At 41.5% G+C, this 106,557-nt stretch overlaps 4 protein-coding genes across 7 annotated transcripts; 2 read left to right on the top strand and 2 right to left on the bottom strand.

Annotated features, from left to right (window-relative positions):
- The first annotated feature begins 22,645 nt into the window (after positions 1-22,645).
- Positions 22,646-43,787, top strand: LOC138611331 (glutamate decarboxylase 1-like). Of its 2 annotated transcripts, XM_069684378.1 has the most exons (17): positions 22,646-22,921; positions 23,817-23,936; positions 25,863-25,919; positions 27,421-27,558; positions 28,907-29,149; positions 31,086-31,176; positions 35,616-35,728; positions 37,024-37,139; positions 37,451-37,530; positions 38,042-38,096; positions 38,197-38,313; positions 38,407-38,471; positions 38,596-38,674; positions 38,848-38,997; positions 39,114-39,221; positions 39,966-40,055; positions 41,782-43,787. In XM_069684378.1, exons 2-17 carry the CDS (start codon positions 23,861-23,863, stop codon positions 41,953-41,955), a joined length of 1,752 nt encoding a protein of 583 aa, XP_069540479.1. In that variant the 5' UTR covers positions 22,646-22,921; positions 23,817-23,860; the 3' UTR covers positions 41,956-43,787. The 2 variants fall into 2 exon arrangements, with proteins under 2 accessions (XP_069540479.1, XP_069540480.1); XM_069684379.1 differs by lacking the exon at positions 25,863-25,919.
- A 3,920-nt stretch (positions 43,788-47,707) lies between these two features.
- On the top strand, positions 47,708-55,706 carry LOC138612111 (Golgi reassembly-stacking protein 2-like). Its single transcript, XM_069685426.1, has 10 exons — positions 47,708-47,865; positions 49,286-49,366; positions 50,212-50,415; positions 50,497-50,583; positions 50,701-50,831; positions 52,338-52,470; positions 52,921-53,044; positions 53,140-53,247; positions 54,051-54,173; positions 54,373-55,706. Exons 1-10 carry the CDS (start codon positions 47,803-47,805, stop codon positions 54,639-54,641), a joined length of 1,323 nt encoding a protein of 440 aa, XP_069541527.1. The 5' UTR covers positions 47,708-47,802; the 3' UTR covers positions 54,642-55,706.
- A 1,193-nt stretch (positions 55,707-56,899) lies between these two features.
- Positions 56,900-77,012, bottom strand: LOC138611431 (serine/threonine-protein kinase tousled-like 1-B). 3 transcript variants are annotated; one of them, XM_069684532.1, is made up of 22 exons: positions 76,621-77,012; positions 74,204-74,325; positions 71,497-71,565; positions 71,243-71,281; positions 71,041-71,116; positions 70,915-70,958; positions 70,741-70,830; positions 70,537-70,617; positions 68,789-68,881; positions 68,589-68,699; positions 67,682-67,818; positions 67,384-67,575; positions 65,979-66,045; positions 65,711-65,808; positions 63,938-64,019; positions 63,757-63,848; positions 63,558-63,647; positions 61,877-62,046; positions 61,573-61,708; positions 61,184-61,295; positions 60,909-61,016; positions 56,900-59,350 (listed from the first exon to the last, which is right to left on the bottom strand). In XM_069684532.1, exons 1-22 carry the CDS (start codon positions 76,745-76,747, stop codon positions 59,201-59,203), a joined length of 2,286 nt encoding a protein of 761 aa, XP_069540633.1. In that variant the 5' UTR covers positions 76,748-77,012; the 3' UTR covers positions 56,900-59,200. The 3 variants fall into 3 exon arrangements, with proteins under 3 accessions (XP_069540633.1, XP_069540634.1, XP_069540635.1); XM_069684533.1 differs by having other exon boundaries at positions 70,741-70,824; XM_069684534.1 differs by lacking the exon at positions 71,243-71,281.
- Positions 77,013-79,281: 2,269 nt separating this feature from the next.
- LOC138611577 (unconventional myosin-VIIa-like) lies at positions 79,282-105,381 on the bottom strand. The gene is given in 49 exon segments (XM_069684756.1): positions 79,282-79,465; positions 79,627-79,746; positions 80,979-81,062; positions 81,159-81,275; positions 81,371-81,556; positions 81,653-81,751; positions 81,799-81,924; positions 82,094-82,207; positions 83,200-83,305; positions 84,482-84,637; positions 84,720-84,873; positions 85,469-85,623; positions 85,791-85,900; positions 86,247-86,428; positions 86,533-86,699; positions 86,781-86,907; positions 87,037-87,154; positions 87,234-87,401; positions 89,105-89,332; positions 89,473-89,646; positions 89,764-89,883; positions 90,889-91,015; positions 91,272-91,396; positions 91,497-91,562; positions 93,279-93,434; positions 93,531-93,788; positions 93,875-94,084; positions 94,187-94,327; positions 95,498-95,599; positions 95,738-95,822; positions 95,952-96,046; positions 96,263-96,355; positions 96,497-96,655; positions 98,311-98,451; positions 99,763-99,929; positions 100,021-100,156; positions 100,256-100,466; positions 100,551-100,693; positions 101,814-101,933; positions 102,016-102,092; positions 102,342-102,495; positions 102,589-102,702; positions 102,855-102,997; positions 103,294-103,421; positions 103,498-103,613; positions 103,708-103,776; positions 104,803-104,955; positions 105,074-105,175; positions 105,370-105,381. Coding segments are annotated over 49 exon segments (6,507 nt in total). The 3' UTR covers positions 79,282-79,372.
- Positions 105,382-106,557: the final 1,176 nt, after the last annotated feature.

The following is a 106,557-nucleotide window of genomic DNA, read 5'->3' as shown; positions in this document are numbered from 1 at the left end:
TGTGTGAGTATTTGTGTGTGTGTGCGAGCAGCCAAAATTGAGAAAAACTCTCCCTGCTGTAGTTGCCATAGTAACCAGAGATTCACCGCATCTGGCAAATTATAGGGTTGTATTGAAGGGCGAGTGGGTGTGTGTGTGTGTGTGTGTGTGTGTGTGTGTGTGTGTACGTGAGAGTGGGAAGTGTGTGTGTGTGTGTGTGTGTGTGTGTGTGTGTGTGCAGATTGTAGGAGAGCGTGAACTTCCCTTGCATACAAAAACTGACGTTCAGCTGAAAATGAAGAGCAGGAATGGATTATCAATTATTATTTTCACAGACAATCAATGTCAGGTGAGACACACACACACACACACACACACACACGCACACACACACTAGACAAAGACACACACAGCCTGGATTATTAATATCAGTTATTGGACTGTAAAACTGTTGATGTACAGATGTTTTCCTCCTAGGGGGCGGAACGGACAGAGAGGTGTTGTCTTCAGTGACCTTGCAGTGACCTCTGACCTCAATCAATGTTGAAGGTGTACAGGTATGAGGCACCAGGCAGCAGAGGGGTTCAGTTCAAAAACGATTGGTCCCTCACAGTCATCTAAGCAGCATGCAGCCCTGGAACACTCACTCATTATTACAATGCACCAGGGTACACCTACCACTACACACACACACACACACACACACACACACACATTTTTATAATATTTGGCATCTTGACACGGAAATTGACAGGAAGTGATGTCAGAACAGAATCTGGCATTTTTGGCCGCAACAACCACAGAAAATGTCCATGAAATCCTCTACTGTCTGACATTTATCATATTCATCATCTCTACTTTATCTGCCTACTTTTATGTAGCTCTGAAATGCTTCAAACAAGATCTCATATGTGCACTTAGTGAAACATTTGATCAGCTGCTCATATAACAGGTTGGTGTTGTTTCCTGCAGAGCATTTCTGCTTGTTGCATCTCCGCCAGTGGTGACTCTCCTGTGATACCAGCTGCAGGGTCTTCAGTTGGGAGCCATCCTTCACTGATGTTGCGCCCCATTAATCCCAGGATGGTGGGGTAGCGGTCAGGGATGTCTCCCTGCCGCTCCCTGCAGCTCCCTGCAGCTGGATTTAGATGGTCAGGTAGTTCGCTAAGTAGCTTCTTGGTTTCCCCAGTTCTTGTCTCTTCTCTGAAACAAGAGCCAGAAACTTCCCTCTTCTGCTTCTTCAGAGATCTTTTATGACCTTTGGTTATGTGAAGCCAATGAATCCCAAGAAGAGTTTGGTTGAGAGGCTCACAAAGTCGCTGAAGCCGCCTTCTACTGGGTATGTTGTTGCTCTCCAGACTCTTTCTTGGCATTCGCCGACTAGATCATCGTACCGCAGCATTCTTCCTTTGTATGCTTCTTGGGTGCCCTCCTCCCATGGAACTGTCAGCTCGACTATCATGACATGCTTCTTGGATGCCAACCACAGGACGATGTCAGGTCTCAGTTTGGTGGTGGTGATGTCAGTGGGAAACCTTAGTTGCTTGTCGAGGTCTGCTCTCATTTTCTGGGGCCAGGACTGATGTTTTGTCTGCGACTGTTCCGCCCCACTTGTCCTGCTGGTAAAAACTGGACACGCTGCTTCTGGGACATTGGGGTTTTCTGTTTGCCAAAACTCTCATGTTCTCTGTGTGCCCACCCAACTTTCTCAGCACCTGGTCATGCTGCTACCTGTAGCCCTGGGTCTTGCAGCCAGACAGGATATGGTGGAGATTTACTTGGGTCCTTTTGCACAGCCCACAGTTCTCCTCTGAGCCAAACCATCAAGCCAGATTGTCTGGGCTGGGGAGGGTGTCATATGTGGCTCTTATTAGAAAGCTTAGGCTTGCCAGAGGGATCTTCCACAGGTCACTCCATCCCATTGACCTTGGGAGAATGCCCTCCCACCTTGTCCACTTACTGATAGACTTTACCAAGAGCTTGTCTTCCTCAATTCTTATCACTTCTGTGACCATCAACCTCTTTCGTTCTTTCTTGGATGCTTTTTACCAAAACTTTTGTGGCTTTCCCCGGCCCAGACCACTTCTTCCTTGTTGGGTTCTTCCAATGAGTTCTTGGTGCTTTAGCCTACAGTTGGCGTTGTCCACACCGTCTTCTGCCTTCCATGTGCTCCCTGTCCAGATCTTGGCAGCAGCGTTCCTGACCAGTTGGTCACTTGATTGTCTAAGGGCACATTCATGCCTCATATTCATATTCAAGTGCGCTTGTTTGGTCCGATTTAAAGCCAAAATTGTTGCAATGTTGCATTTTGCTTCGAGTTTGGTTTGTGTTCAGAATACCTCTGTGTTTTTGTGCGTTTCCACAAGCATTTCTGAAATTGTTCAGTTAGCCCATATTTCTATTCCCTCGTTGCTCCCCCACATTTGTCCTCTAGTCATCCTGCTGCCTCTCTGCAAATGTCAGCACCCGTTAACAACCCACAATGCACAGTGTTTTATTGGGTTGCCTCTTGTATTTGGTCCTACTTTAAGTCCGTTTATGTTCACACCTGAATCGAACTGGACTGTGGTTCGTTTGGAAACGGATTGAGTCCCGTTTTTTCTAGTGGACCATGGTCCAGTTGTTTGGTTCACACCAACCTGAACGAACCGCACCGAGGGGACAAATGCTCCAGGGTTCGGTTCAATAGGGTTAAACAAAGCTGGTGTGAACCCACCCGCCTGGTCGTCTCCAGCCTTACCCAAGTGAGATGTTCTTCAGTGTTGATGAATACAGCTTTGAGTGCAAAAACTTCCCCTTTAAAATTGTTTAGTCACCTCCAAAGCACCTTTTTTGTTCACTTGTGTGTCCTGAATGAACTGTATTCAAAAATAAACTTGAGGCAGTTTCCTAAATTAGAAACATCCCAGATTTACACTTCTTAAATCGATGATGATTTTCACGTTATACCTAAAAGCCTGAGACAGCACTGTGTGCATGAACTGGCACTTTTATAGGACGTTAACAGGAGTTGAGCCCTGCCTCGTGGCTGCAGGCGTTCCTCTATAAATCACAGGGGTAAACGGCCTGTGTTTAAGCTTTAACACTCCCCTATTAGAGAGGCATGTTTGGCTGTCAGCATGCTGTTTATTGGGAACATTAAGCTATTTATAAAAACACATCGGTATTACAGTGAGAGCAGGATTCACATCCAACATGATGGAAACCCCATGTGAACCAGAGTTTGACATCTTTATTTTTACTGTATTTTCAATTAACCGGGCGAGAGGAGGAGGAATTGGGAGCTGTCTGTTTTACAAAGGAGGAGGAAGGATGGAGGAGAGAAGCAAATGCAAAAGAGATGTACAGGAGATAGAGGATGGATGGAGAAGAGGAGGAAAACAGAGGAAGAAGGAGGTGAATGATGGATGGATGTGTGTTTGTGTATGTGTGAACAGAGAGAGAGAGGTGTGTGAGGGCGCCATTAAAGCCTTGTACTATAAATCTCTGACAGTGCGTGTGTGTGTGGAGATAACGGAGGGATGTCTCTCTCCATTCTGCCTCTGTCAGGATGATGTATGCGTCCCTTTCTTCCTCCCTGTGAAATATTAGAGGGGGACCGTGTGTGTGATCTCAGCCCGCATGTGGCCGACATGTTTGGTAATTCCTCACCTCTTATCTGCGCTCACATGAGGTATTGGAGGTGGGAGACTTGTGGCCGCCTGGGAAAGGAGGCAGGATGACCCAGAAACACAGTCACACACAAACAGACGACCAAAAAACACACAGGGATAAAAGACAGTCAAAGACGAGGGAGAAACAGGCGACAGATGACAGTGACAGCTTTCTTGATCGAGGGCTCGGAGCCTGACAGGAGTGATTGATCACATAATGGCGAGCACATTTCAGCGCTCCGCTCTTCATTTAGCTGACAGCGTTTTCTTTATGGCACCTTGTGTTATGGTATCATAATCATGCCAGTGCTGCCGGAGCGCCCGAGGAATAAATCTTCATAATCTCCCCCTCACCTCAGCTCAGCAGACGACGAGCCGGAGGAGACGCAGCCGAGCTGTTGCCGCCGCTCAGGCCTCTCCATCTTCTGTGTGCTGTTGCAAATGGCTGCCTCAGATGTCACTCAAATTACCTCATCGTTGAACTGCGTCATGAAGAGATAGACTGGAAGACAATATTCAGACAGCAGCCATTTTCCTCTGATGTCACGCTAAGGGTTTCATGGCTCCTCGGTTGATCAACAAAGTAAAACACAACGAACAACAAAAATCTGGAGGGAAATCTGTCCATATTTCAGGTTATAACAACACTGAACCCATGAGCTAAGGTCAAACAGTAGCTAACATTAGCATTCAGCTACTTACTAGCTAATATCACCGTTAGCTAGGAAGTGGCAGAATGCTTATATCACCGTTAGCTAGGAAGTGGCAGAATGCTAATATCACCGTTAGCTAGGAAGTGGCAGAATGCTAATATCACCGTTAGCTAGGAAGTGGCAGAATGCTAATATCTTCGTTAGCTAGGAAGTGGCAGAATGCTAATATCACTGTTAGCTAGGAAGTGGCAGAATGCTAATATTACCGTTAGCTAGGAAGTGGCAGAAAGCTTATATTACTGGTAGTGTTACATGTAACAATAGAAAAGGCCTAAATTCCTAGCTAACATCACATAAGAACATTAGCATTTATGTCCTAGCTAAATTAAGAGGTTGAATTCTTACGTTAGCTATCGTCTACAGTAAACAATATCTTCAAATATGATAATTTAACTTTTTTCCTCCAGAATTTCACTGTTTATTGTCTTTTCTGTCAGTTGCTCATTAATCAAGAGGCGATGAAAAGATAACAATTTTCCCTCAATTAATTAAACTTACAACCTAGAACACGGCAGTACAACAAGCTTCCCACTTTGAGCATGACGTCAGAGGAAAATGGCCGCCGAATGAATATGATATAATAGAGTAGAAGAGAAAGAATGGAAAATGTGTTTCCTGCCAGTGGTACAGTAAATGATGAGTGATAGTGTCTGAAAACAAATGTTAACATGTTAAAGCACTTATTTTGAATCCTAAGTATTTCTCTTTAAAGCTGCGCCAATCAATTAAAATATTTTAAAAAAAACCAAAATAATAAATAAATATGTGTGATGTCAAAGGTTAAACACAATCTCATTGTTTCGTTTTCTTCTTTATAACTGCAGCACGAAGCCTTTTTTTCAAGTCTAAAAGCTCTGATGAACCGCCTGTGCTCTGCCTGTCCAGGATTACATTGTCCATCAACAAAGTTAATGTTGAAAAGTTAAAGAGACCACCATATATGGTGAACTGTGTTGAGCAGCTGTGGATTTTTCCCTCACTCTCAGGAGTAGTTGAAGACGTAAAATGAGTAAATGTTGGACTTGCATTTATCAGGTGACCATAAGACTGGGAATATGTTGTTCTATAACCTACCTGCTACATATTTAAATAGCTAGCTAGATAACAGTTTGCTAACATGATTATGCTAACTTTATAAAAACCTAATATGTCAATGTTGTTTCGTTGTGTTCCACTGCCCCTTAATGGCCAAAAACCAAAATCAATTCTCGCAGCTTAACAGTAAATATTTTTTACTAAATATCTTATAATCAAAAGTAAACACCATAATCTCTACATTAATTTCTTTTATACCCTTTTTTTTGCAGTGTACTGTTATTATCTTCAAGGTATGTACATTCAAATTCTAAATCTGTTTGCAGTGTTTTCATGTCACCATTTAGTATCGGCTTTACAAAAATACCAGTTTTACTATTCAGAAATTGGGCCAATGAATATAAAACCAAATGAAAAACAGTTACAAGCTAGCGAGCCATGTCATGCTGTGGCATTAGGGCTATAAAAGTAAGGAGGTCCATTCTCTCTGAGAAAATCCCTCAAAGGTATGAGCTTGCCTTGTGGATTGTGAGGGTCAATCACGCCCTCATTAGTGAGGTGAATCTTTGTTGTGGTTTTGTAATATGTGTTTATCAGCTAATATTAGGATCCACTTTAGTTGATTATTACATGTTCTTTATTTAGTTTGTTATCATTCAGAAGTCGTTATCCTGTTTTGATAACTTATCATTGTTCTCCCTAAGGTCAACTTCCTGGTTGAGGATGCTCTCATGAACACGCGCACCTAAACGCCCCATGCTCTACCAGGTGTTGGCAATCTGGACTGTACCAAGTGTGACTTTTGTGATGGGGGAGGATGCAAGCGTTTATTTTGGTGTATTTCTTTAAAACCAGCTGCAGTAACATGAACACCAGCTCGATCACTATGATGTAGAGTTATTGGACATTTTAGAGCCTAAATGGAAAGACTGATGTTTGCTTTAATAGTCTGTTTAAGTTCACCCTTGCTTGTAGCAATGTGGTTTAACCTGAACCAGGAGGTATTTAAAGCTGTTTGATTTACGTGGTTTGTCTTTCAGCTGGAGACCCCTTTTTTCTGTGAGTTTGGTTTGTGTTGTGTTTGTCTGATTTTTATGATGTATGTAAGTGCTAAGCCACAGGTAAGCAGCGCTCTGAACCAAGCTCTTTACTTCAATCTGTCTTAAAGCAGTTTAACTTCCCTGTACAGAGCATCACGGCCAGGTCTCTCTCTTGTTGCACGATTTATTTTTTGCACAATCCTCTTTACAGATTAATTCATCATTCATTCTTTAATTTGTGGTAATCCGGTCCCCTCAAAGTGAGTCGCTGTAGTTTCTCTCATGGATATATCCTCCTCTATGGACGGACGGCAAGCAGAAACGACAGAGGCAGGAAGTGAAGTGAGAAAAAGGCCGGGTGGTTAAAGATGGATGAAATGAAATGGAGAGGTGCAGAACCCTGAAATGTGTGATGAGTGAGGAGCGACAGAGACGGAGTGAGGACAGAAAATGAAGAAACGCGGAGCTGATGAGTGAGGAAATGATGAATGGGCTGAAGCGGAGACAGATGGGCCGGCTCCTTCAGAGAGCTGTGTGGCAGGGAAATGTGAGTGAAAGAGTGCTTACCGAGTCAAAGATGATGATTATGATGACACACAGGCGCACACACTCACATTCACACACACACACGACAAAGTGCCCAGAGGCTGGACTCATCCTCTTAAACACATTTCATTAAAAGTAAAGCATGTGCAATGATATGAAGATTAGCAGTGAAACCCTTTGGCTTTTTTAACAAGGACGTAAACGAGTGATTTAACAGAGCTGATGCAATATAATGATGTGTCGCTAACATAGACTATGTAAATAATGGACGTATCCATCATGACATCACCCATCCGTTTCTCTAACGAATATATGAAGCGTTGATTTCAGGATTCGTCCGCCACCATGTTGGTGGAGCCAGAAGTGACCAAGTATGAATGAGAGGGTGATGCTGCAGAGGAACAGAGGGTTATCAAAGCTAAACAGTCTGTCTGTGACCGATTCATTCGCTGGTGAATGAGCTAGTTTAACTTTGTGTTTCCCACAGAGGTGATTCTGTTTGTGATGGTGACTCACTGCAGTTCTTTATTTATCAGACTAAAGAAGTAGCGGTGTAGTAGGTTAAACGACTTGTACCAGTTAACTTAAAATATCCGGTCTTCTCATCACTAAGCTCCGCTGTAATCTCTCCGGGGAAAAGCCAACAACTCCTATTTACTGGCCGACAATTAAATAAATGTTTGATAGACACTGAACAGACTAACAAGCCAGTCAGTAAGTTGTGTGTTCTTTCTTTAAAACCAATCCTCAGTAATGTAACTCCTTAATGTTCATATTTAAAGAAGATATGACGCTAAATGCTATTCGGCCATGTATGTGTGCACAAATACTTTGTTACCCTGCAGTGCCCCAATCAAAACAGAGTCCTACACATTGTTAAAACCTACTGTACACCCTCACCGGGTTGGTTGTCCCTGCAGTTATCAGTGTTGTCCCAAAAGTGGTTTCTTTTTCAAATTGTAACTTTTGCTCATCCACACGACTCAACTGCTCCCTCATTAGCTTCTCCGTATATTCACGTGTCCATTTCACACAGCTCTTTGCAACATTGACTTTGTGCTCGTGCCTCATGATCTAGTTTTTGACCTCTCTCTGTGATATTCAGATTCTGCCTCTGCCTGACCCCTTTTTTACTTTGTTTGCCTGCCTGGACGATTGTGCCAAATAGATTCTGATTTTTATTTCTGCTTCCTGACACGCCCTCTCTCGTTTTGTTTTTAAAATTGAAGATTGAAGTAGTAGAAAAAAAAAAGGTTTCACTGGTTTTGCACATTTGAACATGCTGTGTTGAATGTGTTGAACTGCATTTGGCTTTTTCTTTTTCTGTTTTTTCTGTGTTCTGCTTGTGGACCAAGGGAACAATAAACCATCCTTTGTTTCTATGATGCTGATGATCCTAATAGATAAATGACCTTGAACTCACGTTATCGACACAGTTTTATATATGAAATGGTGACAGCAGCATGGAGGACCTGTTTTGTAATTGAGGTCCGTGTTTCTCTGTGTTCATCAGTGACGCTTACATCACTCTTTAATTAGCCCCACTTGGCCCTCATACAGGAAAAGCTGAATTTTGTCCAACAAATAATCAATAAATGAAACACCTCACTGGACCTGTTACGTACTCTGACTGTGACGTCAGCAGCTGCTGTTTGTAACCCTGCTCTCTGTCTGTCTGTATGTCCCTCTCTCTCTCTCTCTCTCTCTCTCTCTCTGCCCCCTCTCTTTTTTGTTTCTCTCTTCCTGTCCCACTCTTTCTGTCTCGCTCTCCTTTTCTGTCTCTCTCTTTTTTCTGTCTCTCTTCCTGTCCCACTCTTTTTCTGTCTCACTCTCCTTTTCTGTCTGACTCTCCTTTTCTGTCTCACTCTCTTTTTCTGTCTCTCTCTTTTTCTTTCGCACTCTCTTTTACTGTCTCTCTCTCTGTCTCACTCTCCTTTTCTGTCTCACACTCTCTTTCTGTCTCACTCTCTTTTTCAGTCTCTCTCTTTTTCTTTCTCTTTTGTCCCATTTTTTTTCTTTCTTTTTCTGTCTCTGTTTCTGTCTCGTTCTGTCTCACTCTCTGTTTCTGTCTCTCGTTCTGTCTCACTCACTGTTCTGTCTCACTCTCTTTTTCCGTCTTTCTTTTTCTCTCTCTTATCTCTCTCCCTTCCTGTTTGTCTATGTCTCTGTCTCTGTCTCTCTCTCTCTCTCTCTCTCTCTCCCTCTCTCTCTCTCTCTCTCTGTGTCTATTTTTCGCACGCACGCACGCACGCACACGCACACACACACACACACACACACACACACACAGAGGACACATAATGGGGTAATTATCCTCTCCAGCTCCGGTCTGCTCCTCTGATTGTGATTTGCATGTATTATTAGCCTTCAGGCTGCGAGCGGCTCACACACCTCACTGACAGACCTGCAACATGCTTCATAAACGCGTGTGCCCGAGGACACGGAGACATACAACAACAAAGTTATGTACGTGTGTGATGAAGCCATTATGTCAGCACGGTGTTGCTTGGTTTTGTTAATGCTGATGTGTTAATGGTGCTGCGGAGGGAACAGTGTGTTCAGAGTCAAACACGCCTCACACATCACCACGTCCTGAAGCTCTGTGATGTCTCCTCGTCCTGTGTCCCGCCTGTGTTCTCTTCTGCTGTCAAGGCGTCCTCAGGGCTCATCATATGGAAATTTGTGAGAAGCAGAGTCTCTCAAGGCACACAGTACACACACACACACACACACACACACACACACACACACACACACACACGTGAGCTCTTACATGCACACACGGAGAGCGAGCAGAGGATCAGTGAGGTGTGAAATGATTCTGTTATCATGTCGTCTGTGTGGAATATATTTTCCCATCCAACCTCTCTGGCAGGTGTGCCTGATGGGCTGCCGGTGCTGGTGCAGTGTGTGTGTGTGTGTGTGTGTGTGTGTGTGTGTGTCTGTCTGTCAATGAGGCTCTCTCCGTCTGTCCATTGTTGGGCAGGTGGAGTTTTGAGGCGGTGACTCTATAAATGCAATGCGTGTCGGAGCAGTTTTTGCAGCTCAGGTTCGACATTTGACATCAAGATGCTTGTTTGCTACATTGTTTTAAAATCTCATCTGGCATTTAATTTACTTATTACATACATTTTTTGATACATAAAAATGTAGAATCTGTAGGCGCGGGGAGCATCAGAAGTGTTCTGGTTTCCATTTGTATCTGCGTTTGAAGTTCAAGTATTGACCAATGCATGCAGGTAAAACAGAGCAAAAGGGGCAGTACTGTCATCCTGGCTCCCATCGACGTGATGATGTTGATTTAACTTTTATTATTCTCAAACAGAAATCGCCATGAAAGTCCCGCTAACAATCTGCTGTTAGATGTAGCCTCTCAGATCCAACTCCATTTTCGGTTCTTAAAGTAATAATTTTGAAGATTTTCATGTAAATAAATGTCTGTTAAGTCTCTATATATCACCGAATGAGGTAACACAATGGTGATTGAGCCTATGGCCCACTGATGAAAGACTTTCATTTGCAGTATTACAGACTGGGTGTCTGTGGCGACTTTTGTGGAATAAATCACGAGCGGCGCCCAGTTAGTGACGCGTTTTCCATCACCCAGCAGTGGTTGGTCTGCCAGAGAGGGTAGGCGGAGCTAAGCGGCTGCTTTTCCGGTCTCTGCAAGTGTTGCGAGAAAACAGTAATCTTCTATGGCTGAACAAACAAAGAAAACATCGATGACTACAGATACAACTTCAAAAATAAGTGAAAATCCAAAGAAAAAGAAACAAATTGGACGCTCAGATGAAGGCAAACAGTCTAAAAAGGAAAGCGACCGTCAGCGAGGAAAATCAACCTCAACACACATGTGACACTGTCTGGATATCTGGGAAGTGTGCTCCCGCAATTACTGTTTATCGCCATTGGTGCCGCCAAAGACAACGAAACTGAGATCTTTAAGAATATACATACTGTTGATGGAGAAAAAAATCAATACAGCATAGAATTGCTATATTTTGAATGCCAATATTGCATTATTGTATATTTGAAATACTATTACGGTAATATTGCAAACTTTTGGGTACTAAATGATACAAACGATTTCTTTTTCAGTCCAATACATAGCGCTGTTTCTTTTTGGTGAGGTCAGCAGAGGTCACAAAATTGGATTGGTAGGAAGTCACAGATCGTTACAAACTTAACTGAACAGAAAACTCAACCTTATTAGATAAAGCAGATGTTAAAAAGTTTTCCTTTGGGGACGTTATTTGCAGCTGAAAAAGGTAATAAAGTGCAATGCATCCCAATAAATGTTATGGAAATACGCGGCATATTTTATCGTATCGTTGGGCCTCTGGTTAATCTCACACCTGATACAATCATTTGTTTGGGTGACTGCATTTTGTTTAGTGTACATTCAATAAGGACAATAGGATCTTAAATGTGTGTGTAAAAATTGTTGTTTGATATATACAAACATGAAAAACCACAGAGTCTAGATAAATGTAACAAGATGTTTATTAGCTTTTCTTAGTGTACAACTGCACAAGGCGAAGGCAAGGCAAACTTTACCTTAGACTGATCACCTCCTTCACACTTTTTATATTAATAAAACACACACAGTCTACAGAGAAGCATGCACATGTACACACTCACTAAAACACACACATGCACTCGGTTCAGTCTTATGTCGCTCTGCTTGAGAAGGATCCCCGGGGAAAGCTCAGTCCGAGCAACTTCACTGCACCGCCTAATTGATGTGTGTTTGTGTGTTCATGTGAGGAAAAAGTAGGAGGTGAGGAGACAGCACACACATTTAACAGGAAAAACTAACCTGAGCTTCCTCTAAACAGTTCTTCAAACTCTGTCAGCACATAAACAAGCCTGTCAGTCATGAGCTCATTTAGTCTCTGAGGGAAGTCTGACTCTTCAGCCTGTCGGACAGTCAGTTTAAATCTCCGAGTTTAGAAGACAGCCGTGAAACAATAAGTGCTGAGGAGACCTGAACCTATCAAACACACACACACACACACACGAAACGTCCATCCTCACATGCTCATACACACGAACATCAAGATTCAAGACTGAAGGCAGCTCTTTCGATGCATGCGCAGCTAATGTAGCAGTAACAGCTACTTATTGGATGAAATATGGCCGACATGGAGGGTGGACAGAAGCAGTTAGGCTTTGTGAAAGAAGGGGCCTTGGAGAGAAGCTGCTAAAATACCGTATTTCTGAGCTTCAATACTGCTAAGATATTTTGTGCAATAAAATGCAACTTTCACTAATTAAGCAACCAAAATAACTTTTCACTACTGCTTGAAAATGATGAGAAAATGAAGAGTAGAATCATAGATAGTAGCATATGAAGATGTTTCATCAAATACCACATTTCATGTATGACTAAATACATAAAGGCCATATAATGTGCTAATTAAGAATTTAACAACCCATTTAATGAACAGAAACACATTATTACCTTTTTTAAAATGAAAATGTACAGAACTACTGTACATCACAACTCTAATGAGCTGAGAATAGTGTCCATACTCCAAAAGTCACAGGACGACATTAATCTGTCCTTGCGCTGCATGTATTATAATAGTTGCATAATTCCCGGCAGCACCTGAAGGCAACATTGACTCAGCGTTATGCCGTTGCTATGGTTACGACCGTTTACTTCGTCCTTAGCTTATTAGCAAAGTATAACACGAGAAAACTTCATTTCACATCAGAGGAAAGTTTTACAATTAATGAAATTCATTTCTAAAGTCGCAGGTGCTTCATCTTCCTCCATGAGCAGGTGAGCAACGGTTAGCTTACTAATATTAGAAGGCACATTCTCCTTAGTTTACAACAATGCTAACAGCTCATTTTGTAGGGTGACGTTTGCTAGCTACCTGCTAATTCAAGCTACTCAAGTACCTACTGTGGTATTTTTACCACCTAATAGTAATTTAGAGTAATTCATTTCTGAACTATCAATGTTGTTTCAGCAGGTTTTATTTAATAAACAAATGCAGAAAAAGCTGACCTGAGCTTTTAAAAAATACAGTTTTAGCCTTAAATTGTTTGCTAAAGAATATCTGTCAAACTAACACTGTACTAGTGACATGAACACTATAAACCGTATTCTCCCAATGATATGTTAATTCATTTAGATTTTATTAAAAAAGAAAACCTCACAGGATTTCACTGCTTATTTCATATCCAGGTTAGAGTGTTTGGGAAAGTCCTCCACTGTTTCACATAAACAGGTAAATAAAATAAACTTGGTTTTATGTTTTTAATGGATTTCATTTCACATCATTGTTGCCACTTTTGCAGTCGTTTATTATGATACAAATTGTCCATGCGAATGCAGATTTTCTGAATATGTCCCAATACTCATTGTATGAATATAACCATTATTTTGTTCTCTCTACCTGGACATAGTTGGCAGAGGAAGTCACCTCTGCTCATACTGAGATGCACAAACCCAATGGTAAGAAATCATTCTTATCACACACCAGTGTTGAAAACATCACATCCAGACTTATTTCTTTTATAAGACTAAAGCGAGACTGGTTAGACCTGGTTCACCCATGTTACACACTAGCCTTTCTTACAAAGATAATATTTTGATTGTATTCTAGGCAAAGTGGGGAAAAAGGCAGTCACTGATAAACCTCGGTAGGAAAAGTCAAATTAATTATATAATTATATAAACTTTTGCCTAAACGAATCACGCTCATCTGTTGTTTATTTTTTTAATTTACTTTTTGCATCTAGCAGGAGTCCTCCTGCCTGTGCACCACCTCTTTCTGTACAGGTGGGTACTTTAAGATCAACTTTACGAAGACTGGATTGACCGACAGTTTTTATTTGTAAATGTAATTAAATTTTTTGTTATTGTTTCTTACCAGAAGAATCAAAAGTCTGGGTATCCAAGTGGAGGTAGGCTTAAAACAGACGGTACGTGTTGTTGGAGGGAAACCTTATCTCATTAACGTGGTTTCACATAGTGTTATACACTTAGCAGTCTGTTTCCGTCCCACCATTGAGTTAACCGTCCCACATTGAAAGAAGACTCAAAATACCAGAATGCTTTGCAACCCTCAAACATGTTAGGAAGTGCAACATTATTGTGCCTTCAAGAATGAAAAGTCACCTTATTTTTGTCATTGCAGATCTTGATCACTCTGAAAATTGATATATGTGTTTGAGGTTGCTTGTTAGATCTATCTAGGTAATTTGGGGAAATTTATTAGGTCTTAAGCAAAGTCCCTAACTGTGATAGAATAAGATGATATTGGGTTGGTACACCACAAAATACAAATATTGTAAATTGATAACATGTATCAGTATATCTCATGTGATTTAAACCTGTAATGTAAGTTGAATTAAATATTATGTCAACAGATTTATTCTAGATTTACTGCTACTACCTATTGTGCTAAAAAAGGAAATTAAATCCATGCCAGGGTTTCTTTGCTGAGGTAATTTCTGTGGTTTTCCTGCAGGCTGCTTGCCAGATAAATCCATCAATGTAACACCAAGGTCTGTTCTCAGAATAGCAGAGTGTAGTAAGTGATCACATGAAATATTACCTGAATATAGTTTGAAATCTGTGAAAAATATGATTTCAGGGTGGTAGAACAAACACAGCAAACTGATGATGACGAGCTGAAGATTAAAAAAACCTTGAGGACAGCACAGTCCGCAGACTCATCACCAACAGGTAGATTGTTGCTGAACTAACTAACAAAAACAGTTTGATCACAGGACACTGAAATACACTGCCTGGCCAGAAAAAAAGTCACACACTCTATTTTTTAGTTGAACCGCCTTCAGCTTTGATTACGGCACGCATTCGCCATGGTTTTGTTTTGATAAGCTTATGCAATGTCACAACATTTCTTTCTTTCCAGCGTTGCATTAATTTTTCGCCAAGATTTTGTATTGATGATGGGAGCAACCCAAGATCGTTCCACTGCCCCCACAGGCTTGTACAGTAGTTCACTAGGCATGATGGGTGCGTCACTTCATCTGCCTCTCTTCTTACCCTGATGTACCCATCACTCTGGAACAGGGTCATCTGGACTCATCAGACCACATGACCTTTTTCCAATGCTCCAGAGTCCAATCTTTATGCTCCCTAGCAAATTGAAGCCTTTTTTCCTAATGTGGTAGGGTGACCCGCACCGGGGTCTGGCAAAGGCCAGTGGTAGCTGTGCTGAGGAACCTGAATCAAAGGTCGGATGTCTGGACGGTAGCCGTAAGAAAACCAAGAGCTGTAAGTTATCGTTAACACAATCTTTTATTCGTGCATGAGAGAGAAGTTACAATCACTCAAGGAGCATCAGAAGTTCTCCGATTAGTAACACAAAATGCAGGGATATATATACTTTTATCACACGTGATGTTTGTGGGTGTTTCCAGGAAAACATCTTAGCAATATGGCACAATTCTCTGAATCATAGATGTCACATATGGTGACATTTAAAAGCTATATGGGGATCTTGCTGTTTTCACACCTTTAGCAAACAGTGCGTGCAGTTATTCCATGCACTCTTTTTCTAATATGGCTCTTGACCTCTGCTTGACAGCAGCAGACAGGATGTCCATTCACGCTAGAATAATGTCAGAGGGCTAACACCTCTTACCTAAACCTGTCAGACATGGCACCTTCAGACTAAGCCTTACACAAACTTGCTGAGCTTTGCACAAGCAACTTAAGCCTTATGCACATACTTTACTGATGACCTGGTTTCAATCACCAGCCTTACGCATTCTATGGAAAATTACTTGATTAAGTGATTACATAATAGATATTATGCAAGCTTAAAGCAGGCATAAAATACAGCAAAATAGTTTCAGGTACCACACCAATTAGCCTCATCGATGAGAGGTTTTCTTAAGGCTACACAGCTGTTAAGTCTCTTCGCATTGTGAGTGTTGAAATGCTTATACTTTCATTATTAAACATAGCCGTGAGTTCCACTGTTCATGTTTTATGACTTGATTTCACTAAATGTTTTAGTGATCGCTGATCACGATCATTCAAGATTTCTTTTCCGACCACGTTTCTTCCTCGAAGATGATGGTTCACCACTATCCTTCCAGGTTTTGATAATGCGTTAGACAGTTCTTAACCCAGGTTTAGTCGTTTCAGCAATCTCTCTTAGTTGTTTTCTTTGCTTGATGCAGGACAACAATTTCACCCTTCTGAAACAGAGTCACATCTTTTCCACGACCACAGGATATGTCTCCCGCCATGGTTATTAAAGAAATGAGAAGCTACTCATTGCATCAGTTTGGGATAATAACTTGTTGCAAGCTGAAACATATTAATCACTCCACTCTTACCTATTTGCTTAGTGAAATCCAGGTGGTGACCTTTTTTTTTTGGCCAGGCAGTGTATAATATCAATGATTCAGCGAGGTTAACTCAAATGAAAATCTAAAATATAGAGATAGGTCTATAGATTGTAAATTGTAACTTCTTTCTAAAAATTCCAAGGGAGTTTTGCGTCCTAAGATGAGATTGTTCCACAGTTTATGGCCTTATGACAGAAAGTTGCCACACCAGATTTCTTGTGAGACACTTTGAGAACTTCTTAAAGACCCCCTCCAGTGAAAATCAAGGGTTCAACCTTTTCAACATCTCCATGTGGTGTTCTTCATGTGCTACAAGACATATCAGGGACAACATAAGCAGTCATCTCCATGGCTGGGCCTGTCTGCTTTTAAACTGCAGTGTACCAAGGACAGGTTGAACAGCAGATTCTGGAATTTTTAATGAGGGAGAAGGAGGAGATATCTTGGGGGGATTTTTACAAGGTAATTAAACATATTTTGCAGAATAAACAAATATCAGAACAATCAAAACAAAAAACATATCAGACACAATTTATTATTTCAAGCAGAGCATTTCATAGTCTTAAAACTGTCAGGGTTAAGGTTTAAACAAAAAAGGTGACGACCCAGATGCAGACTGAAATAATGGATTTAATTAAATAAAAGGCAAAAATGCACAAACAAAATCTAACTCCAACAAAAGACAAAAAGGAAAATCAAAAGACACAGAAATAAACTCACAAACAAAACCAGGAACAGATAATCCAAGAGACACAAGGGGTCAGGGGAAGCACAAAGAACATCCAGGGACATGGACTAGCTCCAGAGAAGGACGACACAGGATGGACGACAATGAACAGGCATGAGACAGGGGAGCACAAAGACTAAATAAACTTAGGAGGTGAGGCTAATCAGACACAGGTAAGACAATGAAGGGGCAGGTGAAAACAATCAGGGCAGGGCACATAATCAAAACACAGAAAACACACAAAGGCAGGAAGTATAACAAGACAAAACATACATAGGGCAAGAACTACAAAATAAAACAGGAAACACTAAAAACCAAACTCAGGACTGTGATAGTAGAACTCATGCAGAAAATCTCTAGACAGTGAAACACAAATTAATTACTTAACTAAACAAGACTAAATCAAGACAAGAACACAGAATAAACTAAATACAAAACTAAACAATAAGAACTCATGACAAAAACATGACTGGAGCTGGTCTTTAAAGAAAGGCAGTGGAAGACCAGAGAGTTTGCGTTGGGGACATAAAATAAAAAAAGAGCATTTAAGAATGTGGTAGTCTCACCAGGCATATTTCGATAGTTGTGTATCATCATCATAACAACATTTGACATTGTGATGACTAAAGATTTTACCAAAAAGGAGCATATAGAAAGAAAAAAGGGATAGGACCTACAACACTATCTTGAGGAACGCCACATTCAAAGTCTATTGTTCCTAAACTAACAGAAACAATTCTATTGAACAAATATGAGAGTAAGCAGCCAAGCACTGTGGCAGAGATCAACTTTATTGTCTGTACTCTTTTTGTTAGATTCGAGCACTGCATTTGATAAAGTTAATCATCATTATAATGGTTTCTAGGAGGAGTGACAGCAGCTGAGCCTCAAACCAGTCATGAGGCGCAGAAGAAGGAGGAACAGACTAAAGAGGAGAATGATGAGGATGAAGACATTAAGGTTCCAGTGGAGCTGAAAATGAAGGTAAAGTGACCGATCACCGTCACTGATTCCTCACTTCATGCTCTGTTGAGGAAAAAAGCCTTAACTTGAAATGTTTTGTCCAGATGTATAAGTACTAAATTCATACTTATTCTTGTCATAATTCCAACCTTTGACAGTTTGGATATTCTGCATTTAAATGAAAGTAATTGATGTTTAAGTGAAAATGTGTGTTTCAGTTCCTGAGAGCAATGATGGACAGAGACTTTGAGCTGTCCTGTAAACTGTGTCAGATGAGTGAGTATCCTGCATCCATCATGTGTGTGTGTGTGTGTGTGTGTCTGTCTGTCAATAGCCAACGGTGCCTCTTCTCTCCTCGTTCCAGTTCTCATCTATGAACCAGAAAACCCCGAGGCCTCCCAGTTTCTCCCACTGATCCGGAAGAAGCTGGAGGGTCAGAGTCTCTGCTTTTTTATACAAACACAAACGCTACATTTTAAAAACACACCATGAATCTGTGTCATCACTTTTCCCATCAGAGCAAGAGGCAGAGCAGAGCAGCGAGGACGATGAAGATGACGATGAGGACGATGATGATGATGATGGTGAAGATGATGAGTCATCTCAGAGCTCCAGCTGCTCCTCTTCATCTTGCTCTTCTTCTTCACCATCAGATGATGAAGAAGAAGAAAAGCAGGTGAACAGACACAAGCCGTGTCCTCCCTCTCACATTTACACATAAATCTGTTGTACAAACGACCTGTGTGCTTCTTTAAACAGAGTTCTCTTTTTGCCTGAACATCTTTTCTAATACTTTAGGAAAATATTTTAATATAATCCCTGAACTAGCATTCTTTGTGCGTCTGTATATGTAACAATGTTGAGTTTTTCCATATTTCATGTGCAAATAAAATATTAATGTTAATGTTGACAAAGCTTGTGACTTAGTTTCCTGGAATAATTAACTTCAAAACTTAGTAATACACTTAAATATGAAGCTAAATTCTGCTGATATAAATCAAAGCATCTGTGGAAGGGAGTTAGTTTATCAGTTAATGCTCTAATTGAATCATATTAATTAAAACTATGAGTGTTTGATATAATGAGAAACAATAGTTTAAAGGGTACAAGATTACATTCTGTACATTTTGATCACAAAAACATTGTAAGTTGTATAAAGTCACATTCAGCCCACTTCAACCTTATTAGTTACAGACAAACAACAATAAACATTCTCTAAACTAGTTGTTCTCAGTGATTTTGGCATGTGAGGCCTTACAATGAAATCATCTTTTTGGCCATTAGGCTATGTGTCCAACACCTATTTTCTGTACAAGCCAATGTGGTTAAGCATTTTCAGCATCCACAGCGCAAAAACGCCCTCAGCGTCAGCTGTTTTTCGCTGCGCTCACAGCTCTCTTAGTTGAAAACAGTTCAACTTTTGGAACACAGCCGCGCTCATCAATGTCGCTTCTCCCTCATTGACAACATCAAGAAGGGGCGGGACTACCGATATCAATTTTGTCAACAACAACAGCGGAGGAGAAGCTAATCCTTTCATTTTTTCCGGGGTACAATTTTGAGGTGTAGAGCTGCTGCTGATGCCAGGACACGATTCCTTTACATTGTTTCTACGTTTTTTTTATATAACGTCCTTGAATAAAAGTAAATATTAAGGATACAGAGCGATTTAAAACAAACCTTAATGGTCACTACCAAGGGAAGTGAAAGTTCCGCTGAGAAGCACTCTGAAATTGAGGTTGTGGGTGCTGCCAGCACAAAAAATGCTGTTAGTGGACACAGGCCCTTAATCACGGGGTATAGCCTTCATGTAGATTTGAGTTGTAAACTATTCATCCAAAGAGATGTTTGCCATTCTCAGACTGTATCATTTTAGAGCTGGGGTTGGAAACTTGAGAAAAACCAGCAAAGGTAAAAGTGTCCAATTTAAACAAAAACAAAAAAGTTGTGAAAGCTCCTCCCCCCAAATACATCAACGTGCACTCCGTTATGGTGCGGCACAGTCCATGAGAGAACTTTAGGTAGGAGTGCGGCACATCTTTGTCATCACTAATTGAATGAAAAATACTTTCTCTGTCATTCTCAGGCGACTAGCTTGTTAGCTTTGGAGCTGTAAATGAAGTTTCAGGAGACTCAGATGTGCCATGCAGGCGTATTTGTTTAAGCTAATGGACAAGGAGAAATAAGATGAACAGAACGAGCTCACACTGTGTAATGACACCAAACTCTGAACATTTCCACCTTTTTAGAAGGAGTATTTAATCCGGTAACGGGCATAGAGATGCTCTACATGTGGACACAGTTGTTGTTAGGAGACAGACAGATGTGACCTTCTTCGCTAAGGGACATACTGCATCATATCCAAATTCCTTCACATTCATTTAGGTTGGTTTTCTACTTCTAAGCACTGCTGTGCATGAAGGCTCACTGGCATGGTTTAAGAAGAGTCTGCAACTTGATGGAGGCATCACATATTTCTCTGCGCCTGTGTACCTGCTATAACAAGCCGAAATGTCTGCTGTGAGACGTTTATTACAGGAAGAGAATAGACAGCATTAAACCCACAGTTAGCTACAATTACTGTACAGTTTAAGGAGATACTGAGGGAAAAACTACTTTTGTCAAATAGAATTAACTTCACTTGAGCTGAAACAATTAGTCGACTAATTGATTAGTCAGTCAACAGAAAATCAGTCTGTGACTATTGATTCAGTAATTGATTGGTTGCTTCGCTGAGCAGAGATAACCTGTTTAAAGCGTGACTATTTTATTAATCTCGCTCCCGTTGGAATTCTGACCATTACCATCCGCTTCTGCAATGTGTGTTTTCCACTCCCGCAAAAGTTCTGACTATTCCTGCCCGCCTTTTCATTGATTTTGTCTTCTCCTGTCCCGCAGGGAATAAAGGTGTTTTATTCTTTAGTATTAATAAAGAGAGGCGCCATGTACATAGCTGTCGATAATGACGAAATTATGTTTTCCTCCTTTGCATTTAAACATAAAAGTTTGATATAATTTTGCTAAATGATTGTCGTAGGCTATATGGTATGTGTATCCATGGCAACGAGTTCAGTAGTTCACAGTCATGTAGGCAAAGAGGACTTGTGAACAATCTGTTCACCTGGTGTTTATTCTTAATAAACAAGGTTATTTCAAGACAGTGTGATCATTTCCAGACATAAAGGAACTCATTTCTGCAATTTTCAACCCGCGGAAATCCCCCCGTCTATTTATTGACCGCCCGCTCCCGCCCAGCTGCAAAGTTTAAACCGCCCGCTCCCACAGGATTTGCACCGCCGGTTCACAAGTTGGCAGATTGACCTGGTAGCAATTTGTCAATCACAAGCTAGCAAAACCCTAAAGCATACTCTTCTTTATCTTCTACTTTACTCTAAATGGAACCATAATTTATAAAATGGTCATCATGATCTCCTGAAAAAAACTTGAAACTGGTGATTGAGACCATAAACTCATTAGGAAAATGTTTACTGAGGTCATAAATCAACTGAGAAGTTGGGTTTTTCTTTCTGCAACCAGTGGAGTCGCCCCCTGCTGGCCATTAGAGAAAATGCAGGTTTAAGGCAGTTCTGCTTTAGCTTCAAATCAAGAGGCTACATCTACTTCTTATAAATGATCCGTGGTTTGAATTGCTTCTGTTAATACAAATGCAGTCTATTTAGATTATTTCAGACATTTATAAAACCATTTCATTACAGGAACTAGTGGTTGAAGGACACATTTGTGATGTAACTTAACACTAATCATAAAGATAATTTATGTGGACAAAAGAAGGCCTTACTCGTATTTACAGTGTCATTGAAGGGCTTCATCTGGAAGAGGAGGCATTTTGAGCTTATAAACATGCGTGTTTGTTCTGTGATATTCTGCTCTATGTGCACCTTGTATCATCACTTTCAAGGTTACAGTTACACAGCGTCTCATACACAGCTTATCCATCCTGGTGCGGTGCCATCAGCCATCACATTTTGACTTATTATCACATGGCAGAGCTCATCTCTATATGTCGTCTCTACGCATGAGAAGAGAGCTCCATCTGATAAAGGCTGTATAATTTGCAGTGACTGAATGAACATAATGGCTGCTATTTCAGTGGACCCGGACACGGACAGGCAGGAGGACAGCGAGGACACTAAGTCAACGCCCGGCAGGCTGGACTCTCTCTGATGTCCCAGTGTTATTGTGCATGTCAAGGTTATAAAAAGGGTGCAGGTCAAAAATTATGATGCGTGCAGTGTTGTCATCTCGGGGAAGGGGAATTTAACAGTCAGTACCTGCACGGGTGGATGGATTATTTATATTCTGTGTTAAATAACCTCATGGATGTAACAATGAGCGCCTTATAAAGCATCCACAGGTTTATACTCTGAATATTTCTGTTACTAAACCACATCAATCAGCTGCTTTTCATCCCAAGGTCAATTTCTATGTTACCAAATCTGAACACATTTCACATTCAAGTCTCCATCCTCCATCCTGTGACACCCACCCACACCTGGAGACACCGACACACACACACACACACACACTCAGCAGGGTGGGGGTACGTCACTGGTGTTTTTCCTTTTGGCTGTTTAGGCTCCTTAAAGTGGATTGGGGCTGTCAGTAGCACTCAGGGAAGCTTCATTAGTCGTCACAGGGAGGCAAGGCTGTGACTCATGCCTGCGTGAACACAGACCAATGGGCAGCCGGAGCTTCACGTATAAATAACGAATAAAAAAATATATATATTCTTGAGGGAGAAGAAAGGGTCACTCGCGCGCGGCTGGATGGGATTTTATTAGCGCGCTCTGTTGGTATTCCTCCGTCGCTTCGTCTGGACTGCTGGACTGCTGCTTGTCGCGCCTTTGGGTGCCAACTGGAACATCAGGTTATAGTTTGGACTCGACAACCTGTGAGCCGGTAAGATGGCTTCGTATTTCTTAACAGAGAGGCAGGTGATTGTTGCACGCGCGTCTTAGTCATAGATTATAACGTCAGGATTGTTTTGGAAAAATGTATTTAATAATAATTCGCGGTGTTTTCTGAAAGAAAGCATCCCTAAATGAGTGACAGAAGGGGCCATTAGTTGCTCAGTCTGCCTCTCATATCAGGATGACATTGACTGATGATGAGGAGGATATTCTTGTTCAGAGCCAAACTTAATTGAAATGTCGATTGCTGAGTCAATAGATGAATGACAAATGGGGATTATAGTTTCATCATATCAACATTTATTTCAAGAATCTGTTTTTTCTGTCATTTTTCGTTTGTTTTTCTGTGATGTCATCAGGCTCAATCTATATATGTATATATATACATATTTAAATCCTTTTATTTTTAAACATTCAAAGTAAAAGTCTTTGTGAGATATAATTGATTTTAACCGTCTGACTCACTGATATTTCCTCCATCGTGCCATCATCTATTTCCAAGACCATTTCCCTGATGGAACACATTTTCTGCACATTAATGTCACATACAGAGTATTTTATTGCCAACTGACTCTGAGAAATATTTAAGGCTATCTCCAAAATAAATGTACCCAAACAGGCTCCATGTTATCACCAAAGCTATTTATCGTGATGTGCGTATTGCTCGTGCGTCGTGCGCAATTCTCTCCAAATTGCGCGTCTTGATTCATAGCCCACCCAGCTCCCCTCCAGGGATAAATCACTCCTGGTGAAGCACAGTGGAGGTGATAACATCATTTTTTCTGGCCCACACTTTGAACTGGCTGCAGATCTTCACCTATAAGTATAACTATTATGAGACAGTCTGACCCGGCCTCTCTAACTCTGCACCGTTTTGTTTGCAGTTGAATTATTTCCCAGCTGGAGATCAGACAACAGAAGAGGAGTGATGGCCACGTCTGAACCGAGAGCCACCGGCGGGGACCAGGACCCCAACTCTGCCAATTTAAGACCTCCGACAGCAAGTAAGTCCTCACACTCCTCCTCTACCTGTGAATACCATCGAGCTCCGGTATCGATCCCCCCCGGGGGCAAATCCTCGTTAAGGCTGTCCCTCTCCGGCGCGCGCAGACTGTGAACGGGACTGCCTTGCTCAGAGACACTTGTGCAGCTCGATCTATGGGCAGCACGAGAGCTTAAAACTCGTCTCACCCCCACACACCTCTCTGTCTTCCACTGTCTGCCCCTCTGTCTCTCTCCCCTCCTTCTCTGTCTGATAAAAGCCGGTCTCGCCCGGGCCATTTGCTGTGTGGGCTCCGTCGTTAATCATTCCGGTTAAAAACAGAGCCATCACAGCTGCCTGTCGCTGCCTGCGAGTCAGCGGAGCGCGCCGAGCAGCGGACCTGGCCCAGATATAATGCGCCAGGAGAGCATCTTATTATGTATTATTATTTATAATGATGCAAGAGCTTTTAATGATACTATTGTTTTAATAAATGCATTTTGCGATCGAAAATAAATTCCTGATTTTAATTTTCCTTATTTTCTCACAATGACGCATTCAGTGTTTGGCTTTTGATCGCATTTTATGCAGTGATTTCGACAAATTTCGACACCAAAATCTGCGCATTTTCATTTCTGATTATTTTTTTCCCTTGTCATAATTGATCTTATCTCGCGCCCAGGATGCCTTTAGGCCCCGTCAAATGTAGGATGCGTACTGCTCTTGGAGAAATACACTGCTGCATTTTTCCCCCCAACGTGGTTAAACCTATTTACATTAACCTGCGGGTTAATTAATCATTTTAAGTCTTTGTCACAGTCACAAAATGGACCCCAAAACGGAGCCCATTATTGCGCACTTGAGCAGCCATCTGCAGCGCAACGCGGGAAATAATTACAGGTTTTTACATCAGCCAAGTGACAAAGGAAAAACATCTCCAGTTTACAATTCACTTTCTATATTTTCTGTCGTCACCGAATAGAATATTTTCGATCTTTTATTTGTGGACCCTGGGCGTCAATAAAAAAAAAAACTCTACTAAACCTGAGACTTATTTCCGCTGTGACTTTGTACCGGGAGCAGCCCATTAAAAAGAAGTTGTTGTTGTGTCTGACTTGCTGGTGTACTGCTGCTGGATGTTGCCATTATCTCTCTGCCACGCTCCATCTCACGCCTCGCGGCTTGTATACTGTGTGTGTGTGTGTGTGTGTGTGTGTGTGTGCGCGCGCGCGCATGCCCGTGTGTTTTTTTTTTTTGCCTTGGCCTCAGCCCCTCGAGCTCTTCTCTGGTTTCTCTCACAGTGAAATTGCTTCAGTAAATTTAAATACTTGTTTTTGTTCTGAAAGTTTTCCATCAGGTGTAGCTACATCCGCCGCCTCGCTCTGGCTCTGCTTCTGCTCCATGTCTGTGTGCATGTTGTGTGTATGTATGAGACGCTCTGTACTATACGTTCCTGCATCCAGTCGGCTGTAGACTTCCTGGCCTCAGACATTAGCAGCTCGCTGCAGTCACATACTGTGTTTCACTCAATTAATTCCTGCCCTCCTCCGTGAGCTCATTTCACGGGCGTTAACTCCACTCCGCCCCTTGGCTGGGTGTGTGCGCGCGGCGTAGATGTGCCGCGCGGCCCTCTGTCGGCGCCTATTGATTGAACTTAAATCGGAAATGTTATCAGACTCATCCCCTATTGACTAGTGGGTGCTGTGGTAAATAAAAAAGGGGGATAAGTTCCCGGCACACAAAGAAATATTGAGACAAAATGTAACCAAAAAAACAAATGATTCTGGAAAAGAAAAATAACCAGAGGGTTCACACACCTGGCCAAGAGCCGTCCGCTTCACGCTTCCACTGTGCTCTCTGTGCTCCACCAGCTGTATCTCCATCACCGCCCATCCTCGCTGCTCCGCGGCCTGCACGAACACAAACTCAAACGTTCATTCTGTTTTAGCAAACGAATACGCGTGGATGCACGGATGCACACGGAAACTGGGGATGAAGATTTGTGGTAAGTTTGTTTGCGCACAAAAAAACGTTTTTCTATACATTTTTGATACATAAAAAAATATTTGGGGAAGGACATATTGAAGGTATGGGAACATGCCTCCATAATACTGTATTTTGCCTGTTTTCCTGTAGCATTTGTGTCATTTTTTTTAATAAAAAACTCCGCCTGGGCCTGAAATAGGCCATAATAAAGGCTGTTAGAGCGGGACAAACACAGCGACTGTCACTCTGTGTTTCCATCTTCTAAAGGTCAGTGGACATTAGCCTGTAGGTCTGATGATGAGAGCCCCTTCTCACCGCCCCCGACCGCCCCTCAACCTCCCCTGTCTCTTCTGTTTCAGCAGCAGAAGAGAAAAACCCTCCAGACAGGCCTGGAAATATTTGTTATAAAGCAGAGTCCCTTAAAATAACCTGTAAATAAAATACTACTTTTATTCTAAATGTAAAAATAATGCTTTTTTGTGTTTGAAAGCTTTCTGTTAAATCACACAAGCAGCTTATCTGAGTACAGAATGGCGGATGTGACGCTGCAGGGAAGGCGGGTTTAATCCTCCATCACTTGAAGGAATGTGGCTCTTTAGTGGCACAATAATTAAAATGCATGACGTAATGTGTTTTCTTGCAGTGTTGCATAGGAGAAATAATGTTATGTATAAATTATCTATTCGAGCAGGACATTATTGGCCTGATCGTTAAGACAGAAATCAATTCAAACCCAAAGATCGAACATTTTTGCTATTTCTGAGAATGAGACATTGACATTGATTGAGATTAGATTGGTTTTAATGACATTTTAATGGACTGGAATGGGAATATTTCTATACGGAGGCCATGGCAGTTAGAGGGTCTCGCATATTGATTTTGAATGTGTAATTAAGGATTTAATGAGCGAGTTTCCACAGAAAAAATCTGAGAGACAGTGTTTCATATGCTTCCAGATAACAATGGTGTGTGTCTTCCACGTGTTTCGCGCACAATTAGGCCCACACATTATCCAAGCTGATCTACAGAAGTCTATGAGCAGAAAGCTGATCAATCATGGAGTTGAAAACACACAGGCCCTGCAGGCTCAGACCGCTGTGGGCCTCTGTGCTTCGATCATTAACCCTCTTTACTCGGTGTGGATTTATCGGCTGTGTGGGTCATCGTCCCCGCGGGCTGTCCTGCCCACTCAGCCGGTCAGTCTCTGGACCACATGGGTGCTTCCTGAGCCGGGTGTGGTTGTTACATCACAGGGTGGGGCGTGTACCCTCTTTAAAAATTGCTTATATAGGTTTGGCCTCCATCATAAAAGCATTTCTGATTTAAGGAGCTGACTTAACGTCACAGATCTTTTTCAAAAACTGCCCTATTTTGAGGAAAAACGCAGAATATTTGGAATTTAATTTCATCGTCTTTTATTTTATTTTCTTCTGTGTTGGCTTCATAATTTCGTCTTTTCCTCGCTTGTGTGATGGAGGTGTTTGGTGATAACTCGTGCCCCTCGCCGTGTAACACCCTAGGGTTCCTGCAGAAGAACAACAGCCTGGATGAGAAGGGGAGGCTCGCGGGCCAGAAGAACCTGCTCTCGTGCGACAACAGTGACAGAGACGCGCGCTTCCGCCTCACCGAGACCGACTTCTCCAACCTGTTCGCCAGAGGTGAGAGCTATACACCTGCCACACTCCTGCCAGATATACTCTATTTACGTTAAAATGTAATTTGGCACTATTTTTGGGGCTCTTTCCTTTAAATTAAATCAACAGTTTGAGCTCTTGTCGAGATATAGCTGTTAAAGGCCTCCTAGAGATTAAACATATCTTCAGATTTCTCACTTGTTACCTTGGTTACTTTTTTACTCGGTAATGAGAACTACAATATTGTTAGCCTTCTCACTCACAATGTCAACGTTCTAACGGACGACCACCGAAGTTGGAGACCAATCAGGATAGAACCAATGGCTTTGATTTAAACAGTAAAATTAAGCCGTTTGAATTTTTAGTCACAAATTTCATATTTCTAATGTAATGTTTGAAAGATATCGCCCCTTAGATTAAAGGTAAGGCATCTGACGCAGTAAAAATCGATGCATTCCAGCTTATAAACCGAAATTTATGACCGTTGGAGCCGTTAACTAGGATTTTATGCTAGGCTACTGTTAGCATACATCATATTAATGTTACGCTGTCACCATCGCAAATATGGTTTCTCTAAGCGTTTACTAGGCTATATACTTGAAATACTTAATGAAATATAACTCAGTATAAAGCAGCAACACAGGGGCAACTTCTGCGGAGGGTCACTTTTAACACCTTTAAATTCTCAACTGTAGGAAAACTTAACACCGACCACAACTGGGACACATCACTTAACTAAGGTAAATGATATCACTCCGCCAATCTCAACCGTTTGTAACACTGCAGTAAAGAGTAGCCTACACTGTATATAGTTACCTTTTCTAAACTAATACACAGAATACATTGAAAATATAAATGTTTTGCAGTTTATTAAATTTCGCATATTATCTCAACAAACCTGAGAACAATTAGACAATCTACAAATATTATGTTCACTAAAATAAATCTCAACTTACACAGGCCTACTTCCCTTCATATCTATATCATTAGGTTATTCTACCAGTATAATTAATAAGGCTAAAAATACAGATCAAATTTGGCCTTTTGTAGAACCAAAGATTGCTTTGGGTGAGTGGGCAGGCAGTTGGGTGATGATGTTGTGTTTGTGTGATGGGTGGGTGGGGGGGTTCACTGTCTATATTATTGTTAATGTAATTATGTATATAAAAACTTCAATAAAATTGTATGGGGAAAATAAAATTTGTGGTTTAATATAGTAATAGCGTGGCCATTAAATTGTAGGTTGTGAAAGTCTACATGGGTAAATGTTTGTGATTAACATGCTCAGCTTGAAAATGAGAGCCTCCAGCAGCCCTTTGGCTCAACATTAAAGTTAATCATAAAGGCTAATTTCCCCTTACCCACCTCTCAGACCTGCTGCCAGCCAAAAATGGAGAGGAGCCCACCATACAGTTCCTGTTGGAGATAGTCGACATCCTCACCAACTACGTGAAGAAGACTTTCGACCGCTCCACCAAGGTGCTGGACTTCCACCACCCTCACCAGCTGCTGGAGGGCATGGAGGGCTTCAACCTGGAGCTGTCCGACCAGCCCGAGTCCCTGGAGCAGATCCTGGTGGACTGCAGGGACACGCTCAAGTACGGCGTCCGGACAGGTATGCAGAGACACCTTCAAGGTTGAGCTGAGGGAATATGATTTAATAAGCTGTGGCCTTTTGAATTATTCATAAGGTGGGATGTTATTTTAAATGGCAAAAGGACACTGGAATGTGAGGGTTTACAAGACAATTAACCTTAAAGCCTTTCAGTCTAATATGCTTTCAAAAGTACAAACCCAGATATAGCTGTATACATTATTTTACAGAGAATTACAATAACTCGACTTTGGAAATGACTTAACAGTTATTCTGTGATATTTAAATCTTCAAAAATGTTCCTATAATAAATATGTGTCTTATTTTATCACTGCCATACACATAATTATATAAAGCAAACCATAATATTAGTCCAACAAAATGATAATACAGTAAATCTATGATATTTACACCCCTCCAATAATATTTATATAATACCAATTTGTCAATTTTTAACACTGTTATGTAAATGTATACTGACAGGAGGTGAATTCAACCCAAACCAATGGAGACAAAGCTGTTTCCAGATAGTGTACAGCCTATTACAATGACTGCCTTATTTATTGTCCCCCTGGTAATTCAGTTGACATCCCCCTTTTCTCTCCCCTCCACTTATTAAAGCAAGTGTTGCCTGAGGGGATCCTAACACGGCTGTTTCAAGCTGTTAAAAACGACAGCGCTCAAACTGTCCCCTGGGTTTTATAAATCACGCAGAAGGTCTACTGTGTCTACAACTCAACACCACTTTTCATTCAGAGACTTGGTGGTGGGTTTTTTTTGTACTTTTAAAGAGGTGGGAATTTATGAGGTTTAACTGTAGGAGCTGTCCATGGTGCTGAAACATGAAGCTGGTCTTTTATTCCTCTCAGTTCATTTAATATGCCCAAAAAACATTAGGTTTCATTGAAAAGTAACTTCATATGACTCGATTTAATATATTTGTTACTCACATATATGACTTAACATCACACTTATATATTATGTGAGCTGTACAGCACCACCTCCACACCATGCTTATACCCATGACTGCGTTTAGGCTCCAGGCCTGTTGACGGTGGCTGTGTGTGCAAGCACCTTACAGTCTAACTGGCTGTCATATAACCTTGTTACCAGTGTAATTATGGTACACTGAACACTGCTATTTCAGATCCCTCTGGTTTTATTGCTGACCAGGGGAATACAAAATGCAGTCTAGATGACAGTGAATTGCAAAGTTAAAAACTGTTATTTTTGTTTATTTTCTTTAATTCTTTTGCAGGTTTTTTTTATAAGATTTAGATGTTCAGCTTTAGCCTGCAGAACATTCAAGTCTTTATATCCCTTTATTAACCTTTTCACCAGCTCCGGACAATGCAGACTCATTTTAGTGATTGATTGATTAATGATTATTATGCCATACACTACAGCATGTAAAACCTAATGCTAGTTTACAATGCCCTTTTTGCAAAGGGCCTTTAAAATCAGATGTACGTTGCTTTGACCGTATAGCGTCTGCTAAATGAAATTGTAACATTGTAAATATGTAAAAATCAACAACAAATGCACAAGGGACAGTACAAAACAAACTCAACAATAACACAGACAGAACAATACCAGATACAAACTACCATACAATAAAACATCACAAAGCAGGAAGAGTAAATGACTGAGCCCTCTTCTTTTTGAATTTGAGTTCACAATGATCCAAGTCAGGATCCATTTATTCAGATCAACATATTGATCCCCTGAACAAAAGAAAAAAAAAATGTTTGTCCGAGTAATGATTTACAAAAGGGCACCTTACAAACCTTTATGGATGACTTTCAGATGATCAAATATAATAACAAATTTAACTTATGAAAGGCTGTCTCTCTTGTTGCTTTGTATTCATATAAATCATCATTCCCTACTTGAGGCAATGAAGCCATACTTAAAGAAATGAAATTAAGATAGTTTGTGCACATTTGTTTGTGTTTAGGTCACCCACGATTCTTCAACCAGTTGTCTACAGGTCTGGACATCATCGGACTTGCTGGAGAGTGGCTCACCTCCACTGCTAACACCAACATGTAAGTCAAACAGCAACAACGCTGCCCTCAATTTTTGCATCCATGTTCGCGGTGTAATTATTATGTATACAAGGGAAACACCTCTTTATGTCTTTACAGGTCAGCTGAGATTTCCTGTTTGTAGGCCACTGGAAATAGCCTCCAGTCATTTTCATATAAACTCATAGTGCTCATGGTGTTCCTCTCAATCGCAGCGGCTCGGAGGGCAGTTATATAAAGTGTTTATTTTGTCCTGTAGAGATGCTGTATTGACGGGCGGCAGGCTGCCACTGTGCTGTTCTGTATATGGAAGCAGCCCGGCCTCGGGGGTGGTTAGATTGCATATTGATCTCAGGTCACAGTAACATGGTGGCCCAGTCTGATAGAGGGCATGAACCACATCGACAACACGGATACACACACACACACACACACACACACACTTGCCGGTAAATAAGCTGTAACTCTGTGTTATGATTACTAGTATAAAGTGAAGAACATCGTATCATTGCCACTGTGCAATAGAAGAATACTGAATACAGACACACAAAGTTACAGTTACTCATGTACTCAAGCACAATATAAACCATTATAGTTCTGTCAATTCTTTCCCTGAGGAGGAGGAGAAAAATAGATCTATCATTTGAGTTGATTTCCTTACTGGAGTAAACATGAATTGCCATATTTACAATATTAAGAGTACCTTTAGGACTGACCAGAGGAGAAAATGTTCATCACTTTCATGAAAGACTGCAACTAATTATTACTTTACTTTTTTTGCCAGTAATTGACTTATAATTTCCTCTTGTGTCAGAGCAACTGTAATGTTCAAATTTCCCCCCGGGGATTAATAAAGTATTTCTGATTCTGACTGAAAAGATTAAAAAAATAAAAGTGAAAACAGCCCACCGCATTTTCCCATATCCCAGAGTGACATCCTCAAATGTCATGTTTTGTTTGTTTAAAACCTAGAAATATAAGGACTGTCTTTAAAAGCTAACCAAAGGGGGAAATGTGCAGCACTCTCATGTAGGGCTGTGCATTACCTTTTTGTCTTTATTGTTTTGGGCATCAGTTATATTCATAAGTAACTTGTTAATCACATGATCTTTACAATTTTAAAAAAATGTGAAAGCTGCGTATCACATTTTCCAAAAAGGCAGAGCAGGCCATTTTTAAATGTCTTGTTTTTTCTGACTAACAGTCCAAAAATGTCAAAAAACATTTTTTTTAGTTATTTCAATATCCGCCAAACATAAGCATCAAATCCTCAGAATTGAAAGGCTTGAACAGAGGAATGTTTGGCATTTTGCTTGAACTGATGAAATCAGTTTTTTCAGATCTGCTCTCATGTATGATAGAGATACAGATCAGGACATAACAAATATGACAACAAGGCATGGGAAATGAGCTGCAACATTTAAAACAGAGTTAGATAATCAAAATATCAGGATCAGTAACTTAAAGTTCTAGGTACAATATATGTGCAAGAGTTTGTCTTACAAAGACAGTGAGGACTTGCACACCGCAGGTTGACCACACAAGATAAGCAGTTGGCAGAGGACAATATAAACATCTAATATACACTAAATTGAGCATTCAGTAGGCTTTCCCTGAGTTCTGTGGCTGCTTTTTTCTCCTAGCCGGGCCGCCAAAGAAAAGATCAATGCGAGGATAATAAAGCCCGAGCTAAAGAAAAATTGAGACACTTAATTTATCCCATTTCTCAAAACATTAGCTTAGCAAACCAGCCCCTCCCCTGAGGAGAAAACTTTCCCATCTCATCTCCCGGTTGGAAGAATGCCCGAAGAGACAGGGCCATTGAATTCACACACTTTCATAATGACACACTCTCTCTCTCACACACACCAGCTCTGGCTGTCCTAGATACAGCAGCCAGGGTTTCCAGTCCATTGACTGCAGGCTCATTGTGAGCTGGTCTTAGCAGATAGGCCAGCTGGGCCCCACACTGACACACAATGTCCTCCGGCTGCACAGAAAACCCTGTCACAGAGAGGAAACTGGCTGCTGCAGCTCCCTGTGGAGCCCTCGTTCCGGCTCTATTGTCCCAGAGGATCCAGACTGACTCAGTGCTCCTTTGAGGGGCTGAGAGGAGAGTGTGTTCAGGGGTCAGAGGGTTAGTCACATACAGACACACACACACGCACACAATCAAACACTGACTCACACACATCGAGTGCCCTTGATGATGATAATAAGGGCATTTAGGGGCCGTCCCTGGAGACGGGCAGGTGACTGAGGGGTAATTTTCACCCTGAAAAGACCAATGATTGGCTCTGATTGTGATAATGATCACCATTATTGTCATTACAGCGTGAAATGACTCACAGGAGAAGGAGAATTTTAAAAAGCTCCACTTGTTTTGTCCCTTTTCTGCCGTGGCTGAGATATATATTTAGTGGAAATGAAAGTGAAACATCACAGATATTGCGTTCCTTATATTAACCATAATTCTAGTATCTCAAAGAAGGCCGTATTTCTGAAATAAGGCCAGTAAGAGGCTGCAAAATGATACATTCAGTCTCCTTTGTGGCTTTATCCTGTGTTGTTGCTGCTCCCACTCTAAGCCCAGCGGTCACAGTCTGATCGGGTGTACCGACGAGAAGCTAATGTTGCGTTCAAATCCATCCTGTGGCTGAGCTCTCACCACGAACAATTACACAAGAAAAATGTCTTGTGCTTCCTAATCTCTGCATCCTTCTGTTTTTACCTCCATATCTATCTACGGCTACACTGAACCAAACATTAGACCCTGGAAAAACCCTAAATTAGAAAATACGATATCCTAAAATGTAATCCAATAAGCATATTTTTTCTGATCTATTCATATATTTAGTGCATCTTTGATGTGCATCTATGATTATTGTTTGTGGGGAGGTTTACAGATCTTTTATCTCTCAGAAGAGGCTGTAGCCGGTGATCCGGTGAGGCAATTTTATTTGCAAGCTTGTGATCTTTACAATCTAGCATTCTAAGAGATGCATAACAATTCAAATTGGGACAGTATAATTTCAGATCTCCCTGTATCCTCTCTGTAAATATTATGGATTAGTGACGGATCCATACATTTGTTTGCCATCGGAACATTCTGGATACATGATGTCCTTTTTTCTGCCTCTTCTTTTTGCCTCATTGTAATGTTTCTTTTCTGTACGCTTTCCTTGCTCTGCTTCCACCATCACCCCCTCCTCCTCCTTTGTTGTCCTCTGTCTTTGTTTTCTTCAGTGCATTGTTTCCCTCTCCTCACAGCCTTTATCTCTCCCGCCTCTCTACCCAAACTATAAAGTGCTTCCGTCCTCATCGGACCCAGAGAGGAATCGAAAGGAGAGAGGAGATAATGTTATTGTTGTTTCTCGATGGTACTGGTGCTGCTGCTGGTGGGAGTGGAGGAGTGTTGTGTAACTGGCCTCATTACAAGCTGGGGAAACAGGGATCAGTCCTGAGGGTGTGTGTGGGAGGCGGTGAGATGGACTGTCGGTTTGCAGAGAGGCCTCGATGTCGGAGTCGAACTTTCAGTGACACAGTTAACCCACTTTAGCTTCTGCAGGAGTTTTGCTCTTCTTCTAGCTATTAAGACTTTTATTTTGTTTTATTGCCTTTTTCACATAGTAAGGGCAGTAAGCAAACAGCTAAAGAAATGAGGCCATGCATTGATCAGTAAATTGAGGAAAGATTTATTTGAAGAACAGTCTCATCGGTTAAATAAACACATTTTTCTCCCAGTTGCTTTTCAGGGATAAGTCCAACAGAGTCATTTTATCTTTTGTTAACTCTCAACTAGTATTTTTACTCTCTTTTTATGCCTCTCATGTCTCTACTTCTTATGTTGCGAATATTATTTTTGCCTTTTTATCTTCTCTCGCCTTTCTTTTCATGGAAGAATTAAATTAACAATAATGGTGTCTTCCTCAATTTCCGAATTTTTTGGGGTCAACAGATACTGTTATCTCCTCAGAACACACACTGTCTTTCTTTCATTCTCACACACACACACACAAGCGGACACACTCCCACACCCACACGTCCTCTCAGCCATCAAATCCGCCCCATTCAGGCTCGTCGCTGAGATTGGCAGGATTGACAGATAGCCATCAGAGCTTTGTGTGCTTTAATTAAACCACTGAGTGATTTTAGGAAGCATTTGAATATGAATGTTTGCTGCCCGCCTCCTATCAGACACTTTTTAATTAGCTCAGTCAGCACAAGCTCCAGTTTGTGCTCTGTGGATGGAATTATAGAACAGCTGATGAAAAACCAATGAGTATGTGTGTGTGTGTGTGTGTGTGTGTGTGTGTGTATGTTGCTTGTTAATCTGCAAGCATGTGTGTGTGCATAAGAATTTTCTTTTACATTTCTTTCTCACAAATCCCTTTTAAGGACTCCGCCGTCACATTGATGTTGACGGGCTGTACTGACAAATGTTGTGATGTGATTGACAGGTTCACCTACGAGATCGCTCCGGTGTTTGTGTTGATGGAGCAGCTGACCCTGAGGAAAATGAGGGAGATGATCGGCTGGCCCGATGGAGAGGGAGACGGACTCTTCTCACCAGGTTAGCCAACAAATATCAGCATCTCTATACTAATTAAGGATGGGAGTCACCAGAAGCCCTACGATATGATATTATAGCAGTACTACTCCACTACGTCAGCTATAGCTGCCCTGCTGTGACCTGTACTCATATTGTGGATATAGTAAAAGACCCCCTCCAGTGAAAATCCAGTGTTTCACCTTGTAAACATCTCCATGTGGTGTTCTTTATGTGCTACAAGACATATCAGGGACAACATAAGCGGTCATCTCCATGGCTGGGCCTGTCTGCTTTTAAACTGCAGTGTACCAAGGACAGGCTGAACAACACGTTTTTAGATTGGCAGGTTTGAGACGTCACCCGCTTCGGCGATGCGTGAGAGAGCTGTAACCATCATCATAATTTTTGCAAACTCACTACTAACTACTAATGTTAACGTTTCTACTAATTACTACATTTCAAGCCAGCTAAGGAGAAACGTAGCACATAGTGAGCGGGGACTATGCAGATTGGGGAATTTTTAATGAAGGAGAAGGAGAAGATGCCCTATATATATATATATCATGTCCTCTATTATTGTATTGTATGGTACCCTATCTTATTGCATTGAATCCTATTTTAAAGTATCATATTTACTTGTATTGTATCATAAAAATGTTGATCGAATCGTATTAAATTGTATGGTAAAGTATTAATGGGATCCTATTATACTGTATCGCATGGTATCGTGTCATACCGTATTGCACCTTGCTTAGCATTTCAGTAACATACAACGTGATTTATACCCTTTTTTAACTGCAAATAATTTCCCCAAACAACTGTTTTCAGTCTGCTAATCTCACTTCAGTCTTTTATAATGTGCAAAATTTGATTGTAAATCAGACAGACTGACCAACACTGTCATTAAAACCTTCTTTAAATGCATGAAAGTGAAGTACTGTGAAATTTAAATTAAACAATGAAGCCTCTGGCTTTTTTCTAACTTCCTTTCAATTCTGCTGACCATGACCTATGACCTCTGCTGACCCAACCACAAAATAACTATGCACCAATCAATTTCTTTTTTTAATTCCAGTGCCAAAACATTTGAATTGTATTCGCAAAATGTACCATTATAATTTGTATTATAAAAGATTGATACTTGGTAAACAATCAGATAGAATAACGCCATGCACAATATCACCATACTATTCTGTATGGATTTTTCCACCACCCCTAAATCAAGTTAAATGTTATATTTTGTGTTGAATAGAGAAGAAATGGATGTTCCTAAAGTGCTGCTGTCCGTGGTGCTGATGTGTGTTGTTGCTCAACAGGGGGCGCTATCTCCAACATGTACAGTGTGATGATCGCTCGCTACAAGTATTTCCCCGAGGTCAAGACCAAGGGCATGTCTGCTGCTCCTCGCCTCGTCCTCTTTACGTCTGAACACGTACGTGACCGTGAACACACACACACACACACACACACACACACATGCTCCATTGTAGGAGTTGTAATAAAGCAGACGACACACTTCACTGGCTGTAGATTGCAGCTATTGTATGAGTCCAGTAACAATCAACCAGCAAAGGCTTCTGTAATGGTGTTCTGTTTTTGCTTTTATCTTCTTTTGACTATAGAAAAAATGTATCTTTAAAAACATGAAAGAAACAAAGACAAAGCTCAACAAGCAATTAGACTCTGAATTCAGCTGTTGTCTTAATAAAAGATGAATCATATACCTTATGTGTGTCCCTACAGAGCCACTACTCCATAAAGAAGGCTGGAGCCGCTCTGGGCTTTGGTACTGAGAACGTGATCCTGCTGAGCACAGATGAGAGGTGGGAAATTCATCTTTCAAAATAAGAGCTTTCATTGATAGCAACTAGCAAAGTTAACTTTTAAAGCACCTTTCATAAAGTGCTTCACAGTCAAATAAATAATAAATAAATTAGATAAAATGAACAAAGGGAGAAGAACATTAGTTGGAGCATACGAAGATAAAACACCATATAAGATATGCAAGGGTAAGAGACATAAGTTCAAAACATAAAATAGCACATGCTACCTAACTGCTTGTCTGAGCAGATGGTTTTAGCTATTTTCTCGTCCAAATACCTCAAGATTATTGGGACGCTATTTCCAAGCTTAGGAGCTACAGCTATTTTCAAATGAATTCTGAAGCTAAGTCAGTGCAGAGAGACTAAAATAGGTATTTTATGGTTGTCCATCTGATGGACTGTGTTAAGAGCCTAAGAGTTAGGGTAGTCTAAACCAATAAAAAAACAGCAAATGTTTATGTTTTTGGTTTGTGGACCTTGTATGCTAATACGATGTTCTGTTTTGTTACAGAGGGAGAGTCATTCCTGCAGATCTGGAGGCCAAGATCATCGATGCTAAACAGAAGGTCAGTGTCATTTCTCTTCTTTCCTTGTTTATTTATTAGCTCTCACTCTTTAACCAACATGTTTTGTCCTCTGATCATCATGTGTGTGTTTCATCTGCAGGGTTATGTTCCACTGTTTGTGAACGCCACAGGAGGTTCCACTGTGTACGGTGCGTTTGACCCCATCAATGAGATCGCTGACATCTGTGAGAAGTACAACCTGTGGCTCCATGTTGATGTGAGTAGCTGATATTGGAGGAGTTGCTGTAATATTTTTATTGTAGTAGTTGTATTTGTACCCATACTATATCTGCCATCATTGTCCTCTCAGGGAGCATGGGGCGGTGGACTGCTGATGTCCAGGAAGCATCGTCATAAGCTGAGTGGCGTTGAGAGGTGAGTACATGGGAACAGAAGAGCTGCTCTATATTGTACATCTTAAGTTAAACAACCACTGTACATAACGGCAGAGACTCCCAGTTGAGAACCACTGCATTAAGATGTATTTTAATCTCTGCAGGGCCAACTCTGTCACATGGAACCCGCACAAGATGATGGGCGTGCCTCTACAGTGCTCCGCCATCCTGGTCAGAGAGAAGGTACAGTACACACACACACACACACACAAACCACAATACAGACTATACATTTTCATACTAATGTCACCATCATAGGACTCGCAGTCTGAAAGTTGTTCATAATGCTAGCATGTCATTGGTAGAAGAGTTGTAAAAAAAAAAAGGTTAACAGTGTGTGTATGTTGTGTTTGTAGGGGATCCTGTCAGGCTGTAACTCCATGTGTGCCGGCTACCTCTTCCAACAAGACAAACAGTACGACGTCGCCTACGACACAGGAGACAAAGCGATCCAGTGCGGCCGACACGTCGACATCTTCAAGTTCTGGCTCATGTGGAAGGCCAAGGTGAGGCAGAGGGAGATATACCGTACTATACACTATATACTGGCGTATCTTTTCTTTCTTTAACCTATAAACGATGTAGTCTGTGCTCTAACTGTCTTAATATTTTTTCCCCGCAGGGCACCATCGGATTTGAGCAGCACATTGACAAGTGTTTGGATCTCTCTCAGTACCTGTACAACAAGATCAAGAACAGGGAGGGATATCAGATGGTGTTTGATGGAGTGGTGAGCTTCTCTTATTTACTAATCAAAATGTACCTCAGTGCAATAATGGTATGACAGGGACCTTTCTGAGATGTGTAACCAACAAAAAACATCATTATATTGTCTCAAACTCCGATTAGCGTAGTGTTTAACAGCATTTCTCTTGCTCTCTAACCTTCACCGCTATCTCTCGGTGTGTGCATTAAAGATTTAATCTTTAAGATTTAAGTTTCATTCTCTTTGGAGCCTCTAAAGGCGATAAACAGTATTTATGGGAGTAGACTTCCCAAATTAAACAGACACCTACAGTTGCCTCCATTCGTTATGGTTGTAACTCTTGATTTTCCTCGCTGACGGTCGAGTGTTTGCCTTCATCTGAGTGTCCAGTTTGTTTCTTTTTCTTTGGATTTTCACTTATTGTTGAAGTTGTATCTGTAGTCATCGATCTTTTCTTTGTTTGTTCAGCCTTAGTAGATTACTGTTTACTCGCAACACTTGCAGAGACCAGAAAAGCAGCAGCTGAGCTCCGCCTACCCTCTCTGGCAGACCAACCACTAACCTGGTGCTGCTTGTGATTTTTTTCCATGAAAGTCGCCACAGACACCGAGTCTGTAATACTGCAAATGCAAAGGCTTTCATCAGTGGGCCATAGGCTCAATCACCATTGTGTTACCTAATTCGGCGATAGATAGTGACTTAAAAGACCTTTATTTACATGAAAATCTTCCAGATTATTACTCTAACTGTGTTTACGTCTGTCTGCAGCCCCAGCACACCAACGTTTGCTTCTGGTACATCCCACCCAGCCTGAGAGGAATGCCTGAGGGTGATGAGCGGCGAGAAAAGCTCCACAGGGTAAGACAACTGTATGACTGCACATCATTGAACCTGGCTTCAACCCAAGGACTATAGAATAATGTAACAATAACTTAACTTATATAGCACTTTTCAGAAACAAAGTAACAGTGCTGTTCATGTATAAAAAAGAGCGAAGGAATGGACATAATGAGCAAAATAGAAAATGTGTCACTAAGCAAAGCAGTTATTGCAGGGGCAATTAAAATTTGAAAGCAAACAATGCAAGAATAAAGCAAGCAGACATAAGTGAATAATGAGGAAAACAAAATAAAACAAAGAAAAAAAGCTTCAGATTATGAAATTAAAAGCAGCTTTTTACAAGGTTGTTTTTTGGAACTCATTTAAAATGGGGTTACACCTGATCCCCTCAGGCTGGGCAGACCACACACTGTGTGCTCTAACAGCAGATGCATTGCACCTTTTGTTTTTAGCTGTGACTTTAGAACAGAGAAGAGAGTGAGAGTGAGAGTTTGCATCGTGAGTTTAAATAAAGTAATACATTGTGAATTTTGTAAGAGCTGTAGGCAGTTGAGACAGTTTTGGGAGATACACGTAAAGGGAGTTGATTTAATCAAAACCAACTGTGTGAACAATCAAGATCAATAAATGAGCATCAGTTAATTCTGGAGACATTTGTAAGATGATAATAACAGGATGGGCGAGCCTAAAGGAGATCAGCTATAAGCTCATCTGGTGCAATTAATGTATCTTGCAACGCACATAGACTGTATTTAAAGGGGCCATATCTTTTAAATTGATATTCTCATATTTTGCATGGGTTTCACATTTTTAGGTGTTTATTGTTCACAGTGAAAAAGTGAAAGCGACCAATCGTCATTCACCGTCATTCTCCTCAGGCTGCCTTCTGGCACGAGCTTGTAGTCAAGTCTTTGCAAAGATTTCAACTCACCATTCTGATGCCTCCTGGTGATTCTGGCTCGTACATATAAGGCAGAATAACTGATCCTAGAGCAGCCATGTTTTCTACAACTTTGGTGTGACAGTGCAGTGCGGCCGCTCCCCCACGTGGGATCGCACACGTGGGGGAGGGGCTAAGCAGTCACTCCAAATACAGTCAGCCAATCGTGGCTAAGGTCTAACCTTTGAATGGCAAACGGCTTGTGTGTTTCAGGAGGACGAAATGAAACTTTACCAACATGGTTCACGTTAGAATAATAGAAAATTGATTGCATAGTTAAAATATGTCCACTTTAAATGTGAATGCAGCTTGGACTTTTGGCCTTCTTGGATCCAGAAGTGTTGGAGTGGTTACAGATTGTGATCCGTCTTTTCCTGGGTGACAGGCCGCCGTGTTAGCGACTTGTCAACCACAGCTAGCCACGCCCTAAAGCAGACCCTGTTTTATCATCAATTTGACTCTAAATGGGACAAAAATGCACTAAATTAACAACTTGATATATTGAAGAAAACAAGAGATTGAGAAATTAAATGGATTAGTAAAATGTTTACCGAGGTAACCCATTAATTGAGAAGTAGTCTAAAAACTAAAGTATAAAATCGAACAAGCAATTAGTGGAGTCGCCCCCTGCTGGCCATTGGAATGAATGCAGGTTTAAGGCACTTCTGCATTGACTCCACTTTTGAAACCAAGAGGCTACGACCACTTCTCATATACAGTCTGTTGCATTTCCCCTGTTAAATAAAGTAATAATAGTTGTTTTCAGGAATGCAAAGCTCTGATCAACCGTTTTTACTCCACCAGGTGGCGCCAAAGATCAAGGCCATGATGATGGAGTCGGGGACCACCATGGTGGGCTACCAGCCTCAGGGCACCAAAGTCAACTTCTTCCGTATGGTCATCTCCAACCCTGCGGCCACCCAGTCTGACATCGACTTCCTCATTGATGAGATTGAGAGGCTGGGTCAGGACCTGTAGAGCTCTCTGCCAGCGCCGCTCTAGTGGCCACACGGTGAAACTACAGTCTTTAATCAGTTGTATTTCCAGAGAGGTGAAACACTCACAGTGCTGCGGACAGAATAATGACAGGACGTGTGTTAGGTTCTTTATATCCCATCCTATTTTGTCTAAAGCGTTCTGACTGTTTCTCCAACCAGAGAGAAGAGAGAGAGAGAGAGAGTGCAAGTTCAGTACTCGCTCGCCCGTATAGTTCCTCCTATAGACTAAATATATATAAGTATCTGAAGACTCCAGGAACAACAAACACACTCTAATGTATGTGTGTACTGTGGAGTCTTGTTATGTGTGTGATCTACTTTTACGTCCAATGTATTAAGTCTTTTAATGTGTGTGTGTTTGTGTGTGTGTGTGTGTGTGTGTGTGTGTGCCAGAAGGTGTGTATGAGTGTGAGAGTGTGTGGTCAAACACTAAAGGGAGAAAAGCACAGATTTAAAATATGACAAACTATCATAAAATTATTCTGCTGTATTATACATTTGCTACACAAATTTAATCATGTGTGCTTTCAGCTGTACATAATATTTAATCTCAGTGCACCTAAAGCAGTGTACACACCCTTGAAGCAGTGTGTGTGTGTGTGTGTGTGTGTGTGTGTGTGTGTGTCTGTGAGTGTGCAGGTGTGCATGTGGCGCACTGTGTGTATCCTGTCGTGTATCTTAGCCTAGCAGTGTGATAAAATAAGCTTATTATGACCTAACGTGCACACCATAGGTACCGAGTGAGAGGTCAGATAACCTCCTGTAGGCTCACTGATCTACAGTCTGCAATATTTTCCCTTGTAGAAGTTTAAGATTTAAAATGTCTGCAGCTTTCCCGAGTCTGTGACGACTTTTAACGTGTAAAACGCTGGCTCGTTGTCTGTTTCATGCAATCATGTGATACCCATGTGTGTTTATAACATTGTTAAAATTATTCAGTATATAAGAAGTATTTATTGCATTTCCACTGTTTGCAGATTCAGGTATTTTATTGTAAATGTATCTTTATGTGTATTACACGGTAATACATTTGTATATGTAATAACAGGAAGTTTATTTATAGTGATTTTGTCAGCCAAAGAAAGAGAGTCGGGATCAGAGCAATCCATCGTCCTTCATATAGACCTTCTTATAGATTATAGGTGTTTGTAAAATGTTACCTATTGACCCCTTGACTGCGATGCAATTTCTATGGTGTGTTTCTTTCTGTGATTGTGAGTCTTTTTGACTGAATGTTTTGACGACTGACTGACTGGCCTTCTGATGAGATTAAGAATGAAGTCTGTGTAATTCTCTGGCAGTCGTGCCGGTCCTTTATTTTAAAGAAAAGCACAAGGATGTGAGAATGTACTCTCCTCTAGAGACTGTGAAGAAGGGTTGTTGTAACTGTCTGAATCCTACTGCATTTACTGTAATATAATATATTAATTGTAATACATATTACCTGTATTCTCAGTGTTATGGGAGCTCAATGGAATATCTTGTATACAGAGTTCCTGTTTGTGTCTTTGCACAATGTTCACCTTTCTTTCTTCCATTGTAAATGGACGTGTACTATTGCAGTAATATATAAGACTTATATTAACAAAGTATTTATGGTATCTAGGGACCATATGTGAATGGCACAATTGTATAAATCATATTTAAGGTAACCTGTGTACTGTACGTGGCCAATGACTCCTGTGTGTGACCTATCTGGTTTTTTGATGAAGCCAGCTGTAAGGAAACGTTTCGCAGGAGGTTTTCAGTCGGCACTTTAACAGAATCATCTGGAAAAATAAGATCTTTAAATAAAGTCTATTAAACGGAAAAGTGACTTTGACTTATTGAAACACACTCACACACAAAATCTCTGTCTGTCATTGCCGTTTTTCTCTGTGGCTCTACTACAGTTGTTCCCATACAGATATAAGTAACGTGAATGCCTCTGATACAGCCTGAAATGCGGCGTCGGGTATCAGTGAGTACACCAGTCAACACCATAATCTATGAAACTTGTCGGAGCAGCACAAAAAGAACATTCTGCTGTTAGCTAAGAGTGTAATGTTAGTAACAGCTAGCACAAATGTCAGCAGTCAGTGTCTTCCAATCGCACATTTAAAGGGCTGTTTATTTAAGGGTTAAGATAATTAAGTAGGTAAAACAAAGCAGTATTATTGTTAAAGATATGTGTTTCTCTGACATTTTGTGGTCACAGGATGGCAAGAGAGGCTGCTAGCTGAGCTGCCGCTAACGTTAGCAGAGTTTGTTTTTATGTTAGGATTCCTTCAGTGTCCTGAGCCAGGAAAAACAACGATAGCAATCTTTTCTTACACATACAGGGTTAATAAAGCCTGGACATCTTTAAAAATGATAACAACACACTGCCATCTTTCTCTGTGGCTCAGCGTGTGTATCGGAAATGCCACTGATATGGCCTACAACGCAGTATCCGGTATCAGCAAGTTCACAAGTGAATGCACCGATCTAATGCCATAATTTTTAAGCCAACCAAAAATATTCCACTTCTTCTCCAAAACAGAAGCTTACACATCAATAATATAGCTGCTACGAGCAACTACTGTTTTATAGCAGCAAAGACCAGTGTGCTGCTAGCTAAGAGTGTAACAAAGCTAACAACAAAGCTAGCAAAATATCAGCAAGCCTTTTTTTTCAATCACACATTTTAATGTATTTTTAAATTTTAAAGTCAAGATGAAAAAAAACAAAACAATAAAAAAGCAGTTTATTCTTTAAAACATTATGGTTTGTCTGGCATAAGAAGAGTCTATTAGCTGAGCTGCAGCCAACACTAGCCTAGCTTGTTTGTTGGTTTTTAGCTTGTTTAAGGTTAAGATACCTTCAGTTGTACTGAGCCAGGCAGTACAAAAAACATAGCAATCATATTACATTATACAGGGTTAATAGTATAGACCACAGATAACATATATTTTTAACGCACTAGTATTGTAGGGATAATCAGTATCAACCAATACTCAAGTCTTGGTAAGGAAAAAGGTTAGAACATCTATAGGCTCCACAAACTGTTATCTTCAAAAATTCAGACATTTTATTTTTGTCTATAATCCCGGTTTCCACACACACACACACACACACACACACGTATACATTATTGCCTCTCTGCCTAATCATCCCGGAGAAGGCTTTGTTTGGCCCCCAGCTGCGTGTCGGATTGGCTGTTCTCCAGAATGAAACGCTCCTCTCCCTTCTCCCCTTTAATCTCTTCTTTCTCCTCCATTTCTCCCCTCGAATCATCTCTTCCTTCTCTCCTCCTCTTCTAATTTCCCCTTCTCTCACATTTGCTTTCATACTTTTTCCTAACCATCCTAATTTCCCTCATCTCTCCTCTCCTCTTGCCTTTATTCACCTGTGAGTCAGGTGTGATTCAGCCACCATTTCATGGAGAAACAAATGCATCTGTTACAGTGTTTCATAACCTTTACATGGAGGCCATACAAATATCAAAGAGAAGGCTGGCAGAGGAGTGAAGCTTAAGATCGAAATTGACGTTAGCAATGAGATTTGATGTACTGCCAGCGCCCCCTGGTGGCGACTCTCTGTGTGCACGTTTATCCAAAGCTTATTGTGGAAAAACGAACTATAAAAATCCTTAAAGGGGCTACATGAAGCTTTAAAATAACACAAGTAATATAATTTTAATATTCATTATGAAAAAAACTTTCCAACATGTTTATTTTACAGGATGAAGCAAGATTATCATCTCTAGGACAGGAAGTGATGTTTCTTTTAAAATAAATTAATATGAGGCATTAAATGTAAGTAAAACTGCTGACATAAACATAGCATTTTCAGCACTTTTTTTTCATGCAAAATATTCTAAATTGATAACAGTGTTACACATTGTTTGAAACTAGTTTGGAACCAGAAATAAGCATTTCCTATGTCAAAATCAAGAGTCGTGTCTGTATTCTTTTTCAAATAGTTGCTGTTCACTGGCTTTAATTTGATGTTCCTTGAAGAACTGCTAGTAGGCATAATTAAAACACAGAGCATAACCTCTCACTGCTAAACTGCAGGGCCATAAGGTATCAGGACTGTTACATACAATAACAAAATAGGTTAGATGTCACCCGTGAATAGGCAACAGTATATAATATATGTGTGTCCTCAAAGAGCAGCTGGATTTTTCTAAAGCTTTGCCCTGTGTCACATTCAGGCAGGGAATAAAAAGCTCACATTAAACACTTCAGTTGAATGCGACAAAAACAAAGTAGCTTCAGGGGTTAAAGATGACCTCACTCCTCAGAGCGGTGATGACCTACTGAACATGCTACAGAAAGACGTCTATGAGATATTATGCTGTTAATGCTTGACCCTTCAGAAAGCCGCATTTAAAGTTTATGATGCTATGTGTTATATATAGGCTACTGTATATATAAACAGTTTCAATTAATATTATTTAACATCTTTTTTTTTTTTAATTAAAATGTTCCCATTTGTAATGTAGTGTAGCAATGAAATTCAATTAAATTGACCTGATCATATAAACATGAAGTACAGAGGAATATAGTCGTTATAAACAGAGTTAATTTGGTTTTCTAACTATCTAATCCACTTGCTTTGAATGTGAGAGGGTAAAAATGTGGATGGATGTAAGCTCATATATTAAAGGGTCTTTATACAACAGTTTGTTCCGACCAAGTAATCTTATTGGACAAGAGGCATTCCATGAGTGGCGATATAAAGAACATCACTGGGACTTTTCACTGTGTATCACTCCGCCTCAGCCAGGTGTTCTGAATACTGTTAATTAACATTACAACAGACCGTGTATGTCTACATCGATCAAGCTGGTACCTCTGAATCACACAGCAGACTCTTATTTCACTGGTTGATGATAAATTAAAACAGATAAATGTACATGATAAAAACAGCTGATCTGAGGTAAGTTGTAGACAGAGTGCAGGAGAATGTTTGGGTTGCTTGGCAACAAAAGTCAAGTTTCAGTTAAGTTGTGGAACTAGTTGAGTTGGTGGAACAAATACTACTTTACTGCTTTTTCAGCTGTAAGGGTTTGACAGTAAAAGAAATGGTGCAGGTTTTTCCAAGACACAGTGGTGCCACTGAACCAACAAAGCATGACGAGTGTTACAACGCATCTGATAAAGACTTGGTAAGAGAGCTAAATTAGAGCAGTCAGTGTTAAATGAGGTCAGCTGCCTTAAGAGAATACAAGCAAACTTTTACAAAGTTCTGCCGTGCAATAGCAGAGTACAATGAAGGTACCAACTTGGTCTGTGAAACTAAATAAAGTCCAGAACAAGTAACTTTTATAGTTCAGATATTCAAAGGTATTTCCTAAAGATCCAATAGGTTCAATAAGTCTGAAAAGGAGTGTATATGTGTATATGAAGCTTAATAATATTATAATGAAATAATATATTTCTAAAAAACATTTAAAAAAGGTATGAAATAGATACTAAATAGTAACATGCTGCAGACCCTTAATGCTCTCTGTAACTGATATTTCTTTGTTGTATGTAAAATATTCTTAACAATCCTCTTTAAAAAGAATTAAAAATAAACCAAGAGTATATTCCACTCTTGTGTTTTGAAAGTTGTTTGTTTTAGTTGATTTTACACTTTGATATTAATGACTTCTGTAAAGTACAAATAAACCGACTGCAATTTCAAATCAAACAGTAATTTCTAAAAGGCGTTATTTCCTGCCACGTAACGGCGCATGCGCATCACCCTGCAACCCATTTGGCGACGTGTACCCGGTGTGTGGAAGTGTTCAGGTATCTCACCTCTGCTGGGCAACAACCTGCCATATAAACCTAAACAGCCTTAAAATAGGAGAAGTATGGGAGGCGCACAGAGTGTGGAGATACCGGGAGGAGGCTCTGAGGGCTACCACGTCCTCCGGGTGAGTTTTTAGCCTGTAAAGCCTGCTGTTAGCCGCTAGCTTAGCGTCTGGTCAGAGGCGGATTCCCTGCTCTGTGTTTTGATGAGAGGCCGGGGATGATCGCTGAGGCCTCCGAATTGGAAACACTAACAACATGTCAGAGAAATGTGGTGTCCTTTAGACTTGTTTTAGAGTCACATATCATTTATCGACATGTATTGTGTTTGTAACTGCCTGTTAGCCTGGGAGACATGTTGGCTAAAGGCTAACCATCACTGTTGTAGCAAGTTAGCTAGCCAAAGCTACGTAGCTGCACTGAATGACAGCTGTCCTGCTGGGACTTTAAATGAAAACAAATAAGGCTTATTCCCCCTTGTTAAGCAAAAATTAGACTAAGAGGGCTGTAGGATTTAACCTAGCCTGGAAAGATAATGTCAGTCGTCCTATTCAAAGCTTCTCATCTTGAATGATCAGTCATGTTCAGCGGTAGTGACGTTAGCTAGATGCTCAAATTGACAACAGTACAGATGTACTCCACAGAGGGCTTGGTCCCATCCTGCAAGGGGGAAAAATAATATCCGTGTTGGTTTAATGTACAGTAATACACATTTACTACAGGCAACTAAATCACATTCTCACATGTTTCTGTCTCTGCTCATGTAAAAGCCACTGACAGTAAAGCTCTTTTGTCTTTTGGTCAGTTCAGGTCCAACCTGTTTGTAGAATCAGAATCAGCTTTATTGTCTAGGTATGCACACATACAAGGAATCTGACTCCGGTTTAACGTTGCTCTCTATGTACCCTTAAAAATTAAATATTAAACAAATTTGTACAAGCCTACATTAAACATTATATAATATCAATAGTGCAAATATGGAGTGCAACCATGCTGAAATATATAGGCCCTAATATGATTTTAAAAATATGTTATTATGTAACAGATGGGTTAACAGTAAAAAAAACTGTGCATAGATTCATGCCGTAGTATTATATAGTGCAGTATCTTTGACTGGCACTCTTTATTTAGCTACAAGAAATGCAATTAAATGCAGAATAGAGCTGCAACAAGTCAAGTTAAATTAACAATTTTGATAATCAATGTGTTGGTTCTGCCATTTGATTTTTAGAAGAAAAAAAAGTAAAATATTTGCAGCCTCTATCGTCTTAAATGTAAAGATTTGCTGCTTTTCTTTGTCATTTATGATTGTAAGTGAAGAATCTTTGAGCTTTTAATGGACGAAAGAAGCTAATTAAATGTGCAAGTTTGGGCTCTGTGAGAAATGTTCATCCAAAATTCAAACCAATTTTTTTTTTTACATGTTAAAGACAGAAGATTTATTGTAAAATGTAATCGCCGTACTTATCCACAATGACAGCCGGTTTGTTGCAGCAGCAGTGTGCAGTCCAGCAACAACTCAGAATGTCTCTCCTTTCATTGCAGGTTCAGGAGAACTCGCCTGGACACCGCGCAGGACTGGAGCCTTTCTTTGACTTTATCGTCTCCATCAACAACACCAGACTGGTAAGAAAAGCTGCTATATCCTGGTTATGTTGCAAGACATGATTGCTACACAGACAGGGTTATTATGACCGTTGAAAGTGTATGAAACACTTGTTTGTTTTTTAAATGAACAGTTTGAAAGCAGATTTATGGTTCATTTTATGTTTTGTTTAAACCTCCAACCACTTGCTGGAAGTTTTGTAATCTATCTTAAGCTTTTTCACATATTCACTCCACTGTAACAACTTCAACTGAAGCAGGAGGATGTAAATAAACTTGTACAGAAATAACACAGGTCTATCACATAAGCAGGGTTGCAAACTGTGCAATATATATGCTTTTGCTGACAGTATCGCAATATATTGAATTGTATCGCTGTATCATAAGATATGGCCAGATTCTTGCCGGAACACAGCCCTGTTTATGCAGGAGTAGACACAAGTCATAAATGACGACGCCTGCGAGCTGCTTCAGGCAGGCAACTTGAGCCGCACTGATTTCACACTTGACATGCACCATTCTCAAATCCCCTGACAAACACTTCCTCCCAATGTGGCGCTCTATTTAAGCTGCAGGATTTCCAGTCTCTCCGTCTGCTCTGTCATCGCTGCCCTGCACCAGTGCTGCGCTCAGACTTTCTCCCCCAGCATCCACCTGCAGGCTCCGGATGGGGGGGGGTGGGGTTAAGATATTATCATCACTCCTCAAATTTCTGCATGTAAAATAAATCTGAGGAGTGATGAGGTCGGAGCCTCCACCCCAAACACAAGCTCTGTTCTGCTGCTGCAATAAACATTTAAAACTGTCACAAACGGGAGTCGTCTGACTGTTGCCCCTTCTGCCATCTTGTCTCCCCTTTTCAACAGAACAAGGACAACGACACCCTGAAAGACTTGCTGAAAGCCAGTGTGGAGAAACCAGTTAAGATGCTGGTTTACTCCTCAAAGACCCTGGAGCTGCGGGAGTCCACAGTCACCCCCAGCAACCTGTGGGGGGGCCAGGGCTTGCTGGGCGTCTCCATTCGCTTCTGCAGCTTTGAAGGAGCCAATGAGAATGTTTGGCATGTGCTGGTCAGTAACCCTGATGATTAGTGTTGTTTTGTACGGTCCGCTGGTAGTTTGTTTACTTATTCTCCCCCCTCTCTCTAACAGGAAGTGGAGCCTAACTCCCCAGCTGCTCTTGCTGGCTTGCGGCCGCACACTGACTACATCATTGGAGCCGACACTGTTATGAATGAGGTAGTTTATCAGCACTGTAGCTGCTTGAAACTGTCACTCATGCACATTCTGCACCTGATAATGGTCAAGATAGTGACTGTGTCCTTCTGCTCCTCTTCTCTGTGTCTTTATCTGCAGTCAGAGGACCTGTTCTCTCTGATAGAGAGCCACGAGGGGAAAGGCCTGAAACTCTATGTGTACAACACAGACACTGATAACTGCAGAGAGGTGATCATCACACCCAACGGTGCCTGGGGAGGAGAGGGAAGGTAACACAAACTTTCATACACTTATATTGCACAGAAGCCTCTGTGTTTGACAAAGGTGAGAAAAAGTGAAAGTGAAAACACAAGAAGACTATAAAACACAAGAATAATTCAGAGCTCATTTCACTCCCTCCCCGGGCTTGGTCCTTTTTTGCTTAGAGAACAACAGTTGCATGAAACAAGTGCGTCCTATTTGTTTCTTTTAGTTACAATGTTGTTGTTTTGTTAATCATATTGTAACTCTTATGTTGGCTTTTTTTGAGCTTGTGAGGGGGGAACTTGGCTGTAAAATATTTCAAAGGAGGTATACTGTATTATTCAAGACTGTTTGAGAGCCACGGCTCAACACAAAGTTATGTTTTTCATGATTTAATTAAATGCAACAATAATGAATATTTTATTATAACGTGAAAAGCAAACTCATTTAGGTACACAAGAAAAAAACAAAGCTAAAAGAGAGTGAATGTTTGACCTACACTCGCAGGTGGACACAAACATGACTCCTGATCAATGATAGTGTTTCTGTGTAGCTGCTGGATTTGTAGTAAGCTGATTTATGCTCATCAATTTGCCACATACGTGACCTCTAGTAAAAATATGAAGCTGTTTCTCTATAAGCCCCTTTTACACGAACAGTTCAGGGTGGGATTATTACGCCTCTGTTGAGCCTTCGCTGCAAAACGGATGAAGGCGGACTGGTGGGGCGAAGTTGTTCCGCCTCTGAGCCGGCAATCGGAGGTACTAACAAAGGCGAAACCGCATCTGTGTAAACAGCGCCACGTGTGTGTATTTGAAACGCATGCCTTTTGTTTACACCTCGCGCATGTTTTGCTTCCGCAACGCTGGAACGCTTTGTGTGTTTTTTGTCAGATTCTGAAAACACACACTTGGAGCGGCTTTACGTCGGCGTTGCGTGGTCCAATATAAAATGGCAAAGGCGGTGTGACGGCGGAGCTTCGTGCTGAGGCAGAATCGCAGTGTAAAAAAGGCCTTATGGGTCAGCCTGCATGGTGTTTGTCTGTGCACAAGCATGTGGATGCTGTAGATGAGATGCATATTCCTGCATAGTTCCACACTAGTCCTCTAATCAAAGTGTAGAAGTTAAATGCCAAGATATGAAGTAATGTGTCCGCAAAGGCAGTGTAGAGGAGCGTTAGCATGTAGACATGGGTGTTAACAATGTTTAAACATAACTTCTGATGTTAAGGCAAAAATGTTTTTATTGTTGGCTGCAAAGTTGGTGTATCCCTCATTGAACTTGAATGAACCTGAACTGTTTAGTCCCTTTCTTCGTTGCTCTTTGCTGTTCACATGGACATTTTAAAGAGCCTTAAAAAGCTCTGATCTCCCAACCCTTCTGTGGGAAAACCCAATCAGTATGTAAAACACCAGACCTATTGAATCGCAGTTATTCAGCGGTCTGAAACCAGGCTAATCCAAACTGTGATTGAACAAACATCTTTCGGTTTATAAAGTTTTGATGCTGAACTTTTTTCCTTCTTCTTCCAGCCTGGGATGTGGGATTGGTTACGGATACCTCCACAGGATTCCCACCAGACCTTTTGAGGAGGGGAAGAAGATCAGCTTCCCTGGAACCTCTCCCAGCGAGCCCGTCAGTCCGCTGAAGGACGGATTCACCGAGGTCAGAATACACACACACACACACATTCCCCTTTTACAACTTACACTTACATAAAACTTCACTCTAGTCCTCAGCTCAGATTGGAGACATCAAAGGAATATCTCTAATATATGAAAGCTCTTGCAGACGTATCACCGTGTGTATCATGCTTACCCTTAAATGACTCGCTCGCTGTTCCCTGTGAATCCCTGAGAGCTGTGTCTCCTGTGCCAGCTGAACTCTCCTCATCAGCATGCAGCGTGTGTGCGTGACATTGAAAAGATTGAAGATTCCTTTTCCCACACTATGAATGCAAGTTTCCTCATTATGCATGCAGCAAAGCCGGCGAGGGACGGAGAGCGGTGCAGCTCATTACGGTTAATCGCACGTTTGGATGAATTTGACCTTTCCTGTGTGACGGCAGCATCTCTCCTTCTAACTCCTCCATCTTTTCTCTTTTAACTCCTTCAGGTCCAGCTGTCAGCGGTGACCCCTCCTCCCTCTGCAGCCACTGTCCCCTCCAGCCTGGAGGATTCACTAGCAGGCCTGTCAATCAGCACAGCCCCGCCCACCATGCCCAGTGAGCTGCAGACAGGTATTTACTCTTACAACCTTGTTGCACGATATGAGGGGGGTTATTTGCTCCATAAAGTTTGATCTAACCTGCTTCTTGTGTCGCCCTCCCTACAGGTCTACCCACAGTCCCTCTGCTCCCCTCCTCCACCGGCCCCTCCCTCAGCCCCCTCACTCCACTGAATCCAGCCTCCACCACCTTCAACCCCTCCACTACGATACCAGGTGGGTCATTTCTCAGATTCTAAACTCACTCAAGTCACTGACCTTAAACAGCAGACATTCAAACAGCTCGTGGGTGGCAAATGCTTTGCAGCTCCGTCCATTTTGTTCAACACAAGGCAATTTGAAGACGAAACTTTGGGCTCTCTGAAATTGTGACGAGCATTTTTAACATTTTAAAAACTTAAAGACTAATGGAGTGGAGCGCTGGTTTAGCTCAGCTGGTGAAACAAGCAAAGCACCCCATGTACAGAGTGCAACAGTCCTCAACGCTGGCTCGACTCCCGGACTCCCGGACTCCCGGTCTGTGATCATTTGGTGCATGTCATCCCCCGCTCTCTGCTCCCCACGTTTCCTCTCTCTCTTCAGCTGTCCTCTCTAATAAAGGGGAAGATCGCAAAAGATAATCTTTAAAAAATAAAACAACGAAACGAGTAATTGTGGAAATAATCGGCAGAATGAGAGAAAATGTGTTTCTGCCTCAACTTTATTAGCCCTGATAAAGTCTCAGTTTGTGTACACAGAACACCCTCTTGTTTTCTTAAGGACTATCCTTCAGTAAACAGACTGTGTTAAATTATCAAGCTGAAACATTAACAACTTTTCCCAAGATACTTACTCTGTTATTTTACTGTTTATTGTTAATGTTGCTATAAACTGTCACCTGTCTCTATGCCATGTATTCCCACCTCTTCTTCTTCCTTGTGTGTTTTTGGCTCACATAAAAATCCGTCCTAGTCATCCATACACAATTGATTATCCCTGTTATGTTGCCTCTTATTCTTTGTGTTTCTGTGTGTTTGTAGGTCTGATGCCGCTCTCTGCTGGTTTACCTCCGCTCCCTCACCTGCCCAACCTCAACCTGCCGCTCCCAGACCTCAGTGCCATGTCACTAGCAGGCTCCTTACCACCGCCAGTAGGATCCACAGGTACACACACAGTCTCTTACTTTCTGTACTAGTACCACACACCACACAGCAGACTCTAACCATGACATTATATGCAGGATAGTGAACTAAGAACAAATGGCAGCTACTTTCCTCTGCTCTTCAGGCTGTATTGTGTTATAGTTAAAGAGGACTGTCATGAATGTCTCAACTCATCTCTCTTTCCTTCTGCCCCCTCCAGTCCCCTCTCTGTCATCCCTCCCTCCCCTCAACCTCCCCGGTCTTGCCCCCTTACCCCCTCTCCCCACCATGCTGACCTCCCAGCTGGCCCCTCTCCTCCCTCAGGGAATGGCCCCTCTCCTGCCCATCTCCACCACCGCTCCCACAGCCTCGGTCACAGTCACAGCAGCGCCCGTGCCCGAGCCTGTCGCCTCCGACCCCGCAGTCCCCACCGCCTCCACGATCGCCACGGAATCACCGGCCCCCACGGAAACAACACCATCGTCGTAACCTGGGTGGCAGAACATCCCGCCGCCTACCATCAAACCAAAACACACACCCGGTTTTCTCTCTTTCTCCCGTCTGTCTTTCTGCGTTTTTCTATTTATTTGGCCAAGAGGGACAGACAGACAGACAGCTGCATTAGTTCACACACAGAGGTCGGAGTGCTCCAGGGGAGGGTGAGGAAGCTTGCGTGGAGCGATGAAGGCTGAAGGATGGATGTCTTTAATACCAGATTGTGGTGGAGCTCTGCTAAGCTACTGTAAGAGGAGGAGGACGGGGAGGTCAGCTCTTCGGTTTGAGGTTTTTCTTCGCGCTTCTGCCGTTACAACAAGTCAAAGAACTTTCTTAGGATTTTCTCTTTCTTTGATCCGGTTATCCTCTCTGTTCCACCTGCTTATTATTATTTTGTTTTTTTATATAAACAGTGTATTTTGAGGGGCTGGACAAGAAGTTAACTTTAAGACTACCAACATCTTGACTCTCTTTATGAATAATGTAGCTACAGTAAGTTCAGCTCACAGTCCAGTCCACAGGTCAAACAGGAACACAAGAGGTATCATGCACTGCTGTATTAAAACATCAACAATAAAGCTAAATAAACATTCATATAACATATTTTCTGTCTTATCGTCCAGCCCTGATCTGTAATCTTTTATAATTAGTTAATATCCCCCCTCACCAATAGATTGATTCATGTATAATTTTTGTTTAAATTACTGTATGAAAGTCGTCACTCGATGAATGAATCTGCATTATTTTGCACCAACTTTTGTGTTTTGAAATTATTAGTCTGTCCCTTTTTTTGTACGTCTCCATGTTTATCCAGAACTCTAACACACGGGGATGTTTCCGCCTGCAGGCCGCGCCAGAGGAGGCAGAGGTTTACAGTTATATGAGCTACTGAAGTGAAGCGTGTGTGTGTGTGGGTGCAGGGTTATTCAAACGCACAGTACGTCTCCTCCTGGCATGACTCAAGTGATGTGGTAGTGATGCAGTTCAGCCACAAGGTGTCACTGTAACAGAAAACATATACAGTATGCACAGTGCGAGCAATAAAGCCAAATTAATTTTACACAATGCCTCTGTGTGTTTTTATAGTCTGCAGTGTTTGTCGCTGCTCCTTAAATGCTTCGCTACAGTCTCACCCCGACTTAATTGATTAAAAGCGACTCAATTGAATAAAGGTGACAAAGAGAAAAAAGATAAAGTAAAGTTGTAATCATTGTCTATGGAAAGCCAGAGGGAGAATATCCCTGTAAAACCTCCATAAAGAGGTTTAAACACGAGATAAAGTGAGCTAAACTAATGATTAAAATGAGGAGACGAACCTCTCAATAGTAGCAGTAAGAATTTGAATCATCTACACAACTGCACACCTGGTTGTGACATTAAGTCAATACTTGAAATTTACCACTAGATTTGAGCAAAATACTGCCTCTCTGAACCCGAAAGGATCCCCTTTATGTTTAGATGAGTTATTTTAATTTTGTATTCTAGGGTCTGACCGGAAGCCCTAAATGGACATGCATCCATACATTTTGTTTACTCCGTTTTCCTGCGATAACGAGTCTTTTCCGGTTGTTTTCTCGAGATCTCGACTTATTTTTCTTGTGACAACAGGATAATTTTCTGGCGATCTTTTGTAGAGTTGACCCAATTTAAGCAGATAAGATTTAATTATGTTAAGTTCAACTTTGTCCCTTTAAAAATACTTCAAATGTTTTAAATTATAGCTGTGTGATTTTTTTTTTTTTAAAAATACGTCAGTGCTTTAAATGGCATTATTACCTTAACTGGTTATTTTAAAGTCTCAAATTTCTTTTTATTGACAAAAGCCAGTCATAATGTTATTGAGCTATTAACAATTATTTGTGGCTTGAACATTCAAGTCATCGATTTCTTGTTATTTTGTCAAATAAGGTATGTGATTAAAGTTAAATAACATCAGAATTATTATTTTGAATATTTGAGGGTTTTTTCATGCTTTTATTTTGAAAGAACAGGGCCGTTTGGGCACCGGGTAACGTATAAAAAAGGGTAGGTGGAGATGGGATTGTCAGGTACCGGGAAGGTGTATGTCATTTTTTTTATCAGGATAAGGAAAGAAAAGGACACCGCCGCCGGAAAATTGTTTAATAAACGCCAAAGAACTGTTTGTTGTCGTTAGATCGACTTCCGGTGTGCCTCAGCGGCCGTTTGTTTTAGTTCCGATGTTTTTGTTTGTTGATATTAGAACAAATCGCCACTACAAATAACATCAGCTAGAATATTGGATGTATTTATATAGTAATTTTAAGGCCTGTACATTTACATGTAGAAATTAAGTTTCTTCTTACATTTCTACTACGGTTTCCTCCCATTTAAACACCAGAGATAATTTGGGTCTTACATTATATTAGATGCCGTCTGACTGAACAATGGCCCCTGGAATCTTTTCAAGTATCACTTTCCATCAAACCAAACTCTGTAAATCCTTAATATTGATACAAAATGGTGTCTGTGCAGCCCTTTAAAACACTCTCCCTATGCCAGTGGGTCCTCCTCATTAACACACAGATACCATCACCTTCCTCTGCGCTCCATCTTGTTGCATAACCCTCCACAGGAAATATGGGTCACACTGCAGGAATGAAGACTTGTAAGGCGATCTTTATTGCATATGAACGACAGGAGCTTGCGCCGATTTCCCCACCGCAAATGTGATCTGACATGTAGCTCACTAATGGCTGTACTTAATCTGTCTACAGGTTAATAATCGTGGATTGTGCACCTGGTGCTAGCACCCATTTTCTACTGAGAGAGAAGAAATAAACTAGACAGGAGTGGAGAGTTTGTTTTATGCCTTACTGCACCCGAGGGGATCAAATTACAATTTATCAAAGTGGACTCAGACTTTACCTGTTTCACTGCACTCCATCACTTGCTTTTATTTGGGTGCAGCAAGCCGTAAGAGGATACTTCCTGTGGTTTAATCTGCCTGTCATGTTACTGAAACACACAGAAAATCTATTAAGACTTATTTGTAAAGCAGGCGAGAGTGCATAGAGGAGAGAAGAGGCGACACCCACGTCTCGCTGTTAACTGCACCCACTTGCACTCGAGAGGGTTTAAAATGTCACACCAGCGTACAGGTAAGTGTTTTATTTACAGGACGACAACATTTGGATATATCCACTTGATTTCTAGCTGCAGTGAATCATGCTGCAACAACCTGGAGCGTGCCCACTTCTCCTGGCGTGGACAGGTGTGGCTATTCCCGCTGCAAAGCATTCTGGGACTTATTGCTCCATATATAACGTCTGTCTGACTGGTACATGAAAGTAAACAAAAACCCATATGGACATCGATGAATGTGTTGCATCCCCCCTCCCTTAAACAGCACAGCGGGGGGGTCCGTTTCAGAGAAGGGGGGCTCTGGAGAGCGTTCCTCTTAACACAGTTCAAGTACGCACATATGCCAGGCGGAAACCATTCACACATTAGGAACTAAAAGCGACATTTATAGCAGCAAACTGAGAACAGCTTCAGGAGGAAACAGAAGAGTGAGACACTGGGAAGCAAAGAGAAGCCTCATTATGATGTATTTGCTAGTGAGTAATGTCTCCTGCACATGAAAGGTACACTAAACTGAGAGTCTTTGCAGCTGATCCGGTCCCACTCTGCTCGATGAGGACGTCTCAGACAACACGGCGCTGCAACACTCTGCTCTTTGAAACATTTTTGACTCTAATCTGAGTAACATTAATGGATTAAGACAGATTCACAGATCCAGCTCCTGTAAACCCAGCAGCAGACCTGGACAAAAGAGTGAACGGAGGACTCGGCTACTGATAGTCCAGGACTAGCCCGCGCTGTAGTACTTCATGCCAAATGTGTGTTTGAGGCCGGATCACCGCGATCCGGACCTGAAGTGCAAATCGAGCCCAGAAATTTAATCTGGAACATTTTTTCTTTTAAGTCCCATCAGGGTTACATCATCTCTTTTAAGTTAAGGGTTAAATCAATGAGATGTAACCGACATTTTGTGCCTCATAACATCAGACAAAAGGAGTTGATTTAAACAGGAAGTCCATATTTATCGTTCAAACACTCGACCCCCTTCCTCCTGTTCCCCGCTGGTCAGCCCAATTCTCAGATAAGCGACAAGAGAACATCAATAACAGCGGCTTTATGATGAAGAAATCCTCGTGAGGTGTATTACTGTGAAGAGCTAAGGGAGGTGGGTTTGGACATGGCAACTAGGAGCCCCTATAGATGTTGAAATGTCTCCTAAGGGGATATTTAGTACAGTCCAAAAAGAAATCCACTGGCTTCATCGTTTTCTTGTTCCAAACACGCTGAGCCTCTTTCCGTTTCTCTCCTGTTCGGGTTTGTTCTCCTCCCCATCGCTCACAGTTGAGTTCAACATACGCAAAGGGAGGATCCCGCTCTTACTTCTTCTTTTCCATTCAATTCAGCTCTGTCAGCTCATTCATCCTTTTTGGAACAGCTCAAGTTATAAAACATCCAAACAATCCTGCCTCGGGATTGGCCGGAGCGCCCTGTCAGTCACGTGAGAGAGCCAGTCAGTAGGTAGGGAGAGAGGAGGCAGACGGCTGCAGGGAGCCGGAGGAGTTTGAACGTCTCATGTGAGGGAGGAGGTACGAGTCCGAGCAGAGCTGGTGAACGTCGAACCGGTCCTCCTTACGGTAGGCCAGACAGCGGCGGATAAACGCCTGCACAGTGAGCAGAGGAGAGGACATATTATAAAACAAGCTGCAGGCTGTGAGAGAGGTTTTGTGCATCTTTTGTCTGCATCTGTTCTTTTTATATCCACACATCAGAGCTGATGCATGTGTCAACATGCTATCTGGTAGTCAAACTGCTTGCCAGACGTTAAGACTTAAATTAGAGTACGTAAATGTCTGCAATGCCTTTTAATATTGCAACACCAAAATGTCTAAACACAGTTAGACTTACGCCTACGAGGGCTGGGCAAAACAATGAAACACTGTGGGACTTTTCACGCCTGCCAACTGACAGACATTTTGTATTGTTGTTCAAACTGAGGGAACCTTTAAAGAGAGGGCAGGATATTTATTTTAGAAGCCTTTAGCTACCTTAGTTCTCCTGAGAGCCATAAAAAAATCAAATAGCGAGTGAAATTGCACTTTTTTCCTACCATAACGGCGTTAGCTCCACATGATAGCATGATAGGACTGAGGTTGAAAATCAGCGAACTGGCCCTTTTAGTAAGTGCAGTGATTAAAATGGGAAAAATAAATAATTAAAAAAGCTACACTTATGTAAAACAGTTACAAATAGTGGTTGGGAGGTTTAAAATTAAATGTCCAAAAGGAGAGTGCTGTATCTTGTTCCAGGAGTCAGGCGCAGAGTAACATAAAACAGTCTTTCCCGGTTCTGTCCCAACTCGAGGGTCTGATAAAACCCCTCTGATTGTTGAATGAGACCAGTTAGGTAAGATGGCAACTTTCCTATTAGAGCTTTGTAAATAAAAAGGTGAAAATGAATAATCGAGTCTCTCCTGAAGAGAGGACCATCCAACCTTAGCATACAGGACACAATGACGAGTATCATATGCATCACCAGTCATTAATCTCAATGCAGAGTCATATAGTCAAAATGTTTGAGGGTATCATTCAAATCATTTCATTCAGACCTATGAAATGATTGGACAGCTTACATGTCTACCTGTGCACTCTCTATCTATGCATTCATTGCACATGAGCCGAGCTAGCTGTACAAGAAAGGCAGAGAAAAGGTAGTCTGGTATGGTTAACAGTAAAAACAATGTGCTGCGCTGGGCTGCTCTCCTACATGGTCTCTTGTTAATAAGCATGGGGGAATCAGCAGTACCACCAGTAATAAGGAAGTGGTAAATTGACATTAATAATCTAACTCACTCTTGCTGTGTTCTCATAATTTACCAAACCAGCTTTAACATCCCTGATTGTGTGAGGCCACACAGAGAAACCTTTTTAAGTACGTGCATTTTTGCATTTACCGAACATAAAACATTTTAGGCATTTCATTAACCGGACATTCACTATTGATTATTTACTCTATGTATTTATTTAGTCGTCAGGATAAATGAAAGAGATATTTAATATACAGAGAGATACAACGCTTACTTCCACTGAAATATTTGATTTAAGGTCATCACAGGATGCTATTTAATATGTTGCGCATTTTTTAGCAGGAAATATACAGTAAAACTGTCATAGTGGCCTTTGTGTTTATGTGTATTTAAACGTGTGTATATATGTGTGTTACCTTAGCCTCTGTGCTGGCCTGCGGTTTCGCGGGGAACTGGACCTCTGTGGCTTTGAGGATGGTGTTTTCCTGGAGAATATCCTGCTGGGACTGATTGTGACCAAACGGCTGAAACAACAAAACACAAAATATCCTCACCAATCCAACACGTTTACTTTCTTTGCTTTAACAATTGAGACTAAAACTGAGAATCATCCTCAGTGACCCAACATACACATAACGTCTATGTGAACAATTCCATGAAAGTGTTCACAGTCTGGTGTTCGGTTCGTTACCTTGCGTCCGTAGAGGCACTGGAAGAAGATCACTCCCACAGACCAGACGTCCACCTTGTTGGAGATTTTAGGAGGCTCCTTCCCCACAACAAAACACTCTGGAGGAAGGTACCTGAAGCACACGCACACACAAACTGTTACAAACGTCATACAGTGTCATAAAGAGTTCATGAATACTTCCCCTAATGATCTTATAATACAATTAAGTGGTATGATTTTTTATCCATTGAAAATTACTGTCAATTCAATTACTATAATAATGAAAGTAGCTGATTCGGAAATCTGTGAAGACTTTAACCATAAAGAGTTCAAGTCAGTGTGAGGGGTTATAGGTCTGTGTGTGTGTGTGTGTGTGTGTGTGTGTGTGTGTGTGTGTGTGTGTGTCTCACCAGTAGGTGCCCGCTCCCTGTGACGTGAGGTCCATCCCGTCCACGCCGTAGTTATCATCATCCATGATCTTTGACAGGCCGAAGTCTGTGATTTTGATTTCTCCACACGCAGTGCCGTCGACCAATAAGATGTTACCTGAACACCAAACAGACTCAGTATGGGAGACGTGCGATAGACACAGAACCACACCCTTTGCCCATGTTGGACACTGAAAGCCACTGCAACGACTTTAGAAGAGGTCAGTGCATTTAATCTTTAATCCTATGTGTTATTCATCTAGAACGTTCAGAACATGTGACCCACCTGGTTTGAGGTCGTAGTGGATGATGGGCGGCTTGATTTCGTTGAGGTAGCGCAGGGCGCTGACGATCTGCATGACGATGGAGCGAGCCTCCTTCTCTGACATCAGCTTGTTTTGCTTCAGGTAGAAGTCCAGGTCGTTTCCTTCACAGAACTCCAGGACCGTGCAGAACCTGACAGAGCAGAGGACGGACGGACACGGGGTTACAACAGGAGAAACAGATCTCATTCTACAACAAAATTCAGTACTTTTAATCCAGTCATAATTACTCTTGTACCAATAATGTAAGAATACTGTCTTTATTTATTGATCGAGTAGATCAACTGCTCATCCAGTATGAGCATCTGTTAAAGGGGACATATTTTAGCCATGCAATCAATATTCTATTGTTCTAATGTGTTTTTGAATCACGTTGGTAAAGTGTGTTTCGTTTTAAAATTGTATAAATATTTTAATTCAATTATTTTTCGGAGCCTCTCCTTCCTCCTTTTATCATTCAAAGATCAGACCTTAGCTACGATTGGCTGTACGATTTGGAGTGACCGCGCAGCCCCTCCCCCATGTGTGCAATCCCACGTGGGGGAGCGACCGCACTGCGCTGTCACTCCAAAGTTGTAGAAAACATGGCTGCTCTAGGATCAGTTATTCGGCCTTATGTGTATGAGCCAGAATCACCAGGAGGCATCGGAACAACTTGACTACAAGCTGGTGCCAGAAGGCAGCCTGAGGAGAATGATGGTGAATAACGATCGGTCGATTCCAGCGAAAGAAAGGTTCTACGCAGAAACCTGCAGCTGTTCTGAACAACCCGCCCCGAGTTGGCCTTCTTTCTGTCGGACAGGTCGGTGCCTCAAACCTGGTAGGACAAGCTAACTGGCATTTAGCATGCTAGTGCAAAGCTAACAGTGATACTGTTGGTGTTAGCTCGGCGGGGTGGGCGTGTTCTCGCACGAGAGAGTGGGAGTGAGCTTCTGGTGACGAAGATCCAAGGAGGAGGGGCCCAGCTTTAATGTGTTGTTGGCAAAATGCAATGAAAAATCCTGCTTATCTGGTTTCTGTAGGCTTACATAACTACCAGGATACTCAATTTGGCAGCAGTATCATATACAGTGTAATAAATATAGATATTGATCACTATAAAAACAATTATTGTGATCTTATTGCCCCAAGGTCAAAACTTTCTGCTCCTGAAATATCTTGACTTCAGTTTCTGTTTGAAATACGAGCTTCAGAAAAGTCTCAAGTTACCTTGAGATCACTCTTTGGTTTGTCTGGAGAGAAATGCGATCAGACTGGTGAAGTAACCTGGCTGCTATTTTTTTGACCTCTTTTATGTGTATGATGACTAAACCTCCCGTGCAGGGAGTTAACCCTTTAAACACGACTTTATCTGTCCGGACATGTCGACGCTGAATCAGACATTTTTCTGTAAACTGTTAGTGTTGACTCTTTCGCTGTCTGCTGTTTGCTCTTACTTGTAGCACCCACTGACGTAGATCCTGGCAGCAGAACACAAACACCTCGTGCCTTATTGGAATATTAACTACGTTATTTTAACTTGTAACAATGTAGACGTGAATGAGAGTAAAAGAAGCGCTCTTTAAGCCACTGCTGGGTAATAAACAACCACAGGATGTGGCAACCCAGCAGGGCTGCAGCTCGTAGAGGTCAGAGGTCACTCACGTGTCAGTATCCAGGGAGAAGTAGTCGTAGAGTTTGACTATTCTGGGATGGTCCAGCTGCTTGTGTATCCGGTACTCCCTGCATGCATGCCTGAGAGGAAATAAATGTCAACGTAGTGTGTGAGTGTTACTGGAGAAACACTTTGCATTTGTGTATCTTAACATGTGTGTGTGTGTGTGTGTGTGTGTGTGAGACCTACTTGTGGTAGTTTTCCTTTTTCTCCTCCCTCCAGTTCTTGTTGAGCTGGTGGATTTTAACAGCTGCGTAGCGCTGCTCAAACAGGTCAAAAGCCTGTTTGAGACAAGAAAACACACATTTGTCTCCTCACATATTTAACGGAGGAAGCAGGTTACAGTCAGTCAAACTCTTACAGACGTTACCTTATAGACTTCACTGAAGCCGCCCCTGCCCAGCAAGTGCAGCAGCAGGTACCTCTCATTCAGGGTGGGATGGTCTTTAAACCTGCGTGAGAAGATTATTTTATGTTTCATTGCTTGTACTCGACAAGTGTCTCATGTTAAATTAAAACATTGTAGGGCTGTGCCGTACTTAAAATCTTATCAGCAAAGAAAAAGCTTCGACTGTTTGTTCCTTTTGATTCAGCTCAGCCCCAAACCAAACTCCTACATCAGCCTACATGAGTCTGATGTTTCACCTGTAAGTTGCACGTCCATCAGTTTGCCCTGTGCGCTGGCTGTCTGCAGGACATTTAAAAACTTAAAGTACACAACTATCTGAGGGTTTCAAGTAGGATTTTAGTCAGCTAGTGTGCTACAGTTAGGGACAGCTCGATTCACTGACAACAAATCCAAAAGAGCACCAGAGTAACACTGATTCTGACATGACGGTTTTTGCTTTTTGTGGTAACGTTATTATATCGCAGTATTACAAAATGAAAAGGGGTGCTCTACACAAAACATGATTATAGCTCTTTTTTCTGTATTTTTAAAGAAACTAATGTATTTGTTGGTGCAAAATAGGAATGAGAATGTCTTCTGGGAGGAGTGCTAAGTGAACGGAGCAACATGGGTCTGAGCAATAAATGTGTGGGGAAGTCATCTAAGACTTTCTTCTTAACATCCTCACTCACTTTTGTCCTCCAACGGCTTCAAGACATCACCAATGTCATTTTGACTGACAATGTCAATGTCATGCCAGGCCCTCATCTGCTTAATTCAGATAACTTTTTCTTGTTTATTGCAATATAAAAAATACAGGAAATTACACCAGTAAAGTGCAATGTGCTTTCATGAACATATTAACAATCATACTATTATTAAGTCTGTTTCTGTTTTACAAAACAAAACCCCCGTCCTACTTCTACCACACTAGGTTCAGCGACTTGTGTGCTGCAGTTGTGTAACTTGTCTAAACATATTCAAATGTATGTTTAGCGTGATCAGCCCAGTGACATCACCACACACAACCTCACACCGTATGTGCGCTGCAGGTGAAGCCGCTCAAAATAAACACTCAGCGGCGCCTCTGATCCGTGAACGGTCCATTCATGTGGCCACAGCGTTAAAGAGCACCGGGGCGAGGTTCCGCTAATAACGGGGGACACGTTCACTGAAAAGCCGCCTGGTGTAACTGCGCGTCTGCTTTAATCACACCGCCGACATTATGATGGCTGCAGCCTGACACACAGGTCTCTGTGCTCTGCTGAGGAGCTGCACTAACGTGATATCAGTATTACTAATCAAAGTAAAAAACCTGGAGAACACTTCAGATAAACCTGACCGAAAAATGATCAGAGCTACTACAAACACTGCCTGCAGCCACTGCTGATGTCTGAGGAGTGTCATGGTTACATGGAATTAAACATGAAACTGCTTTATTCAGCGCCTGGTTTTAAACACTGGGTTTGTTTGTTGTGGAGAGAAAAGGGGATCCCTGAGGGTAATTGTGCTCCTAGCAAGAACCTCATGAACGATACTGAAGGGTCATTTTTTAGAGGTTTCAAGCTGTTGCTCCTGCATTGCTCTGTGTGCAATGATGCAGCCACAAAATAAATACATAATAACTCTTCTCTTTTCGACTAATGATTCAAACCTACGTGTTTTACGTTTTGTATTGAGTGTAAACTTCTTAGTGTCTGTCCTAACTCTCAGGTCTCTGTGTAGATCATGGTCCTGTGAGAGCAGCAGACTTACGCTGAGCTGTCCTCGTTGTTTATCCTCTTCAGCTCTCTGATGTGGAGGTTCCTCACCCGCTCCAACCGCTCCAGCTCTGCCTGGATCTCAGCTTCCTCCTGCATGAACACAACGTATGAGACGGAGAATCTTATGTTTCAAATCCTTGTATGCAATCAAAGCATGACCGTCTATTTGTTGTTATTACATGTTCAATGTTTCAATGTTTATGTTGTCCATTATGGTCTTGATACGTTGATAGATTGATTGTATATTTTTTGCTACTGACCTTCTTCAGATGTCCAAGGCGAAGCTTGAAGATCTCTTCCTGCTCGTGGTACTCAGCGAGGGTCAGTCTGACAAAATAAGGACACGTCAGAATGTCAGGACAGAACAAAGATCTCAAAGACAACCTTCATTGGGAACATGTACTTCAGACTAGAGGAACTTTTAGACTGCTCTCTAGTGTTAGGTTAGTCTTGATTGTGCTGTTGGATCAGTCTGATGCAAGTTTGAAAGTTTTACAAAAATAGAGACCGACTCATTTTTAAGCTTTTCAACTGATATGTTGAACGGTTGCACCAAATGATAAAAGGGTACCAGGGACCAGTGGTAGACAAAGTACACAACTTCATTACTTGAGTCAAAGTATAGATACTCCTGGTTATTACTTGATTGCTTTTAAAAATACTTCAGTATTAAAACTACTTCTTTTGTAGGCCGTGATGAAGTTTGTGCACGGTAAACAGAGCGAACATTTGAAACGATACGAATCATTCTTCATTTCAAAAACCTCAAACACGGCCTGAAGACATGGCCATGCGTGCTCAGGTGGAGAATCATCATCCTTCTCTGTCGTAGCCATCGTTAACACCACTAAATGAACCGTCTGATCTGAGTGACGTTTGCTCTGCTTTTGCTCTATGTTCAACCGTGAGACCCGCGAGGTAGAGGTACGGCAACACCACTTGGACAAACCAAACGCAGAACTACACGAGCACAGTTTAATGTCTTTGGGATTTTAGAAAATAAAAGAAAATCCATCAGCTGACTTCAGAGCAAAAGTAGCGAGTAACGAGGACATTCAAAGAAATATAGTGGAGTCAAAAGTACCATATTTGTCTTTCAAAAGTCAAAGTAAAAAATAATAATGAAGTAAATTACAGATACTAAAATAAAATGTACTTAAGTACAGATACTCAAGTAAATTTACTTCATTACTGTCCACCCCTGCCAGGGACTATAGCTCACTGTGTGTTTATACAGCATCTAATGTTGCGCCTTTTTTTGACGCCCCTGTCGACTTTTAAATGAACAGTTTTTACCGTCATGATCACAATTTTTACAACATTATTTGCTGAGTTCTCCCTGGAAACAGTCCTTGTGAATGTTGAAACATTTTCTGCTGGCGTGAACAGAGCTGAGAAGTCTGAAGATTTTGCAAGGTCCGATGGTCCCAATAAAGATAACCAAGAACTATATTTGTGCAAAGGATGATTTTTTGACTTCTATATTAGGTCTGATTATTTTCAGATCTAAACAAAACTGAAAGGAGGAGGACAGTGGACAGTGTTGGAAACAGGGGAAAAGAGAATGGGGGGAAGGCACACGGCAGGGGGCCGAGGGCAGGAGCCCAGAGCCCAGGGCCCAGCATCCTCCACACTGACAGTCTGTAAATGTTTCAGTGTACTCACAGCTGCGGCAGGGACGGTTTGAGGAAGGGGTCTGAGTCGTTGCCGTTGACCACTTTAGTTTTCCGCTGCTTGGGCTCAGAGGTGGAGGCCACCGAGAGGGAGGGAGACGCAGGGTTGGGAGGCTTCCTCTTGGCCAGCAGCTTCCTCTGTCGCTCTATGTCCTCCCTCTGCTGGTTGATGCCCTCCTGCTGCCTGCACGAAGACGACGACACAGAGGTGAAGGGAGTGGGTTTATAAATGTGACTGAAAGTGAAACGGATCTAACGGGATGTAAAGCTGTGCACGCGCAGCCTCTCACTTGATCAGGTTTTGGAATGCGTATCCGTCGGTCCACTGCTCCGTGTAGGACGCCCCGTGTCTGACGGTGGTGAAGTGACCGAGACGCAGGCGGTCCTGCATGCTCTTCTCACGACACGACTGCTTCTCCTGGGTGCTCTGTGAACAAAAACAGGCAGAAATTAGACAAATTCAGATTAAATATTTTGTGCTTTTACATTCGCACTAGTATGCTTGTCTTTGTGAGTATCCTATCCTTGTTCCAGAAACTCGGATAAGCCCTCATCCTGGCTTTTAGACATCTTTAGAAAACAACATACTTTGTTGGCATAGTGACAAGGACAAGAACAATAAAGGTGTCAACAGCATATCCCTGAAAAAGATCAAACCCGGGATGAGAAACCAAACAGGAACAGTAGTGAACATGTGACTGCGCTCTCGTTGCTGCAGCGGAGAGACAAAGTAAATATGGCGGTTACAGGCACACACCTGAAGCCTCTCCACCCAGAATAAAAGGTGTGGAAGGTGAGTTTATTTTTAGAATAACAACATTCAATTCCAGACATATTAAAGCCTCATCTGTGAATATCTTATGATTACACAATCAAATGTGAGAGGGTTGCGTGGGCACGAAATCCCACCACCACTGTGCAGCTTCACAACAGGTGTCTCTCTAAGAGATTTAAAGGTCTACCAACCCACAGACAGAACTCCTTCCTCAGCAGGTTTGGACCTAAGCAGAGCGACAACACCAGAGAACACCGCTCTTAAGATCGGAACAGGTGTTGCTCCTTTTGTGATGCATGAGTAAGTAAACGCTTTATAAGACGGTGATAATGACGTCTCAGTCAGTTTGTTTGCTTTCTGCACACAGGTGATGGATTGGATCCAATATGAAATGAAAACACTGCTCGCATGTAGACGGGTACCTTCTCTATGAGCAGCTTCTTGCTCATGGTGATGCACTTATTGAGCCTCTCCTTGTACTTCTCCAGGAGTTTCTGCTGTTCGTCTATCTGTCTTCTCAAGTCACAGTTCGCCTGTGAAGGAAAGACAGCAGAGAGTTCAGCTTGAAAGAAACCCGACAAGAGAACCTGAATCCTTTTAGGTTCACGGACGCTGAACTCACCCTGAGCAGGTCATCTATTCGCCCCTCTTTCTTTTCCAGGTCCAGACTCTTGTTGCTCTCCAGAGCTGCGAGTTTCAGGCCGGTTAACTCCGTCTAACAGATCGAAAGAAAGAGGTACCAGTTAGACGTGTATAACTGTATGCAGGGATTAAAGCAAAAAAATCATGGAAGTTCAGCACTAGCACTTGTGGCTGTAGTAGCCGAAGTAGCCGAATATGTTAAACTCTTATAGGTCATTTTTAAGCTTACGTTTAAGTAACCTGTTGATATTTTAAAAAGTGTGACAAGAAACATAAGTCGCGGTTGTTAGGGCGGTCCGGGGGCACTCACCGGAAGGAGAAAAAATATTTATTTTAATTCACAAATGAAGCTTTTTGAGTGTTTTAAGTTTAGAATATTGGGAAAAAACAACATCTGCTTTATACAATTAAGTGACAAACTTTAATCTTTAACCAACTTATGCTATGTGTCATGTAACAAATGTGTCCATTCTATATGTAAAATTGTTTGTGAGCATGTCTGTGTGCCGTCCGGTGGGCTGTCTTGTGAGGTGTCCTGTAATTGTAATATTTGTTTATTTTTAAGTACCTGCCTTAGGACTGCGGATTAAATTTAGCTATTGTGCGTTCTGGCATATTTACTTTGAAGCATATTTCTGATAGAATGATGAATGTGCACTGTCCTAATTCAATATATAAATAAACTTACTCTTTACTTAATCAGTCTACAAGGAGTATTACAAACGTTACTGAGAGAAGTAAAGTACAAAAAAGTATTTACATAAGGGGTAAAAGGGCTCATCATGTAGACTGGCCCATTTAGAATGATATCTGGGATCATGAGTATTGATGCATTCATGTGTTCACTTTAATGTTGTAGCTATATAAAATAAGTATATATTTTATGTTACTTTACATTTACATTACATACTTATATTTACATGTTTTGTTGATCTGAATATGTGAAATAACTTAATCTATCAAACAGGCCTAAATGTAGTTTGATAAAAAGCACAGTGCACGCCTGGAAACAGGAGTTCCTGTGTAAAGTACCGAACTTGAGAAAATGTAATTCCTTTTTTTCCATCACCGAGTTTAGAAACACCATCATGTTAGCTCATGCTAGCTAGTTGAGCTAATAAGAGGGTCAGCTCCTTCAGTCGCTGTTGTTGCGTTACTCTGTAAGGCAGTGGCTACTGTACCGTCTGCATCCGTTATGTCGCAGTGAGTTCACCACCGGACACGGTTAGCGGTGCGCTCTGCGGTTCCAGCTGCAGGTTATCAAACTGCATTCACGGCAAACTCGGGGATAATTCCCGTGTAAATGACTGTAGTTATAACGCAAAGTAGCGCTCTGTAGCCTCCAAACATGACAAAAGCAATGCGCGGGTATGTTCCCTACGAAAATAAAAGCTTTTTATTCGTATAGGGAAGTAGAGGATTTCTCTAGCGAATGTAGCAGACAAGATCGAAGCTCGTTTGGCCCATTTAAATGCCACAGATAAGGAACACTACACTATAGGCACATGACTAACATTAATAACTTCTTTAACATTAAAAAATAGTTTATGTCAGCCCCGTTTTTCTCCCCTGCCAGATCCACACTGAACGCTTACATGGCCTCTGGATTTCATTAAATTCTTCAATTGACGGATATCCGTGTAGCGACGCAGAATTTTAATCCCCGTGTATGTACACTGCAGGAATTTAGAGAGGGAAAGTGAGTGTTTCATGTGTGTGTCATCTCACCTGGACAAACTTGCTGGAGGAGGCTTTTGGATTGTGTTCCCCAAAACACAGACTGGTAGGAGAGGAGCTGTTCTGCCGGATCTGCAGACAAAGACGCATTGTTACAACTTGTAATAACACACAGAGACTCACTTTCACCTCGTGTGCAGATAACTCTGTACAAATCCTCGTGTTAAGGCTTCGCACTGTGGGGGGAACACTCACGATTAAGCCCGGGGCAGAGTGGGAGCTCTGCGGAGAGCGACGAGCCGATGGGAGGCCTCTGACCGGACTGGAACCATTTCCACCCTGAAACTTTGCAGAGAAAACAAATAAAAACATTAAAATCTGCTTCACTGCAACTGTGACAAACTGGAGGGAAGTTTCTGCAACACTCACGTCAAAGTAGTCGCTGATCTTGGGCCCACGTGTGGAGGTCTTCCCTGCACAGAAAATTAAACAAAGATTTAGCAAGCTTTCAGTAATGCCTTTGTTACACTGATGTCTTCCCAGTGTCAGTCATACCTTGACTACTCTCTGAATAGGTGTCAGCTTTCCTCTTCCTCCCTCTGGACGTCTCAGAGTGCTTCTTCTCCGGGGTCTGTAAATATGAAGGGAGAGAGACAGGAGAAAATAAGTTTCATAAATCCCCCGAGCTTTACCTAACAAAGCTGGTTCGAGCTCTGCTGTTGAGCAAGAAAGAGCAGCAGGAAGAAAGAGTACATACTGAGTAGGCAGGGGAGCTCCCTCTTTTCAAATCAGAGTTCTGGGAAGAGAAGAGAAGGAGAGGTGGAGGTAGTGGGAGAGACAGAAAGACGAGTGGGCAGAGGAAGGAGGAAGAGCGCTGACAACACGCAGCTGTGTCTAACCAGGCTGTATTGTTGTAACTGTGTAATAAAACGTGTCAGATCTTATAATAACAAATAAACCCTTCATGCATGTTGCAGGATTGATTTATATGTGTTCGTAAGAGTGTTTTACCTCCGACTCCTTGTCGCTGGACGAGCCCAGACTACCGTAGCTGTGGTTAGAGGACTCATTGGCCAGCCCCTATAAACAGTGAAAGATTAAACAAACAGTGAGCACACACACAATATGAAAATATTCTCCCTCTGCAGGTGTGCGGCGCTATCCAAGTTCAGCAACGTCATGAAATTCAAAGAGTGAAACAAAGCCTGAAGGCAGGCCTCCAGTCTGACGCGTCTCAGAGGAATCCAGATCTTCAGTTATTATAAAAGGTGTGTCTTTGGGCTTTTTTCCAACACATGCATCCTTTTTAGGAAAACAGGAACTTTACCTGCTTCTCCACCATGGGAACCTGGGTTTGGTTTGTGTTTTTCTGCCCTGTAGCGCTATGATGGTGGAGTTAGTCACTGATGAGCGAAAGCCTTAAGACTGCTACAACTTGTGTGAAGCATTCCTTCTGCTGCGAGCGAGCACGGGCTGTCACGAGAAGAAAGCTCACAACTTTGGGATTGAATTGTGGCCAAAAATAACCCTAAATACTTCTCATCTTTCAGGAAACAGGACTCCTCAAGATGAAGTTCTAGCTCATTAAGACTCTTTGGTCCCTGGGTGACATGTGTTTGTGTGTGATGTATTTAAAGCCAGACTCAGACTACAGGAAAATCATATTAACAGACCGAGGCCGTGTCCTCACGTACACGGGTATTTTTCTAAATGTAGCTTTTCCTCTTTTTTGTTTTGGCCTTTCGTCCACACACAAACAGTTTTAGGTCACTGAAAACGGATCTTTTGTAAAACTCCAGCCAGGGTGAAGACTTTTAGAAACTCGTTTCCTCGGAGACGTGTAGACGGGGTAAACAGCGTTTTTGGCTCGCGACGTCAGGCTGTGCGTCGTTATCTCCTTTGTGAGGCGTCACAAATGAGGCGACGTTCTTTGCAAAATGACGGACGTGACAAAAACAGTGATGCTTCTAACCATGCTAACAGGACTTTTATGTTTACACATATGTGTTCAGTTACTCGTCCATTATATTGATATATCGTCCCCCTTCCTCGCCAGGTAGTCTTCCGGCAATAGATTTTTTCAGACTTTTGATTGGCCGCAAATTTTTTTTTTCTTCTTTGCATGACCGGGTTATATCGGACCCGATCATGACAGCGTTTCTTTTGTGTTTTTGCATTTTCCTTTCTTAGGAAACGAAGGAGGAAAAAACTTTGTGTACGTGTAGACATGGGCCAAGTGTTTAACCTCCTAAACCGCTTGCAGACTCATTGGTGACATCCCGAGAATTTCAAACTTGTTTGATATTTAGGATTTAAAAACAGGACGAATATTACGATACTTTCAAAGCCGGATCATGACAGTCAATGTGAGGGAGAAGGACAGAAGTAAGTGGTACTGCTTCTATGGTTGTCAACAAATATTCTAAATTTGAATATATAACTGAAAAAAACGGATATTCGGTTATTAAAACTGATATTCCATGTGAAAAAAAAATCAGCACTACCGCGAGCTCTCGCGTGTTCTCGTATGTCCACGCGGCACTCTCCTGGTTATGGAGCATCTTTGAATGCCCACATCACTTTATACGTTATTAATTAATTCAGTCTCGCTGAAACGAGCTAATACACAAGCGTGTGGCGTGTGGTGATGATGGCGGAGAATTCTGGTTTACACAAGAAAAAGTTCTGGTTTACACAGTTGTCACTTTTTTGTACTTAACTTCTGTCAACATTTTTCTATTTTATCTTAAGTTATCTTTACTTATCTGTTTATATTTTTAAAAGAACATTTTCAGTTTATATTTCAAGTTAAACGCAACATATTTTCTAAGCGATTATTATACTGCTCTGTTTACACATTTTGTCTTTATCTTCTTTTATTGTACTTAATTTTTATTTTGACACTTGCTTTGGTAATGTTAACGTACGTTTCCTATACCAATAAAGCTCTTTTGAATTGAATTGAGATTCTCAATACCAGCGTAACAGACCGGAACATGTTAATGTTTTAAGAAATACACCTGTCGCAGCACAGCTCGCTCAGAGCGCTGAATGTCCGTTCTACCTAATATTTTTTACCTGATGAATTTATTTGTTCATTTTGCAATGTGTAGGACGCATATGTTGATCTTTTAGAAGGCATGTTTATGTTAAAAAAATATATCTTTGCAAGTAAGTTTGTATCTGGTTAAAATAGATACTGGAATAGCTCGAACCTTGGTGTGTGTGTTCTTTTTTTAGAAGGAATAATCTACCGTCATTTTTGCCAACACTACAGCTGATGGTATTTCTCAGCATTAGTAAACATTGTAGCTCCAGACAGAAAACCTACAGGTACATCAGAACTCCAGTTCTTGCTGTGAAACAGACAACACGTCGACCGTGTCCATTTTCTTATCCAGAGTTGTTTAACCTTCTACCTTTGTTTTTTCATAGAGCATCACGAGAGTAGTTTGTCGGCATGTTTTTTAAAACATCTGCTTCCCCGTGAGATCATACAAGATCACTCTTTGTGCTCACTCTGGTGTACAAAACAACATTAATAATATCCAGTAGTGAGTTATGTGCTATCATCTTCACATCTTGTAGTGTGTGCGTGTTTGAGATTCATTAGCTTTCTCCTCATGTGCGTGATGCGACCTGATTTTTAACTCGGCGAGGATTTTAAAACTCCTGCAGCCCGAGTAAAAAAGCTTTTGTTTTTCTGTGCTTTTGTTACCTTAGCTCCTCCACTGGTGCTCCCAGTGCTGCCGACGGTGTTGCCGCTGACGGCTCCTGTGAACCTGGCCTCCAGCAGCTCCTGCCTCCTGGGGTCGAGGCTGTGCAGCTCCTCCATGGGGCCTGGCACGAGGGAACAACAGAGTGAGGGTTACATCATCAGCAGCAAGGAATCAGAGAAATGGAGCCCTGAACACTTTTTTTCTGTGACGACACTGCTGGAGAGGAATAAAAATGAGCACTCGGGAGAAGGAGGAGAGGACGCTATCTGGGGGAGGATTACAGAAAATTAGAGTGATTACAGGATAAAAATAGAAAAATGGATTTCATTCAGCTGGGCAGCAGGTAGCTCTTTAAAAGATGCACTTTCATGCTGTGACGGCGCACGGTGTGGATGAGTGACACTGCATTTCTAACTTGAGCAGGAAGGTCAGTCTAACGCTGGAGGGTCAGGAAGGAGAAGAGCGCAGGCCCGGGCGGGGTGTCAAAACAAAAATCTTCAACCAGCTTTTCTATTATCACATTAGTTAGACTGTCACAATGGCCTCATTACACTGTGCTAAAGTCGTCTGTGATATTTAGGGATCTCGATACCTTAGAAGCCTTGAAAATATAGCACAACACCAGCTGAGGTGACGACACTGGAAGTTTTACATCTGTCTAAAGGCTGCACAGTCAATGAGGAATAATGTGGGCATCTAAGCAGCTGTACTGCTAATTTAAGCGCTACACACGTGAAATTAATGTTTACAATTGTTCTGATACAGATACAAGTTTGGAAATACCTCAGAAAAGATCCTAAAATTTGGGATCAGGTATTGGCAAATTTGCCAGTCTTTGCATCACCCGATACCATAAATTATTAGCCCCAAGAAACGCAAAAAGAATAACTGATTTCAGGTTAAATATGACATAATGATAGCGAGCAACAGTGCACTGTTAGCAGAGACTGTAATGTTTAGAATGTCAGAAAATCACACCACAAAAACAGCAATGTGTGCAGGATGCAAGGCTTCATGCTACATGCTAATATATACAATAATAAACAACCTTTGTATCGCACTGGTATCGGGTCAGTACTCGGTGCCAGCAGATACATAAGTTCAAGTACCAGAACGGGTATTGGATATGAAATAAAGAGTTTCAGGTCATGTCTATTGGTGTTCAACATGCAGTTAAAACAGGACACAGCCATTGTTTTTACAGGCTCTGCAAAAGCCATAAATATACTCATAATAGAGCCACATTTTCAGATGTCTGATAGTAAACCTTACTGCTGTAAATCTGAGCCACAATGTGCATAAGAAAGTCTCACACCACCAGCAGCCTAAACACACATGCTCCCTGACTGGGACCAGATCTATGACAACTGGTTTCCTGGGAGAGTCACACACACACAGACACACACACAGGTCCTCTGCTCCCAGCTGACTACTGCTGCAAGTGTTTGTTTCCTTATTGGACATTTCCTGGCCGTCATCTTTACATAGCTTCTTGTACAGGGGCGAGCCCTAAAAGGCATAATGGACATTATGAAACCTTCAGGCAGTGAAGCAGAGAGCCCACTTCAAGGCCTGTGTGAGGTTATCTAAGGACAGGGGGAGAGCGTTTTGGGGTTAATTAATCAATATAGCTAAAGATACATATAACTTCATTAATTTATATGTTAGTACCGTGCTGTTAACAGTGCCAGGTTTAAATTAATTCTTTAAAGCTATCTACAGTACTGTAATAACCGTTACCGTCGTTATTACCGTGTTGTAAACACTACCACCGCCTTAATATGTTTTAAACACATCCTAACCTATAATTAATACACGTAGCAAGTAGATTACAAGCAATATAGCTAACTTATGATCACTGTTTAGTCATATCACATCCAGCAATCGAGCAACTCCGTAGCCATATCGGAGTAAATACAGTATAAACATGTCGAAAACAATGTGTAAACTAATGCATGCAAGCTGTGCAGGAAGATAAAATCCAGGCCTGCTCTCAAGTTTACAGCAGCAGGGGCATGCACTGCACTGCATTAATGGATGCATGCATAGCTACGTTGTTTAATATCCAACTAGATGCTGAGAGGGGGGGAATGTCACAAACTGCTAAAAACAACACTGTTATCGCATCGACAGCTACGAGTAACAAGGATTCATGTAACAAGCTGACAGTCCTACAAACAAAACAACGAGCTCGCGCTGCCTTTGTGCACACAGGACAGCTGTCTGCTCCTCAGACTGGCCATCAACTGAACTGACAGCTGACGTTTGGCTTCCAATTCACGGCATCAGTGAACTTGACATCCATTTTTACTCCTACAAACGTCAGCTCGACACGGCTAAAACAGTCCACTTCTCCTGCAAAGAGCTCACTTTAAGGAGAACAACAGTCGCTCGTGCACTCGGTGGGCTCATGTACCTTCCTTGCTCTTTGCGGTCGCCGTTATATGTTGTTGAGAAATCGTTGGGGACGAGGAGAGCTGCGACCAAGATGGCGTCGCCTCCAAACTTCCACCACCACTTCCACTGTTACTTTGGACACTCATGAAGCCACTTTACCGCCGAGAGGAGCCAGCGTACACACTGCCGTTCGCGGAAATCCCAAACTTGCGTCCATCGTTTGACACCTGCTGTCGTCAAACAGGCCGGTAAACGTCAGTTGAGCCTTTTTGTTGCTAAACGTCTCTCATTTTGAGACCCGTGCGAGTCCTGCGGAGGAGCGGCTTCTTTAGATACTCGCTGAAACGGATCCAATGTAACCTTTGCATGATGACCGCACCGCGCGCCTGTCAGCATCCAGTTCGCGAGCTGAGCTCTGATTCTTGTAGGCGAGGCTATCGCGAGGCTGGCGCGCACCTAGTAGCGCGAGGGGGATGGCATGACACCGACACAGACACTGATCTGGGATCATTTTACCCTCCTCCAAACTAGCCTTCGGTTCACTGGAAGCCACAACTCAGCGTCGACCTGAGAACAGCCTCTTGTTTTGGTGAAAACAACAGACACCCCGAAAAAATGGCCGAAAGTTCCTGTCTGCCCGAGGAGAACGACACAAACCAGAAACACACACATGCACTCACGCGCACACACACAGATACAAACACACGTACATATATGTACAATGTAACATTTTAATATATATATGACCAAAGACATTACATTAATAAACTACCCATATGTGCAATTTACATAATTTTATTAAACACGATATATATATATATATATATATATATATATATATATATATATATATATGTCTGTGTGTGTGTGTGTGTGTGTGTGTGTGTGTACATATATATATATATATATATACATATATAAATATACCTAGAGGGAGCGAGAGTACATGTCTAGTTTTAACATATTAATTTATTTATATACATATATGCATGTATGTTTTTCGTGTTTATATATAGTGTAGTATGGTGTTTCTGTGTATATGTATATCTTATACATACCTGTGTATATATAAACCGATATAAACATGTACATAAACATATATCTACACACATAGTACTATATGTATATACAAAAAATACTATATATATATATATATATATATATATATATAATTACTATATAAATATTATGTTTTTGTTTGTCTATTATGTGCAATATCTTTGCAAAATTCATATTTACATTATGCATGTACAGTAGTCTACAAATGTATGTACAGTAGTCTACACAGTAGTGTGCGTGCAGCCTGTAGTTCTATTTGTGTGTGTGTGTGTGTGTGTGTGTGTGTGTGTGTGTGTGTGTGTGTGTGTGTGTGTGTGTATGTGTGTGTGTGAGTGGATGTGCATATGTAGGGCTGTAGTCTTGATAGGCTGTTTCTCAGTCTTGAAATACAAGTTGCAGGGGGAGAGGGGGGTGTGGGGTGTGGGGAGCTGAGGGGGGAGCGGGGGGCGGTGCAGGTGGGAGGATAGTGATGTGGTCTTGGCTATAAGGTCTTTTGTTCCAAATTTGGTGCAGTGCATCAAAATGCCTTTGCCTTCTTGTAGGGCAGCACACACAACACACACACACACACACACACAGACACACATCAGCTGATTGGCCTACATCTTATTCTTACCCCTCTCTAACCTCCAACATGTAATGTATTTATTTTGCAGTGAAATAAACACACAGTACCCCTGCCACTGAGTCAGATAATGTGCGTAACATTAAACATGTGTACCTCTAATATTTAAAGGTGATTTCACAGGTTCATTCGAGGACTCAGAGTTATAGTAAGTAAACTCTAACAGGCTCGATCGACTGTCAGACCTCTGCTCCGCTTGCAGTCAGATTGCATCAGGAAACACACCGAGGCACAAACCATCACTCTGCACCTCATATGCACCTGCCCATGGTAACCTGATTTTTTTGGTCACACGGTTTCCATGGTAACAGAGCAATAGTCTTGACAGGCAATGAGGAGGGTTGTATAAGCCGTCTACTACATTACACTACTACACACCGCACATACACACACACAGTTTGTGATGTCATCCCAGGTATGAAATTAGACTGGTGTTATGAGGAAAAGGGTGACTGATGTTCAAACAGCAGTCAGGACGTTCCAGGAGTTTTAAATTAAATGAAAACTGCAGAGTGGTGGACATTTTGAAAACTGTCTCCAGCTTGTGTTTAGGAAATACAACCGTGGCCACAACAATGAAGACCTCTGAATAATAATAGAAGTGTAAAAATACAAAGAAAATACAGGGGTAGAGTCCAGTTTATTTCATTCCTTTTATAAAAGCCTAGAGACAGAGTTTTGTAATAATACATATTTAATCAGACATGAACACAATTGGATTAATGGTGAAAAGAAACGTTTGTGCATTTAAATCAAATCAAATTGGCTAATGTATTTGCTCATCTGTGACTGCAATAGTAATTAAGATAAATCTGTTTAAAATCTTATAGCAATAAATGACTCCATGATGGACATGTTAAAGTTTAACACAACTAAATTTACTGGATATTTCTAGACACTCAACAGTTGACACATGAGGAATTATGACATTTAAAGACATTTAAAAGCATATTCTTAGCAAGTAATTTATATTCAGGACAATTTTGTAGTTCAAAGTATAAAGTTATATTAAAGAGAAATCACTGATGAAGAGTTCATATACTGTAAATCACAGTATAGTTCAGTCCATTCTTTTCCCCTTGACGCCTCACCAAAACACGCTGTTCCTCGGTTGGAAGGCCTCCCTCTGCCTCTCGTACATGCTGACGTACGATCTCAGGAGGTCCTCCATCGTTTTGGCCTGAAAAAGGAGGAAATTATTTTCTATTTCATCTCAAAATCACAACTCCTGATCGGCTTTATAAGAACAAATGGACACATGATTTACATGCAGGTGCACTGGCTTCTTCTGCAATAAACATTCAGACTTTATTATATTAATTTTGACAGACAGGCACTCACCTGTGTTGTTTCACAGACGAAGTTGACGCTCCTCACCAGGGTGCGGAGTGTCATCTGGAAGGAGTCTCCTTTGCTGGAATATTCTGTGATGCGGTTGAACTGGTGCATGACCAGCAGCTCCTAAAACAGCATGATTAAGACACATTCAGTTGTCACGGTGTCTGACCAATAAAGACAAACCCCCAAAAGAAAAGCATGAAAATATCATAAACAAATGAAAACATTAAAATGAATTATGACCACAAAACATGGCATATTTAAATTAAAACCCCATCGATACTGGTTTTCTGAGACCGATGCTGTTACAGATTTTAGAGAGGAAAAACTACCAGATTAACAACATGGCTGCTGATACGGTAAATCTTTCAGCTGGAATAAAAAATAGACTGTTTCAACCAATTTTGCACTAATATTACAATGTAAAACTACTTATTAGGCTGCTTTATAACCAAAAGTCTTTGTTAAAGGATATATAACATTAATATATATTGACAGCGATGTACGCTGCAGACAGTGCTGCGAGTATTTATGTACGCATTTAAATTATGGAGGCTAAGCGCGCTCTGCTGGACAAACTATGTGATGACATCGTAAATCACCAAAGTATTATTTTCTGCATTACATGATCTGTGAACAAAGTTGTTGGAGCTTTTCACATTGTTTTATAATTTGATTATTTTATATTTCGTCATTACTTTATTTACTTGTGCATTTGTTTTAATTTCGTTTAAGGAAGATATAGGATTACGTTTGATACCATTTGTGTGATGCGCTGCATGCGTAGGTATACAGGGCCGTTGTGCAGAGTGAGACAGGCTGTCTGACGTCAATGTGAAGCAGTGACAAAAAAATAAAATACACCGACACTTTAACTGACATGTTTGTTTATATGTAGGACTCCTTTATGCAGCTAAGGTACGTGGTACTCCTGACCCCGTCTGCAGCGGTGCTTAGCTTAGCTTCCGTGTAGGAACTGCAGCCGGCATCTCCTAACAGGAGCCGTGCTGACTGTTATCTACTGTATGTAGTTCACTTACTCTTAATAAGTACCTCATACAACCCCACTTAAAAAACCCCCGAACTATCCCTTTAATATATTTAACTATTTAGGCTTTTATTTTGATAGAATCTGTAGTTTTGCACCGTGTGACGTGTATATTAGGGCATTTTTCTGATAGTTGACGAGACCTAATCACCACCATTAACAGTTTCATATCAGGACATATCAAAACGTATAAGCTGATACTGATAAATCGGTGATGGGACCATATCGGCCCGATAACATCTGCCAACCAATATATCCGTCAGGCTCTTATTAATACACGTGTTTTAGGGCTTATCCTTGTACATACCTTTGTCTTTGGGTCTATGAAGCTGACTCCTTGCTTGCTGACAGCAATCATAAGTATGTGTGGGTAGCTGGACTCACAACTTTGCTGCAAAGTCAAATGCAAATAAAATCATAACATGAATAAACAGTTTCTTTAAATTGTTGTCCTCCAGCTTGGCTGTCATTTCATCCTTTGACTCACTTTCACTTCAAAGAAGGCACAGCCGAAGGTCGGCCAGCTTGAAATGGTTTTCAGGAAGGCGATTTTGGCCTCCTCCACCGTGATGCCGCTCTGCTTGTTGTAGGAGGAGATGATGTGCTGCAAGTCGAGCATGAAACACAGAGAAAAACACTCAGCGGACAGCCCTCACACCAGACACAAGATGGGTTTTTTAAACCTATTTCTTCCTTTACCTTCTTCCATTCGTCAGGTGACATGAGCTTCATCTGGTCGGCAGGAACCAGCCCCTTTAGCATTCGAGGGATCATGACGAACTGTGATCTGTCCGAGTCCACTATAGTTCTGAAGAGCAGCCCACCCAGTGTGATCATGTCCTCTTTGGTGCAGTTGTGGAATCCCCGCAGGTACTTCGGCTGCTCCTGTGAGGAGGTAAAACAGAAGTCATGTATCAGGAAGGTTCTGCGTGTTGGAAAGAGTAACATCCGGCAGAATGAGGGGTGTGTTAGCTTGAATACCTGTGGGAAGTGGAAGGTGAGGTCTGCGACCAGGTCTTTCCCCGGGCTCACATTGAACCAGAGCTTCCTCTTACAAATCACCAGGTAGGGCGTGTTGGCCTGGGTGCCTGGGAGGAAATGTTTAAATTATAGGTATATAGATGCACTGGCACGTTTAAGTAAAGGCGTTACCATGATGCTTTACCTTCTTTCACTTTTCTTGCTTTCTTTGGAGCGTCTAAAGTCGGCCTTAAACTGTCAAAGAAATATTTCTGATCTTCCAAGCTTGTGATCTAAAACATGAAAAACATACATATCAAACAGGGCAGAAGCACGCAGCATCGGATGTTCTCGTCAAAATCAATGAATACAATTACACCTTTGTTATTTCATCATGTAATTTATGGCTAAAACTAAATAAATCAACAAACAAACTTGTGCAGGAGTGTTACTGAACCCCACCTTGTTTGGTGTTTTCAGGAACAGGCCATACCCGTCATCTGAGCTCAGCCTGAGCTGAGAGGCGATGCTGTAGCACAGGTCTCTGATTGTGGTCGTCGATGTCACCTCAAATATCTGCACGACAGCGAGAATAGTGAGTCCAGAAACTCGAGAAGAAATCTTAATCTACTGTGTAATAATATTCAAGTAAGGAAAAGATTCACATTCAGCATTCTTACCACTCTAACAACTGGACTGTAAATGTGAAGCTCCAGCCAATAGAGCATTAGCTTAGCTTAGCATTCAGACGTTACTTGAGGAAACAGCTAATCCGGCTCTGTCCACAGGCAAAAATCCAACTGCTCTTCTAAACCTTACTATTAATGATGCTTTTGTTTTGTAACACATCAGGAAGACACTTTACTTTACTTTACTTTAACAGCAGCCACCAAACTCCAGTGTCATTTTTACACTTTTTTCTTTGTTCAAACCAAACAACGGTGTTGGCAGGTGGACATTTCCTTACCTTTTTACAGAGCAAGGACTAACTGTTTCTTTTAATGTCTTTAAACTAAGCTAAGCTAAGCTAAGCTAAGCTAATCAGCTACAACTGTAGCTCATATTCTCCACACATACAGCTTTGGAAAAAATAGAGACCACTCAAAAATTATTGCTCCAAGAGTGGCCTAACGCCACCCAATAGCACTGTGACAGACTGGTGGAGAGCATGCCAAGATGCATGAAAGCTGTCATCAAAAAACAGGTTATTCCACCAAATATTGATTTGTGAACTCTTCCTGAGTTAAAACATTCGTATTCTGTTGTTTAAACAGGAACATGAACTTGTTTCTTTGCTTTATTCGAGGTCTGAAAAACATGTTTTTGATTTCTTAACCAGTCGACATTTTCTGCAAATAAAAGACCTCAATGAGAATATTTATTTGGACGTAGTTAGAAATGTTGTTTACAATAAAACAAAAGTTAATTTGACACAAACACAAACCTACAGTAGAACCAGAGAAAAAACGAAAAAGATGTACTGTATAATAAGAGTAAACACACTGCTGAGAGGCACCACATTGATGGATATCTCATCTAAGTGTTGGAGGACAGAGTTTGTGTCTTACATCGTCAGTGTCATTTGGGAAGTGGACTTTATGGAAGATCTGGGTGCTGTTCTGCTGCATGGCGTCCACTTCTACCAGGTGAGGAGGAAGCGTCCTGGGCTCCTTACTGAGGACACAAAGACTTCAGGTGAACAAACTGTGCATACACATGAATACACTTTATGCTTTTCTTGTTGCTATTTAACACAGACTGTATAAAAAGATGGACGCCATGACAGCTCCCTGAAAGTGAAGCCAAACCCTCTCTATCGCCCCCTGCTGACTGGCTGCAGTATAGGTCATAAAGCCCGCCTTCTCCATGTTAACAGATGGGACATGAATCAAACTATAAAATCAAAATAAACGCCAAATAAATTTTTCTCAAACATGGTTTCTGTCATTATAGTTAGTTCTTATCACGCTGATTTATGTCCAAGTTTATTTTTAATTAGTTATTTGATGACATGGCAGCTACTGTTTTTATATTTATGCATATCTACTGTAGTATATTTTTATAGTATCATATCTAACTTTGGTACATTTTTATTACCTCATCCGTACCGTACAATTATGTCTGTGCAATATTTCACTTTACTTTTCATCAACCACATCACCATGTTACACACTGTGTGTGTTTTTGACTAGATGCACTTTTTTTGTACAAAAACTTAACCATCCACAATAAGTGAAAGGGGCACACAGTGTATATATTTGTTATTAATATTATTATTGCATTTTGTTATTTTATCCATTACTTGTTTTTCCCTGTCCTTTACTTTGAGCTGTTGTAACAAGTTAATTTCCCCCAATGGGGAAAGTCTATCTTATCTTATCTCATAAAAAGGATGATTGACAGCTCTTTTGACAAATCCGGCTCCTGCAGCCGGTCTGTTCCTGATAAGCAGAGTAGAGGAGGAATGAGGAGAGGAGATGCAACTCTTGCTCCAAAAAACGTCAACAGAGCAAGATGGCAGCGCCTGCCTCACAGGTATTTTGGCTTCAGTTTTGTACAGTGAGAGCAAATGGAGACGTGTAGTCCATCTATATATACAGTCATTGCTATTTAAACAGGTTGACCCAGCCGAACCCAAACTGTTTTAACTGTCACTCTTGAGATCACCAACTTAGAGGCTCTTTAAGTGGATACAAAATGTTTTTTACCCTTTAAAGAATAATATAAAAGCTAAAAATGTACATTTCATTACAGTTTCCTCCAGAGTTAAACAGCATCATCTTTACCTAAATAAGGTTAATCAGTTTTAATGCTGTCATTTCACTACATGTAATCTTTTTTTCAGCTGACCTGACCATCGCCTTCAGCCTCTGCAGGCAGCTGGGAGACAGCTGATCTCTGGGTCGAGACTCCAGGAAGCGCAGAGTGTGTCCCATCAAATTGTGACTGGGCGTGAACAAGCCTGTGCACAGCCACATGAGCTGCCAGCCGCGCTGCATACTCAACCTGAGAAACAATTCAATTGGAAACGTTGGCTTCTGAATTATGGGAATTCTTTAAGATGCAGATATAGTCGTTGAAGTTGCACCTGTTGTTGTTGCTGGTCATCTGTCTCATGATCTGGCAGTAGATCTCGTCGCGCAGATCTTCGTACTGCGTGGCCGGACCGAAGATCTGGTCAGTCAGCTCCAGAGGACTGCGAGTGTTTTTGATGGGGTAGTCGCCCATGTACTTCAGGATAGGTAGAAGCCGAGGTTAAGGACTATAGTAGGTAGATTCTGTATTTGGGCTTATAAGCCACCTCGCGTTACGGAGCGTCTGCCTCCATCATCCTGCTGACGGTTGCTTATTTACAGTTTACAAGCAGCTGACACACAGACTCACAGGTCATGCTCTGGTGAAGAGCTTCACTAATGTGATATCAGACGGACTTTTCCTGTAGATTCATGATGGAAAATGAGAAACTGGCGAGTTTTCATTTTGCACCGAGCAACAAAAAAGAAGCAGCTTGACGTGTTTCACTTGATTTGCTTCACTATCGCACGTCCTGCGATAAGACTACTGCACATGTGCACGATATATATATCGTGTAGCCCTATTCTGTATCACACAAACACAGTGCCTTCATGTGTCCTCAACAAGTATCCTCTAAAACAGTAGAGATTACAGGCAGTTCAAGGTTTGGAAAAACACTAGTTAACCTGCAGAAACTTTCTTCAGGAAGAGCAGCAACAGGTTACAGTTTAGAGGATCCCCTGAACCTGAACATTTGACACAGTTTCTGATGTTACAGTAGAGTCTAAAACATAACTGGAAATCATCAGTTTTAAAGGATATCAATGAAGGCGTTGCAGGCCAGGTGGCTGAGATCGGAGTTTCGGGCAAGGCTCTTCAACAGCGGCTGTTTGAGAGTCTCCTTGGAACAAACCCACAGCTTCTCCCTGCGGACCCCTTTGGACGCGCCCTGTCGACCCACATCTTTACCCACAGGCCTGTGAGAGAAAGAAACACAGAGTCACTTACTGTTTTCTGCTCTTTGCAATATCCAAAAACAACCCAATAAAAGTTTAAAAAGTTGTATAATGTCTTAGTTTTCGCACTACCAACAAAAACGGACTCTTTTGATGTGTTGTTTGTTGTTTGTTGTTGTTGTTTTTACCTGAAGTTCTCCAGTGCAAACTGTTTCAGAGAAGCAGGAGCCACTGTTTCCTCCCTCTGTGGAGCGCTTTGTGCTATTGAAGTTTTCCTCGAGCCTGGACTGAGCAGTTCCTGATGGGTCAGAGGCAGTTCATCAGTTACACCACAAGGGGGGGCTCATGTGAAGTAACATACACGGATGCACCCACTGACATGAAAACTTTGCTGTAATTAAATGACCGTACATACTGAATATGCAGCCCACTGTAGACTCTAATGAAGTCTAAAATTACTACGATCCTGTATGGTTTACAAGAGTATTCTCACTTCTTCACATGTCCTGTTATTATGTGTTTCATTCTGCTGACATATATTCTATATCTTTTTTGCAGCTGTTGTCCACAACTTAAGCTTTCTCTTTTGTCAGTCAGGTGACCTTGTTGGGCAAATAAACACAAGCATGTAAATGTAACATTACCAGCATTTCCTCAGAGGGCTGGCTGAGGGTGGGCAGAAACTGCACTGTGTCCTTATAGACGGCACCGCTGTCACTGGTCTTCTGGTTGGTCGCTTTAAACCAGTTCTGATGAGGAGGATACTTTTCGTCTTTCTGCACCAGCAGCAGGTCTCCTCGCTTACACACCAGGAACATGGGGTCATCTGGAGGAGGAGCGGGAGAGACACAGAGGATTATGTGTTAATATCTGATAGGTAAAGTGTGTTTGAACCTGCTGTCTTGCACTGCACATGCTGTGGACTCCTACCTGGTTTACTGACATCCTGCTGGACGACTGCGTACACCGAGCGCTGTCTCAGCCCCTCCAGGTTACTCTCTGTGAGTGCTGCCATGTCCGCAGCTTCCCCAGACTTCAGGACAAATTCTCCTCTGATTGTGGCCAAACTCACCGACTCAGCACTCAGAGGGCCGTCACTAGACACGTTAGAAACATTGAATTTTTATTTGCTTGAAAACTAAAATCTTTTGCAAGGGGGTTAATTAAGTTCTCCATACCTGTTCAGGCGTACCTCCTTCAGCTCCAGGTAAGGAAGCTCGAGGAGTCTCCTGTCTCCTCCGTCCATGAAGAAGACGCCGCTCCAGTTCACAGCTACAAAAAACCTGCTTTTGGGCAAAGGAGGACCTGTGGGAACAAAATGTTTCAGAGGCAGAAATACATTGTTTACCCTTTTACGATGTAAAAAAGTAGACACACATAGATAAACAATAAATCTATTTTCAGGTCATACAGGTATAAAACATGTTTGCTGACCTGACATCATCGTGACGTCATAAAACTTGGAGAAGTAAATGGGCCATTTCTCTCGGGCGCCGTCGACCAGCTCTCCTTTAACACTGTCAGTTTTCTGCTTCCCGTTGATGTACGGACCCTGTAAGATAAGGAGGTCAGGATTACCCCGAGGAGCTCATGTGACGCAGAAACTAAACAGAAAGTAAATTAAACTATACCTGTAAGAGTGCTGCGCTGATGAGTTGGACCCACTTGGTCATAGATTTGTTCTCAATAAGCGTGGTGGTGATGCACTCCTCCACCACCCTCTGCACGCTGTCTTGGTTGTAAACGGAGCCAAACTGGATGTAGTAGTGCTGCGCTGCCATCTCAACGTATTCATCCTCCTGAGAGATGCAACACATCGTCATTAGATTCACTTTACACACGCTGGTTCACCTTTTGGTGCTTATTTTGGATTGGACACTGGTGTTGTGATTTAACTTGGTGCAACAGGAGAGGCATCGGTGTCTACTGTCAGGTGGTTGTAGTGGGGTCCGACTATTAAGTAGCACTGGTATTTATTGTTTCTGCTTCATGTTGACATGAGGAAAAATTTAACGTAACAAATAACACAGAACAGGAGAAAAACCCACGTTAGGTTCCTTATAAATAAAATAACAACATAGTTTCTGTGCCTGCTTCTCTCTTGTCTCTAAGTGACTCTTTCACCACTTGCTATCGGAAACAAGCTAACCCTACCTCTAAACCACATACCATGACCATTTACCAACAAATAGCAGATATGGCGCCATATAAGCATTCATTTGAGCCTTATTTAGGCCACCTTACAAATATAAGTCTGATATTAACTCTACTTTTAGCATTGTTTTGCTCTCTCACACACTGTTGAAAGAAATATCTGCCTGTTCAGTTGCTCTGTGTTTACTAACTAGTTGCTAATTGTGGTTGGCAGATGTTTGTCTCCGAGTTAGGACAGCAGACACTAAGACACTAAAACGCTTCATAGCTTCTTTTTTCACCTTGCATGTAGTCATGTGACCCTTTGTTTATATATGAAACATGCAGCTTTATGAAGTTCAAAATGATAGCAAAACTTGTTACTTATGAGCCACTACTCAGTTTTGTAGGCCTTGGCCAATCTGATCCGTAGAAGACAAGACTATTTCTTGTTGGATGATGGCCTGGACATTAATATTTGTCATTTAACACAAAATGGACATTTCTAATTATCCTTTAAAAAACCAAGGAGTACCATTTTTGTGACATGCATATTTCATTATACAACAGTTAGTTCTGACCAAGTAATCTGATTGGACAAGAGGCATTCCATGAGTGCTGATATAGAGAACAACATCACTGGGACTTTTCATTGTGTATCACTCCGCCTCAGCCAGGTGTTCTCAACACTGTTAATTAACATTACAGTAGACTGTGTAGGTCTACACTGATCAAGCTGGTACCTCTGAATCACACAGCAGACTTTTATTTCACTGGTTGATTATAAATTAAATCAAACAGATAAATGTACATGATAATAACAGCTGATCTGTGGTAACCTGGAGACACAGGGTGCAGCAGAATGTTTGGGTTGCTTGGCAACAAAAGTCCAGTTTCAGTTAAGTTGTGGAACTAGTTGGGTTGGTGGAGCAAAAATAATCTGTTGTTGATTATCACCGTTTACTACTATTTGCTGCTTATATAACTGTTGTACAAAAGGAATATCACACTAAAGGTCGTGTTGTACTGAATATCATCACGGCTGTGATTATCTGTTTAACACGTTCTTGTAAGTTTTATATTTTGCTCATTGTGTCTTTTTTTATTGTTTCTATGTCAGCCAGTTGTTCATCTTGTATTCTGTATGTCCTCCTGTTTTACTCATACATTGCTGGGTGTTTTATTGTTGGGTTTTTATGTTTTGTAAAGCACTTTGTAACTCTGGTTTTGTTAAGTGCTATACAAACTTTATTATTCAAATCCAACCAAGGCTTCACAAATGTTTGATTTGTCACATTTGTCTTTTAGCTCCACATCAGGAATGAATTTATGGTAGGTATGTGGTTTGATTTGAAGTAAACATCCTCACCTTCTCACTGGCGTACTCTCCGGACTTGATCCCCAAGATGACCTGTCTGTAGATCAGATCAGTGCTGATGGCGTCCTCTGAGCAGTTGTGCCAGGGTGTGAACAGTTCCTTGCGGATGGTGAGCCTCCAGGGGGCGTCCTTATCCGGCTTGCCCTGCCTCCTCATCTCCTGCTCGCACTGAGACACTGCATCCCACACGTGGTTCCCACAGCTGCCCAGAGACCACATCTGGAGACAAAAGGAGCACCAAGACTCTTTTTTATTGGAATTTAGTGCAAATTAAACAATCTTGATTCACAGTTTGTCAGAAAACCAAAGGATACAGGGAGGTCTGAGTGGATGACAGGAGATGAAAAAGTAAAGTTCACCTTGTCAAAGAGGCTGATGTACAGGGAGAATCCAAACGTGTCCCTAAGATTGATCCTGTCAGCCACTTCTTGACAGACTTCAGCTGAGGTGGAGGCTGAGTCCAGACGCAGATCGACTGTTCGGCCGTCCATTAAAGTCACAGACACGTTTAAGGGCTCCTTGGACCTGGCACCCTGTCAGAGGGAGAGAAAGAAGATGAGATTAAAATACAATCAACAAATCAACCAAATAATTTCAGAACTCATGTGAGGTAATCATAGCATCACAAACTTGTGATCCAGTGTTTCTACCTGTATCTCCATCCAGCAGGGTAACTCGTTCCTTTCTCCGTTTGCATTGATGCGACGCAGACGCTCAGTACAGTACGGTCCGAAACCACTCGGACCTCTGCGGACAAAACTCTCCAAATACTGCAGAACAGAGCAGAAGAATACTGTGTGTATTAAACATGTTAGAGGGAGTGGACACAAGCACTATTTTCTCTTGTAAGAATAATAAAAACAGTACTGTGCCAAAACTGCTCCAACACACAAAAGTATTCTGTTCAATTATTTAACGTCGACCACTTGAGAAAGTCTACGAATCAGCTTAGAAGAAGAAGAAGAGGAGATACTTCATCATCCCCGAGAGTGTTGTTCACTTTGTTATTATTACAAACATGCTACACACACATAGGCGCGAAATACACACATGCACAAACAGGACTCTATGGACAAGCATCAATGGAGAGATGTTAGAGGGCGGGGGCCAAGCAGTTGGGGGATTTGGTGCCTTACACCGTACACAGGAAATGACACGGCACCTCTCCAGGTGGCCGGCCCGGACGCCAGTCCCGGCCGCGTCCTGAAAGTCTGCGTTCACCAGCTCACAGGGGTATTCACAGGGATCTTTAACTTGTTGTTAAAGTTGCTCCCTGGGTTAGCCGAGCAGCGTGCAACGGCTTTCCAGGCTTCAGACTAGAAAGGAGGAGGCTGGGGTGGTGGAGGCAGGTCTGTGTGCAGCAGGGATGAGTGAGAAGTTGTTGCATTTAAATGGCCCGCCTTGTGGTGAGAAGCGGCTGTGATTGGTGTGTTACTGATGATTCAGTCAACTTTTTAACGAGCTCCGAAACATGTGACAGTTTAATCTAATGTAAATATCAGGATGAAGAAGACGATAACAGTGTGTAAAGGTTATTGCTGTATTTATCTTTATCATATTTATCATGTTTTTTTAATCTTATCATATTTTACTACTTGGATCATATCGACACAGCAGGTGGGTGTGAACTGTTTAGAGAAGCAATCGTCATTATCATCCTTCAACAATAATCGCTTATAAAAAAAGAGGCATTTTCTGTTTTATTACACGATTTAATAAAGAGGCTTCTTTTGATTTCGTGTGCTGTATTGTTGACTGACTTGCTGCAGACTGACCTTCATGAAGAGGTCTGTCGGGGGGAAGATCCCCAGACAGATGGAGAGCAGAGTCCAGCCCAGCGTCCGGCTCCTCCTGTTCCTGTTGTGCACCAGCTGCTTACAGATCTGACAGTAGATCTCGTCCCTGCACAGAAAGAGAAACAGCAAAGAAACATTAAAGACAATGTTGTTTATGTTGATTATTCAACAGTAATATATATACTTTTTTCAATTTATACTTTGAAACAATGCTGTTTAATTTAAGTATAAATTATAGATTTAAAACAAAAATATACAAAGTGAGGCAGATCTAAAATCTAATTTAGCTGAATAATATTTTTCCTCTTCTGGTTTCCTGAGAACAAAATGATTTAAACTTATTTTAGCCATCACATTCTTACCTGATGTTTCTTCTGGACAGACCGTATCCAATGATAATCTGCAGTTTCTCCAGGGACGTGAGCTGTCGATGCAGCTTAGGACCCTCTCCGATCAGAACGTCCTCGTCCTCCGTCAGGTCCTCTGGCTGGTAACCAAGGCAACAAAAAGAACAATCAGCATGAGACGCACACGTAATGAATCAACAGCAGGAATAACGACTGAAGGAAGAACATCGCAGTGCTGACCTCTTCAAGAATAGTAGATGTTTTTCTTCCACCGCTGAGCTTTTTCTTGTTCTTCCTCAGGATTTTCTACACAAAGAAGACATGAAAAAAATGAATAATCAATCGATCAATTCATATGACTTTATTTGTGTAACTTTTACGATACAAAATAAAAACAGAAACTGAGGAAACGCTGTCATTAGTGTCATCAATTTACTGTCAGGAAACCCCAGAGACAGAGTGAGACATGGTTTAAAACTCTAACTTGGTTCATACATAAATAAATAAAATAAAGATAAATAAAGCTCAATAAAAAGTCAAACTAACAAGGTCGATTATCAACATGACAGTCTAGCTGATCTATCTAATACAAAAGAAGAATACAGCTGGTTTCATATATGTAGTTTGCTACTATAGCACTGGTTGTCCACAGGAAGCTAGTTATGCTAATCATAATGATTTCTAAGTATGCATAACCGTGTTTCACTATTATTCTTCTCTGTGAAGAGCTTTGAATTTCCCACGGTTCAGACAATATTCCAGAGTGCAGCTTTCCACTGAATGAAGCCTTAGCTCGACGCTCGAACGATTCCCTCCTTCAGAACTCCACACCAAAAAGTCCACGGGACCACTTGGTAAAAAGTTGAACAGTTTACTGAGACAAAATAAAAAAACTGGTACATAATAATTTTCTTTTTCCAAAGTTACCAAAGAGAGAGAGAAGTCCCCAAACTCACTTCTCTCCCCTGATCAAAGCCACTTAAAGGGGCAGTTACTAGGAAGCAACGCAGTCACCTTACTACTGGTGACATTTTCCTTGTACATTATAAATGTAACGAATCAAACACTTAACTTACTGAATTACTGTAAATATTCTTTCTAAATCAGTTTAAACCAAATAACCATGTAAATTACTTTTTTATACATTAACTTTAATTATTGCATGCTGACTAGATAAACATGTAAAACTGCATTTAGGCTCCTACACAGAGGCTTTTTTATTTTTCTGTTATTAACATATTGAGACTCAGTGCAACGACAGACTAACTTACTGCTGTCATGAGTTATTCTAGTTTAGTTACGGTTTTGATTAATGTGTTCATATATTATTTCCTGTTTTTTCACTTTGTCTTTTGTTAAGTTCTCATTGTTTAGTTTTGTATTTAGTTTATTCTGTGTTCTTGTCACGATGTAGTCTTGTTTAGTTAATATTTCATTTGTGTTTCAGTGGTTAGATCGTTTCCTGTTTTACTTTGTCACCTTTGCTGTGTTTGAAATGCCATACTATACTAGCAGTACGTACCGATTTGGCAAAAATATAGTATGTAGTATGCAAACAAGAGCTAAATGTGCAGCATGCTAAAAATACCCGGATATCGTTCTGATTCTGCGAAAATCTCCAGTACGCATCGGACCAGTCTACCTCGCCTGTTGTATCCCACAATGCAAAGCGCTGGAACGTCACGGCGGCACTTCAGCAGCAGCATTTCAGCAGAAGGGAGCGCTTTAGCTAAAGATGCGGCTAAGTAAGCCTTTGTTGTTCTGCCGTGTTATTGCCTTAAGTTTATTAAACCTTATATCTCAAGTCTGCATCTGGGTCCTGAACATTTTAGTTTGAACATTAAACCGTGACAACTGTTTTTAAAACAATTAGTTTGGTATTGGTAACCTCTAGACTGATGATGATGTTCACAAAATGTTCAATAAACTCTCACTATTTATTCCTGTATCTACATGTAGCCACCAAGAATCCTGTATGTACTTTTATTCTTACTCTTGACATCGATAATGAGACATTGTTACCTGGTCGAGTCCCACCAGGCTGCTCAGCCTCCGGCCCCGTCTGTGAGGAAGGTGACTCGAGATGGTGCTGGACGCTTGAGACAAGGCGTCGAGAGATTTTGGTTCTGGCAAGTCCTCCATGTATCGCAGAATAATCCAGAAAACACTCGGACACGCCTAGAGGACAATGAGAGGAGAAACTGGGAGTGAGATTTGACAAAAGATAGTAAATCTTTGGAGTTGACGTGAAGAAACTTCTCTCTCTTCTCTCACCAGTGCGTCGCCCTCATCGTCATGGTGTAGAAGAGGCTGCTTGATTCTCTGGGTGATGTGAGTGTGTGTGGCCTCGCCCTGGAAGTGAAGGATTCTGAACTTTTCGAACGAAAACTCATCAATGCCTTCATCGAAATCGTCATCCTCGTCCTCCTCTCTCAGCGATGGCGCAGGGGATATTGAGGTTGAGGGGGGAGTGACGACAATTTTAAGGAATTGTGAGGTTTCCTGCTCCGGCTCGAACTTGTTAAGCCTCTTCTAGAAAGTCATAAAAGAATAAATATCAGTCAGTAGACATTTATGATGAAATAAAGATATTGAACTATTCCATGTATCTCTCTTACCTCAAATTCGTCTGATTTTAACGCTTCCTGTTGGACCACTTCCACAGGAGGCGTGGGCTGGCGGCCATCCTCCAAAAGCTCCGCATAGATTGGCAGAGGCTCCTCTTCTTCTTCCTGTTGTGACTGGGCGATCAGGAGCAGTCGCTGCTCCAGATTCAAGGCTTCTAGGTTCTCATTCTCCTGGAGTAAAAAGGAGCCCTCTAAGGGGGTCTAGTGGAGAGATCATGAAGACAGAGGGGGTGAATACAACAGGACTGCCACAGATGTAAGAATAAAACATGTCTACATCTTAACGTTCACAGGGTCACTTACACTTCCTCCACTCTCAGCTCTCCTGTCGCTCCTCATCCTGTGAGCTCTTTTTCTGTCCAGCAGTCCTCTGGTGTGAGCCTGCAGCACGATGGCTGCCTCTCTCTTCTGCTTCCAGTCCTTCCTCGCCCTGTAGCCTCGTACCTAAAATGTATCAACAACCATTAATCATCTCTATCAATAAAACTAAATCAATATACATGTAACTTCCTTAATGTTTTTGTGTTGCAAATAGATCCAAGAGTAGATGTTGCTTTGTGTAATAAAAACAAACGGTTGTACAATTAAAATATTTCAGAATACATATAATGTGAGTAAGTAAGTATATACATTTATTTTCATTCGTAACATATTTCCATTAAAAACATTGAATAACATTTATAATTTAAAATTAGTTAGTTATTCACACAAGTAGTCTGTACATTTTAAAACTTTAAAGGGGACCATACTTGTAGAGTAACTTAGCATAATTTACAGTATAAAAAATTCCTCATTTTTCTCATATTGGTGCTCTGTGCAGGCCATCATACAGCCTCTGCCTGAAACAACTCAGTCAGCTCTGTCCCTTTAAGAAACTCCACCCCTACAAGCCCTTTGTGATGTCACAAAGTGCAGTGTGTAGAAAAAACTGTGTGAAACCTGGTGTTCACAGCAGCCTGCAGACTGAGCTGAGAAGCCTGGGGATTACTCCAACATACTTTTACCTACAGATTTGAAACTTCACCCACGTTTAGTTTGGACATCCAACATTGTAACTTTATATATATATATGTCTTAAAATGTAAAACAGCACAATAACTCCTCTTTTAAAATATTTAAAGATTAACATATAACATTTTAAAACTTTAGATATCTAAAATAATTGGAATGTATTACAAAAGCAATGTCATGCATTTAAATATAATAAATTATACAATTTAAAGTTTACCAATATAAAATAATAAATAAAGCCATTTAATATTATGAAACAATATGCTTTAATATTTACACAGACTTCATTCCTGAAAATGTTAAATTATAGAATATAAAGTATACCAATATTTTATTTTTCGAACTGATTCCTTATTTTGTTAGATTGATTTTATTTTAATATACTTTATGTCTTTTATATTTAATAACTACCCCTTTTTAAATGGAGCCTCCCGGGTTGAACTTGTATAACTGAGTGACAATAAATGTACTGAATACATACTACAGTACATCCCTGAATATAATAAATTATACAATTAAAAGTATCCCAATATTAAAATAACGTAAATAAAGCCATAAAACATTGTTAGAGTTAAATATATTCACATATACTACAGTACATGCCTGGCTTTGTATGGTGAGCGCTGCTGCTCGTTGTTTTTGGTACTGTAACTGGAGCTTCCTACTCCGGATCTTTGACGTCAGCCGATCGAGGCCTCTCTGGAGCTGTTGGAGTGAGAGTTGAAACAAAGGACAAGGTCAGTGGACCTGAGATAAGTTTCCTTTCTGTAGAAAACACCTGGGAGAGAGCGTTAAGTCAGCTATAATCTCTGAGTTTCATAAAAAGGTTATTAAGAATGAAACCTTTCTTCTTGTTTGTAGCCGTTTGTAAGTTCTCCAGTTCCTCTGCAGCACCAACACTGCTCTCCTCTTAGCAAGAAAAGACTTCCTACAAACAGATTAGAAGCACAAGATTTCAATTAAGTTACACAACCTGTAACCTGTTGTCATAATGCAAACACAGATAACGTATTGTACCCATGACCTCATTAAATCTGACTTCATAACTCTGGTGCACCTGTCTTTGTGTCCCATCATGACCCTCTGGATCACCACAGCCTTCCTGCTGAGCTCCTGCTCCCTCAGCCGCTCCAGGAAAGCATCATGAGTGTCCTGAAATAAAGTGACAAAAAGACAAACTTATACTTAATGTATCCAGAAAATACCTGCAGTTATGTTCAGTCGTGTTCAAATGTTAAGTCAAGCTAAATCTTATATAAAAAGCAGGTAAATCAGAGTCAGATGCAGCATATATATAAATAAGTAAACAATTACTGTTATAGTGCTGCGTCAAAACGATTAAGAAAAACTGCCCAAAGTTTTCCTCACCTTCAGGAAAATCTTGGTCCTGCCTATTTTCCACTCGCCCTCTCCTTTAATCACCGTCCTGCAGATGGCTTCACAACAGGCGGCAGCTTTCTCCTGCAGGGACAATAAACAATGTATTTGATGCTGAAGAGATGCTAATGACAGCCTGGGGGAGAAAATAAAGACGGACACCATCTTCACAGCCATCAAAAAATACAGTCCACATTGTAGAATATGATCATCAGGAGGACTAACCTTTTTGGGGTCACAGACAGTGGTCTTCAGGAGCACCCTGTAGCGCATCAGGAAGTCCTCAAATGTGTGGCGGATCGGGTATCCCAGATTCCGGATGCGGATGGTGTCCATCATGCCGGAGTACCTCAGCTGACGCATACACAGCTCTCTGTTGAACAGCTGGAGGAGAGCAGATGAACGAGGTTGCCATTTTATGTTAGCATTACTCTTAATGTTATATTATCCATCCATCCATTATCTATACCACTTATCCTGTTCAGGGCCGCTGATTGCCAGTTAATCACAGGGCTGACACATAGAGACACACAACCATTTACACTCACACTCACCCTTCAGGGCAATTTAGAGTCACTCAACCTAACGAACATGTCTATGGACTGTGGGAGGACGCTGGATTACCCGGAGGGAACCTACGCAGCTTCCTCTAGCTGTGAGGCGCTACCCACTGCACCACCTGCTATATTATTTTCAAGCAATATACATACACATTTGAGCGGCATGCAAACATGCTCAAAGTCATAATACAAACAAGCTAGTACTTTGCAGGTATAATGTGCTAATGCTAACATTTGGTAGTTAGCACTAAACAGTAGGTACAACTGAGGCTGATGGAACTTTCATTAGATTAGCAGGAATTCAGTCGTTAACCCAAGAACTGGCCGAAAGGGTTTTCTCTCAGATTTTATCCAAATTCAGACCAAAGGTTATTTGCAATATCACATGAGAGGGAGTGCTGTGATTATCTTGGGCCTACAGCCTTGTGCCTACAACCAAATCATCAGTGCTGATATTCAGTGTGACCTCGAGATACAACAGTTATACAAGCAGCAAAAAGTAAAACAAAGTAACAACAAGTAACAATCAACAACATTTGTATTATTATTTTTGCTCCACTAACTCAACTAACTCCACAACTTAACTGAAACTGGACTGTTGTTGCCAAGCAACCCAAACATTCTCCTGCACTCTGTGTCTCCAGGTTACCACAGATCAGCTGTTTTTATCATGTACATTTATCTGTTTGTTTTAATTTATCATCAACCAGTGAAATCAGAGTCTGCTGTGTGATTCAGAGGTACCAGCTTGATCACTGTAGACATACACGGTCTGTTGTAATGTTAATTAACAGTGTTCAGAACACCTGGCTGAGGCGGAGTGATACACAGAGTGAAAAGTCCCAGTGATGTTGGTCTCTATATCAGCACTCAGAGGGTAACATTAATGTGTGAACCAAATGTAATGGGAATCCATCAAACATCCAACAACACTGGAGGACAAGTCAGCATATTCATTATGATTCATCATCTGAGGAACATGAATGTCTCTTCTAAAGTTTCTGCCAAACCAGCGAGTATGTTGAGATATTTCACAGCGTAAGTGAAAAAAACATTTGCCTGGTAGCAGCTCACTTTCCGATCATCCTCTGAGGATCATGAATCTCTGTACAAACTTTCATGTCCAATCATTCTGTAGTTGATGGACTCACCATCATCACCATCCTCAGAAACATTCACCAGCCCTGAAGCCTCACTGGTAGCATGGCTTAAAATAATTGCAAGGTAAGATAAATGAATAGTGTGGAAAGCTTTACAACTGCTACACTTTGTGTGAGCAGGTTTAATTTGACAGGAAATTACCTTGATTACTTTATGACACTAAACAGGAAGAGAGTGTTTATTGTTGATCCAGATGGGAAAATGAATTTGAACCTCTTCAGTTCAACCCTTCATCCCAGCCCTCATCTCATTTGACTTATACATATAAACACAATCACATATATGCTTTTCTGCAGCAGTAGCTCTGGTGTCACTCACATCAGACTGCTTGTCGTTGTTGGGTTTGAAGCAGCGGATGAAGAACGGCTGGCAAGCGGACAGAGCTTTCATCAGGGAGTCCAGAGACTGACGGAACTGACCGCTCAGCGTCGGCACTTGTTTGCGGCTGTCAGTCTGAGCCTGTACGGGCGATAGAGAGGAGACTCAAATCATGACGCCTGGTCAGCAATACAGAGAAATTTGACACACTGGTGTCACTATCAGTTAATGTCCACTGTATCCCAATGTAGGGGGACAATAACTGTCCATCCAACTGTTGACAACATGAAGCAACATGACATAAGATAAAACAAGATAAGATTAGATTAGATTAGATTAGATAAACTTTATAGATCCACCATTGGGTAAATTTCACTTGTAACAACAGCTCAAGAGTCACTGTAAAGAAAAAAAAAATCAAGCAATAAATAAAGATATCATGTTTTCAGACATATAAAATGCTCTGCTTGAAATAATAAATTGTGTCTGATATGTTTTCTGCATTTAATCACCATCCTCCAAAGGCATCTCCTCCTTCTCCCTCTTTAAAAATTCCTGAATCTGCAGAGGCCCCGCCCACTAAATTTCCAACCGCCCCCTCCGACGCGTGCCTGTAGCTCACCTTCGACTCTGCCCATCAAACTCAGTAAACTGAATGCTTGTTTTGATTTTTCTTTTTTGCTACGTTAGCTTCTGTACGCTACACAATGGCAAGTGGTAATATAGGGATAATTCAACCATACGTGTTCGAACCGGAAAGCGATGCAGAAGAAGAAGAGGAGCAAATTGGACAGGATGACATACAAGTGGACGTATCTGAATGGTAATGTATTTTATGTATCACTCTATAATGAATGAAGGCTCACCGTTTCTCCTTTCAGAAAATTACAGCTGAAAACAAAACACGTCTCTGCCGTCGTTTAGCGGCAACTTGTTAAAACTCAGCTAGCTTGAAATGTAGTGATTAGTAGCAGTAACGTTAACGTTAGTAATCATAGCGAGTTTGCAAAAATGACAATGACGGTTACAGCTGGCTCGCGCATCGCCGAAGTGGTTGCCATAGGTTACACAAAATGATATGCATAGCGTCACCCCGTCCATTAACGGGATTGGCTCCTTAGGTTTGTGACGTCTCAAACCTGCCAATCTGAAAACGTGTTGTTCAGCCTGTCTTTGGTACACTGCAGTTTAAAAGCAGACAGGCCCAGCCATGGAGATGACTGCTGATGTTGTCCCTGATATGTCTTGTAGCACATGAAGAACACCACATGGAGATGTTTACAAGGTTAAACACTGGATGTTCACTGGAGGGGGGATTTAATATGAGAAAGTTTCCCAAGCAAATTAATAATTATTAAAAATTGTAGGGTAATATATACATATAAAATGTGTTAAATATGTTTACCAAATGTATAAATGATGTATAAATACTGATGAGGTTGTGTTTCATACCCGTAGAGAGCTCTTGGGTGTCATGATGACCTTCTTGTTGTTACTCATCTTCAGTCCGTTGGTTGAAAGCTCGGACTCAAATATCTGACGGAGCAGCTTGTTGGTGGAGACGTCGATCATCTTTAGTATGTCAGAGCTGACGGCGTCTCTGTTCTTTTCCAGGAAACCTGAATGGGAAAATGAAATAATAATAGTATATCACAGCAGCAGCAGGCTTTTAGTCTTTTATTGGACTTTTTTGTGGTTTGTTTTTCCTACCTTGGGAGTCGTAGTGAACCACGCCCGCAAAGTGGTGAATCCCAAAGTCTGTGTCGTACTGACTTTTGGAGGCGATGTAGGATTTGTTCCCGCTGTGTTGCTGGTTCATCTTGTTCAGCATCGTAAGGTCTGAGCCCTGTGACACAAAACAAGCACAATTATTAAACTGAACTGGCAGATGTAACAGTAAAAGAAACATTATTTATTAAAAATCAACACAGGATAGCACTCTGACCTTTGGAAAATGGCTTTCTTCATCAATCAGAGCGAGCAGGTTGCAGGGTTTCCCAGCCAGCAGGTCCAGGATGTTCTGATTGTCACTGAACTTGATGTTACTCCACACAATGTCCTCCTTCGTGTATTCCTTCTGCTCCAGCTTGAAGATGTGCGCCACGAAGAACTGCTGCAGCTTCTCGTTGGCAAAGTTAATGCAAAGCTGCTCAAAGCTGTTGAAAGAGTTAGTTCAGTTTTAAGTGTTTGTGCTGTTGTGAAACATTTATCCTGAAAAACATGTGAAGAAATGTCCTGACCTGTTTGTGTGGAAGTTCTCAAAGCCAAAGATGTCGAGCAGGCCGATGGACAGGTAGGAGGATTTGGGCTTCTTGATCAACCTCTTGTGGATGACACTGTTGATTTTCTCGACAATCCAAATGAAGAGCTTGTTGTAGACCGCCTGAAAGATCAGCCACAAACAACAGTTAATCTAGGTTTCCTGAACATGAATAATAAGTTCAAATCAAAAAAGGGATTCAAGCGATGAAGTGAAGATGTGTCTGGATGTTTAAATCCCTGGATTGGTCTCCTTTCTGCTGCATCACCGTGGCACAGTATTATAAGGGCTGTCACGCTCTGAGTTTACACTGATCATGGCGACAAATTACACCTTTGGTGAGACCAAAAGAATGTATTTGTCTGTAAAAACAATCTGTTAATAATATAATGTCTTTAGTATTATAATCAGGAGATCAATCAGTCCGGGGCTGTGTAAGACTCAACTCCGGCACACATGCACACATTGGAGGCGTTGGGCATGACGGGGATTATTATATGGACGAGCTGCTGTTGCACCTTAATTTAAAAAAATTAAGGTGCGTTACAGACAGTTAATGAACCCCTGTTGAGTCTGGACTTTACAATAAACTATTAGAGAGCTGCCCCCTCCTCTCCCTGCTCATCACCGATCTGTGCATGGAGTTGAGATTCGTCAGTTTGGATCTCAGTTAAAGCCTGAGAGCGCAGCAGGGCGCAGCAGGGCGCAGCAGAGAGTGGAGCTTCTCTCCACAAAACAAGAGCAAACTGCACAGATCTGTGAAACTTTATGGGCGTGTTTGCACTTCAATATCATCAGTGCAATTTGCTTTGTGAATCAGACCGTGAGACGGAGCAGATAGCGGGGGCAAATGATGCGCAATTTATGGAGCGATAAGCGGCCGCAATTCATTCTTAGTGAATTCCCCCCTTAATGTTTTGCTGTGAGCATCAAACTACCATCATGTGCAGCCAGTTACCTTCTTTTTTTAACTGAATTTTAATTCCAGGTTATAACACTGCAAAAAGTGGGAAAGTCCATGGGTGGTGAACACAAACACGATGCACTTTAAATGTATGTAACTGTGTGAATGTTGCAAAAAATATTTAAATATTCTGTCTGCAATCAAAGGTGAAACATCACCTCATCCTTTATATTTGTTTCACTTCCTTCTAAAGTTCAGTACACATCATACGGTAAAGTACCTTTCATCCTGGGCCAGGACCCAATAAGGAAGTACTCTGATTTACCGTCACTTCATTACCTTGACGACGGCGTCTCTGCAGTCGGAGGCCTGATCAGAGCTCAGCGGTTTAGTCACCCTCTCTCTGTTGGTCATGAAGGAGCGGTGGGTCAGGCTCGTCGACAGGGAAGACTTCTGGACCTGCAGGGAAAAAACGTCATCATTAAATGGTAAAGAATGATCAAATATCACATAAAATAAGAGCAGGACAGTAAGTGCTCACCTCCAGGAGAGACGCTGCGATGCTGAAGTGCTCGGACTTGCTGACATCGCTGGTTTCCAGGTTGTTCTGTGTGTTGGCTGGAAAACATAAATGTAACAATAACCACCACGTAAATATGGTCTATTGTGCAGAGAAGGCAGAGCTGGAATATAAGTCAGTAGCTTTAATAAAGTACTGTACTTTGAAGTCTTGAATACTAAATATTTTCCCTTTAACAGTTTTCTCTTCAATTTTGTTCAGACATTCCTGATATCAAGTGAAATCACTAAAAAACTGAACCCCAACTATCTAAACCCTCCAGAGAGTCTGAAACTGTCCACACTCACCCTCGAAGCAGACGTTTCCCAGGTGTAATATGGCCGCCAGTAGCTTGAGGATTTCCTGACACTGGCTTTCTGAGAAGGTCAAGACTTTCATCGCTGAACGAATGCGCTTGTAGTCTCTAGCGTCATCCCTGCCGTCACACACGATGCAGCCGCCCTGCAGCACATGGCAGGGAAGGTTTGGATTATTAACAGCAGGTAGATTTTACGTTTCAATAACAAACTGAGCTGCAGATAGATTTTAAAATACCTTAGTAAGGAACCTGTACTCCTCAGCTTTTCCAAGGCTCAAGGTTTGCTTCTCCTTGTCCGAGATTCCTGCCAGCAGGCAGTAAAACATGTGGTAGTTTCTCTCCTGCAGGGCCTGAGAACGTGCAGCAGAAATTAACTGTTATTGTTAAACTTGTTTCCAGGAATAACAGCACGTTTATTCAGCCAGCCCTGCCCAAGCGCACTACAGTTTTACAGGTTTTACCCTCTGAGATAAGAAGAGCTGGGTCGGCTGAGTTTTCTCACCTGATGGCAGACACGAGACTTCTCCAGGAGGTACTGCTCCACCCGAGCTCCTTCAATCACTCCGTCCTTGTTGAAGAAGATTTCCAGATATTTCCCAAAGCGGCTGGAGTTGTCGTTGCGGATCGTTTTCGCATTTCCAAACGCTGTAGAGGGACAAAACAAGAACGTCTTTTTAATTGACCTTCAACCATTTATTCTGTGTATGTGTTAGGGTGTCAGACGAACAGGGGCCAACTGTTTAATAAATACATGTATATGACTGGAAAGCACTATGGTAGGTAAAAGAAAACATATGCAGCTACAGGAAGGGGTCATGTTCTGAGGTTTTACCCATAATAAAAAGGAGAGAAAAAAACGTGAGTATAATACAGCTTATTTCAAAGATGCAGTTGTTGCTTGTCTTCAGTATTACTGTAGTACAGCTGTTTTGCTGTCGTACCTTCCAGTATGGGGTTCGACTCCAGGATCTGCTTCTCAATCCGCTGTTCAGAGAGCTCACCACTGACTGCTGCCAAGTACTGAAGGATCAGCTTAGTGCTCTCTGTCTTTCCCGCGCCTGACTCCCCACTGAGAGGACAAAAGGAAATGAGTGATCAAAGGAAACGACTTTGAGGGACACTTAGCAGAGGAGATGTTTCCCGACCTGATGATGCAGCACTGGTTCCTGAGGTGGCGTTTCAGGTTACCGTAGCAGGCTTCAGCGATGCCAAAGATGTGAGGCGGGAGGTCTCCGAGCTTACGACCCTGATACAGCCTCACCTGAAGGGTTCACACATGAAACACAGACTGTATCACTGAGGGAGGGAATCAAATAATGTCCAATTGAGTGTTTCTTTAATGAATACTGTCTCACCTGCTCAGCTGAATATAGGGGATAATCCTGGTACGGGTTCACGGCCACCAGCACAGATCCTGTGTACGTCTACAGTCAGAAAAATGGCATTAGGCACTCTTAGGTTAAAAAAACAAAACTGAACTTTGACATTTAGTCGTGTGTTAAGTTTGCTTTTTGATTTTGAAACGGTCAGATCAGCCAAAACGCAAATAAACGCAACTTGTCCTCACATAGCCAGGTTTTCAGATACAAGCCTCTCTGAATTACAAGCAGCTCTGATTTAAAAGAAAAGAAATAAGTGTTGCCCACATCCAGAAACATTAGGTGGACAAGATTATCCAAAAGACTGCTTGGTGTTTGAGAAATGTTTGTAAGCATGTTCATTTGGAGGACCTAAACCATATAAATAAAACAATTACAGGCTGCGTGTAGGATTGCTAGCGCAAAGCTAACCGTGATGCTGTCGGCGTTAGCTCGGCGGGGTGGGCGTGGTCTCGCACGAGAGCGTGAGAGTGAGCTTCGGGTGAATGTGTAGCTGACAAAATGCAAGGAAAAATCCAACTTATTATACCTTTAATAATGACACACCTAATTTACATACATAGCTCATCAAATCTAAGAAGTTTCTAAGTAAGAAAATAAAGAAGTTCTTATGAAATAAGACTGTTAGAAATAGAAGAAATATTAGTGAATTGCACTTAAGAACATACTTAAGAACTTTTATCTTAAGAATATGTTTGTGAATCCGGCCCAGAACCTTCTAGCTGTGAGGCGACAGCGCTACTACTATCGAGTTTTTCTTTTTTTAATATTATTTTATTTTATCTTAACTGTAAATAAAACGTCATGAGAAGCTGCAGAAATCTAAAATATGAGGCCAAAAATGCAAAAAATAAATGTAGTGAAAACAATAACAACATTTAGTTTGTCTTCAATGTGAAAAACTTGTTTTTTAGAGAATGTACTTTAATCTAGTGACATTATTTCTATTTTTCTGTAATCAAGCTTAATTCAAATCTGTTAACGTTTAAGGCGCACACTTCCAAAATTTCTGATAAATTCACCCTCTTGGCAACTGTAAACGACAGTGTGCGTGTTACTCATGTTCCTTACGTAGATTTTTCCTTGTTTGTGCCGGAGCAGCAGGTTCCTGAGCAGGCCGGCCTCGTTCATGTCTCCCAGTTTGATCATGTCGTCCACACCCTCCACTGATGTTGGGTGCATGATCCTGAGCGTGGCCTCCTGCTCCTGGGACAGACTTTGCTCCTGAGAGAAGTCAAAGTGTGAAAATAAAAAACTAATTATAAGGAGTTTGTGGGCTGAGAAGTCTTAATAATGACTCACTTCACCGGCTTAGTTTCATTTACATCTTAGCCGTGTTTACCTTTCCTTCATCATCCACCAGTAACCGATGGCCTGATGGTGTGACTTTGACCCTCGCTCCAATGGGTACCCCGATGTCGGAGTCCACCCAAACCCACTCCCCCTTAAAAAACAGAGCACAGAACACATCAACAGTAGCCGTGAGTCACTGTCCTTTATCATTTTACAGTATTTCCTTGAATGAATGACTCCTAGGAATTGAGATGCTTCTTCCAGGAACAAATAAGGCATGTTGTTATCAATCATATATCCACACTAATAACTCTGCGGTCAGTATTGTGAGACTTTAAGCCTTACCTTTCTCAGCATCACCAAATTCCAGCGTTCCTTCTCCCTAAACAAAGAAAGTGTAGTTAGTTTATCAGCACTATAAACAACTTCAATTCGAGGTTTTCTCTTTGACAAGTGCTGTGTTCAATGCCACTGGTCAACATGTATTTACACAACACAGCAACAAAGCATTTAATTTACCTCACAGAACAGTTAAGAAGTCTACCTTAGAATCCTTTAATCAGCAATGTTCATTAAATCCCACTCAGCCAGCCGGCGGTGGAGCTGCTGTTTGTCTCGATCGCCCTCTTGAATCCGTCTCAGTGTAAGGAAGGAGGAAGCACACAGCTCTCCCACATCTGACAGATCAACTTTATGGCACTTTGACTTTGAACTGCGTGTAGCATAAAGGGAGAGGTGACGAAGCCAGTCGCTTACGCAGATGTATCTGTACTGTCATGGAGGAGGTGTCTTCCCTGCCATGTTGAGCCCAGTTCTTCTATCTTTCTGTTGGGGAAACCTTCAAAAACAATATTTTAACGCAATAACAGAACAATCTTAGTTGATATTTGGCAGCTCTTTACATAAATGGCCTTGATGCGGCCTGTCCTTCAGTTAGTGTTTTAATGAATTTATGTGCAGCCTTTGGACCCGGGTTATGTAAATCAGAGGAGACACTGCTGTGGATCTCTGTCTCTCACCGCTATAAAGATTAAATATATGGCTAAACTATCTTCCAAATGCAAGGAGGAGCAGGAGCATTAATTATCTGCGTGTGGTGGTTATCAATTCAGTCATATTATGAGTTATATACTGCAGGGATTCCGTGGTTGTAGATAAGTCACGTCATCACAGAACTAAACTGTAAAGAAATTCTATGAACTGCCAGTGTCAGGTTAGAAACTGAACTTCAAACCTTTGGGGAAACCTCCCTTTACTGAAGTAATTTCACTTATCTGCACCACTGTAAAAATATATTGTTGGGTTGTGTGGCTACACTCGACAACAATGGGAGTCTCTGCTGGTTATTCGCTGGTGTCAGAGTGTTCAGATGTGATAAGGAATTCACTGCAAAGTCGTCAAAAGAGGCAAAATAAAAACTCTTGTGAACAATTTACACGAGCTACTGGGTTTTGTTCCAAAGGTTAACCCTTAAGACTATAGACAGACGTTTCCTTAATGCACCTCAGTTAATGATGTTAAATACAAAGATAA

Source organism: Semicossyphus pulcher, unplaced genomic scaffold, assembly GCF_022749685.1.
Source record: "Semicossyphus pulcher isolate SPU_LCO1_2020_fin unplaced genomic scaffold, fSemPul1.0.p SCAF_7, whole genome shotgun sequence".
Lineage (NCBI taxonomy): Eukaryota > Metazoa > Chordata > Actinopteri > Labriformes > Labridae > Semicossyphus > Semicossyphus pulcher.
This window is presented reverse-complemented; position numbering and strand designations above follow the sequence as displayed.

Bases quoted from the DNA above. Each gene is read 5' to 3' on its own strand.
- LOC138611331 (XM_069684378.1), top strand. From the start codon at position 23,861: ATGGCCACGTCTGAACCGAGAGCCACCGGCGGGGACCAGGACCCCAAC. The intron at 25,920-27,420 runs GTAAGTTTGTTT...GTAACACCCTAG, and splicing joins ACTGGGGATGAAGATTTGTG to GGTTCCTGCAGAAGAACAAC. The intron at 38,472-38,595 runs GTGAGTACATGG...TAATCTCTGCAG, and splicing joins AAGCTGAGTGGCGTTGAGAG to GGCCAACTCTGTCACATGGA.
- LOC138611431 (XM_069684532.1), bottom strand. From the start codon at position 76,747: ATGAGTGTCCAAAGTAACAGTGGAAGTGGTGGTGGAAGTTTGGAGGCG. The intron at 70,618-70,740 runs GTGAGTGTTCCC...CTTTGTCTGCAG, and splicing joins ACTCTGCCCCGGGCTTAATC to ATCCGGCAGAACAGCTCCTC. The intron at 66,046-67,383 runs GTGAGTACACTG...TTATTTTGTCAG, and splicing joins AAACCGTCCCTGCCGCAGCT to ACTGACCCTCGCTGAGTACC.
- LOC138612111 (XM_069685426.1), top strand. From the start codon at position 47,803: ATGGGAGGCGCACAGAGTGTGGAGATACCGGGAGGAGGCTCTGAGGGC. The intron at 50,832-52,337 runs GTAACACAAACT...TTCTTCTTCCAG, and splicing joins GCCTGGGGAGGAGAGGGAAG to CCTGGGATGTGGGATTGGTT. The intron at 53,045-53,139 runs GTATTTACTCTT...CCCTCCCTACAG, and splicing joins GCCCAGTGAGCTGCAGACAG to GTCTACCCACAGTCCCTCTG.